Below are 124400 nucleotides of genomic sequence, written 5' to 3' on the forward strand. Positions count from 1 at the left end.
TATACTTGTAATTTGTAAACGTATAAAAACGATATGGACAATGTAAGACACTGAGAACATGTACTGTGCAGTATGGTCCTGAAACAGTCTTTAGGGCATCATGCACTACAAACAAAGGAGTATACATGAACTATTAAGAGAAATAAAGCTAAAATATTTTGAAAAACTTCTCTAGTATGGAAAATAAATATTTTGTTCTGATTTTGCTTCCTAGAGAGAATTTCTCTCTTTTGAGGTATTAAGGTACAAGTAATCCACAAGTAACAGGTTGTCAATGGGTTTAAAACATTAAGTAGCAACACCAAAATTAGCTTTGATTTATTATGTTATTTCACCAATGGAAACCTCACACTTTACAGTAGATATAATCTTAGGTGACACAAAAAGGATGATAATTCTACATATTCACAAACACTCATACACAATCCAGATGGTAATAAAGTAACATTAACATGAGAATCAACTAGATGTTTAGGACAGATGTTTGATCTAGGCCTAAAGTTGGAAAACCTTCCAGGACATTTATCATTATTTATTCGAGTGAAAGCATGATGTGGTAAAAGGCTGTCAACTAGAAATTAGACTTAATACCATAGGTATTATAAAAACATGTTTATGTGAATCATTCATAATGTCTCTTCTTAGAAAATGATATGCTGGAGCACATCCTCATATACTTAACAGAGAGCGGCACTTTCACTGTGCTGCTTTGTTTTGTTAACCACCATTCTAATGATGGCATTGCAAATAACAGCTGTGTAGGTTGTTGCAGTTATGATTAATTGCAGTGCATTATGCCAAGCATAGACTAACGTCATAAACCCAAGTCATGGAGAAGGATCACAGCAGCTTTATTAAAAAACAAATGTGCAGTACCAATGATAAAAATCAGCCATCCAGTTATCTGGCTTTCAACTACTTTCACGTTAAATTAAAACAGTTATCAGTGCCAGTGCTTTTTATGTAAAAAGCACTGTGTTTAAAAAGTATAAAGGCAATGTAATACTTACCAGCTGATTGTACATACATGTAAGATATCATCAGCATTTCTCAAAAAACTTTGTAACATGAGTGACTCATTACGGAGAATTACATTCAAAATATATGAATGCAAATTAACTTTTAAGAGAATGTCAGAGAATGTAAATTAGTTCCTTCCTTGAGGCAGCATTATTCTTGCAGCTGGTTGACTGCTAATTAAAATTAAAGTTATACTATCTTTTGATCGTATTGGATCAGGCATTCTTATTTTAGCAGTTTTCTGTGTTCATTGTGGGACAGTAGTGAGGCTGAACATTATCAGTAAGAGCTGTGTTATCTGTTCTCTGATTGGCACTAAAGTGCCACAACTTGCTTTCCAGATTGCAGAAACAAAAATGTCTTGGCTATGAACATTTTTAAGAAGAGTTATCACAGCGTGACAGCAGCAGATGGTCAGGTTGAATAACAATTGTCTTTTATGAATTGGAGGACACAGCATGGAAATTAAAAGTAAGATTATAGATGTTTTCCATGAATGAGAAGAGATGGATGATAATGTGGACAGAAAATGGGTTGGGGTAATTTAACTGTTGAAATATTACCAATTATATTTTTTTAAATATTACTTACCCTAACTGGAACAACTAAATACAGATTTTTGCACATTTCAAAAATGCTCAATATCATTACTTTTGGAGAGGAAGCATCCATTGCCCACTAAGACATTTTTCAATATGTTTTCAACCTTCTGTAACAGCTCACTGATATAGAAATACAGTAGCTTACTTACAGAAAATAGTAGTCAGTGCTTACCGCTTTTTGGTATATGGATATGCTATATTAAACTCATGGTATTCATACAGTATCAATTGTGTTGTTCCCTGTATAAGCAATTAACTAGAATAAGCACTTACAGGTTTACAAGTTGTCGAGTTTACATGATTCCTTTGAAAACAATCAGATTAATGTGATATGTTTGGATACCCTTGAGAGAGAAATACTGTAGTTCTCCTTTGGACAAGAAAGATATTAGATATTAAAAGATAAAGATATTGATAGGGAAGACCAACTAAGAATTACTGCAATAATAAACATAACTATCAAAGACAATCAAACACATAACCCTTTTTCATGTTTTATTTTCTTGTAGCATTATGTTTACTCATAGTTGTGCTGCTACAGTATGTACACTGTATAGCAATATGCTAATTGTTGTGTACAACAAACAAATTGAAGTGAAGATTCAAGAGTGATTACTCTGGCAGAAGAGTCTAGCCAGTACAGAACTACCATGGATGAATTGAGGGCTATACAGTATGACTGCACAATGTTAAAGTGATGATGATGCTTTATATTTATTATTAATACTGAATGACTATTTTCCTTCAGGAAATTCTTGATAATGTGACAAGTCTCCCAAAAGTCCCTCTTAATAAATATGACTCTTAATTAATATATTTTTTTCTGTGAGTCACTTCAACTGGATATGAAAATAGAAATACCAAGCCCGCAAACAAAAAACCCTATCCAAGTACAGTATATAGCACCTGTGACCTGAATTACATTTCTGCCTTAAGCTCCTCAAGACAAGAAATGAATTAGAGCTGCACAAATTTTCATTCATCTCACATCAATAGATGTATTTCATGTTACCAACATGGCATGCTTACAGATCTGAACTTTGAAAAGCCTCAAAAATAGAAAAGATAACTATCACAATATTGTTTATGTTTGTTAGTTCTTTTTTTACCAGTGTAATTGACTCTTGTTTTCTTGAGTGCTTCATAGAGGAAGCATTGTCACTGTATCTCCTTATTCTTTACTCTTTTTATTATTTAGTGTGCCACTACCTACAAAGGGACAGGTGGGTAATAAATATGAATATTTTTACAAGTACAAGATTTGAGATTACTCAGAATGTACTGTGTCATAAAAAATAGTTTTCCATATATTGTATGCTTTGTATCTGCCCGTAAAAACTCTTCAGTTAACCTCTTAGTATTAACGGACTATTCTGCTGAAAGCAGCTTTGAGTAATCACAGCATTGAAATATTATTTGCAACTTGATATGCACTTTGCCGTAATGTGGTAAATGCTTTTCTGATCAAAAAGAGTGTTATTAAACAATGCTATATAACAGGTAGTATAATTCATAATGTTTCAAAATTATAATAATGAAGTCCTTTGCATCATTATTTGTATAATTGACTGCATATGTTTGAAATTCATAGTAAATATCAATGTTTTAAAAAAAGTATACATATTTGGAAAATGGTGTTATAAGCTGTGACCACTAGCAGGTAGTCTTGTCTTCCAAAAACAGTCATACAGTTTCTTGACAATATTATAGAATAACTTATGCATATATACATTAAAGGAGGAAAGGACGTGGTTTTCATACCGCAGACGCTTGTAGGAGTGGCGTGAAATATGCTTCAAAAACATTTTAATTGAGCTTTTAGATATTGATCTCTTATCGTACAAGGTTAAACGATTTAAGCAATAAGGTATTGGAATCCTTGTTATTTCTCTTTGTATAGTCATAACATACATTTTCTGAGTATCTTTAGTCCAGCATTCTTATAAATGTGCTATGATGATTTGAAACAGTCAGTTTTTATTCTTTTAAATAATCAAAAACTAAAAAGGCAAGGTGAAGTACTGTAAATGTCTAAAATACCCAATATTAATGCGCTACTAATATTATGCAGAATAATAGTCATGCTGACAGTGCATCGTACAGTACGATGTTATCACCGATATGTGGGAATGACAGAGCCGATAGAAGCTTAATTTACAGCCACTAGGTGAAGCACCGTCTGTCTTTCAATGAGTATTTACTGTAGAATGACATAAAGCACGCGAATCTACTTAAGATTTCTGGCCGTTTGGGCTTTGCTGTCTCAGCAGTGAATAATGTCTAAACTGAATATTCAATATTAAACATTGGAGTGACGGTACAAAACCATTAAAACATAAGGCCGGGAGAGAACTCTCTGTGTTAAATAAAAACAGCAGAATGCTTTAGCTAACCTGATATCCAAGAAAGAAAGCGCATCTTTTTGCCGTTACAACAGTTAATGAGCTTTTTCGCGTGAAAATAGTCCGAGATTTTCAGAATCACTGCTCAAGGGCTAGATAAAATAGAATAAAATTATATTCAAAGGCTCTCTATTCCTATCAGAAAACTAAATTAATTGGTCATTAATGCTAAAAAAGGAGTTTGATCTGTAATTGTAGTAGTTCGTGGGAAATACTATTTTTCTTTTTTGCATACAGGACGACAGATGTATTGCTTGGTATGTGAGTATATGTTTTGTTAGTTAACCATAGAAAACATAAATGTGTATCCTGAACTTGCAGCGCTTTAAAAAACAGATTTTTAAATTAAATGTTGTCATTTCATTTCATTTTGTGTATTGAGCCACGGTATATACTTTATATTGTACTTTTCAATAAAAATAAACATAGTTGGGACAGTTAGTTTTGTAACAAAAACAAAACAACTTAAGAAGAATTGTATCTATTGCATATAGCATATTTAATAGATACAATTATAGCAAATATACAGTAGCACCGATACAAATATAGCACTTAGTAAAAAAACGGGAAATCAGGTCTTGTCATATTTGTATCAAATGAGTTATTCAAAATATTATCCAAAGTTGTAGTTTTCAAACAATTTAATGACATTTTAAGTCATACAAAAAAAAGGTTACAGTCGTTTTTAATTAAATTAATTGGAACAACTTTAATAATTACAGTAAACAAACATTTTAAGCATCTAAATATAGACTTACAATTATTAAGTTAATTCTATATCATAACTAATACTGGATATTAGTTTAAAGGAAACCATGTTTTGTTGACTAATTTAATCATTTAAAAATACAAGAGCTCCAGCAAATCACAATATTTATATTATCATTAACATTACCTCTGGAATCTGATAATAAAGTAGGAACGACCTGTATGTGTCTATCATTTAAAACATAAATCCTCCTGTTTTACTGCTAGAAAATATAAGCGAGTCTAGAAAGTCCCCTTTTAATTTGAGCCTCAGTGAAGAGATTTTAAGTGATTATTTAAGTAATTCTTATTTGATGTGTTATAGCAAGATGAGATAGCAGTATCTCAGATAAACTACAATTCTTTTTGCCTTAATAACACAGTTAAGCCACTAGGGATATTGATTTGCCTGCCACATTTCCTTTTTTCTGTGGTACCACTAGGAACCATACACCGTTTCCCAAACTTAAAATGAATGAGGAAAAAAAGGGAGTCTATATCCCCTCCTACTAATCTATGATGCAACGCTGTTCCAATGAAAACAGGTGGAATTCCCAGATACAACCAATCACTGTCTCTTCCCGAATTATCCAAGTAGGAGAGTGTGTATGTATCCCAGACATGGCGCTGCCGTGAACTGCGAATGCATAAGCTAGTTTGTTGATGTAATTTAACGCAGAAATCACGGTGTAAGGTCATTTTTCCCCATACTCCTTCTTCGACTTCCGCATTTTTGCTAGGTTATCTTTTTCTTACTGTAGGGAAAGGGAATATCGCTTATTGAAGCATATGAACTGTTACGTTGAACTGAGGAAGTGTGTCGACTTCAGTGTTTGCTATTGCTTCAAAGTTACATTAGCTACCTATTGGGTACTAGCAGCACAGTGACCTTTCGGACAAAAACGCACTGCAATGGACTGCTGGAGTTAGGAAGTTGAATCAGCTTAATCGCATCGGTTATCGTTCAGTCTCCCGTTTTGATTTCTGAATACTGATACACTCGTTAAGGTGATCATGCCGGGGAAAACCAAATACAATTTAGTTGATGATGGTCATGATTTGAGGATTCCACTGCACAACGAGGAAGCGTTCCAACATGGAATCAATTTCGAAGCGAAGGTAAGATATTTCGAATTCCTTTCACGAGTCCCAGTAGCAACTCAACCTGAGAGAATGTTAATGTTTATAAAAAACAGAGTCTTTGTTGTTTTTGTTGTAAAATTATTTGTCCTTTTTTTAGTTAGTTATTGATGTCTGATAAACTTTTCTCTTTAAGATTCACATCTTGACACCTTTAAACTCTTTATTTCACAATGCCTATTAACCCATACTATTTAAGTACTCCAAATGATGCAGCTATGCTGGATCTTTAATGCCTTTTTGCCCGCAAGCTTTACGGGTGTTTTATTAGGTTCTTTCCAACTGTTTTTCATTTTTAGTACATTGGTAGTCTGGATGTGTCAAGACCGAACAGCCGAGTAGAGATAGTGGCTGCAATGAGAAGAATTAGGGTAAGTTCTTGTTTATTAGTGTGTTCCTGTGATAGGTTCTCTGATGGACATTGACCTGAACGTTTAATAACGCACGATTCTTTCTGTATAACTATTCACCGTTTGATATACACAATCTTTTTTTTTCTTTCAATATTGCATCTATTTGCATAGTTATTCGTTGGGTTTCGTAAAGACGGATTGCTGACTATCCAAAAAGTAAAACGCTTGATATAGCTTCGTTTTCTCTTAGAAGAAAAGAAGGCAGGATCAGTTACTGGCCGAGTTACAAGCCGTAGAGCAAAGTGTAAGAAATGTTTACGCCGCTGATTACATTTCCAAGGCAAAGTCTGTTTTGATTCACAGGTAATAGTGAATGAAGAGTGGCGTTATTTTAGTTTATTTTTCAGTTAGGGCTTCTGTGGTCTTTAAACCAAATTTATACAAACTTAAAAGACACATTGTAGTCATTGAGAAAGCACATACCTACGCAGTGTAAGAACAGGTTCATGTCAAAGTAGACCCCCTTTCAGCAAACATCCCTGTCATAAATGAGCGGACTGGAGAAACGTATAGGCTATGTTGGATATTTTATGGAAATGATATCCAAGCTCACAATGCCCTGTAATACACAGACGTACAGTAACAATAGTATTGGCAAGTGCCCTAGCACAAGTTTACAATAGACCTATTATTTCGTCACCTAGAGCAGGAGGTACAAAATTTCAGTCCTGGAGGAGGTCTTAAATCCTCAAAGAATGGGGAAAAAGGCTTAAACAGGTCCTTTGAAGCCAACAATTAGATCATTTAGGTGATTAAGAGCTTGGTAGAAAAAAATGTGCAAACTCTGCTGTCCTCCAGGACTGGAGTTGTTTGACCCTGACTTATAGGATATGAATTAAGAAGCTGGAAGTGATACAACTGGGCTTTTGTAAACAAACAATTCAAGTTTAAAGGGTCAGTGTGGGGGTTTCTTGACTAGCAGTAATGCAATCCAGCTGTCGCACTTGGGTGGTGCCTGTTTACTTTTCTGTAAATTAGTTTTCTTTGTGTACCTTAAGTAGACATAAATACTGAAATAATTTGTATCTCTCTTTAATTAAACCCAGAACTCCGATGAAAGGGCGCCTTTCAGCACATTAGGTTCATCTGGTTCAATTCAGCTATAGTCCCATAGATAGTACTGGGAGCACCCATCCCCCGTATGAAATCCTATTGCATCCCATTGCCCTCATTGGCAGGTGCTCCAGGAGTTATGAGGTACTGTAGTACTGCTAACCACTACAGACCATACTACACTTAATGAATAATGGAAAAAAGAATAGAATGTTCTATAATATGTAAAGATACTGTATATCAGTTTTGTACTTGCTATCATCGGGGTATAATTTCTTAGAAAACTGATGACTACATATATAATATAAATGTACTAATAATCTCATTGCATGCTGTTTACAACAGCCATATTATTACATTATTAGAGGATTTGGTTGACTAACAAACATTTAATCTTACCGAGGTTACTGCTTTTTTGATAATGGTATATCTGATGGTAAATTATGGGGACAGCACCTGAAAATAACCATACTTTTTATAACTTTCATTTAACTGTATTTTTGTAGTTAAATACAAATTAAGTGGGTCATTGATAATTCTTTGAGTGATCATGCTGAGTGAAACTATCCAATGTGATTTTTTTATTTAGTAAAATGCTATCAATATTAAACATTTCTGTCAGTTACCTGTCATTTCTATCAGTAACCCAGAAACTGAATTCTTTGCACAGACCAGCAAGAAGCTTTTTTGCATATAACGGGATGGGAAGAGGAGCTGGTATATCGGCTTTATCACTGAGTTTGAGAGCCTGAATGTAGTGATTTCTTGCTGACGTGCTGCAGACATTCATCTCTGATGTTGAAAAGGAAGTAACAAGACGGACAGAAAGAAGTACTTTAAGGGCCAACTCTTTCATTTTTACAGTATCTCTCTAGAAGGTGGCTTTCATGAAATAGGTTTACTGAAGTTCACAATGTTTATGTTTTGGGGGTATGAGAGCAGAAATATTTCAAGTCATCCCCTGAATGTGGAGAAAACGGAGAAATTAGAAATTTGATCTTGGAGAGAAATGAAGGGGCTTCCTGTGGTATTTAACGTTCTAAATAAGAATTACCTGTGTGATGAGGTGTGGGGCTTTTTTAAGTCATCACAACTGATTGGCTGATTCCAAACGGCAAGTGAAAGCTGGTGGATGGTATGACAAGTAAAACGAAAAAGGGATGTGACATTTTTCTACTATAATGATATAGCCCCATTACCTTTGAAAATATTTTCAACGTATCTGAATATTTTTATTTTATTGCTTATTACCAGTCCATTTAAACAATTTCCTTTATATACTGAATAAAGAATAAGCATGAGGGAGTCCTATAAACCTGTCTTGCCTGTATGATTCCACCAGAGATAGCTACACTCTTTAAAGTGTGCAGCCACATTACTGTGTATTTGTTGTTCTGGATTTCAGCTCTTCTCTGTAAACTGCTAATTGGGCAGTTGTTAAAAGGGAATCTTTTATTAGTCTTATCTCTTGCTAAGCTAGGATGCTTCTAATTATATGAAGTGGTTTGACCACCAAATAAACTGTGGCTATTGTTCCATAAGGTTAATATGCTGTAGTAACCTTTGGCTGTTCCCTGAAGAGAGAAGAAACTGCAGTGATAAGACACATGTCATTGCCAACTGGCCTGCAAGTGCTTGTATTAAGGCCTGTAATGTGCCACATATTAACCGAAAGTGATGCGGTATTATACTCTATTGACATTCTATGGGGGAAAAAAAGCAGTTACATTGACTGCCTTGGCTATGTTAATAATAATAATAATAATTGCTTACACTTATATAGCGCTTTTCTGGACACTCCACTCAAAGCGCTTTACAGGTAATGGGGACTCCCCTCCACCACCACCAATGTGCAGCATCCACCTGGATGATGCGACGGCAGCCATAGTGCGCCAGAACGCTCACCACACATCAGATATCAGTGGGGAGGAGAGCAGAGTAATGTAGCCAATTCATAGAGTAATTTAACATGTTGACTGTTAAATTAGAAAAACCTTGAGGGCTCTATCTCGCAAGGTAGGGCCAGCAGCCATATCACTCTGCAACTCACAACTGGCAGCCCACTGAAGCTAAGCAGGTGTGAGCCCGGTCAGTACCTGGATGGGAGACCTCCTGGGAAAAACTAAGGTTGGCAACGGCACTGGGATTGTGGTATTGTATAATTTTTTTGGGACGTTCTATTCCTAAGTATTTATAGAGTTCAATACATACAGTATGCGTCTGCAAGTGCCATTAGGCCTTGTAATTTAAGTGAATGTGGGTTTTTTGAATTCATCTACAGTATTAGGTTGCTGCTGGAACAGGTGTTAGTGGGGCCAGCGGGGGGTGCTCACCCTGATGTCCATGTGGGTCCTAATGCCTCAGTATAGTGATGGGGACACTATACTGTAAACAGGCGCCGTCCTTCGGATGAGACTTAAAACCAAGGTCCTGACTCTCTGTGGTCATTAAAAATCCCAGGGCGCTTCTCGAAAAAAGAGTAGGGGTGTAACCCCAGCGTCCTGGCCAAATCTCCCATTGGCCCTTAACAATCATGGCTTCCTAATAATCCCCATCTACGAATTGGCTTCATTACTCTGCTCTCCTCCCCACTGATAGTAGCTGATGTGTGGTGAGCGTTCTGGCGCACTCTGGCTGCCGTCGCTTCATCCAGGTGGATGCTGCACATTGGTGGTGGTGGAGGAGAGTCCCCATTACCTGTAAAGTGCTTTGAGTGGAGTGTCCATAAAAAGCACTATATAAGTGTAAGCAATTATTATTAAATTATCTAGTCTGTAAAACGTTTTTGCTGAGTAGTTTATTTTTGAGACATTTGTGTTTGCCTATATTAACTCCTGACTTGACGATTCCATTTTGTCAATGAGTTGGGTTTTTTTTTTCTTTTGTCAAAGCTTTTTTTTCCCCCTGTTGCTCTGGATTGATAAAGCTGAAAATGGTATTAATGAAAAACAAAAAATCACTAAAAATGAAATTCTTCCCTTCTTCTGTTTCTACAATTGACAGAAAATGTGACAATATAAAGGTCTCTAGCCCCAGTGCTGGACAGTTAGTATCTTGCTGACTGCTTTACAATGGAGTTCTAATTCACCAAACTTGATGTCATTGCTATAATTCAGTTTAATTCAACTTTAAAGCATCAGCACCTTAGGAGCTGGGAGAAGTTGGTAAATTGGTTCGATTAAGATAATAAAGAACTGACTTGTTATGGGTGATGAATAGGAATGAAAATCCAGAGACACTGGGCCCCTGGAACCACTCTGGATTAGTCAAGATGAAAATGTTTACCTAATGAAATTTAATGAAGAAACCTATAAAACCTGAAGGGCAGGGACTCTGCTCATAAAGAGCTAAAGAAAACTCAAGAGATAAGCATATATTTTAGTTATTTTGACTGATCTGTTTTTATGACAAAGTGAAGCCAGTGATGAGGGGAAAAAGTACAATGAAAAAGTGTTCAGCAAGAAGTTTTAAGATTATACAGTAAATAGCCTGTTTCAGGCATAACCAGTACTGATTTATAATGTATTCTGTTGCAGGATTTTGACATATCTGGCTTAACACTTTGATGTAACTGTTTATTAAATCATATACAGTAATTAAGCTGATGGCATTAAAGATGGACATGAGTGAGCTAAAATGATCAATATGTGACTGCCCCAGGCCAGATCTCTTTCTGGCCAGTACACACTAAGTGCAGATTTTCCCATTAACCTTTAAAATGGAAGCATAAAAGCATCCTCCCTAGGTATAACAGCTGTTGGCATGGGAAAGGCACTGGTAATACTAGCATGGGAGTGATTGTTAAACATTCCCTATGGAAGAAAAACATGGTGTACTGAGTGTGTCCCAGGAGAATTTCCTACAATATGGCACTTTCTGCATATGTTTGTTACTCTGTATGATCATCTGTATTATGCGCTTATTTTATTCATCAATTCACCTAATTACATTAGCAATTAACATAATTACAGGTTTAGGCCAGGAAGCTAGACTGCAGTGCTTCCTTGGAATTAGTTTATTAAACAAATATCCTTGATTAAGATTTCCCTGATTTTTAGTTCTGAAATAGTTAATAAAAAAAACTGAGAGGTTTAAAACAATGTACAGTAGGAAGTGACTGTCAAAAACTACAGCTGTGAAAGCTTTTATCAGACTAATTGTTTGTAGTTGTACAAATAGTGACTGAATGTAATGGATTAGTACCAGTGGTGTTTATTTTGGTTAAATCCTTACAACTTTGGTTACTGACACTCGGGATAGATATTATAAAGTAAACATGGCTTCTGGATTGGCTAATTAATTATATAATTCTCCAAATTATGTAATCAATTCTCTTAGAGCACTCGCATAAAACCGTACCATCTCCATGTCGAGATTTAGGCCCCAGGTGCAGAATGTATTCTTAAATATGACTCAATAAGTTAATAATATCTATTTTCCCCTTTGAGTTCTGAGCCAGTTATTCCATTGAAAAACTGGCGTTCTTGTTCTTGTATTCATATGTGTGATGATTGCATTTGATTTATATTCCTCACATTGATCTGGCTTTTGTGTGTATAGGTAAGATGGAATGAAGTGGAAGTTTAGAAAAAAATACACTGTAATGGAAGATTCTCAAGCAATGTAAAAAATGTAATCACCTCCATGTGCTTTTTAACATTGTCATGTATTAAATTGCAGAATATTCATGTTATTAAAATGTTTTTATTTACATCATAATAACCCTTCTTACTTCTTAATTCCGCCCCCCGAAAGAGGTTACAGTTGCTTAGCAACTCACAGCTGTAATCTGTGGAAGCCTGCTTAGACAAGATTTCTGAAAGTCTTAATTACAGGTTTATATGAACACTGTCATTTTTTTTTACAGTTTACTATACATTTAATGAGATTTTCTATATTGTCCCTTAATGCAGGATAATAAGATGCCTAAAGTTTCTGAATTTGGAAAAACTGAAAAACAAAATGTCTGCTGCAGTGCATGATTTGTTTTGTGGGGAACACTTGGACAAGAAATAGTTTGCTAAAAAGACTAAATTGCAGCATTGGTGCCAGTTTGAGAAAAAGTATTTGTATAAAATGTGAATTACATGGTCCACAAAAACAACCATTTCAGCGGCAACCATCTGATAATGTTTCATATCCTATTAGCCTATGCATAAGCAAAACAGAATTTCCCTTTTTATGTGAAAATCAACAAAGGCCATAACTGTGCAACCGTGTAATAGCCTGTATAACTTTCAAGTCAAGCAGGAACCTCTTTAGGTATAGAACAATTTTGAATTGATTCTCGTTGCATTGCCTTCAGGTGTAACCATCTGATGTAGAACACACAAGCTCTTCTTGAGGCTTTGAATTTTGGAAATCGTAAACCCTGCTTGTTTTAAAAATAATTCATTTTTCCATTTCTGCCCTTTTAGGAAATGGAATGATTTACTTTGGTATAAAGTAAAATAGATGTTTGCTAAGCCTGCTGTGTCTGTCTTGTAAGACTAATGTTTGCTGTGCAATAGGCCTTATCAACCTAAAGAATAATTAAAAAAACTGAACATGGCTTTCTTGTCTAGCGCATTTTGCAGTTGTTGAAGCTCAGAGATAGCAGCTGAACGTCAGCCTCCACCATTACTGTTTGTTTTAGGATTTTGTATCTTTGTCATCCTTTTGTCTGGAATTAATACTCATACCTTCATTTAGTAGTGTTAAAAACATGATAAAGCTTGAATATTAGGGGGATATATGTAATTTATTTTATCTTCAGGCTTAATTAAAAGTAGCTTCTGTTTACCTGCCATGCAGTGATTGACATTAATGACTAATCCTCCAGACGCCTGTCAAATGAAGGTGAGCCTATGAATCATTAATGCTTTTCTTTTCAGACTTTCTTAACCTGATGATGCTATGAGTCAGAAGACCCTTTCATAGTTTGTCCAATCTTGTATCTTGCATATGTGCTCATGAAATGCTACCATAAACCTCTGATATTGAAATAGTCTGCAAGATTTTAAATCTTATGTGCCCTTGATTTTAATCACAAAAGTGCTTTATGCATTTGATATGTGATATCATGTGTACCGTAATTTTGATACTTGAAAGGTTAATGAATATTCTTAAAGACTCAGCTATCTATCTAGATGTTAGTTGGTTTACCAGTTTCACAGTATTGTAGATATTTGTTTTGTAAAGTTATCCTAGATGTGTGTTGATAAATGATAATAAAATGCTGTTCCATACTTTGTAAACTCTGGAGAGTTCATATACAGTAAATGTAGGTTTCTATCTAACAACCAATTCTTAATAAGAAAGATATAGTATAAATAAGTTTCCATTAATGGTATTTTTACTTTTAGATTTTCTTTTTAAGACCTATATAGATTATTTGTGTAAAATCCATAATTTACGGTGTTGCTAGTGTAACGAATATACCCCTGCATATAATAGCTGCCCAGGCTGGGGGAGTTCTCCTATAGCTCAGCTGGCAAGTTCCCTGTTTTATGATGCTGGAGACCCGGCTTTGCGCCCAGGCAGTGAGGGACGAACTGGCAGGGAAGGAGCACCAAGGGCGGAAACCCCAAGAACCATTACAATGGTGGCCCATACGGGGATGGCCCTGATTGGTGAATGAGGTGATTATGGTTTTGAGCACAGCTTGCTGTGTGATTAATTTCAGTTATCAAATTCAAATTGGTGCATTTGTTTAATGGTAGTGGAATTTGCAGTTTGACCTAAGCAACAGCAATATCTTGTTTAACATGCTGGGCAAAACCATTTATCTTTTAGTTCAATAAGTATAGCTCAGAAATTCAGTGAAATTGGATGCAAACACCCTAAGGATGTTGTTACTTTTACATTTGCCTTTTAGAAAAAGGTTATTAGATTGATTCATCTAGTTTAGTGCAACAGAAGAGCCAAATCATTTGGATTTTTTACAAACCTTTTTTGGAAGCCAGTCTTCTTACTAGTTCTAAATTTTGTTCCTGCAAGTAAACACTTCTGAATCTATGAAAGATTTTATGCTTTTCTTTAATGACCTCATTATGCAGTTAACTGACAACCTGTCCGTAAACTAACACATCCTTTCTTGGTCAGTATTTTGCCGTAATGACTAGGATCTCTAAATCAGTCTTTTTTTTTCCCGTCCTGTGAGGCACCCTTGCTAAACATTATTCAGTGTATGTCACGTTTTGCCTTTCATCACAGTGATCTGAAGAGCTGGTTAGCTCAGATCACAGTGGTTGATCGCATCACATCCTCTTTATGGAGGTATCTGTTTTGTAATGCTTATGTAGCAAAAAAGGTATTGTTATAATTCATTCTTGTTTTAGTCATGCATGCTGTAGCACGGAGGAATAAGTCATTGCTAGTCATTGATATTAAACAAGAACCGTTTAGAATTTGTAATATGTTAATCTAATGCATTTTATTACTGTTATCATTTAAATAATGGCCTAGCTGCAGCCAAGAAATGACTTATTAAGCTAAATGACGAATAATATGCATCCATTTTGAAATCCACCAATTTCAGAACAGACTATGAAAATGAATAATCTTTTTCATTTCTGGCTGCTTTTGCAAATCAATGTAGGCATTAACCTTTGTCATCATGTGCAGAATAACTGCTGTTTTCTACCCGCCATATTAAACATTTAAAAATAATGCATATAAGCAATCAGATCCTTTTTTAAAAAGTTTTGAGTAATACATTTTTTAACATTAGAGCAATCCATCATTAAAACTTATGATGTCAATAACCAGTTCTGAAATGTTTGTGTGTATACAGTACTTGAAAAACCATAAAAAAATATAAATACCAGTCCTCACCCCAAAATATAAAGTTTTAATTGCATGCAAAACGGAGGAGCGGATCAGCAAAAAGTCAGACTGGTTCCTTTTCCAACTTATATAGAGATGGGTAATAAACCTGAGCACTGATGTTGATCCCATTGACAAATTTCTCAACGAGATTCAGCCTGAAGTATGAGCAAATAAGTACAGGTTGTGCTGTAGGCATTTCACCATGGAAATATTCCGACATGATCTGCATGCAGAGCTAACGGGTAGTGTTTGTCGGCAAAGTTGGAATGTTAAATTCAATTCAATTGCACTCATTTGGCAGTCTAGATAAAGTATCTAAAAATCATTATGTAAATTGGAGGTTTTACATGTTACTGTGTACTTGTACATTCACTGTGGTTTGAAATTAATTCATAAATTCCGATTCTTTATAACCCTGAAGTGTGAAAACAGCGTTGAAGTTCCCCTTTAATATGAAGTAGGAAATAACTTTACAGAATAATTAATGAGGTCTCCTGCATTCTGGTTAAAGTTTCAGCTGAGATTTACAGTATAGTATGTACTGTACAGTACACTGCAGTGTTTGCTTAATTCCCATAGACTGGTTTTCATATGTATCTGAAAGAGATCTGCAGTGAGCATGAATAGTTTTAAGTGTCTTGATTGTAATCTTTAAGCTTAGGTTTTGAATCTATATGTGGCTCCATTTTTCTAAAAACCCATGTCAGCTGTGAGGCTTGTAATCGAAAGGGACAAACCTGGTGATGATATTTTTATGACTTAACCTCATGTCACATTTCCAGCTTGACTGGTACACGTGTGGTACAGTAGATAAACAGCACACCCAGTTCCTTCTATCAACCTGTTGTGCAATCACAAAGAGCTTTAGAAAATTCTTACAGTATGTGTAAGAAAGAAAGGTGGCTGCTGGATTTGTTCAGTATACCTGTCACTTTCCACAGGTCTCATTAACAGCCTATCAGTCACCTCAAGAAACTTGGCCTGAACAAAGCTGCTTGTTCTCCCTTTTTCATCATGTCTGTCAACAGCACTTTCTAAATGAACAGCTGATGTAATTGGTTAACAAAAACAAAATCCCTCTTCCAGTAATTTACTATGTCAGAAAGTCCTTGATTTAAAATGTAGGTTTTTAGTGGTAGACGGAGCTATTTTGTTTTTAATTCCCCTTAGTCCTAAGCAAAAATAATTGAAAACTGCATATTCTAGGTTTCTTACAATTACAGTAAATTCATGTAAAACTGATCCTTCTCTCATGCTACATTATCAGCTTGTATTGATTTGACGTGAAATCATCATGTCCATACTGTATACAGACATGCATGATAATGAAAGTCCCTGATGCAGAGCAATTCTTTCTCTGTGTGCAAGATGAGCCTCTCCATTATTGTTCCTCAGTGCACAAAAAGGTGAAATAGACCTTAGTGCCGGATGCTTTTATCAGGTTCTGTTTGGGGTCGTGACTATGTTGTAGAGTAAGGAAAAGATTCCCTCTTGAGACAGTGTTTGCACTCAAGCAAAACAGCTACCCAGGAACAACATATTGCATTTCCTAAACGCAAAAATAAGAATTGTAGTGCTGCTTTTTACAGACTGTATGTTCACAATACTTATCTTTAATGTAATTCTTCAACACATAACGCAAGTTAATATTATATTGAAACCTAACATAATGGATGACTTTTGTTTATTTGGTGACAGGCATTAATTAAATCATAATTCTGAGTTATAGATCCAGCACATAATCTTGGATCCTTTTTCTAAATGCTGTCTTTTTGCAGAGTGAAAATATCTTGGCTACTTCAGTAGACTTAAGTGTTGGAATGTTTTTTGAATATACTGCTCGGAAACTGATACAAATCAAAGCTGATATGAGTTAGTGGAGCATAAAACTGCAGCTATCGGGAATATAGAAGGGATATTTTCCCTTTATGTGGTTTAATACTAGTGCATTATATTGCATTACCCACTTCATAAACTAAGCTTATGATACACACAACAATAATAAAAATCCTTTTAGATTTTGTTACCAAGTTAGTTACAAAACCAGAGCCAGAATGAGAGTAAACTCCTAGTTTACAAATATATTTTTTTAATATAATGAATTCCCCAATTACGATAAGCATGGTGCCTATTTCTGGCCTCATCTTGGCAGTACACAAATGTTAATACATCAGTAAAATAACATTGCTTTAATAATAAAATCCAGTAAGCTTTCATCAAGGGTTATTTTTTCCTCTAATGTATATTTTATCTCCAAAATTTAAATACTTGGGAAGGAAGAAATTATGCTGTATAATAAGGACACAAATTACAAATGAGAGGAGTTAATTTGGCTAATCTAATCCAGCCGTTTCCTTCAAGAAGCCAGGGTTTGGCTTCAACACGGTTGGTTTCCATACTCCCACAACTCTTTGTGTATAGAATTATGTCCTTGGTTTTAAATTCACTTCCACATACTGTAGTTTAACTTCCAATTGGATACATGTTTCTGAAGTCCACCAGGCTGGCTGTGTGAAGCCTTTTTAGAACTTTGGAACCTGGATCATGTCCCGTCATAGACTTTTCGGTTCAAGACCCAATTTTTTTTTTAATATCCTGTCAGTGCAGAAAATTGTTTTTAACTTGGGTACATATCTGTTTGTTCTTTTCTGGCCTGTTTCTAGACCAGCAATATTTTTTTAAGGACATAAACACTAGATGGGCATAATAGCCTTTCATTTGTAACCTGTTTGATAGTAGGAGATTGATACAACTATCTCATCCAGCTATATCTTGAAAGAAACCAGAGTACAGGCTTCAACAGCATGGCTGAATAGTTTGATCCATATATATTTCCATAAGCCTTTGAGAAAAGAAATATGGAACAGGAGGTACTTTTAATGCAAGTAGTTCCCACTTTTTGTCTTCAGGTGCATTGATTGTTGGTAAGGCAGTGACAAAAACTGAATGGGACTTAATGGAATGGAAATTAACTCACCCCCACACGCACACCCATTATATTGGTCAATAATAATGATAATAATAAAAATTTCATCACTCAGGGGTTGGAGTTATATGCATGAATGTTTTGACAAAGGTAGAGTTGCATGAAGTGTCACAGTTGCAAAAATAAAGTTCATGAATGGAAAACAAAGCTTGTTTTTCTTGCAATTCTGATTGATCCTTTAATTGTGCAGAGGTGCGTTATTTGTGCAAGTTACATCTGTTACTTGGAGAATTACTTGCAGTATAAGCAAAACGTGTGTACAGTATTTGGAATTTAATTTAGTTTCCATTCTTAAAAATGATGGTGATAGAAATAAAAATGACAAATGTTGCAACAAAAGCAGTTTTCAGAAAAGCTCATTTGAAGCAATTAAGCCAGATGTTCTTTAAGTGGGGTCATATGATTGAAATTGAAGCTCACTTTTGTTGCTTATATACTGTAGGTGTCTTATCAAAGTAATGGTAACATTAACTGATTTTCTTTCCAAATGTCTATGTTCTTAGAAAATTTATTGTTCATAAGCTGTGATATTTACCAGTCATTTTTAAATGTTGGCACTGAGTCATGGCCTGTTAGTATGCTGTGCAGAGGCAACCGGTACATTGAGTTTTCCCTTTTGCTTCCTCATAACCTTGACATGTCTTTTTATTTGGCTATGGGCTGGGTAAGATTACCTTTTGCTTGTTCCCGGAGGAAGGCTAAAACAAGACATTAATGAAATCTGCTAGGAAACTGGGTACTGATAGGACACAATCATTACTGAGTTGCTTGGTTTTTCTGTCATGGCAGTTTGAAAGCTCCAGCAATCAGGAAGGCAGGCTGTTTAATTGACCTGACTGCCCTCAGTGAAGATTTGGCAGTAAGAAGGTTCAGTGCTTTTAATAATGTTGCAGTAATGAAAGCCTCAAAACTTCAAAGTTTTGTAATGAAACTTAACAGTAATAAAATGCTCTTGATCTTATATTCACAAAAGATGATATTGGTGAATATCTCATTTGAGAGAGAAGCTTTAAATTTGACCATTAAGCAGAGAAAATGGCATGTCTTCCCAGAAACAATTTATTTTGTTGCTGGACGATGAGGTGGGAAGCATCTGTTGAAAGCTACTGTATGTGTGCTCACACTCCTTGTATAAATTCATGCTTAATATTACCCTTATGTACTTTTTCAGCACTAAATAGATTTCATAAACATGGGATTTACACAACATTAACATCCTGTTTCTAAAAGGTTTCTTGGAGAGAATGTAAGCTCGTTTCAATGTAAATTGTTGGAATTGTTGTATTATAAGTACTGTAAACTGTTATGCCAGACAGTGGATCCTATCAGTTACAGCTCATTGGATTTGCATTTCTCATTTAATCTTTGAAACATTTTCAAGTGCAAAGAGTTTACTTGAAATGGTAAAAAAGAATGACAGGAGTCCCTGCATACTTTTTTTTTTTATCCAGACAAATAATTGTCTGGTACTGTCTGGGCAAGCAAATAACTGCAATTAGGCATCCGGACTGGCTATGTCGAAAAACCTGTCTTAAACACACACAAATAATTTTTATAATTATCGTTACATCTGATACATTATTCAAGATACATTTTTAAACTGAAAAAATTAAAGGACCGCGCAAAAAAAGAAAGGGTTGGGTTGCACTCTTTATGCACAGGGAAATTCACTGTTTATGCCTCTAATTAAATACTGAAATCTTTGTATAACCCCAGCAGCATTGGGGTTTCTCTTAAATTGGTATTCCACAAGGGAAGTTTAGAAATTTAAATAAAAAATCAAGATATTAACGATAGAGGGAATGGATACTCCTACGCATGCTGAAATATAATCTTAAACATCCTAACTGAGCCAGTGTAAGTAACATCCTGCTTCAAACATGGTGGTTTCTGTTGAGTGTTTATTTACAGTTTATTTGCCAACTTAAAGACATGCAAGCAGTTTGGTCAAATGATGCTATAGCATACAATGAAGTGATGTCTGCTTGACATAATTGTCAAAGATAATTTCAGAGCTGACCTAGATGTTTGTGAGTCTTGCAAGGAGCCACATTAGGGTGGTTGACTTAACAGGGGACTTGTATCATTCGGTGAGATCATAGTTGTGGCTTACAGGGTCAACAGATCATTTGGTCCTATCCTTTCTGTCCAGTAGGCTGTAAATACAAAAAGATCTGATTTTTTCCAGTCATTAATTGATCAGTCACTTCAGCTGTTAAAGCAAATCTTGATTTTTCTTTAGGTAAAATTATTCCATAATTCACACTGTAATTACTAATTTTATGGTTATACTACAGTAGTTTTTTTTTCAAGAAACTGTAATCCTCTCTTTGAAACATTCTGTGAACTGCTTGGCTGGTTTCATTGTAATCTGCTATTTTCACATGTGGTGTGGTACGATGTTTGCTTCTTAAACCAGTCAGCAAAAGACAAACACTGAGATGCCAATCAAGTGATTATGAAATGTATGCATTCTTTCCTTCTTTTGACTATAGACTATCTTCATACTGCTGGGAAACTTCAGAAAATACAGGATGTTCTAATAAAAACAATTGCAGCCATGAAGACCAAAAAGCTTTTGTTCTATCTTGGAGCAAGAAACAAAATGTATTTCTTTTGAAAAAACCCTATTTAAATACAAAGACTAATAAAAATTAGTCCTTTTGATGAATGCTATGAGATTTTATAGCTTAGTGGCCAGATATGTGGACACAGAATTCTGTCAATAGTGGTACACTGTTGTGGACTTTATCTTTAACCATGTAATGCGGCCTTAAACTTAACTTTTCCCAGATACACTGGGAGATAGTAATGTCTCAATAAATATTAATTGCATTTTAAAGATAAGTACGTCATTGTAACAAACACTGAAAATGAGGAAAGTAGTCGTTAATGAGGAAGTCAATAAGTTTGTGTTGTATTGTATGGGAAAGTTTGCATAGAATGTACAAGGCAATGCAGAAATACTTTTCTGTAACTTAAAATTTTCGGAAGGTATAGAATTTATGTATAAAGTTTTTGTTTTAGTAGGGAGTGCATTTACAGTTGCTCCAAGTACCCAATAGACAAAGTTTAAGAAAAGGTCAGGATGTTAGGCATGCACCTCTATGACATCTTAACTTATTTTTAATTTCAGTGATTAACTAACACAACCACAGTTTTCATTTCACTAAGACTTGAACAGGCAGAAAAATATACTATAAAAATCTAAACACCTGCTCTGACAATAAAAGCGCTTCAAAAGCCAGTCACCATGAGGCAGTTATGAAATCCATTAAAAATATTTCTAAATACTTGAAAAGTCATTTTAAATGTACAGCTTTTTAATTTACAGGAAATATGCTTTCAGACATTTCCAAGCTTGGCTTGCTAAGCATTGAAATCACTTTCGCTCTACTGTGGAATTTCCATAATTCATGTTAGACAATTTTGGTTTTCCTTTTTTAAAAATTTCTCTTTTTAATTAAAACTTGTAAGCATGTCTGTTTGTGGCCGCTCTTTTCGATTTAACATGAGCAACAGCAAAAATCTGTTTTTGAAGCAGAGTGCTGACGGGCAGATTCAGATTCCAACAAACCTTTTTCCTTGTTTTCAGTTTCATGCATATATATTATTTTTCCCTTACCTTTCATCCATAAGCAGAAGTCAGTTGTCCTTGTGTAAAATAAATGATGGCATAGGTGTAAATAAAAGTATGAAGAAGTAGTCCCGTTATTATTGTGGATGTTTGAAATTACTTACTATTAAGATTTTTCTAATCTTCATTCCTGAGTTCTGTTCTCAGTAGTCTCATCGTTCTAGGTAAATTAAGATTTAGACTGAGTGCATTAATGTTAATTTTCTACATGTATTCCCCTTCTGAAAAAATAATTACTGTAACTTTTATACATCAACTATTAAACCATTTAAGCTTGTGTGTGTATATATACTGTATATCATAGCATCATAGCTTCACTTAACAGTTGTGGGAATAGGTCCTTTACTAAATGTTTTTAATATAACAATTCTGAATTAACATCATAAACGTGCACAAGCCTTATGCTTGTTAATGTGTTAATGTTAATGTGCAATCTTGCCAAAAAGTTAAACAATAACATTCCTCTAAATGTAAGAATGTAGTGAAGGCATTTAACTCTTAAACTGTGGAAAAAAATAAGTATGCAAATCGGATATTTTGGGGGTCTAGGTTTTGATAAGAGCGTGAATTTCATGCACAAAGGGCTGGTGAAGGAAAGAGGGTAAGTGAGGAACAAATAGAAGAACAATTAAGTGTGTCTGGGGAATAAGGAGTTGACTGAAGGAGTTGAATTTCAGGCCAGTCTAAAAACTCAGTAGATAGTTAATTCTATTATTGTTTTTATGTGTATGCCATCCAAGAATTGACACTTTGTCTGAGAGCTGAAGTTAATACTCCATATTAACAGACTGATCTTCACTGAAATATTTTATTTCAATGACTTATTAAAAATCCCTGATTAAACTTGAGACTGTATCTCCAAGTATATGGCCAACGGAGCTACCATGTCCTAAATGTCATCATTAGATAAAAACAGCATGTGAAATATGCCGCTTTATGTGTAATTTGGGTTGAGATTCGAACAAGGATGTCATTTGGAGGGAACCAAAATACTCTCATTGTGCTCCCTAGGCATTTAAACTGCAGTCACTTTGTGAAAGTATTGTAAGTCGCTAAGTTGTCGCTAACCTTGGTTCTCACCACAGGCGAGAGCAAGAATTCCTGCGAACAGTGACATGAGTCGGCCCCTTTCTGCTCACTAGTCACTGTAATAACTAATGTAATGGGTTATACAAGCAAATAAGTACAGGTTGTGCCGCAGACATTTCACTGCAGAAATGTTTCAATGTAATCTGTATGCAGAGTTAAATAGTATTTGTCAGCAAAACTGTCTTGATGTCTATTGGATTAAAAAGATGTATTCACAAGCCCACTTGCTTACAGTGTAATATGGCTGCTTCACATCACCAGATGTTGCCTTATTCTGAATCGCAGAACATTACACTGTGTCTACCTGGAAATATCTTATTTTGTGAAGAAAATTGAAGGTTTTAGAGGTTACTGTGTACAGTACATTTAACTTTTATTGTGGTTTGAAATGCGCACATCAATGTAAAATTTTTCTTACCCCAAAATATAAAAAAATATAATGTTGCAGTTCACCATTAAGCCGCTACTGTACAACGTGCCCTGGTGGAGTCCTGCAAGCTGCCTCCCAACCCCACCCCATTACTGCAGTGCAAAGCCAGGGAAAGGGTTCACCACTTGCATTGTTTACTACCTCCATCCAAGTGTTTCCATCCTCTATCCAAACGATACCCCTCTTAGAACCTGACAGTATACGTCGGTATGAAATACGTTTCAGTGGTACTTAATATCAGTGCCTGTAATTTCTGAAGTGGATTAATTCTGAGAATGTAAAGACATTCCTTGTAAAACTAATATTGCTAACGTGTTATGACATATTTACCAGTAATGCATCCCTGTTGCCCACCATATGCAATGTCAACACTGAAAGGGACAAAAAAGGGATGTTTTCATCCACAATGGAAAATATGGTTTGTGAATCAGATGTTGAATGTGGTACTGCTTTTGATCAACAGGCATTTTACAGTATATATACTAGTTTCAGGAAACTGTCATTTAACTTCTTGGATAGTTATTTATGAACATTATTATTCACGATTTTGATCAGCACAGATGCAACTGCAAAGATTTTTTTTATGGGCATAAGCACTCATTTATATATAGTGATTTAATGTCTGTCTACAGAATCTTACCACATTTTACAATTTCAGTAAACTAGTACTTAAAATCTGTTTAATAATGTCAATAATTGATTAAATAAATTTGAAAACACTTTAGTTGTACCAATTAATGACCTTTTTTAAAGCGAACTGCTATGTGAATATTGATGTTCTGAAATTATATGAATGTTATAACTTTATGTACAAGCACTCTGAAACCATTTTAAGGGACTAGAAGGAAACAATTTCCTATGGTTATTTTACTGCTACATTTGTCATTTACAAAAAACATTTAACAATTCCATTCCTTTTGTTAATGTAAACATTTGTTATAGTGTATATGACAAATCCAGTAGTGTGTTGCATGTGTTGTGCAAGTGAGATGTAGGAAGACTTCATCTCTGAGATAGTGAAAAAAATTTGTGTGCTGTTTAGTACCTCTCTTTTTTTTAAGGCTTCTGCTCTTGATAGTTATATGATTGTTCAAGATGTTTGTATTTTTGACTTATGGCTGATGGAAAATGCACTAAATACTATGTGAATTATATTGCAGAATTTATGAAATTTCATTTTTGTCACTTTAAGCTGTCTGGTGTATTTTGTGTAGATTTGATCTCCAGTAACTGCTGAAGCATTCATTCTAAGGCTTTTGTAAAGTGTTAAACACTGAAATAAACCACTGTACTAGGATAAATTCTTCCACATGTTGGTAAATTAGATTTTTGTGTTTCTGTACTAAGACTTATTGCTCATTATGTGGTTTCAGATTGAATCAACGGTAACAGAATTGCGGATTATAAAACTGATTTAAGATCTTCAAGGTCATTAATGGATTTACAATTTGGCGAGTAGTTTAAATACAATGTGGTAGTCTAGACAGTTTTGTGAGCTGATTTGGACTACTATACTTAATTTTAAAAACCATCTGCTCCTTGATTGGATTTAAGACAATATTTGCAAAAGCCATTTATGTTTTATTTAAAAGGCTCCATTTTATGTTGAACACTTTTGTTTTGTCAATATTCATTTACAGTAACTTTTCAGCCTTAAATTTCTTAAACATATCATTGAGAATTTCCTCTTTGGGTGTTTTCTTTTTTAAAATAGTCTAATTTGCAAAATGTGTGTTACAGATGAATTAGGCCTCTCCAACATATTCTGAAATTTTAAAATGTACGATTGAATCAAGAGGTTACAACAGTGCAGTTAGCCTCATTTTCATTTCTATGCATTTTATTTCAAGTAAGGTTTGTTTTTTTTAGTGTACACAGTACCTTCAACAACTGTTAATGATCTGTTTGCAACCCTTTGTGGTGATTTGCTTTGTTGCACATAGGAAGAAAATCTCAAATTCAGGGGTTTGTGTTATCCAGAGCAGGCAAATGTGTCATGGCACAATCTAAATCAAATCATTACCATTTCAAAGGGGTTTGTGAACTTGGAATAATCAAAGGGACCTCTTTGTGAAACATTACTCAGAATGAAAATGCAAAACCTTACTCAAATGTTGAAATGGCCTACAATGGTCAGTTGTTTTTTTTTAAATTAAAAACATCTATTTTAATTCAGTAATATTACCTTATTATAAATGGGTTTTTTTTTGTTCTATAGAGCTTTTAATCTGATAATATTTTAGTGCATTTTATACTTTGGGCAAGACTCACTTCATCCACCTGGTAGTGAGGATGACGAGTGACGACCTCTGCTTAATGGTATCTTCAACTGATCCTCGGTCGCTATGCTGAGGTCTTCATTTGGAAATTTTAGTCCCATTACTGGTCAGGTACTGCCTTTCATATGTCAACTTCTTGAATTTAAGTCAGACTTATTTTATATACCATTAACAGTTGCAATTTTAAGATACCTTTTCTTGGAGTTTAAATATTTTGAGAAATAGATTTCTTACATGGTCGCATACACACGACGCATCCTTGCCTTTTAAAGCATTAGATAAGTACAAAATATAATTCTGGAAAATCTTGTCTTTTTTTTGGAACATGAATATGTTGTTCCTATGGTAATAGTGTTAAGGCAAGTTCTACAAAATTACACTGCTCAAACCTGTTTCACAGAACGCAGCTGTTGAAGCTTAACGTATACCCAAAGTGTTCTGTAGAGGAGACTGGGGAGAACGTGCTTTTGAAAGAAAATTCTATGCTTTTGCCCGTTCTACCAGTCTGTTTGCCAGGAAAAAAATTCTGAAGAATTAAAGTGGATTTTCCTCACTTAGTAGGCTGTCCCAGAGGCCACATTAAGCCTGCCGGAACCTTGCACGTACAGTACAAAGTCAAGTAGAATACGGAATAAGATGGACTTAAACTCTCTGAGCAGCAGCAGTGTAACTAATTTCCTCTCTGTAAAGAGCTGACTGAGGTTTCATATTTTTCTTTCATTAAGATGCATATTGAGGTACTAAAACGAAACTAAGAGATATAGGAAACATAAAATGCATATGGAATATTCCTCAATTCAGATTTAATCTGCTTTAATGATAAGCTTTTTTTTATTTTGAGATACAAACTGAAATCGGTCTGGTTAGGAAAACAGAGTAAGGTAGACTGCTGGTTGCTTGTGTATTTTTATTTAGATCTTTATAAGGCAACGATGTGTACTTTGTGAATTTCTCACTTCTATAATTGTACTTGTATTTTGGTGTTTGTTCAGAAAAATAATGGAGAGAGAAACTCTAGGTTCCTCTTAGACTTCTCTCCATGCAAATATGCTGTTATTGTGATTAATTCTACCATCCCTTGTGAGTCAGTTCTTTTCTTTTGAAGTTTGACAGGTCTGTCTCTGCCTCTGTCTGCCCTACATTAGGCACAGTTAGTTCATTCACTTTCAAAGCCATGTTCTTTGCTCATATGCTTGCTTGAAACTATCAAATTAAGTCCAAGTCCCTACTTTTGATTTATTTGTTCGTTTTTAGTTTACACTTTGATATGTGCGGCGATGTTGCAACAATCTGAGAAATTCACTGGACTTGAGTTTTATGTAAGTGAGGAAGTTGCAGATGCTATATATTATTCCATTAATATTAAATTTACTAGTAAATGATCTGTCAGGTGAAGTATAGGCTACATGATAACATTAAATTTTGAAATGGTAGTACCTTGAGTAAAAATACTGTATACCCAAAAGTTAGTTACATTTTAGAAGGAAGTAGGGGTTTTGCCTTCAGGATACTGTTAAGGTTACCTCCAAGATATAATCTTAAAGCATATTGTTTCTCTGGAAATGACGAGACATTTGGCAGAAGCAAGAATGCATTTCTTCCTCCGTTTTCAGCAGTCTTTCTGACTTTCTCACAGCTTGATTGATGCCAAATGAGATTGAAATGTGAGTAGTTCAATTTCTCCTCATTTATGTAGCTGTCTCTCTGAGTACTGTTTGCTTTCAGTCTCGTAGGAAATTGTTTGCTACCTGCATAGTCAAAGAATCATTGTATGATTTACTGTGCAATGATGAAAATGATCAATGTTCAGTTACTTGGCAGTGACTTTTAAATCTTAATTACAGTACCTGTAACCCTGTAAACCTGTAAAATTTTACCTTAAATTCTGAAATATGCAGGTACAACATCATTTAATAAATCAGTACAGAATTTTATAAGATTAAAAATCTTTTTAATGTGTGAATATCCTAGTAATACTTCCAAGTCTAGGGTCTCAACCTTTTGATCTTATTTTTTTCTGTGATCTAAACCCTTTACTAAATAGTCTGTTCTAATTTTTCAGCTTTACAAAACTGCTTTCCTAAGTTATTGATATCATATTTAGATAATCTGAAATCTACAGCATTTAATATATCAACATATTTTTGTGTTATTATGGAAATTATGTACAGTACCAAATTACTCATTTGAAACAAAAAACAGGAGACAACCTCCCAAGGATATGGTTTTAGAAAGTCTATTGTATTTTCCCTTACTTTGTCTGAAATCTGTTGGCCTTCAGTTTGCTATTTCTGTCTATGAACCTAGACTCCTATTTTCTATATTTGTTCAAGACTGTATCTGTAATAGGCTTCACAGCTTTAGATAAGCCAGTGTCCTTTGTTCAGTTGGGTTTTCTCAATAGTTCTTTGAAGCACTTATTTGATTTCATGAAGTGATTCTCAGTATGTGATAAGAAGGAGAAAGGAATCTCCATTCATATTTCTGTTAAAGAAAAGAATTAAGAATTAAATGTGTGCTAAAATACCAATTAACCACAATACAGTAGAATTTTACACATTGTATTATGGAATCAGCCTGTATTGTATTATGTAGCAGATACTTTTGAGTGACAATTTTTATTTGATGAAGGAAATGCCCCTGATTTGGGCACGGTAGGTTTTTTTAGCTATCATTCACAGCCAAGAAGATCCTGATTTCGCACTGTATGAGCTCCTGCACTTGTTTCTCGGAAAATCACTGGACAACTAATATAGCAATACAAAAAGGTTACTGAGACCTCTAGCTTAAAAAAAAGATTCATGGAGATGTCGGCCTACACCCCTTCTCCGTCTGCAAAAAATAATGTTAATCTTTCATTTTATTTTGTGTAGGCCTGCATGCTTCTGTAACTTCATTTCAGCAGTCATGTCCTTTAGAATAGTGTTATTTAACAGCCTTGTATCAGGTCAAGACATTTCACCTATAATTAGCTAGAATTTGGGCCATCCATCATTTTACTACATCCATAATGTGAATGATGAAGATGACGTGGGTGCAGAATCACAAGCCACCACTTCACTCGAATTAGTTTGTAAGCAGGACAGCTTCAGCTAATAACACACACCAGCTGTCAATAGATTAAGAGCCTGTTTCAATCTTTGTGCAGGATGAGCTAGAACTGTCATTGAAAGAGAGATAGATGTTTAGCTTGGGTTCTGTCAAACCAAAGATGATAGTAAGACCTAACATTAGCAAGTGCTAGTAGTTGCATTAATTGGATGCCTTTTATGTGGCTCAGTTTTCTTAACTGAAAACCATAGGCTTTTTAATTGATTCCTTAATTTTGCAGTGTTGCCATCATTGCATTGTTTCAACTATATGATATTAGCCTTAGTTTTTTAGGCGTCTTCGTTTGTTTGGTACGGAAAATGAGCAGTGCAGGCTTGGCTTTGGTTATTTATTTGAGGCAGCTCTCACAGTGAAAAAGGTATTTGCCTAATGCTTCCACGTTTTACTGGTTCATTCACCTTGCAGAGCCACCTTCAACCTCATGCACAAACCCGGCAGTGTGGATAGAAATGGTCTGTTAGATACATTTATCTACATCTCTTCTGTGTCTCTGTAGGAAAAGTATTGTTTGGTCTGACAGAATAGTTGTTGGGCTTTTTCTAACCAGCAGCTAGATCACCCTGCATCTTACACCTGGGAACCCACTGAAACTAAGTAGGTATGAGCCTGGCCAGTACCTGGATGGAAGACCTCCTGGAAAAGCTAAGGTTGTTGCTGGAGAAGGTGTTAGTGGGACCAGTACAGAGTGCTCACCCTACGGTCTGTGTGGGTCCTAATGCCCCAGTGTAGTCATGGGGAAATCATACTGTAAAAAAAAACTCTGGATGGGACATAAAACTGAGTTTCTGACTCTCCATGATCATTGAAAATCCTAAGGCGTTTCTTGAAAAGAGTAGGGGTGTTACCCCAGTGTAATAGCCAAATTTCCCCTGGTCTTTACCAGTCATGGCCTCCTGAAATCCTCGTCTTTGAATTGGCTCCATTACTCTGTTCTCTTCTCTACTTATAGCGGGTGTCCTGTGTGCACTTTGGCTGCCGTTGGATCATCCAAGTGGGTGCTCCACGTTGGTGATGGGGTAGTTTCCATTATCTGTAAAGCACTTAAGAGTATATGAAAAAAGCTATACAATTGTAGGAATTATTATTATTATTATTATTATTATTATTATTATTATTATTATTATTATTAATAGTACACTGGTACATATAAAAAGAAGGACCTAACTAGGTAAAATACATTTATCTTTATAAAAATTGATAGCTGACTACTGCCAGACTATGAATTGCCAAGTTCAACCCATTTGCTCACTGGCTTCATTAAAGTTCTTTGGAGATGTTTCAGTTCCTCCAGCTCTTTCTTGTTAGCAATTCACCTGCAATCCCCCAGAGATTAGCAAATAGGTCACACAAGCCTTGTATGCTCCTCATAAAAACAAGTTCTCATTCTCTCCGACTTCACATTGCTTTTGAAGGAAAATACGATCTGTAGAAATATGAGCCTAATAAAAACATTTGCAAACCAGAGAAAAAGAAAAACATGGAATTTTCAAGAAACCACACTTGTAAGGGTAAATCTTGTGTGAAGCAAAAATCCATATAAACTATACAAAACTAGAGTACAGAATGTATTGCTCTTCTGTGAGCAAAACATCCATAATTTATAAACCATGCCAGTTTTTAAGAGAAGTCATCTTAGTTTAGTCTTCTGAGCCACAAAAGTTGTTTTTTTTTTTTCTAGTACAAGACGTACCCCTACTACAGTGCATACACTGTCAATGAGGAAACGTATAACCTTTGGGATCATGAAAACAGGGCTAAAGTGATCCCAAAAATCCATAGGAAAACGTATTCCACATTCATCAAGTTTAGCTTGGTTAAGTTCTTGATTGTAGCCTACTGTATAATCATATTTAATTAGGGTAGGTGTATATAAATGTGCATAATAATGGGGAATCAAAATATTGAAAGCTATAATATAATTCAGCCTCAGCATATTAAGTAAAATTGTTGGGGAATCGCAAAAAGGATTTAGATATTTTTTCTTAGTCCATATATGGTTTTTTTTTTCTGTGGGTAAATGGTTCATATTCTGTGATTCCTTGAGTGTGGAATGGATTTTATGCCCAGTTTTTCCACTGGGAAAATAAGAACTAAACAATTTTTAAAAAGAGCAAAATAGTAACTGAGGAAGTCAGAGGTTTGATGGTCTACTAAATAAAAATGATCTGGTTTCAAACTGAAACAATGTGCAACTTAGATCTTGTGAAATAAATCCTATTAGATTCCTAAGAGTTTTCAGACAGCCCAAACTAAACTACATCACTGCCAAATCACTTTTCCATTTCTCTTAAATGTCACTATTTTCTTTATTCTAGTTCATGAACAGTTAACTTCACATAGATTGTTTGAAGTACAAAACTTTCTATTTTTAGGAATCTGAATAGCTTTCAATTTCTAAGGTAATGCCCCTTGCTAGCAAGTAACTATAATGCCTTGGTTGTAATAAAGAATTAAGTTACAATTAAGTTTCACAGGAAAAACCCTGCAAAATCTGAGAATCAAAATAGTGAAGACTTGGTAACAATACAAAAAAGGTTTCATTATAAACAAAAAATAATAGCCTGTTTTTGTATCTTTGTACCTGTACATCAACAGAATCAAATAAATAATTAAAACAACCATTGTCACTAAAATGTGGTGTAAGCTTTTTGTTAAAAACTTTGGGCAGAAAATAAAATGGAATTCAGATTAAGATCCTTTTTCTGAGCATCAAAAAAAAATGTAGAAACATAAACAACATAGAAAAACTGTTTTATAACCTTACGGATGTACTGTGTTAAAATATTTTATGACATCAGAACTTATGTAAATTCAGAAAACAAAGTACGAAATAAAACTAGATACAAACTGAATCTATATTCCAGACTAAACAGGTAGCTCCAGTTTCTAGGGTTTATAGCTGCTATACAATATTATATTTTGGTAAGGTCTACAGTTGTTTCATTTGGTGCATAATCTATTGAAGAAATGGAAAAGGTGTCTGTTTTGGAAAAAGATCTGTGATCTGCGACTTATTTTTTCCATTGTTGTTGATCAAAATAGAAGATATCCCTTTATTGACAATTGAGAGAACGTATTCTAAAATGACAATGAAAAAGGTTTTAGCTACTCAATAAAAATGTATTATGTAAATTAAAGCCCCAAAAGATTTTAAATTTCAGCAATATGACAATAGAAATATTGTTGGTTGCCATAGTAACATCTTATGATTCACTGTATGGTTGCAGCTGTAGCAAAACAAGAATATATTTAATTTAAAGGTTGTCTAAAAATTAGTTATGCATTCAAAGTTATGCAGTTCCGGGGTTAGCAGAGAAGACGAAAGACACAAAAACTAACTTCCTATGAAGTAAATATAATTTCTTGCCATAGGATTGAAGTGAATCAAATGGGAGGTGGAAAGATGTTATCGCATGACTTAGTACCATTATAAGTGGAGATCACTGTCTGATTTAATACATTTCATAAATGAAACTACTTAGCTTTGAGACCTATGCCAATTACATGGATTTTGTAAAATGCTGGAAAACTGTCTTGCTGCTTTTTTCAGGTTCATAGCCTCAGGAATTCATTGGGGATGGTACTGTACAGAATTTCGGAATTCCTTTCTTGGCTCTGGAGTTTCAAAGGTTAGGGTTGATGTGCTTATTATCTTGGAGAGACTAGAGGGGTGTAAATCTGGCCTGATGACAGACAGAATGAGTCCCAGCAGAGGACTGTGGTAATGAGAAAATTCTGGACCTTTGCAAGAGCTTGTATTAATGCTCAACACACAAAACAATGTTATTAGACATTTTATATTGTCTCTGAAATTTGTAATGGAGATTTTGTTTGTACTTCAGTTCAAGAACTGAATATTGTGATCTTACTATGCTTTAAATCATCATCATTTTATAAACTCTGCCAGAATGACATACATCAGATTCTTACAGTAAATTACATAAAGGGATGCTTTGATTAAGTTAATGGGACATGCAAAACAGAGTCCCTATTAATGATGTCTTCCTGTAAGTCAGGTTGAAAAAATGTTTGAAATTGATTATACAGTAGTTCTGTCCTGCAAAAAAAGATTAACCTTTCATATGCTCGTAGTTATTTGTAATACAAAATACCTTATTTTGTGATTGTTTAGAATTAATATTTGCCGAATAGAAAAACCTGTTCCTTATCTGTGTTCAGATCTCTCTGTATGTAGAGTCAAACTTAACTTGTTTTACTTTGAGTAAAGAGTACTTATTAGTTTGTCTGTTAAAAGAACCATATTGTGATAACTGTGCACCATTGAATGATATGTACTGGATAGTACTACACCTTACAGGCATGTTCCATGGTGCACAGTTTTGAGGGTCATTTACTGTATATCAGCTCCCAGTGTTGCAGTAGTGTGAGATAAGACCTCCAGCAGACTTGCAAGACCGTTATTTCAGTGCAATTGGATAAATCTTTAGACCCATGTTCCTTGGAGGAAATGTATTATGTGGTCTGAAATCATAGAAAATGATTACATAAAAATTGTTCACTAAGTTTTACAAATAAAAGTTGTAGATTCATCAAGTAACTTTGATTTCATGCATTTTCCAAAAGTGGTAGATTTAGTAGAGTTTTGTCATTCACAGAAGACTAGCTCAAGACCATTTTTTCCCCGAGACCAACCTTTCACCTAATGAGAGAGAGAGTAAATCTATTACTCATTAATTTGGAGAATTGTGTTGAACAGGTTCTGCATATCTTTTGTTACAAAGCTGAAGGCCTTTGGAGAGTTTATGTAAAAAAAAACAGGAAGTGGGATAAGTAGATAAGTAGGGCATTCATCCTCATGTTTCCGTATATCTGTGTTTCAAAAGTATTGTAGTCTCTACATACACTATATAGTTAGGTTTCATGGACTAAATATAGATGCTTTTAAAGGCAATTCATACCTTGAATGCAATGTGATTCATTGTGGTAGCTGAAATTATTGGCTATGAAGTAAGCATAAATTATTTTTAAAAGTATTTTTAGCCATGTATACAAACAGGAAATTCTCAAAGAACCCTTACTTGAGCTTTAAAAATTGCCATGCTTTGTTTTTCCATGAGTGGATGTGAAATTGGGAAACCTAGGGTAAGCAGAAAGTATTGGTTGTTATGGATTTGAGAGACTTGGGTTAGTTATAGTGGTTTGAAATATGCTGAACTGGCATGAAACAAGGCCAGTTCAACACTTGAAAGATCACTGCGTTCAGCATCACCCAAGCTATAGGAAGACCTGCGCAGTTTTCTAATTTCATCTTTCACTGGTTTGTTTCCTTTTGTTTCCGGTCAAAGCCTTCATCCACATTTTGTTCAATCTGAAGTTCAATATTATTTTTTTCATTTTTACGAATGTTTCATTTGGTATGACAGTTTTTGCTAATTTGATCATTGACAACATGGAGCTCGGTTTTCTACTGAACTACATTCATGTATGTGGGGGCTTCTCTAAATATTTTTGCTGTTTTTGACATGGTAAAGCATCAACTGCTAGATAATTATTATGAAACTGGTTTAGGGTTGCATGGTGGCGCAGTTTTTTATCTTGACAGCCTCACTATGGCCCCATGTTCAATTCCAGACCTGGGGTGCTATCTGTGTGGAGTTTTGTATGTTTTCCCTAGGTTTCCATAACATAGGTATCTTTCGGGGGGGCTCTGGTTTTCTCTCACAGTCCAAAGACATACTGGTAAGTTAATTGGCTTCTGGGAAAATTGGCCCTGGCGTGAGTGTCTTTGTTTATCTCTGACCTGCCCAAGGTGTAACCCGACTTGTAACCGTTGCTTGCCGGGCCGGTAGGCTCTGTCTCCCCCGTTAGAAGATGGATGGATAAAACTGGTTTACTGTATGTGCTGAAGTAGTTGGGAAAATTAATTTTATTCTGAGATGGAGGAGGTACAGCAGTTTAAAACTCAAGTCAGAAAAACGTCTAGACAATAAATTAGTTTCTACATTTTGCGTGCGAGATTGGCAAATCTTGTTAGCTTGGTTTAATAGCTGGATATATGAGGCACTTAAAGTAAAGAAGAAATCCTAGTAATTATACACTTCTAAGTGAGACATCCTCAGTTTCGACTGGAGACTAATTTCATCCATTAATGAAAAATATCAGATGACACGCAGAGGTGTTAAAACATGATCATTCTGTCAAACAAGTTGGATTTATTTCCTCTTTTCCCTACAGTTTTTTTAGGAAGTCTACCTTCTGCATATTGTTTGCTTTGGGCAGGTGTTTTGTTTCCGGTCATGTCCATTTCATCACAACACTTTTTGTGCGTATTTTTTTTAAAGAAGGTTCACATAGTCATGACATCAGATGTCTGCTATAGCCTGGCTCCCCTCACTCAGGACATACCCCCACACAGTCACTGGAACGTATCTTGGACCAAAATCCGTGAATGTACTTATTAAAGCAACTTCCAGAGACTCCCTTACAAAGAATTTGGACAGCGATTGTACTACAATCCCCAAGGCTATGAATTCTGATTTCATCCTTACCATGTTTAAGCCTCACAACAGGTAGCATCATTGTGTACTAAGCCCCAGTATATGTTTTTGTAGTACTATCTCTGGTTGCCGAATAAACTAAGTGTTTAAAAATGGTTATTTTTTTGCGAACCTCTCTTTGGCTATGGCACTGGGATTGTGGTATTGTAGAATTTTGTTTGTTTTTTGATACAGTATGTGTCTGCAAGTGCCATTAGGCCTTGTAATTTAAGTGAGCGTGGGTTTTTTTAATTCATCTACAGTATGAGGTTGCTGCTGGAAGAGGTGTTAGTGGGGCCACCAGGGGGTGCTCACCCTGCGGACCATGTGGGTCCTAATCCCCCAGTATAGTGATGGGGACACTATACTGTAAATAGGCGCCGTCCTTCAGATGAGACGTAAAACCGAGCTCTTGACTCTCTGTGGTCATTAAAAATCCCAGGGCTTTTCTCGGAAAGAGTAGGGGTGTAATCCCGGTAATCCCATTGGCCCAATCATGGCTTCCTAATAATCCCCATCTATGAATTGGCTTCATTACTTTGCTCTCCTCCCCACTGATAGTTGATGTGTGGTGAGCACACTGGCGGACTATGGCTGCCATTGCATCATCCAGGTGGATGCTGCACATTGGTGGTTGTGGAGGGGAGTCCCCATTACCTGTAAAGTGCTTTGAGTGGAGTGTCCAGAAAAGCGCTATATAAGTGTAAGCAATAATAGTATTAGAAAACTAGAAGTTGCGATTTTCAAGATTTAAAATTCAAAATTTGTTTACACTCTGGTCTATTTTCTTTTCCTTTGCTCTCATTTGGTGAAATATAAACCAAAGTCTTAACTTTGTTTTAGGAGTACAAATCACATTTTATAAGAGCATTATAAGTAGCTATTAAATTTTGTAATTGTCTACTTTGGTATTATAAAAGATGGATATGGGACTTCAGTGAATATCCATGTAAATAATTATTACTAGATTGTTGAGGTTGTATTACAGATTAAAAGGAGTAAATAAATCTGTACCCTTTATACTGATGTGTTGCCCACTAGTCTGTAACAGTACTTACATTAGGTTCCTTTTGAACTTTGTCAGTGTGAATTAATCTGGAAGAGAACAGGAAGGGAGCAGTGCTAAACGGCACAGGGCTTACTGCCAGCAACTTGAGTGGGGCTCTTAAGGGCGGAGGCATCAGTTTTTGTTGTTCCCTGCGATGACATAGTAGCCTACATTGTTCAGTTTCACGGGTCATCTATCATTACTGCTAAATGTAACAAGTGATGGTCACTTATGTTTGTATTTTACACCACTGCCTTAGAAATGTGTTTACCTAAGATGAATGGCATTCAGAAATACAATCTATGCAGCATCACTTTCCTTAACCATGTGAAGGCTATCTCTATAACAGCATATCTAATTTATTTTTCTAAACATTTTCTAAACATACTGTACATTTTTGTGATAAAATGTACTTTCCCAAATACTCCAGCAACAAAATACAAAAAGGTTTGCTAAACTTCAGTATAAGCCCTCTGAAAAAGAATTGTAATTCTGAAAATTGTATGGTGGACATACAGATGCAGCCATGTACAGGTACAGACACGTACCGGAGGTAATTGGCTACGGCATCGCGCATCCTGACGCAAGATGACGCGGGGTACCGCGGTACGTGATTGGTTGACCGACAGGGTCCGTTGGTCTGTCGTTGCATCCTGACGCAAGATGACGCGGGGTACCGCGGTACGTGATTGGTTGACCGACAGTGGTCCGTTGGTCTGTCGTAGAAAGACTTACAGTAAATGTCTTTACTGTGCCCGTTCTAGATATTGAATTTTACCACTGAAGGGAAATCTTAGTAGCTGAGCATAAAAAGAATAGGAGCATACTGTAACGCGTGTGAAGGCCATAAACGATATTAATTTTTTAACATAAACATACAGTATATAGCTGGTCTTGGTACTTTAAAGAAAAAATACACACCAGTATTCCATTTCTCCCTAAACATTTTAAGCATCGAAGTCTTTAACTAAAGAGATACCGGAGTCAACAAGCATACTTTTAGAATTTGATTAAAACGGAATATAATATGGAATCGCGTATCTAAAGAATTTAATTGTGCTTGCAGGATATAATAGGCTTTTTCTGATGAAAGGACCTAGTGCATGGGAGGGATTCTGTGTTTGAAATTGAACACATAAATATTAAGTAGTGCATTGTCATTTGCAGTCTGTTTTTTCTTTGCTTTTTGCCTTTTCAAGTGAAAACATTTCTTATACAATTTTTAAAAAAAAAAACCGTTTTCAAAAACGGCAAGTTATTTAAGTAAATGAAGGATATTTTGGGGACTGTCCTGAAGGTTTTTTTGATAGAAGGAGATGCTGGGTCATACTGACCTGAGTTGTGAGATATGGAGGCAACCTTGTTTAAAATGAATGCTTTGCTTACAGAATCATTTAAAAAAAATCTTATTACTTATAACCACTGAACTGAAAAGCCTCTTTCAATGCAACAGTTTATAAAGTGTATTTTCCTCAAATGAATTGCCTACCAGCTTAGAAGTATTTAGCTCAGTTGAGTGCTGTCATCCACAGCTAGTCTTCGGAGTAATCTGTAAATTTAATAGCCTGTCTTCAGGATGTTCTGAACATTCTGAACATTTCTGTTCATTTAGTTAAATGAACATAACCCTTATTTGGTAGTTATCTATGTGGAATCCTGATAAATGTTGTGTTATAAAACAGTTAGAATTTAAAACTAATTTATTGATGTTACATCAGTCATAAAGCATCACTTCGTATCGCATGCATCTGCTTATACTCGAGAAAAAACGCAAAATGTCAGGAACTGAAGGGATAATCCATGTCGTATTGCATTCCCTGTGGAGTTGCCTGAAAACTTACAGTACATTATACATTTCATTTAAGGTTGTTACAGGTTCAAATATTCATTCCAGATTAACAAACAGTGTGAAGCACTATATCGGACTCCATTTATAGTTTTCTGGCTTTTGTTTTTTAATGCAGTTATTATTAGGTTGTCTACATTATTGCAAAGACTTTGTACAGATGGTGTCAATGTCTGTCAATGTTCTGCTAATATTAAAATTGGCTGGCCTAGATACATTATCTGTCCTTAATTAGCAGTTGTAATGTTTCTTAAGAGCAAAAGGTTACAAATAAGAGGTCATGTCTGTCTAGTGCATTTGCTTGCAAATTGGTCATAGAATCATATTTCTTGGAATAAATCTGGGTGTTGACTTCAGTAGCATGGCTATATAGATTGCTACAGTATATACCCCCGCAATCCTTTTGTGTAAAATGTGCCTCTTTTTAAAAATAAGATTTTTTTTTGGCTTTTGCAAAATATGAACCAAAGGACACTTGATTCTGAAAAAGTCCATTCTGTTGTCTCAGGCTCATAGCCTTCTCTGTTCAAGATTAAAAAGATTCATTTTCTTTTAGCTGTACAGACTAGGACATTCCTTTGAGCCCAGGAATGTATCTAGTCACTCTTCTCTGGATTGATTCCAGAGCATCAATATCTTTTTTGTGAAGTGGTGACTGTTTCAAGATGTAAGACAGTTGTTCCCTTATTCTACTTATTTTGCCTGCCCATTATATCGCCATTGAGGTGTATCATTTTTCTGCAAGGAAAAGGAGGCTCAATATGGTTCAACATTCAGTCACCGATTGAAATTGACGTTGATAAACGACTTCAGGGAAAGAATTGAGGTGTTTTTCCATTGGCAATAGAATGCAAAGACCAAGAAAAAAACAGTTTAAAAGTTTAAGTAAACTGTTTAAGTACTTCAGAAGAAGGATAATTTTTAAGTTCTCTATTGAATATTCTGCAAAATTAATATTTAATATTGCTAAACATGTTTAAATCAGTTGTGAAGAACGTACCATGTGAATTTTTTTTATGACTTGATATTTTGATTCTTTAAACTTTTTACATTTTGTTTGCTCTGAAACTTTTCAACAAAAGACATTATTTCCAATAGTTATGATGACTTATCTTTTGTCTTCATTTAGGTGAAGCATCTCGTTTATCATAAGGCGTTCAGTATCTTTATTTTCTAAAGTTCAAGGAAAAATGCTTCCTAGAGTTTAGTGTTTCCTACATTATCTCATGAATAACCCTGTATTTTTAACAAATTCTTCACTGGTAGTAATGAGGTTGTATGCCACTCAGTTTGTGTTGCACACATTACTCATTTAAGAGTCTAATGACCTAACACTGAAACCTGAGCTATGGAATATTTAATGTCAAATTGTCCTACAGTACAATATATGTTTGTGACCATGTATTAACCTGCTTTTTCTGCCATCGTGAATTTGCCAAGCTTTTACTTTTATATCATGTTGGTGTGCATGATATAGTATTTCTTTTGCTATTCTGCTATCCAGTAGCAGTCTTTGATGTTACTAATCATTACTAAGCTTTCAAAAAGATGTAGCACAGCATATACACTAGATAGATGAGGCAAGAAAAAGTTAAATCATGAACTTCAGATATCTGCACTACCTTGTAAACTTTAACCAATGGTCCCCTACCCATTCTGAACAAAACTGAATGTATGACTGGTACAGTTTATGATTTTCCATATGGGGTGACAGCCAAGAAAGCTATGGTTTATGCCTTTCATATTGTTTATATACTTGAATAACCTTGGAAAAATTCCTCTGTGAAGCAGCTTTCTGAAGGCTTGGGCAATTTTCAGCAGACGCACGTAGTGTTTGACTTTAGATCTCTCCTGCTTTATGTCCAAGCATACATTACGTATGCAAATATCTTTCCCAGCAGTTGCACAAATGTTGTAAAGGACAAATGGCTTTACAATGGTGTTCTTATGGAGGCAGGAGGCACAGGCTGACAGTGGTGCATCAGACTACTGGTGAATAAAGATCTGAGACCTCCCTCTGAGAAATGTGGTAGAAGATTGCCGCTCAGACATCCTGTGTAATCAATGCACAGCTTAAAATTACGCAGGCTGCTTAAATTAATTTTGCTTGTGTACAATTTTCCTCTCTTTGAGACTCGGCAACAGGAGTACTGCTGTTTAAAGAGCATTTCTTGCACTGCCACATTCTTGGCATGACTCCAGAAATTACTTTAATAACCCACAGTGTGATTTAAATGGACCACACCGATTCTTCAGCTTTGGTTTGGCAGTTTACAGTACATGTGTGTATTTCTCCACCAAACTTTTCTGTTAAAAGTATTTTGACACTACACTCCAGTGGTGTTCAGGTTACAAAGTGTTTTTCCAATTGTTTTTGTTTTTTTTAATGTATTGATTATTCATGTGATGTATTTATTGATCCTGTAAAAAATCAGTATTAATGCTTAAGTCCTGTTCATAGTTATTACAAGACAAGGCAGTGCTTATGCATCATTACATAAGGAAATAAGACTAGGCTTGGAACAAAGGGTGAACAGAGGTTTTCTCTTTGGAAAGAAATTCCTCTTTTATTTTTGTTCTACAGTTTGTAAAAGGACTAGCCAATATATGTAGATATATACATTATGGGTTGACATGCCATTTAGCTTTGCAACCAAATAATTATACAGAAAGAAAAGCTAGAGAACAGGTAATATTAGGATTTCCTAGATAGTGTGAAAAAAGCAATTGAACAGACCAGTGGACCAGGGAAACAGCTCTGCAGAATATAGCACAACAGCCTATACTCATTCAACAAAGCAAGCATCTATCACAAATGTATTTTTATGTAAATTACTCAACCTCCTGCTTATTTATGTAACCACCCAAGACACAACTGTGCCTTCCCAAGTAGATTGCAACTGCAGTCAACCTGAATAAGAGATTTAAAATAAAAAAAAACATATTACAACTGTGTAGAGTTTTAAAACCCAATTTCATTAAATAAGAGGAGAATTGTTTAACAGAATCTACTTAAAACACTTCCATTAAACAGTACACTCTAAGAATGGAACTCAGTGCTTTACTCATATCTGTGCAGCAAAGAACATTGCTCACCATATCAGTGAGAAAATAATTTAAAGTAATATTAATGATCCAATCCTATACAAAATTTCTGGTGATAATCAGGAAAAGATGTATAAAGAAGTATGCTGAAGATATAATGAACTTCTGTAATGTGGGCTGCACTCATTTTGGCTGTGGTTTCTGGGCTCCAGACCCATTTGATGATAACCTATGGGTGAGCTCTGAGTAAAAGACCCTGAACATGATGTATGTGATATACAGCAAAGGAATGTTTCAACTGACAGAAGTGTCACTGAGGTGTGGTGCACAACTAAGCAAGATAAATGCAAGGGAACTCTGTGACTTCAAAGATGCATTTACAAATCTGGTCAACATCACTCTCTGAAAGAGTTGATACAAATCTGCAACTGCACAGAAATAACATTGATCATTTCTTTTAATGTCTGTTGTCTCTCACGTAAGAATACTTTAATGAATGACATTTTAAATGGTTCCCTTGCTGGAGGCTGTAGTTTTCAAACAGCATGGACAAGCAGGTTATGTAAAGAACAGCACATTTTGACTTCAAGTAAGATTGCGTATTTAAAATGTTTCTCAATCAACACATAACTGTTATCAAAAAGCCAATATCAAACTTTAAAATTATTGTCCTCTCAGTATTGGCACATGGTGTTTTGCAGAGCAAGCCTTTGCAACGACAATTTTCTATAAAGATTTTTCTTTTGTCACTTATCTGTAGCTCAGTTTGGCTCTTCCTAAAGAATTCTAAACTTACTATACATTATTTCTTGTCATACAGTGATGTTTTTGTGTACCTAGAGAAAATAATTAGTCTTACCTGCCAATAGTTCATATTAAAAGATTTATTATAAAAGTCATTCATGATAATTAGTATCTCGTTAGGCTTGCATTAAATATACTCCTGCAATTCCTTATGTCTTCAAATACATTAATCGCATCAATGTAATATAATTTATTCCATTGAGTATGAATGAATTCTCTCCCACTTGAATTTCAGAATTCTTGTTGGATTTAGTCATTTGTTCCAAAAAATAGTCTCGATTGTGCTTAATTCTGGAATATATGGAAAAGCCAAAGCTAGTGCTAATTTAGGCATCATCTTTTACATCTGATGCAACAACACGTTGAGATGGAAATTTAATGAACTACTCAGAGTACAATTTAAAAGCTGTGACATTAAGCATTTTTCTAAGAAAATAAATTGTATGACAAAAGACACAATGACAGTCCTGTGGTGAAGAAATAGAATCTTACAGCAGTGGAAGGTACTTTCATATTGATTTAGATAAGTGTTATTTTAAAGTTATTGGCTTAACAATACACACTGGAAAGTGGAAATTTAAAGTAAAAATATCATAAAAGCCTTTCATTTAAAAGTTGATTTTGATTAAACCTATGCAACTGCCTTTTTTTTTTAAACTGCAGGTTTCCAGTCTTGGTCCTAGAAAGCCTCCAAATGTAACTTTTATGTGCCACAAGCTGATCATAGTTGTTGTGATTTTACTTTTATGTTTTGCTTGTGTGTTTGGTACTTTTATGGGAGAAGCCGAAGATGAATTTACACAGTAGTGGACAATAAAGTATCTAGATTTTTTCTTTTGTTTGCCCTCTCATACTAGGCTCACTACTCATTTTTCAGCCAGCATTCCAAAACTGATGAAGCCACATAAAAAATGAAAAAAGGAGTGTACAGTTTACAGTGAGTAGTGAATTGCCTAGACCACAGCGGACTGAGAGGCTTGCATGGCAGGAGAGATTGTAATGCCCATATTCCTGTAACTGTTAGGTGTGCTTCGTTGCACTTCTGGTAGTTTGCATTCCAGTAGTCGCCATGCTTTTTTAACATGACCAATCTAGTATTAATAAGTGCCAGTAAAGGTCAAAGTAACGAGAGTTTCCCATGATCTGTAGGATGGGATCTCATACGATTGACCACAAATTTTTCATTATTTCACTGCGCTCCTGGAGATATAAATGTCAGCTTAAAACAACCAATTATTTTGGTTATACAGTCATTTCTTCATGTCCAGTGTTCCCCATTTTGTTTTTCTAATTCACATTCTTGCTACCTGCATATAATACTCTTGTCTGTTTTGGCATGTGTTTTGCCCAGTCTAATTTTTTTTTCCTTTAACAGTGTTTGCTAATCCACTTTCAGAGTCTATGCATTTTGACTATATTTACTCAGAATAGTTACATTCTATTTAGTTGAACTGTCTGCAAAATGCAAGAAATCTTCCTGACATTATCAGTTCTTCAGCACCCCAAAGGGACTACTGAAAAGAAATAAATGGAAATGATATTTTTATTATCCACAAAATTAGATATTGAAAAGGTTGTGTATTTTGTAACCAAGGCAAATCGGCAAAGAGGATGCTTGTCGCCCTACTGTGTTGCAGTTTGATTTATTGGTGGTGATTTAGATTAGTTTGTCTTCCGCTTCACATAAAAACCTTACCACTGTCCCTGAAATGTTTTATGTGTTTTTCTAATAGCTTGTGCTTATGAAAGAAAATGGATCACGTGATCATTCCTTTTTTGACTCCCCATAATGTTTCAACATCATAAAATGTAGGTACTCTTTAGTACTGTATAATGCAAATTATTGGAACCATTGAATGGTTTTGTATCTTTATAATTTATTTTGAAACCCCAACTTTTGCCGGACAAACCCCCAAAAATGACATTTAAGAACACTAGGAATTACTGATCTTGTGTGATGTTCCTTTAAGCCTCATTGCATTTTAGAGTACTTGCTGTTGTCCACATGACTGTTCTTGCATATTTTTATTGATGGTATTAGAAATTCAATATTTGCAATTACATTGTGGGTAGAAGCAATGATAACTGGTTGGAAATTGTCACTTACAGTTAGTAGCCAACTTAAGCTATATTCTGTAGCTGACATACAGGGCTGGAAAGACTAGCACAAAAAACAACCTAGGCATTTGTTAATTTTAACCTCATGAACTCCAGTCACAGAGATTTCTCTATTGATGTGTTTACAGAAGACCTTATTTTTTTGTTTTTGGTCACAACATGCTATAAACTTTAATTTCGGGTCACAGTCTTCTGATCTAAACATTAGTTTGCTTTTGATGGACCTTTCTTTTAAAATGCCAGTTAAATAATGTTCATTTAACTAAAGGGTGTTTAAAAAGGAATATGTCATAACATTTTAAAAAATCTACATTATTAGTTCCTTTAAATTTTAATTTAAAACCTGTTCTTCACCGTCAGCCTCATTGAAATTACATCTGCATGCTAATATCTCAGTTTAATCTGACAGTGAAATAAATACTTTGGACTCGGGTAAGACTTAAAAAATAGTCTTTTTTTATTATACAGTAGATGAAACTGTTGTATTATTAGCTTAAGAATGAGATTTTATAGGGTTGTCTATACTCTACTGCTTCTTGTAGAGTGATTTACTCTAAGACTGTCAAAAATAAAATCTTTTTAGTCTTAGCAGCACACTACATTTTTTGGCCCACATGAATACTTGTGGAAGGTATGTATAAGAACGTCGTCTGTGTTGCTATGGAAACACTTCAGGCTACAGAGTCTTCAGTAGCCATGGCCACAGACTAATGATACTGAATGATAATTTAGATCACAGAGTGCCCTTATCTGAAAAAAATCTTCCCCGATTACAAACACGGAAGAATAATGTTCCCGTTGTTTTTCCATGAATATACCTTAAGATAGGTTATTGGCTTCAATTTTGAGTATTATGTAACTGTTGCAACCAATCCTATTAATGTGATGTTCAGTATTTTACCAATACCTATCTGCATTCTTGGCTTGTGACACAGTGTTTTCTTTGTACGGGCAATTAAGTTGTCAAACACAATACTGCTATCATGTGAGATTTGAAACAAGATAGCAAGACAACCTTTACAAAATAAAGTCTGGTAATGTCCTATTTCAGCAATGCTACTGTACATTGTATGTTTTATCTCTGTGGAATAAAGTAATTTCATGAATGACGAGACCTGTCTGCTTATTTTATATCTTCCTGCATTCTTGATGTGAAGAATGTGTATGTGGAAACAGTCTGATTCTTTCTAAAATTCTTAACTGTGCTTGTTTTTCTTGTTTAAAGCTTGGAATATTTAATATCATAGTCCAATCTCAAAACAGTGATATTTTGTTTTTAGAGCTGTATGGGTGCCTATGATCAGCAATCATGGGTCATTTATTTTTTTTAAATGGCCCCTTTAATTACTTTTTGTTTCATGGTATGTCTGCTCCATGATTCACTATGATCTAAAAAGAGTGCCTTAGACTGCAAAGACAAAACTAGTCAGCAGTGCAAGTGAAAGATTTATAGACGTGTGACCTGGTCTTACATGAGAAGTTGTGCCATCTTGGGCACTAAATGATTGCCTGCCAGAAGGGAGTAAATTGAATCTGATTAATTTGAGGCAATACTGTCAGATGTTTGAAGCGAATCATGGCAAGGTCATAGAGCTGCAATGATAATGGCAGAGAAGCTGGAGCTTAACTAGATGAATGTAAACTGTCACCCTGCAGTCTCCTTTTATAAGCTGACCTACAGAAGCATTCAGATCTGGGTTTAACACAGTGTACAATATACTGAACAATGTTTGTCCACTTCTAATAATGATGCTTCTGAAAAAAATCAGCTACATTTTTATTAAAAGGGAGGAGAACTCTAATCTGGTGTGTACAGAAACAGTGCCTTTGCTTTGGCCTCACATATGAAGAAGGCCTCTTATTGAATAGTCTTGATTTGAATCATTACTTTCCCGCTGGAACAGGTTGGTAATGAACCTTTAATAGAACTGCTGGACATTAAATTATCTGAGTGCAGAATCTGTTAGATAACAGGCTGAAAGTTAGAAAGACTAATTTTCTCAAGGTGTGTGAGCAGGTGCTTTAATATTTTTCATTTCAGTTCAGTCGCTTGCACAATTTATTTTTTCTTGAGGCTGGTATATAGAACCTTTGTTGTATTTTGATGTATATTTTTGTCTACATAAACATTTGAACTAGTCATATGACTGAGACTTTATTAAAGGCTAGAAATGTGACTTTGTTTTAAGTAAGCAATGCTAAATACAGTCCAAATGAGAATGTGAATAAATTGCTGATATAATCTTTATTTGGCTGTTTACAAAACAAAAACACAAAATGAGAGCTTGACTTTAAAGGGCATAGAACATTTTCTCAGTGAAGCATTTTGGTGCTGTGCCCATCTAATAGAATCATGTCGTGTCATTCACCAAACCGCTTTACACCATACGGTGTCACAGGAAGCCAGAGCCTACCTGGCAAGCAACGAGCGCAAGGCAGGGTACACCCTGGATGGGGCGCCAGTCCATCGCAGTCTAATAGAATCATTATCTCTGGGGAGGAGCGGTGGCTCTGTGGCTAAGGATCTGCGCCTGTGACTGGAAGGTTGCCGGTTCAAATCCCGCGGCCGGCAGAGGAATCCTACTCCTTAACCCTAACTGCTCCAGGGGCGCCGTACAATGGCTGACCCTGCTCTCTGACCCCAAGCTTCTCTCCCTGTCTGTGTGTCTGTGTCTCCGTGGAGAAAAGCTGGGGTATGCGAAAAGACGAATTCCTAATGCAAGAAATTGTATAGGGCTAATAAATAAATATTATTAAAATATCACACTGTAGTGTAACGTGACATGATGGTATGGTGTTCAGAGATGCTAGCCTAGGGTTTAGGCTTCTATTGTGCACTGGGACACTTCTGTGTTAAATCGGCAGAAGTGATCGCCAGGGTTGGTATAGGTTTTCTTCACACTTTTTGTTTTTTCCCCACAGACAGACTATTGTAATAATTGGAATTTCCATGAGGAGCAAAATTTCCCTTCCTCCCTAATATTCCTGTCTGGATTAGCTCTTTTACAGAGCTTTTACAGTGCCACCCCTGCATATTTGGGGTAAAATTCAGGTGCCAATAATGATTTTACAGACTGTGTATTATAAGTCAATGACTCAGATACATTTGCAGGACCACACTTCTAGAAATGTTCTTATATGCTAAAGAGCAAGAAATTAAGACAAGCATCTTCATTACCACTAATAAAATTAGTGACGACGTGTTCTAGTGGCAAAAGAGATGTATTTGTTTCTATAGTTTAATTGGGCAATTAGTGTGTTATCAAGTAGAAAATTATTCGATCTAAGATTTCTACATCTGTAGTTAATTTTACAATTGTGCGGCTCATTTCGGATAAAAAAGTAATGGGCAAAAACATGGATTTTGTAAGATGCTTTAGCGGATGTAAAGGACAACAATACCTTTATAAAAAGAACTGTCAAATATTTTGCTGGCCATTGTTTGTAAGTTGATGCATATAATGATATTGAACCCTGTAGAGGTAGCTCGCTGACCCACAGGAAGATGACAAACACAGTTTGTTTTTACCATTGTCCATAGAAACCGGATTCTAAGTGGAAGGAAACCAGGAAAATGTATTCATTTTTCACTAAAGAACCACAGCTGTTTAAGGCTACACTTCCTTTACATAAGATAGTTTCTGTTCTTATTGGGATACGTTTAATATCTGAATCGTTTACTTTATTCCTCAAAACCCTGTAGCAATCTTTTAACTTTTGAAATGGGGTGGTTGAACGGTACCTATTGACTGTATGACTGAATTCAGAGAAATTAAAGCATGTCGGCTCTTTGCAGAAGAAAAGATTGAGATGGATTTTGCATGTTATCCCAGATATTTGTTGTTCATCTGGGTGCTCCGGTTTCTTTTCACCTTCCAGACATGCTGGCTGTGTTAATTGGTGTCTCTAAATGACTGTGTGTTTACCCTGTGTGAAACACTATGCCCTCTGTGAAACAGTATGCCAGGTTACGCTTTAGCTCACAGTAACCCAGAGGATGGAGTGGCTATGAATTTGCACGGATGGTACTGTACATATCATTTGCCTTGGCGAACCATGATATTTAGTAATGAAAGAACAAGTAAAGGTTTATTCTATGTTGAAAAGTGAAGTAAAACGCAGCGGCCTTCTTTGGGTGTGAGAAAAGAGGAAAGTCTGCAGCTAATAAAGTATGGGAGCAGCTTGGTTGCTTTATTAACTGATGACTTTTCTCTCTTGCTCATACCTGAAGAAGGCTCCTTTCAGCATGGAATAAACCTTTTTATTTGTTCCTTTACAGCCTATGCATGCTGACACAGCTACCTACTTGAACTTTTTAGTAATGAAAATGTCTTTTTGGAAAGAGATTTAAATACTCAGTATTGCATTGGAGTTCCTTATAAATTAAAAGAAATGCGTCCTGGGAGACAAAACTTTATGATGGATATTCAAGGTCTCATTGATCTTGCCACATTCTAGTTTTCATTAGGGGATCATTCTCGGAAAGAAGCTTCCACAGTGCCTTTTTTGTTCCACCGTACCTCACGCTGAAAATATTTTCATTTGCCTTCTGTTGTTTCTTGTTGTATTTGATTTTGTATTCTAATGGCAATGGTGACAGATGTCTGGATGCCATTAAATAAAAACTGATGTTCTGCAGCGATAAGCATTTCTGTCTCGGTATCACAATATTCTCATCTGTACATTCCTTTGTGCAGGAATGCATCCAGGATTCCAGCTTTTCCCTATAGACTACTCACGAGCTTCTTCCTTCAGTTCTAGGAATAATGAACATATACATTTTGCAGCACAGTTGAATGGAGGGGGAAAATTGTAAAAAACTTTGGACTTATTACTCAGCTCTACATGGTAATATGGATAGATGCAAAAAGCAGCATTTTAAATGAATAGGTTTGACAAAAGGTCCAAAGTGTCTATTCAAACTAGTACCCTTGCTGTGCAGAAAGTGCATGAGCAACACTAAAAATACACATAGTAAGTGCTATTGGTTCTCTTTTTTGATGCATTTTTAATGCTTGCCAGTATTTAATGTATATATTTTGTTCCCGTCTTGAGTGTAATGTGGCTTGTTGCATCAAAGTCACATACAATACAGTATTTTGGACCCTAATAAAGTTTATTTGGTAAGGCCTCAAGCTTTCCACCTTTACAGCCTTCTGTGCTTTGTCAGTGCGTCACTGGTTCCTGGTTTCCTGCTGTGATATAATAGACTGGAGCGGTGGTCAAGCAATTAGTGGCAAGAAAAAACAGGAACTCATTATCACTGACTGTGGGTGTGAAAAAAACAACAGTGGACAGTCATGTTGAGGTGGTGCATCTAAGTATGTTAAGTAAAGTTAAGAAATTAAAGTTTTTTTTGCATTTTTTTATGCTTTTCATTTCTTCTTGTTTATGCGAGAGTAATTATTTAGCACAAATTGTTAAATTGTCATATTTGTTTGATATTCCCATAATTGATCCAGGGCTGCTTTGTTAAGATGTAAATAGATGGGTTGTAAAAAATCTGTGAATCACTGCAAGTCTTAAATAGTTTATGAGGAAATACACAACTGTGTTATCTGAGACTGTGCTGTTTCACACACTGTCTCTCGTGGATTCTTGTTTACAAGAGCTAGGATTCTGCTGCCCAGCTGGGCACGGCTGGCAGTCATTTCACAGAAAAAGCTCTTAAGAAATACGCTTATCATGTCAGGCTTTGGGACTGGCCTGTTTAAGTCTCCAAGGCAGTCAAGCTTGCATTAAACAAGTTCCTGAATCATTTACCCAGGGAGATGTCTAGAGATTAAGGTTCTTTTTTGAAAAATGATAATCTGTGTAGACAAGATATAACCAAGACCATTTTTTAATTTCAAAAAAAGGCAATGAAGTCTGATATGCATGGCTGAAATTAATTTGGAAAGTGTCCAGTAAATTTGCAGAAGGACATGAATTTTCAGTAACATTTTGTAAAACTATATACATTTTAGATGTATTTTTATCTAAATCAGGTTTCACTGATTTGTGTTCAGAGCTTTTTTTTTTCGCAAATACACATACTGCACTCGACAAACTGTTGCATTTTCAGTGTGCATCAATGTTTTTATCAATGCGTTGCTTCTTGAGCCCAGGGCTGTGGGGCTAACTCTTTGATGTATTTCGAAATGGAAGAAAATTTCAGAACCCTCTACATTATCTACTCAGAGGGTGATTGGGTCTGTACATCAGTATTATCTGAATTAATGTTCTGTGTTAATGGTCCGGGAGGTCAGACTCACTACCCGCTTTTGAAAAGCTATCAATCTGACGGTGTCAAGTCTCATAATGAAAATATACCTTGATTCTTTTAACTATGATTTTTGTTCAATGTCTGTGTTCAAAATATTTGATTAAGTCCGTTAGACCTGCATGGCCTGGTTCCTTTGTACATCAGTATATGCACTTTTGTCCTTTTGTCCAAGTGATTCATTACTTAATAAGTGTTCTCACCAGCTTGGTTAATTAGCACTTATGCCTTTTTGTTCTGTGAAGGAAATTGTAATATGGTTGTTTTTGTGAGAGGATAATTAAAAATTTCAAGCGTGTTATTTTTCCAAACATAAAAATTAGCTTTTCAAAGAAATGTAAACTGACAAACTCTTTAGAAGTTCCAAACAGTTTTCTAGCATTTGCAACAAAGTGTTAAGTTTCCTTGTTGAGTCGACTTTTTCTTTCCTTGTTTTAGTATGAATTCAAAGTAAAGAACATTAAGAAGAAGAAAGTAAATATAATGGTGTCTGTGGATGGGGTCAAGGTTGTTCTGCGAAAAAAGAAAAAGGTGAGTCTCTTAATATTCTTTGTTACTTTTAGATAGTAAAAAATAATTAGTGTCTGTTAGGACTGGAAAGTAAAACTTTGCTGGCAAGTCAGGGCATTCAGTTTCCCTCTAATGCTCGATGTCTTCATGTTCTGCTTGCACACATTTGAAAACAATTTACTTGGAGGTATATTGTTTTGGAGAGACCTCACATATTCAAGATGTGACCTCTGCTCCCATTGTCTTCCTTTCAAATATCCGGTGAGGAAGATGTTAGAGCCTCTGGTTTGATTAAAGCTGACACATTTATCTCCAGCAATATTGTAACCAAACGGGAAGGGGAATATTGGAATTGGATGACTGTTCTTAGTTTATGTAGCTTAGAAGCAACCATCTGAAATTAAGGGATGTAAGAGTGAAAGTCAAAGTGCGACATGTTAAAGCTTAAAGTTTATTGTGATTGTTGTGGCTTAAGAAAACCGTAATCTGAAATACAATTAAGTGAAAATGAACTTTATGATTTTATTCCCTCCTGATGTCTAATAATAAGGTGCACATGAATATGAGGTGTTGCTTTTCTATAGACCAAGAATGTGTACCTGCATACAGAAGTATGTTGCCATTCCATGGCTATACAAACGGTTATCTCCTTGAACTTTAAGTTTTTAAGGACTGGACAGTTTCTTTCAACTTTAGATGCCATTTAGCAGTAATGTGTTTTGACATTTAATTTAACTCTTTTTGAAGAGGAAGACTAGTAATATCCCTGGATGAAGCCCAAGGACATAAGTTCTAATTAAGTGCCTCAGAAGTATTAAACAATTAAGATGTCACACATCAAGTATGGAAATCTCTATTTCATGTTAATGATAAGGCTAAAGGGGCAAAGTGTTGACCACTTTACCTTATTCGAATGAATTCCTGTCCTTGCTATATAGTTTTATATACTGTATAGTGCTATATAGCTATATGTCCTTGCTACAGTGCCTTGCGAAAGTATTCGGCCCCCTTGAACTTTTCAACCTTTTGCCACATTTCAGGCTTCAAACATAAAGATATAAATTTTTTATTTTATGTGAAGAATCACCAACAAGTGGGACACAATTGTGAAGTGGAACGAAATCTATTGGATTTTTGAAACTTTTTTAACTAATAAAAAAATGAAAAGTGGGGCGTGCAAAATTATTCGGCCCCCTTGCGTTAATACTTTTTGAGCCACCTTTTGCTGCGATTACAGCTGCAAGTCGCTTGGGGTATGTCTCTATCAGTTTTGCACATCGAGAGACTGAAATTCTTGCCCATTCTTCCTTGCAAAACAGCTCGAGCTCAGTGAGGTTGGATGGAGAGCGTTTGTGAACAGCAGTGTTCAGCTCTTTCCACAGATTCTCGATTGGATTCAGGTCTGGACTTTGACTTGGCCATTCAAACACCTGGATATGTTTATTTGTGAACCATTCCTTTGTAGATTTTGCTGTATGTTTGGGATCATTGTCTTGTTGGAAGATAAATCTCCGTCCCAGTTTCAGGTCTTTTGCAGACTCCAACAGGTTTTCATCCAGAATGGTCCTGTATTTGGCTGCATCCATCTTCCCCTCAATTTTAACCATCTTCCCTGTCCCTGCTGAAGAAAAGCAGGCCCAAACCATGATGCTGCCACCACCATGTTTGACAGTGGGGATGGTGTGTTGAGGGTGATGAGCTGTGTTGCTTTTACGCCAAACATATCGTTTTGCATTGTGGCCAAAAAGTTCGATTTTGGTTTCATCTGACCAGAGCACCTTCTTCCACATGTTTGGGGTGTCTCCCAGGTGGCTTGTGGCAAACTTTAGACGAGACTTTTTATGCATATCTTTGAGAAATGGCTTTCTTCTTGCCACTCTTCCATAAAGGCCAGATTTGTGCAGTGCAAGACTGATTGTTGTCCTATGGACAGACTCTCCCACCTCAGCTGTAGTTCTCTGCAGTTCATCCAGAGTGATCATGGGCCTCTTGGCTGCATCTCTGATCAGTCTTCTACTTGTCTGAGCTGAAAGTTTAGAGGGACGGCCAGGTCTTGGTAGATTTGCAGTGGTCTGATACTCCTTCCATTTCAAGATGATCGCTTGCACAGTGCTCCTTGGGATGTTTGAAGCTTGGGAAATCTTTTTGTATCCAAATCCGGCTTTAAACTTCTCCACAACAGTATTACGGACCTGCCTGGTGTGTTCCTTGGTCTTCATGATGCTCTCTGCGCTTTCAACAGAACCTTGAGACTATCACAGAGCAGGTGCATTTATACAGAGACTTGATTACACACAGGTGGATTCTATTTATCACCATCAGTCATTTAGGACAACATTGGATCATTCAGAGATCCTCGCTGAACTTCTGGAGTGAGTTTGCTGCACTGAAAGTAAAGGGGCCGAATATATTTGCACGCCCCACTTTTCATTTTTTTATTAGTTAAAAAAGTTTCAAAAATCCAATAGATTTCGTTCCACTTCACAATTGTGTCCCACTTGTTGGTGATTCTTCACATAAAATAAAAATTTTATATCTTTATGTTTGAAGCCTGAAATGTGGCAAAAGGTTGAAAAGTTCAAGGGGGCCGAATACTTTCGCAAGGCACTGTATATTCAGTTTTAGAAACTGTCTATTGGATCCTCCTTGCAGATTCATTAAGTAGTTCTCTTTTTTTTTTCTACTAAACCAATCTCTTTATTACATTGTGATCATTTCTACCTTTTAATAGAAGCTTTAATTTAAGTACAAAATTGAAATGTTATCAATAAATGTGTTGCATCAAAGCTTTAATTCACCCTTTGTCAGGAATACTTAGGACACAATACAGATCAACAAACCAATTCTATGGTCTTCATTTGCATAGAATTTAATATGAGTTGTGCTTAGCAGTCTTCAGCATTTTAGATAAGGCAACATTTCTCATGAGAAAGCTTTTTATTTGTGTGTGTCTGAAAATGTAGATGTTTTGTCTGCCATCTAATGCCATCTACTCATTTTCTGTTCAACTATGGATTGTGGGGGAAAACTCTTATCAGTATTTATAGAAGAGTTTGAATTTGCCTAGTCATAACTAGGCATACTACCCACCTGAAATATTTATAATATGTCAACCATGTCTATTTAACAATTATAGCATTTAAATGCATACAGTTAAACTTTCTATAATATTATTCAGATTGACATTTCAAATATGCCTGAATTCTTTGTTTTTTTTAGTGTGTTTAATTATATTCCTATCCAAATACATTCTTGTAATTGAATTCATTCTCGCACTCCCATTAAAGTAAACCTTCTTGACCAGATAAGGTCCGATGATGGAGTTCAGGTTAGGCAGGGAATCAATACCCCCTAAGACTTATAAACTGAGTAGATTGGGGGTAAAGCACAATTTCAGAGAAGGATGTCCTCTCAGACCTTATCTCACAGTATTGGGTTTATTTACCATGTTACTTGTAGATGTAGAAATGTTGTGTAAAGTTTCTAGTGGTACTGCTTAAAACAAGCTGACAATTGTATTGATTTTGTGAGCTGAACAGACTTGATGCCAGTGTTTGCAAAGCATTTATATTCCTCAATTTATTAATTGTATTAGTTTTCTAATCCTCAGTAATTTAAAATGATTTAATTATAGTAGTTATTTATAATACTTCCTTTAAAAAGGACTAAAACAGTCTTGAGAGCCTAAATTTCAGTAAACTCCAATTGTAGAAAATATAAGTGGTTTAGAGGAAACAAATATTTGAACAATTTCTTCACCACAAAAATGGAGTTAAGGTTTTTGTTTGGTGTTGTCCTTTTGGGTTATATTCACATTGGTCTAATCCTTGTAGCTTTCTATGTTTTCACAGAAAAAAGAATGGACATGGGATGAGAGTAAGATGATGGTGATGCAGGACCCTATTTACAGGTAAGGGCTGCAATCATGGTGACGGCATTTTGTTGACTTGGTTCAGTCAGTGTCACAGTTTTGTGAAGTAGTACTATCTTGTCAGTCCTTACTGAATATCAGAATTGATCAGTTTTTTGGGAATGATTAAATTGATTATTTTTCCCATTGATTCACATAAAACAGTTGCTGGGTTGCTTTTGAGTCTTCACAGAAACCATAGCAGATGCCGTGAGAATTTTCACTTGTAAGTTAATTTCGGCTAAGAGATTCCCCTGATAAATTAAACTTTACCCCAATGTGCTCAGAATACCCTTTAAAGTCTACTAATGTTTGATTTTCTAATGTTAATTTCCCTTTTATCTTTAAAAAGTAAAATATTTATAAATAGTTTATTTGCTTTGCAAATTAAAAAAAATCAAAAGTAGCATCTGCTAACTTCTACTTTTTGGGGGAAAAAAATAGGAAAAAATGAAAATTAATGGTACATTCTCCACATGTTACATTTGTCTTTTAAAATGCAGAGTAATTCCTCTAACTTCAATGATCAGTCCCATTGTGGGCTATTAATAATTAAAAACCAAAAAACCTTCCTTAATTTAGTTTGATTATTTTGTATTGTTGATATTAGATTATCTTTCTATTACAGTATAGAAAGCAAGAACTTTTTCACCATGTACTGTAAGTGATTCAGTGGACGATAAGCAATTTATTCACCATTGTATTATGCGATACATTAGCAAGGCATTTCAAAAGGTAGCATCACGTTCATCTTGTAGGCAAGTTTAGATTTCTGTGAAAGCCACTGAAAATATTTAGAAGGTAGGTGGACATTTTGTTTGTCCTATAGGGATATTTATGTCTCCATAAGTTAATGGAAGTGAAAGCTGAACTAATGAGATGCTATGGTAAGAATTCAAACCACAGGGTTTTAAAGTGATTGTATACACTCTTTGCTTAAGCTTTTCAGACTGGGACCCTTCCAATTGACTTCATTGCAAAAGTGCAATCAGCTCATGCTCTTTGATAAATAGCAGAGTCAATATAACAGTTCAGGTGTTGGTTGCACTAGATTACTGCCATGGAATGGCTTTTAAGGGACACAGTTTCAGCTTCACACTCTACAATAGATATACAGGAAAAAAAAAATGTAGGCAGGCTGTATTTGTATTTCTATAATTATCTTTTAACACCTTATTGAGAGATTTCAAATTTATATTTTCTGCAAAATGCTAAATATAAGCAATATAAGGAGAATTTGTGCAAATGGTATAATATTGCATTAAATGTTAAGAGTAAGAGTAGTATTCAGTGTAATGGAGGGTATGATGGTTCTACTTCATGCAGATGCAATTTTGCTTTGGTGCCATCTTTAATCACTTGTCAAAGCTTGAAATGAAGAAACAGCTAGGAAATCTGAATCCTTTTTCTTGGCAGCAAAATTGATTGCCAGATTAGCCCACTTAAACAGCAATCTGGAGAATTTTTATAAACAGGTGGACTTAAAAGATAAGACACAAATACCCAGTAAGTCAAAAAATGAATACAATAGGTAAAAAATCCAATACTTTCTGATACTGTTTTGATATATTGGGTTTACAAGAAATAAGAGTGAAGGACAAATGATCCACAACAGATATCAAAGTTTCTAGTAATGAAAAATAGTTTACTAAGAACTTTAAATTATTTTTTTTTCCACATACATTTGAAGACAACAAGTGTAAATCTATTATTGATGACCATTATTTTTGTTTATTTTTTGTGTGCCTTAAATCTGACAGAAAAGAGCTAATATAATTCTTGGCCACATCTACTGGACACCATCCAACAGGCAGACCCACATTGTCAAAAGTGCTTCGAAATCTTATTTTTCTTCAAGGCCTATGTACCTTTTAATTATCATGGAAGGATCCTCCTCTTAGGAAAATGTTTTTAAAAAATTACTTACTTAGATGTGGTTTTTGGGAGAAATAGACTGCAATAATTTCCTCTTAATGTTTTTGCAATCATTTTTACTGTGCTTTTAAGATTCATGTCTCATAACCTACAGAAATTATAGGTTTCTAGCAAAGTTTTTGACATAAAAAAACTAGCAGGGTAAATTCTTAAACTAAATTGAGAAGTATTTGTAGCTCAGAGAACTCATTTATAGATCTGAGTTGTGGCAGGCATTTTGACTAAAACACTTTTTAAATTTAAAATGTATCACAGAGGTAGCCCAGCCCTTTAGTATCTTTTTGTTTTGATTTGTTTGAAGATCATGATTTTGCTACAGATCTTAGTCATTGATAATTTGCTCCTTCTGTTGGGTATCTGGCCATATACTGTCATGACAGCCGTCCTACAGCATCCTTCGGGTAGCGGTTGCCCTGGGAAACAGTCGCATTCTCAGGAGAGCTCACAGTTTTCAAGGGTTTCCTGCTCTGACCGGATCCCCTTTTTGCGATCCATGTTAATTGGCAACTTCCTACTTATTCAGTTCCTGGTGTTCTATTTAAAGCTGAGGCACTGCTTTGAAGATCATTATTCATTTCATCCTGGGTTTTCCTCACTGTCTGTACTGCTTTCACTCTCTACATATCTCTGCTGAGCAAGACGCTCCACACTGCACAGAAGTTGCAGCCCCAAGTCTCCCCTGCAAACTGATTTGGTCCCCTTTTTCAAGAGGGCTCGCTATTCGGTTTCTCCCATACCCAAGGCTCCCTGTTTCCGACTTTTGGAGCAATTTCGGCTTCAAGCCAGCACTTCGCTTTGCTTGGCAGTTTTGCCTTTATGCCAGCCTTCGCTCTGCGCAGCAGTCTCAGCGGCCTCAGGCCTGCTCTCTATTCTGCACTTATTCTTTTCACTGGTCACTGTGTGAACACTCAAACTTGCCAAACTGCACCCCTGGCTCTCCTGAGGGCTGCCCTTCAATGCCCATTCAGTTCCCTTTTCAGGGCTCTCCCTATTCGTTTTTTTTCGATACACGAGACTCCCTTTTTCTGACTGACGACTGTGTTTAGCAGCCTCTTTTTGCCAGGGATGCAGTTAGCCAGCTTCTCCTGGGACCGATGTGCCTCTCCATTTCTTTTCCATTACTGACCGGTCTGGGCTGATTAAGCCCTGCTGGCCAGTAATCAATTATTTCATTACCACTTCCTTTTACTTTTCACTCTCGTCTCTTGTGCTTGAGTTCTGACAAATTACCATCCGCGCAGCTTTATTCAGCTACAACATTGCATATACACGCTGTACTAGATACATACAAGATCTTTTCTTTCAGTTAGTGAAGTACATGCTTTTAGAAAGTGAACAAGAGTGAATCCGAGTAAGCATGTAGGCAGGATGATTGTCATTTTGGGTTTGCACAGGGCTTAAGGTTTTAATGAAACTATTGTATGATTTGCAGTAAAATCATTTGATGGTTTTACCAAATAAAACATTTGGTTATTTCTTGGTAGAGAAATAATGAATAATTATAAAGAATTAAAATACAGTTTAAATAAAGTGTATAGTTTAGCTGTTACATTTATTTACAATAATTGAGAGGTTTCTTGACATGAATAACAATTGCACTTTACTTGTATTATAAAGCAATATGGTCAATAGTGCAACACAAAGGAACTTCATATGTTGTAGCTTCAAAGAGTTCTTTGGTCAAATCTGTTTAAAGGAACTCACTGTAAACTTGCAACATCAGCTGATCTACTGTATTTGGAACATGTAAATTCTGCCTGCTGGATATACTGTAGTAGGTAGGGGGTGAATTCTGAATAATACATTTCTTTACTTCTCACTCTTTAAAAGCTTTTCAGTTTTATTTGGGTAACAACCTGAAATACTTGAATCATAAGGTGTAATCAACCAAGTCCATATCCATATTAAGATTTCAAAGCATTATTGTGGCATGTTAATTAAACATGGGTGCTTGGCATACTATACAGAACTCCAGAATAGCACAGATTTCCAACTACATTAGCAATTTGGCAGACACAGCACCTAATTTTAATTTTTTTCATGGCAAATGCACCCATGCTTTTTACAGTATTCCTCGGATAAGGTTCAACTACTCTGCAAGTAGTCTGAATGCTAAATTTTGAGTCAAAATACAAATAACTGGCTTGGGTAGATGATTACTGCCAAAGCCCTGAGATCTAATGCTACCCTTTTTTTAAATGTGCATTTGTGAATTTGCCTCATGTTGTAATATAAAATAATTACCCTAATAACTACTTTGTATTTAGATGTGAAGTTATACAATTTTGCTGGAATTGTTCTTGTCATAGTTAAACTGAGATTTTGTAGTATAATTCTATAAATTGTAAATTGGGCAATTAACACTGTTGCTTTGCTAAATGTTTTGCTTCCTCAAAAACCTTTGCTGATGTGCCATAATAACAGGCAGAGCAGATTCCAGTGTTCTGTCCGTGAATGACAGTCTATTTAAGAATGTCTCAGTCACTTCTGCTTCACCTGATAGCTAAATTGAGACCACCTACGTAGTTTGTAACTCTATCACCTCTTGCTGCATGGTTTAATCTGTAAGTAAAAGTACTGAAAATATTTTGAGCTTTCAGAATCTCAGAAAATATCAGACTGATAAATTTGACTGTTGACTTCAATGGAATTTGAATTCTAAAACTCTAGCCCATTTATTTTTAACATAATGTACCAGCTTTTCTTCTATGGGGAAAAAAGGCAATATTCCATTTAACCTCATATGTAGCTGTATTTTTTGCCTTAAATTCGGTCGAAAATTTTTTATTAGAATCACATACATCTACCGCACTATTTATAAGCAATGAATGAGTTTATTAAAAAAATATTTTAAAATCTTTGAAAGTAGAAAGTTAATTGGGTATTTCTTTATGAAAAGTTCTGCGGGGCTTTTTTTTTCTTTAACTGAAGGATCAAATGTACAAGGAACCACTGTGGCTTCTGTTTGGTTATTTGACCTGGAGTTTTCTATTTGACTCACTAAGTGTCGTGAAGACAGTAGGAATTCCATAATGGGGAAGTGGTATCTTTGATCTGAGTGTAAATGGTCTAATTAAAAGGAGATTAATGAAACACGTCAGCTCGGATTAATTCCCCTTGCTCACTGCCAAAGCCCTGCTGTACATCTACGAAAAAAGAACATTTAGAAAGAATCCGACTCCGTCTGTGACCTTCTCATTTGAAATAGTAGTTACTGTGTTAATGTTTTCCTCTGTATGTGGGTGTCGTGTTCCTGCTGTAGCAGTGATCTCAGAATGTTCACACCCTGATAATGGCAATGTGTTGGTAAATATGTATTTTTAAAGATAAGGCCCATGAGAAGCCTAAACAAAACAGATGACTGGTTCCATTGAAACATTAAATATTATGAAATTTAGAGTGTCATCGTGTTATTTGTTTGATTTAAACAGATAAAAGAAATATTGTTCAGAAAGCACAAGTTTTAGGAATAGTGATTTTTCTTAAATCGCAGTTTTGTTAATCATCATTTTACTTTTGGCAGCAGGTGTGGGAATTGAAAGACAGGCATGTAAGGCACTGCAAAATGTTTGTAATGTTGTTGAACTTTGTGGGGTGAGTGGTTCTATTTTATCAAATTCAGAATTTTAGTTTTTAAAATTTCAGCAGTTTGTAGAATTTTAAAAATCTAAAAAGAGGAAGGATGTTCTTTCAGCAGTGCTTTAATGATGCATTTTATATATTGATTTTACTGCTTGTAAAACAATTCCAAGCTAGGGCAAAGTTGTAAAAATAATTAAATCAGTTTTAAGTTAATTTGTGATTGTATTATTTTTATTGACAGACTAGCCTTATTCTTGACACATTTTCACAAATGTCTAGAAAGTTACATTGCAAGTGATTAAAGCAATCAGTATGTATTTATCACCAAAAAAGTAAATTACACAAATGTCATGAATTTTGGAAATAATTGGATTTGATCTGCTGCATGAGCAGTTCCATTTTTTCATCATGAGCTAGTGATTTCTGAGAGTAGCAAATGGTGTTCTAAGTAAAGCACTGCTCTCGAGAGTCATTTATTTTTTTCAGTATAATAAAGGGATTTTACTGTAGCACAACAGTCGGTAAAATGAGTTTTTCCACCAAAGTGAAAGATTTTCATGGTGTGTTGAGGGATTTTGCCACATTTCAATAGCAAAAGATCACTTTATACCACGATTGACTTTTCCAGTTTATGGTAGGAATTCATACCAGTAATAACATGAAAGAAGCCCTTGGAATTAAAGGTACAGAACACTACTGTGCAAAATGTTCACATCTTTTGTATATCTTTTCACTTTTTTTTCCTTCCATATTCAGAAACACAATTCTATGTGTTTTGACAAAGCTGTTTTAACAGCTCAAAAAGCAACATTTTAGCTTTATGTAGTTGTAGTGACAAATACAAGATCTTAATGAGCAATTCCAGACAGCCCTGGCTAATAACACAATCTCAAATTTCAGATTTGATTAATAGCTGTGATGGATTAGCTGCTACAATGCTTCATGCTGGCTGCTTATTTAACTTTATCAGGTATTTGATGATTCCGATCAATATGAATTAAAGATGGATAAGTGACATAGTTGGGTTCTTCTTATCCAAACCAGAGTATAAAGTACTAGTGGTAGCTTTGAGAATACTGATGCTCATAATATGCATGTAATCTGAGATACAATATATATCTAAAAATTTCACACAGCAGTACAGTATATGTCTGGTGAAATATATCTCCACATATGTAGGCCATTTTTAATTATTGCTTTACAAAATGAAACATTTGAGAAAACTAAATCAATCCCAGTAAAGCTATTGAATAATAATGTGCTATGACTACTTCATATACTATTGATTTTTTTTACACCCTGATTTGTCTGTAAGGAAATTGCTGAAATGTAAATCACTAACACTGAATCTCCTATCTCCTGGCCAAGCATGCAAAACAGTTACACTTGTTTCTATGATGCATAGTTAAAACAATCTGAATGACCTTGGTGAGTTTTTAACAACAATGATTACATTTAGCTATTTCAGTCAAAACAATAGTTCAGCTGCCATAGAAATTGAATCTTTAGTTGCATTATATAGATGTGTGCACATGGGACATTCCTTGTTGCTTCTAGGGTTCCCATCTGAAGATTTAGATATGAAAACTTGAGAGATTTATTCAGTAAATTGCTAATTTTCTTGGGAAGGTGGAGATGTAATCATACATGAAATACATCTTGCATTGGAGTGATTGTAAGCATCGAGAATATTTAGAATGTCAGTACTATGAAAGCTTCCAAATCTTCTGACTGCCCCTCCAAGGGGATATAACTGTAAATGTGGATTATTCAAATTAAATGTTTAGCCTTATTTCAGAAGAAAGAGCAGATCTCCATCTTCAGCTACACAAAAAGCAAAATCTTGTGGTGGGTTTTTGCCAGGGTTTTGGAATTGAATTGGTCATTCTGTGTCAATCTGTAGTTTAGCATGTCCTATCCTAGAAATTGGCCTCGTGGGCTGTACAGTGGCCCTGCTATAGGTAATTTATGAGTCTGGGATTTTCTGCAAACCTAGGGAAGGATTCTCCCATGGAAGCCCGTGAAAAGTTAATTGGTGACTGTGAGCATGAAACAGCCATTTATGAACAACAATGGTGATTGCACTCTAAACACTGGTCATAATTCCCCAATACGTTTGAATCACGCAGAACCACCTCCTGGTAAAGTCTGTCTAAATTGATAAGTGGTAGCTGAGTGGAAAGTTATAATATCTTCAAAGAGAGTATAGCTTGCAGCTACAAAATATCCTGTCTTCAAGACAAATGGATGATGTTCAAGGAGGTTATTGTTATAAACAAACATACATCAGTTTCAGAAGTATCTGAAGTCATACGTGATCTGTATAAGCAAAGTAAACACAGTGTGTTCAAACACGCATATTGTTTTTAAATATTGCAATTCAGCATGCTCCTTACACAGTGATTGTCACTTAATGTTTGGCATCAGCCTATTTACTGTCCTTTTCCCCAACCTGAAGCTATCCCACTTAAAAATATTGCAAAATGGAGTGAATTTGTTAAACTACTTTTGGTAGGCCACCATATCCTTCTTTCTTTGAGTGGTAGCATTTCCCTTTAAATCACAGAAAAAAAAAGTTAATAAGGACACATTTCATGTTATAGGTCCAAATATTTTTCCAGGTGATTTATCAGCAGTCACGTTCACAACTGACCCCAATTCCCAAAACTCCAAGTATAAAACATCTTGACTGATAAGAAGCTGGCTTTTGAGATAAGAGAGACAATTAAAGGATAAAATAGTCTTTCGTTAGATCTCTGTCAGTGTGCAGACTTGGGGGAATGAGGTCACAGCTAATTGTCACTCCTCTGCTTCCATTTCAGCAGCTTCGAAGTCAAATTTTCTTCCCCTTTTCCATCCTTCACATTTCCAACAGACGTGTACTGTAATTAAAAGGTTATCAGAAATGGTCTCAATATGGTTTCATAGCTAAAATTAAATATTGCAGCTTCAGGTGTCATAGGGAGATATAATGGATACTGTATTGTGAAAAAGAGCCAAAGCGTTCTTGGAAGAACAGTACATCCGCAGTGATGTTGCTCAGCTTATGAAGAACCCAAACATGTCTGCAAAATTATTTTGTAAATATATTTTTTTCACTCTGGAAATTTAAGAATTTGGGGTATCTTTAATTTGCAGGCGTAAAGGTCTTTTTGCCTCTACCACGCCTACTAACACTCTTAAGATAAAAGATTTTCCTTTCTCGAGAAAAACCTTATTGTTTCTTATCAAGTTCAACATCTAAGATGAGAAAGCTGGAGCATTATGGAACATGTCTGGAACATTGTGCCCTGCCATGTTTCTGAAATGGATTCCTGGGATCCTTCGAGAAGTGGCTGAATAAGCCGTCATTAATCAAACTAACATGATGGGTCACGTTCATGTTCAATATTCCTATGGATAGTAATCAACTTTCACGTTTATACTGTAGTAGCCCTTGAAATAATTTCTTCTTGCATCAACCACAAATGTTCCATTCCTATTTACAAACGTGGTGTTTTTAAGCATAAAATGGACAAAGGTGATATTTTTTGGTCCAGTTGGTATTTTTTACAAGCACTGTATTTTACAGTGATATAGCTGCTTATTTCATTGTCTCATAAGAAAGCTATGTTACAGTGCATAGGTTTCTTATGAGACAATAAAATAAGCAGCTATAACATGAATTTAAAACCATCCCTTCTGTCTTTTTAAACTCAATTTGAAAGAGCAATGGAATAATTTAAAGTTCTGTAATGCTGCTAAGCGGATGTTTTCTGCACTGTGTACCTCTGTATTTAAGAACCTTGTAATCCCTGCTTTATGCTGTCGGAAATCTTTAAAATCCTCTTTCATCACAGACCTATAATTGTAATTGCACTTCTTTTCATTCCTACAGACCCACCAATGAATTATGATTTTTAGTTTTTAAATGCTAGTACATTTTCCAGAGTTTTGTGATCTGCGTAAATGTCATTGCATACATTTTAGAATTTCTCAAAGGGTAACAGTTACTTTTGCATTCATTAATTGCTGTATGTAAATCACTATTAATACTAGTTGAAATGAAGTCAATACTTCATAAATATTTTAGAAAGGTAGAAGTAGGATATGAGCTACTGTCTTAAAAATGCTGCATTGGGTAAAAGCTAGAAAATCCTGTGCAAAAGCTGAGTAAATGTGTTCCTTAAACTTGGTAGTGAATTAGTATGTTGGTTTAATCAGAATCCAACAGATTATAAATCCAATTCTAATTCTTTTCATCCCACTGTACAGGTTTTAGTTATGTCAGTCATTAGACATCTTTAGTATCTTTAAAAAAACAGAAATGTTCAGATCTACTAAAGATAGATACTAGTGTAAAGAAAAGTTAACTTTTTAAATTAGGAATTATATAGCCCTAGAAGACAACTTGAACTGCCTTCAACTTGAACTGCCCATAGACGGCATAAAGTATCCCTTTGACAACAGATGTACTGATGCTAGCCCTGAAAGAAGGAGGAGCCTATGTGAACAAGGACTGAGAGAAAGTATTAACAATGCAGAAAGGATTATGGCACTTGTGCACTCTGACAAGGCTGGTGAAAATGCTTATCGCCTTTGAACTTGGACAAACACAGCATTGATGTATACTTGTCACTTGTCAGCAGGCAGGACAGATTTGTTATGTCAACGGTGAACACTGACAAAACAGCAGTTTTACTGGTGGGCAGCAAATGTCAGCTGGAAAAGCTGGAGAGCTTCACAGTAATCAAGGATGGCTTCTCCATTCACTCATCAGCCGTAATCAGGATTTTGAGAGTCAAACTTGATCCCTCATGTCTTTACAGCACCTACATGAATCACCTACAGAAATTGCCTAATGTGGCAGCATTTCTATGTCCAATCCTGAGTGCCTGATTCTTGCATTTATCACATCAAGGCTTGATTTTTTTAAACTCTTTCTGTGGGCTCCCTAACACTCTCATTTATAAATTGCAATATATCCAAAACTCTGCAGTTTGACTTCTAACGAACACCAGACCTTAGCAGCATATCACTCCTACACCTAAGAATCTGCATTGGATGCCTATGAAATCACTTATTCAGTACACTATCTTATTACTGACCTTTAAGGCTTTAAGTAATCTGGCTCCATCATACATCTCTGAACTCCTCCATGTTTACACTCCCTCCCGAAGGCTACATTCAGCTGAGGCTTGTACTTTTCTCCCTGTAACTAAGACTAAATCTCGGACTTTTGGAAACCATGTCTTTTCTGTTGCTACTGCATTGTTATGGAATGCCCTTCCTCTGACTCTGAGACAAATTCTTTGGTTCTTTTCAAATCTCAATTTTCTAGGGCCTGTGTCTGAGTGCCCTGCATTTTATCCTGTATGTTCTTGTTTGTTTTTTTTCTTGTACATTTTCTTTTCATTTTATTACCATGTACACTGTCCTTGGGTTTGTAAAGGTGCTTTATAAATAAAAGTTATTATTATTATTTTGGTAATTTATCTCATAAACACTGAAACATCCTTTACGTGCAGTGGAAAGTGGGTTAACACGCACTAGTTTTTATAGATAATTGAGTAAGGCTACAGAACTAAGTGTCTTTGTATAGTACTTTTTTTAGTGATTTGTGTGCTCAGGCATACAGTACAGTACCACACTTCTTTCCAGTTTAATAACATTCTTGGCAACATCTTTGGCATTAATTTTGGTTTAAGACTCCAAATTTGTGCAGGGGCAGCTTGCTTTGTCTTCACATATTAAATACCAATTCTAAATTTAATTGTAAGCCTAGACATTATGGCGAGCTAATTCGTATGACTCATCTTGTAGAATGGCAGATGAAAACTATTATAATGAAGATGTTCTTAGTAAAAATATATACAATGGGAAGAAATTTCCATTCTTCCCCTAACATTTCTTTCTGTGTAGTGTATAACCATTTTGAAAAAAGCTGTTTTAGGACTTAATAAAATCCATCTATTCATTGTCTAACCACTTTATCCAATTCAGGGTTTGCGGGAGAGCTGGAGCCTATCCCAGCAAGCAACACAACAGGCACAAGGCAGGATGCAGCCTGGATGGGATGCCACTTAAAAAAATTATACATAACATTTTTGGACTTTTAATTGACATGTAGCGGCTCAAATACATTGCCTCTTTTTGAAAAACATCCAACCCTGCTAGCCAGTTGGTCCTGTATAGTATTTTAATGATATTTATTTTACCAGAGGATGACATAAATCTCCCTTTCATTTCCCAGGAGTGATAATAGTTTGCTCATCCTAGATTTATGCTTTTTTAAATTAAGGATGACCTTTGCTATCCTATTCTGACTTACCCTGTATAGACTCAAAAACCCTACGAGACAAACCTGACTGCAAGAAAACAAAGAATGAACATCAATATTTTACCAGTGTCAGTGAGTGCATGCTGTGCTATAGACCATTATCTACAAAATACTTTCTGCTTCAAATCTCTACAATACATTTGAAGTATTTTTCAAATTACAATAAACAGCTGTCTGAAAGAAACCAAATTCTAGACAGCGTGGTGTTTTCATTTAAATTGAGATCTTGAGATGCACTGTACTTACATTAAATGTGTGGGTTTTCTTAGCACTTGGTACAATTATTTTAAGACACAGAATGAATAATCAGAGAAGTCATCTTGTAGATAGACCTTCACGAGTATATATTTTTGCACTGTGAAAATGCTTGTTTCAGGTTACTGTTTTTTTTACCTTGGCACAGTGAAGAATCTTAAACAGTTTCTAAGTAATATATTATTACTAAAACATTTCTAAATGCCTTTTCTGTTTTTATTGCCTTTTTCTTCATTTTTTTAATTGTATGAATTCACTTTGGTACGTTTGTGTGTAGGAGAATAAACGCATTGGAAATGATATGTCATCTTTAGTAGCATGTCTGCACTGACAAACTGCTGACTCAATACTCTGGGCATCTACACTAAAGGAAGCAGTGAATTATCAAATGTAATTTTGTTGAAAGTATGTCTAATATAATGTCTAGCTGAAATAATGGACTTGGGTTGTGTGTGAAAGTCTGCAAACTGTAAACCAGCCCTGACCCTTGATTCATTTACTGTAGGTTAGGTTTTTGTGTCTGAATGTTCCAGTATAAATACTTATGTCTCAGTAGCACCACTACTCATTGCATCTTCTTTACTTGAATGGAATTTGCTTCTCAGGTTCCAGTGTGTCAGATAAATTTACTCTCTTTTGGTTATACTGATTCTTCTGTTTGGCAGCAAAATCTGATTAAATAGACATTTGTTTTAATACCAAACAGTCTGCTTTCCCATTCTTTACCATTACAGTGTTGTGAATGTTTTCTCCTCTTATTTTGAAGGAGCTGATTTTGAAGTTTTGTTACTTGGTAATGTTATTTTTTAAATTCTTCAGTTCACTGGGCATGTTCATACTCTCGGCTTGTAGAAACTGAAGTAATAAAGAGCCCTGCTTTTTTTTTTTCCAATCTCATCTTCGGAAAGTCACGTAAACTTCGAGACAGTGAGGGCTGATCCAGGGAGAGCCAGAAGCTTCAGCCCCTGCCCCTGGAATGTTTTTATGTGAACAACATTTCATTTCTAACTTTCTTTAGTGAAATATAGATTAGCTCAGCAGAACTAGTAAGTGAATGAAACCTTATCTGATCAAGTGTTGTTTAAAGAAAATGGGTGCTTTTGCAATTTCACAGGACAGATGACTTTTTCTGATGTCAAAACTTGCTCTTCACCTTTGTGGGAGCTTTCCTACAAAACTTTACTGCATTGGCTTTCTCAAGTTAATTCCCAAAACATAGAAGCTAAATTATTTTGTTCAGCACAATACTGTTAGAATACAATTTAATACCCTACAATTAGCCTTAGTTCTCACCCTGTTGTTAGCTGCTAGCTCTTAGTTTTAATTGTAACATTTATGCTAGCTTTAACTCTCACACTAGCCCTAGGGAGAAAGACTGCAACAAAGGTTGCCTCTCCACATTGTTTTCTAGTTAAGGTTTATGATATCAATTAACGTACTCGGTTTTTAATTTTCAGGATATTCTATGTGTCTCATGATTCCCAGGACCTAAAAATCTTCAGCTACATTGCACGAGATGGTCAAAGTAACGTGTTCCGCTGCAATGTTTTCAAGTCTAAGAAAAAGGTAAGGTAAAATATTTTTCAAAAGGCTGTTTTTCAATGCAGTGTAAACAAATCAGTTTTTTTGTTCTTTTTGGATATCCTGCTTGAAACGGAAATTTGCCCTCTTGTGGTTATTCTTGCATAGTTGAAACAATGTCATGATCTCTTCCATAAGCCTCTTTTTTTCCCATGTGCCACATGCTGCTTGGTTGGTTTTCTGATCTTCTGCCAGAGGCTTTTTTCTAAGATCGTCTTTGGACTGTAGTGCCAAGCTGCAGCACAAACTTAGAAATTCTGGTTTTCTCAGGGCTTTGTTGTCCCTGAGAGCACTGGACAGGTCCTAGCACTTCTGGACAGAGATTCATTCATGTACATTCCAGAAAATGTAATTGTTTAGTATATGTAGGTTGCCAGCTTCTCCCTTTTCTTTCTAAATTTTAAATACATAAAGGTTTTGTATTTTTAGAATATAAGATGATAATGTCTGTGTTCTTAAACAACAGATCTGTTATAAAACTTCTATCAGGAAATGACTAAGTTGAGAGGGGTGACCAATCTGTGATTAATTCAGGCCCTGACTCTGGTATCTAGGAGACTTCAATCATGCTGTTATTTCCTGTTGCAGAAACTGATAGATGTCATGTCACTAACTTAATATTTACTTTACCATAGTATCAGTTAATCTGTTCATAGCTTTTGCAGACAAAGTATTAAGCACCTTTTCTCTCATAGTTTATTGCCAAACATAGAAAAGTTGGAATCAGCAGATAGAAGCAGGTAAATTTATGACATTGCAAAAGGTCCCCCTTACTGCTTATTTCCAGGAAAGGTAACACGTAAATAATGAGCATGAGCCTACAGGACTCCTTTACATCTTCCCTGAGAGACTTCTACCACACAAAATGGGTTGTGGGAATAAAATTAATTGTGGCGTCTTTAGCAGGGCATGTTACCATCACCTCAGAGAATTAATTAGAATGTTAATACTATTGTGGGACCTAGTCCTGTCAATTTCCTGATTTCCGAGTCTACATGTTACTTGGATATCATTAGCAATTTAAGGAAGAAAAAGAAGGAATGTGAAGGTTACTTGCTGCCACATTTGCAGCGTTAATAGTGGTTGAAGTGTAACTGGCAACAGCTGAAAGAAGTGTCATTAGAATTCTATCACCAAGATAGAGTCCAATGAAAATTAGTGGACAGTGAGGGCTGTTCATTATTCATCTACATTAGTCTGGAGAGATATATTAAGAATAAAGAAAAACAGATTAAAGAAAATTACTTCATAATTTAAGCCTCTTTATTAGTCTCATAATTTCTGAAGGAAATGTCTAGTCTGTGAGCAATCATGATGTTTCTTTTATTGCCTGTTCTGATGATTTGTGGTGTAGTTGTGAAGCATCTAACTTATGTGCTTGACTGGTGGAATTTATGGTATTTTCGATTAAACCTGACTATAGTATTTTTAAGTGTATACTGAGAAGCATTAAAATGCAACATAAGTCTGTCTCAGTGTATATATATATGTACACTTTCTCTATGTATACTTCACACACCTATTTAGTTGATACATAGTATGTGGAGAAAGTAGTTACAGAAGCATAGCTACCTGGACAAGAAATTGAAAAAGAAGCAGCTCACAAGCACCCTTAGAGAGAACCCCACTGAGTTTTTTTTAATGCATTTGAAGTTGCTCTAGTTGAATGCAGTCTACAAAGAGTTTATATTCATGAGGAATTGTTCATTTGTGGCAAGTATGTTCCCGAATTTAATGAGTAAATAATTAAACCAGATGCAAATGAGAGGGAACAGGTGTTTTGGCTCTATATTCTATTACAGCAAACTGGTAATATTCTCACTCAAAGCCTGAGAAAACAAATAGGTACGCAGTACTATTCTAAAACTGGGACTGCTACAGTTAAAATGCTAATATGTGGAGCTGGACCATTTAATAGGTTTACTAAATACAGTACAACAGAATATATGCTGAGAGGCCTTAAAAATGCAAAAAATACTATGCACTCAAATACGTATTTTTTGCATTTTTAATTCCTCTCAGTATATGACCCACAGGTAAATATAATTGCACAGTATAGCATTGACATTTAATTCTGCTGTTTTTCCCTTCAGTAGACACGAGAGATTTCTGTTATTCATATTGATTGTGACACATCAAATATATTACCAGAACAAGGCAATCGAGATGGAAATAGCATTACAACCCATAGGAGTAAATTGCTCTTTGGATTTTCATAGCCTCTACTGGTTCATTTAACAAAGGCACATAAGTAATCATTGAAGTTCAGCATTTCGATACCATTCAGAGTAATTAGAAAATTCTGGGCCTAGTTTTCTTCTACTCTACTGTATATAACAGCTCATGGATACTTTACATTCTTTAGATTTACCTTTGATGTATTTAGCAATTGTTTTAAAATTTAGTATTAAAATCCTGTACTGTCTCAGTGTACTATATTCTGTTCAATAAGAGTATTCTTGATATTCTGGTACATAAGCAAATTATAATTTTAAATAGTTAATATTTAGATTTCTTACCTTTTATAGCTCAAGATAAACTATACAAACTCATGAAATTTGATATAGCATGATGTTTAAAATTTGTTTTTTATTTTTAGTTCTTTGTAATGATACAGTGAATAACGATATAATAATTATAATTAATAATTGCTTACACTTATATAGCGCTTTTCTGGACACTCCACTCAAAGCACTTTACAGGTAATGGGGACTCCCCTCCACCACCACCAATGTGCAGCATCCACCTGCATATAAGAACAGTGGGATATGTCTCTAAGACGTTTTGAATGGTTTATTTGGTAATTGACATCTTATAAAGACAAATTTATCATGAGGCGGCAGTTATTTTAGTGTTCTTTAGTCCTGTGCTGTATCCCCTTGGGTGTTCATAAGCTTTTGACTTTGCTGTGGAGAGATAGGAAGTCAAGAAGGAAGTATTCTCTGAAGATAATTGAGCTTCAAATTGATTAGCAGCTGAAGTTGTCCTTTAGTGTTAATTAATTGATTCATCTTGTGACATTTAGTCATGAGATAGATGTATTCTTCTGTAATAATTCAGGCAGTTTTTCCTTTCCATAATAGTATGTGCTGAGGGCCGTGTCATGAAAATTCAAAGTAAAACCCCTTTATGAAAATGATGATGGAGAATAAGGTGAAGATAAGGTCTGCTGGATCATTTTAATCTTAAGTAAAATACCAATAGAGAAGGCTCCATCAGTTGTCAAGTGGGATACCCTGGGTCCTGTACTTTTTTGTAAATTAAATTTGTTGAGGTCTGATATCCAAGTTAAAAGTTTACCATAACCAGAAAACAAATTTGCATTCCGTTGATGTGCTTAACCATATGGTGTGATAGAAAGCCCAGTGCTGTCTTAGGAAAAACTAAAACCATCTGCAAGGGATCTTAATTTTTTTCAATGTCAAATTGTATACCTGTCTTCTGACAAAAAAAAAGATTTACTCAAAATGACTCAGACATTTGTATGACTAAGTATCACCTACTGTACATGAGGATTGAAGCTATTGATGATAGGCTCTTCTTTTTTCCATAGAGTCAAGCCATGAGAATTGTAAGAACAGTTGGCCAGGCCTTTGAGGTCTGTCACAAACTCAGTCTGCAGCACACCCAGCAGAATGCAGATGGCCAGGAGGATGGAGACAGTGAAAAGAACAGTGACGAATCGGATGTGCCAGGTACAGACTGACTAAATGATATATTCAGGTGAAAGAGTATGACCCAGAACTTAATTACTGTCTTAGAAATCTGTATTCTTGAAATGTACATCGTTTCTTACATGAGCCATTGAAACATTAAAACAAAAAACCAGTCCAGGTAACCAGTACATTTTGTTCTTTTAAAATTAAACTGTTTTCCTTCACTTTCTGTCATATTTAATATATCCAGCTCCTAAAACAAAAGTAAACTTCCCAAGTAAAGGTTTCATATGTAGCCTCTGTATTTACTTTAGACACCCTGTGTTTAAGCAGACAGGGGAGTGGGCGGGGTTAGCATTTACAATGCAATGCTGTCATTGGGATTTCTTTGGTGAAGGTTTGAGATTATCATTATCTCAGTTAAGACATTTAAAGCAATTGTAAACTAGGCTAGTATTCTATGTCTTCCTTCTAAATGTAGTTTACAGTAAACACCCACTCATATATTGTGACAGAGTAACATGTAAGGAGAAATCTAAAATGCCTATTCCCAAGCATATGCAAAGAATTGTACAATTTTTGAAAATAAGATTGTTCCTCTGTTTATAGTACACCTTGCTTCTGTTTAAAGTACTTGTACCTTTTCCTCAAAATAAAGTTGATATTGTAGGTCTAAATCAGCCTATGTTATGCTCTTATCAAAGGTTCTTATATCTTATACATTGTTTCAAAGGATATCAAAGGATACATTGCTTCTTTTTCTTAATAGGTCAGTTCATAAATTGTTGGTTTTTTTGTAGAGTGTTTGAATTAAGTACATATTTCTTTTAGCACGGCAGTTGACTGGTGCAGAGAAAACTGTGGCAGAGGAGACAGATATTGACGCAGAGGAAGTTCCCTTACCCGATAGCACAATTGATGAGTTTAACCGTGGGGTCACAGACCTGGATGAAGTCAAGAAGGAGCAAGATGTGGGAAAGGAGAAGAAGGTACCTTCTTTTTGGTGGAAATACATGATGAAAATGATCAAAATCATATAGGGGCAGTTGGTCATCAAGTAAAGGAATTAAATTAGCCATTTTCATAACTGGATGTTTCATAGCTTTGTTGGACACAGGATAAACAAAAAAGTACTATCATGTGGAGTGTAAAGGGGTGTGGGTGTGTTGTGTCAGATGATGCTTCAAGAACACTGAGCAAGACCACTGACCTTTAAGAACTAAACTAGCAAGATGTGCAAATGTTCTTGTCTGAACTTTCAGTTAAATTGGTGTATGCACCCATCATAAAACTGATAACCTGCTGATTCTCTCAACTGTAGCCTGATAGGAATTGTTGGTAGATGTGTTCTTATATCAATCTTTTGCTCATCATTCATGCATAGAAATTAGTCATCATTTGTACGTGTCATTCAACAAGCTATACATCAGGAATAGACCCCATTTCCTCCCATAAATCTGAGAATCATAAAAAGTAGAATATGCTCTGTTGAATTCAGAGGTGATTAATGTTATATTGCTGCTAATATAGGGCAACTGAGAAATTTGAAACAATGAAAGCAGGAACTCTTGGAACAAAAATGGCCAACTGCCAAGGGACTTTTTTTTTATCAATTCCAGATGTAGATGAAAGGCAACCTATGCTTTTGGCATTCTATATAATATAAATAATCCAAACAAACATAGGGATCTAACCAAAATAGGTTCGAAACTTATTCCTGCCTGCCACAAAGAAAATAATTTGTTTGCCTGGTATTCCACATTTTTTTTAAAAGACCGTGTAGATAGTGACGTGTGTTAGAATGCATAGATGGCCAATATGATGGATGCAGCAATTTTCAAGTGGATTTCCCCTAATGGCTTGTGCATAATTTCATCATATTTCTGTGATAGTACTAATTACTTTTTGCAGATGTGTTCTTTTGCTTTTATTTCCCCAAATACATGAGCCCTCAGTAAACAATAAAACGACATGCAGGTGTATGGGGAAGGTGTGGAGAGAGTTGGCTTCTGTTGCAGATTTGTTTTCAGTCGAGGAAAATCCTTGATGGAGTTCCAAAGGCAAAGAGTGCGATTCAAATAAGAATCGGCATGCAGTGATTAAATTGTTTTCTTCCTAAGGGGAATCAGCTTTGTAAAAGATCCAGTAAAGTAGTTCTTCATATAAAAATTATTTCTCATCTGCAAGTTTCCTTTCCTGATGGTACCATGTTTTGCTAGCTAGTTCTAAGAGCATCAGTCAGATCAACAGATAATCATTAATTTACATCTAAGGTTACAAATATCCGGTCTTATCTTCATACATTTGCCTCGGTAATAATTAGTTGTTTAACCTTTCCTTAGCACAAGAAGTCTAAACTATACTTTTGTAAGTGCTTGCCAAGCTAATGTGTTGAGACTCAAGATCATGCCAATGAGATTACAAGGATAACAGAATCTTTTGGTTTTGGTGGGTAGCTGCGTCAGCACGCGTAGGCTGCAAAGGAATAAGTAATAGATTTATTCCATGCTGAAAAGAGAAGAAAGAAAACACAGCGTTTCGGCTGTGGAGCCTTCTTCAGGTGTGAGGAAGACTGGGCAGTAAGCAAAGGTAACGTAGCAGGAGAACAAAAGCTGGGAGAGAGGAGGAGCGGGAGCAGGGGATAGGCAGAGTGGCCAATCAGGTAGTGTGAAGTCAGGATAGGTGAAGAGAGGTGTTAAATGAAACCTTCAATGAAATGAGAGAATTTAGAAGGCAATTAGTCTGTCATTGAGATAAGGGGGAAGGTGTGATCCTAGCTGTAGGATAATTTTAATTTCTGTAGTCTTTCTGATGTGGGAGTTAGGAAAACCATTTTGGAGAACACAGATGGAGTGATTAGTGTGATCATGGCCATCAGAAGTGAATTGAGCAACAATAAGCTTGGAGAAATCTTTAATCTTCACAGCCTTAACATGTTCTCTGAAGTGGTCTCCGAGTCTCCTTCCTGTTTCTCCAATGTAGATGTCTGGGCATTTACTGCAAGAGATACAGTAAATAAGGTTACTGGAGGTACAAGATGTCATCTGAGTGATCTGGAATTGTCCTGAGGGGCCTTGAATGAGTGTGGTGTTGGATGTATACTTGCAGGTGATACAGTGAGCTCTGTTGCAAGGGAAAGTGCCTGGTGTGAATGGTTGCTGAGGGTGGTCAAGGGAGCTGTGAATAAGAAGGTTAAGCAGATTAAGTGGCCGGCAATATGAGATGATGGGGCCGTCTTTTGGTTTCTCCTTGAATATATTTGGTTTGTCCTTGAATCTAACTATGCATATTGCAATAGAGGAAGATCTGAAGTGGTTGTAAAAACAAACATCAAAGAAAGAGGTGGTGGCCCTAGGATTTTATCAGCAGCAATATTTAAAAGATCCTTTTTAATAAAGAGAGCTGGTAATTTGAAATGCCAGCTTCAGGAACAACCTGACACTTGACCTTGGGAAGACTAACAAATTCTCTATGATCTCACCGGAGATTACCTTAGGGTAATAGATTACCTCTTTGGCTAACTTGTGGCATTCTGGGACTTGATAGAGTATATCATTGTCCACATGTCATAATGTATCTTCTCCTCTTGCCTTTGGATAAACTTCCTGATTTATCTTTTAGAGCTGCAGAACTAATGAGGTGGATTGTAGGTAAGTCTTTTTTGATTGCAGGAAATGGAATTTGCAAATGCAAGGTAATGGTTAAAGTTGGAATTGAACACAGTATTGTTTGATAAAACTAGCACCTTGCCCACCTTTGGTGAGTTTTGAGTTTTTTGGTAAGAAAATGTAAGTGTGAACATTATTTAATTACTATTTTTTCAGTGTTTTCCTTAAATAAGCCATACTATGATATTATAATGTTTCATAACAATAATATATTTGCTTCAAGTATAGGATGTGAACCACTTTATCTACCACTAAAGTGTAGATAAAGCAGTACTGACCTGGGTGTCATTAATTGAGGGAGACCAGATAGTGAAAAACCAAAGTGGAGTTTAAAAGGGGAAGCAGAGGTAAAACTCCTAATCTTACAAACAGTGCAGTGTCACAGTGAATCTCTAATGACCATGTGTGACAAAATGACCTCTTGTTTATTGCTGGTTTTGTGTTCTTAGTAGTTAGGACCTCAGTTTAATGTTGCATCAGAAAGGCAGTGCCTGTATTGATACTGTGACATTTTGTATAAAATGTAAATCCAGAGAAAAGTGTCTACTGGTCTACCAACATAGCTTACACTTGGTTTTTTAATAGAGGTCTCCCATTCCCAGTATTGACCAAACCCAACCTTGCTAAATGCTGAGATGTGATGAGATGTGGCTGTAGGAAATAATGCAGCTGTCATTTTACAGGGAGTGAGGCGGTGTCTTATAAAATAAATTTAAATCAGCTTTAAAACCTTTAAAACAAAATTTATAGGCTATGAATCAATAGACCTTTGGTAGCCATTTTTGGTTCCTTCAGCAATGTACAGTATGTAGTCACTTCATTGCAGTGTGCCAAAGGCAAAAGCAACACACTTTATTATAAGAAAATATCATGCAATTATGCACACTTCAGTACGCCAGTTGTTGTAAATGCAAAGCTATATTTTCTCTTAAGGGAGGTAAGAAAACTAATGTCCATTCTGATATTAGATAACTTTTTTTTCTCAGTTGTCTGCTGCCTCCAGTGGCTTACAATTAATCTAATGAAATATAATTTGACAGTTTGGGGTTGGTGGTCAATAAAGCCATGTTCTTTTAATGTATTCTGTAGCATAGGAATGATTTTCCACATGATTTAAGATTCAGCAATGTTATTACATGAGTAAAGGGAAACAAAATCCTCTCATTATACAAACTAAACTGTTCTTTAACAAAACGCCAGATAAATTCCTGTTTTCCCCCAGATGATTTATCTCTAACAAAAGGTAGTTTACAGCCCTTTCCAGTTTATTTTCCTCCAACAGACTTGTTTTCTTTTAAGCACACAGATGTTTTGTGGTGAACAGCACACAGTCTCACAACTCAGAGCTTTGTCTGACACACCCTTTTATTCCCAGAGACTATGGGAATAAGCTGTGACTATCAAGGCCAATGGTTCTTAGCCCTTGTCCAAAAGAATCAGTGTCACTGTTCCCCCCCAGAGTCACATTATTAATTGCAGGTAAATTGACTGGTAAATTAGATGAGTTTTAATTTTGTTTCAACTCAATATCCATCAATATCCAGTTTCAGAACAACTTTATTCAGGCATTATCAGAAATGTAACCAATTAGACTTAAGCAAAAATGTTAAAAAATGAGTGTGCGCGTATCAGTTCATCATGAAATAATCGCCATGAAGTATCGCCGATACTATTAAATCAGGTCTCTTTTGATTTAATAGTAACAGAACTCAATGGGTAACCAAGTCTGTATGATAAATGTAGATTAATAGATTGTGAAAGAAAAGTGCCTGACACAATACTATATAACTGGTTTCATCTAGGAATTTAATTTAATGGAACCAACGTAGGACTGCTTCAAAAATTTTTAAAGTCTAAAAATACTAGCAGTATGAGCACAAATACAAGCTTATGTATAATTAGAACAGTGCTGCACATCCTTGTTTATCAATACATTCTTTGCTTTATGCCACAATGTGATTTGCTTTCAAAATGAACCAATGCTCCCATAGTTGTTTAAACCTTTATATTTTCAGTAAATCTGTATACTGTTTTTACTGGACAATGTTTTTATTTTCCCAGAAACTTCTGAATGTTACTGAGACCTAATTTAAACAGACAAATGTAAAATAACAATTTGTTTGTGTATGTTGATCTATAGTTGTATAAAAGCTTTGGAAAACTGTACTTGTGTAATGTGCTCTCCAGCAGAAGAAAACATTTTTTCAAGTGTTACACCTTAGTCAGCTACAAGCAATTTTATTTGCATTTCAAATGAGAAAACCTAGATTCAATACCAGATGTGCTCACTACTTGCAGTCATCACTACATTGCAACAGTGCTGGAATGATGTAATTAGTTTTACACTGGGGACTGGCATTCCATACTCGGGTGAGCTCCCACTCAGAACTCTGTTGGGGTGTCTGCCAGGCACACAAGTCTGATGATGGATAATGTCTCAGAGATGCTCAAATCAATTTAAGTTGTGATTGATATAATACAAACACCCTAGACCATTGAACCTGATGTGATGCTTAGGCCATTGAAGTCAAACTTGGATGTGTCAGGGAGCAAAACATGATTATTGCAAACATCATTGAACATGGATTCCTCTTTCATATAATAGCCTCAGCACAGTTCTGGCATTAATCTGGCAAAGTCCAGTGAGTGTTTCTGCAGTTCGTTGAACCCTTGTGAAGTGATTGGAATGATGCCTTGTTCTAAATAAGCAGTCCTGGGCAGGTATCATAACCGTCAACTGGTGCCACCACCTGAGATTATAAAGATTCAATATGTGTAGATTGACAAATCTTGAAACGTTAAATTTAGGATCCTGTTTCAAGGCATCTCAGAATTTAAGTTTTGTGCAGTTATAACATCTGCGTCATTGCAGTGACATAGGTAAGCCAAGAGTAAGATCTAATTAGACTTCAGACTGAAGCAATAGACATTATCAAATCACCGTTGTTACAAATCCAATTTTGACTTACAGTTTATGGTGTAGCTAAACACGTTGCAAGCTTTTCAATACTTAATGAGAGCTCTATTCCAATTGAACGTTCACCGAAAAGTTGTCCATAGAGATTATGTAAACACTGCTGTACAAAATATCAGACAATTGCATTGTACTATTGAGATTCATAAACTGAAACTACTCAATCCAAATAGTTTCATGAAAAACATTTTCATATTACAAAAATTGAATTATTTCAGTTGAGTGCTGTGGATCATTATCTTGCAATATGATTAAGTTTGAACTTTCATCACTGGGGACAGCAGGCTGGATCACGATTTGGTTGTACCATCTCAATTATATTAGCAAATTTCCAGAACTGCATGGAGATGTATATAACTTGAATTGAACTTTGTCCAAGCTTAACTGTTGCTTATAACCAAGGTTTTGTTGTGTCTTAGCCATTTTGTCTTGTTCACATTTCTTAATGGAGCTTTACTTGCTGCAACTCCTCCGTTAATTCCTGTTTTCAAAAGGAACCTTTTTACTGTTGATGGATGACGCCTGAGTCTTCTGCTAGTTCTGTTATAATTCAAAACTTCTCTTCTTTCTATTCCTTAAGAATATTATCTTCAAGTATTGCTCATTCTTGTTCAAACCTTTTGATCTTCCATTATTGGCACATGATTATGCTTTGGACATTATCCCTTGAAAACTAAGTACATCAAGTGATTTAGTTCATTTATTTTTTCTTCTTTTCACCAAGACATTTTTATAGCATCTTCTATTAACATTTTAGCTCATTTGATTTACGCTAATAATTAATCCTTATAGATCTGTAACTTGCATCTCTAGTCATGCTACTTTGTGTAGAGACAATTGATTTTGTGGACAAACTCCTGATGAGTCAGTTATGTGACTCAGTATACATCATATTGTGTATTGCATATATTCATCGGTACACATATATACTGTATATATACTTCAGTTAGGATGACCCCAAGTGCAGTGGATTCAGTCACTTTTTATTTTAAAATTCAGTTTCAAATTTGTCTTAAAATATACACATTGTTATGCCTGTTATTGTTATGGGAAAATTTTTTTGTAAGGAATTTGCATGACCTTATCTTCCATAAGTCGTGGAAAGAACTATAAAAGTACATTTTATTTTTAAAACAGAACATAACCGTTACAAATGAGAGTTAATTATTGCAACTATTTGTTGTTCCAGACTTCTGTCTGAAAGAAATGTCTCCTGTTCTTCGTATTACCCTTAATTTCAACTTGAATTCCACAGTGTTCCTCAGTCATTTTCTGTGGATTTTAAAGGAGTCCCTTAAGTTGGTCAATGATTTTCAGGATTTTGATTTTGACACCAAGTCTGTTCACTATCCCAGAGTTTACAGTACCATGAAAAAGTATTTGTCACCTGCCTGATTTTCTGTATATTTGCACTTTTTTTAAAAAGGGAATTTGGTCAAATCTTTTTGTGTGCTGTAGCAGAATACAGAGGATAGTCTTGACACTAAAGTTTTCATTTCTTTGGTGTGCAAGGTAATCAAACATGCACTCTTTGGGTGTGAAGACGTTAACCCCCCCTAATGAACTCAACCCAATTAAAGGGATAAATAGGATAAGCTGTTTTTATACTATGGTATCAGTCTTGAAAGAGTTATGAAGGCATTTCTCTGGCTCTGGGTCTCCACAAAGCCACAGCCATATTGTCCAAATGGAGAAAGATTATGACAGTAGTGAATCTTCCCAGGAGTGGCTGTCCTGCACAAATCTCTAAGAGCAAGGTGTAACATTGTCCAGAAAGTCACAAAGAACCCTAGAACAACATTTAGGGATTTGTAGGCCTCTCTCGCCTCGGCTAAGATCACTGTTCATTACTCCACCATCAAAAAGACAGTGGTCAAAATGCGATCCAGGGCAGACTAGCAAGGTGGAAAGCACTGCACACTGAGAAGAACATTAGTGCTCACCTCATGTTAGCCAAAATGCACCTGGATGATCCTCAACAATGTTGAATGGGCAGATGAGACAACTTTTGTGTAACTTTTTGGCCAACATGGGCCCCGTTATATCTAGTGAAAACCAAACATTTCATACCAGCAGTAAAGCATGGTGGTGGCAGTGTTATGGTTTGGGAATTTTTTGCTGCATCAGGAGGACCTTGACCACTTGCTATCATTGAAATAACCAGGAATTCTGCTCTGTATCATCAAATAAAATTAATATCAAATTATACAGGAGAATGTCAGGCCATCTATTTGTGAAGCTGAAGTGCAGCTGGGTCATGCAGCAAGACAAAGATCCAAAACACACAAGCAAGTCTACTTCAGAATGATCAAAGAACAAGTGGAATGGCCAAGTCAAAATCCAGACCTAAACCCCAGATGTTGTTGCATAACCTGCAACAAGCTTTTCATGCTCGAAAACCCACAAATGTTGCTGAGTTTAAGCAGTATCAAGTTGCTGTGTTATTTGTTCACTTAGGGTCCCTTTTATCTAATATTAGGTTTTGTTGAAGATCTGATAACATTCACTGTGAAAACTATGCAACATTGCAGAAAATCAGACAGGGGGCAAATACTTTTCATGGCACTGTTTGTCAGGGGTCCCCAGCTCTGCTCCTGGTGACCCACAGTCTAGTAGTTCTTGATTCCTGCAGAGCTCTTTTACATAATTTAATGTTTTCTTAATCTACGGAACAATGAGACATTTAATTCCTGAACACACTGGAGTTCAGTTTATAACTAGTATGTTTCTTGATTAATCTAAGATCTCCTGTGTTTAAATAGAAAAAATGTTCCAATCAAGCAGTTTTTTGTGAATGATTCCAGCTGAACTTTTTATTTAATGTAAAGTAGCAGGTGTGTTTGTCAGATGGACCAGAATTGGGAATTTTTGGTCTAGATTATTGCAGATTAGCAAGAGCAGTGGCCTCACTCCTGTATTAACTCTCCTTTATAGGACCCTTTACTTTCTGTAGAATTTAACTTAGTTCTGTGTGCTTTTATTACTATATTAGATGGGTGAATGTTTTGTTGAATCACAGTTTCTCTAAGGAGGTCAGTGCTACCTGAAGTGTAGCGCACAACTCCTGCTGATCAGTTTAATTAAAAATGCATACTTAGAAGTGTGTAAATTATTAAAACTAAACTGAAATCTCATGTTTTTGTTTCTTAACTTTCTTACTGGAATGTAACTTTCTTTAGATGTTTTATACTTAAGGAACTTAATGATTTCCATACAAAAGTTAAAGCACACTAATATAAGAACTATTTTTCTGTCCTCTTTTTTTAACCTAAAAATGACTTAATAATCTTCTGCAAAGCATAAAAGCTAGCTTTATATTAATGCACTTTGCATCTGTATTCAAATATGCTTTCATGTTTGCCTTTCAATGCTGTTCAGACTATGTAACTTTAGAGATGTTCAGAAACCTTTTTGCACAACTTTGCTTTGTTGCCTTATTTGATCTAAAGGTGCCTGTTCAGCTAGTACTCTGGAGAACAGAAGTTAAATACAAAAACATAAATTCAGGCTTTTCCAGGCATAATGTAATCTGAGGGTTTTGCTATTCTTGTTTAGCTCAATTATTAACCAGGTGAACAGCTTTCAAGAAACCCATTTTATTTTTTTTCTCTACAGAAAACTGTGAAAGTTTTTTTTTAAAAAAAAGACCAGTTACAAATGTGGCCAATTGGCCCATTTAACACATTAACACACAGTAGTCAATAGTAGCCAATCAGCCATTTCTTGAAAGAAATCAGATTCTACAGTGTGACTGTACAGCTTGTTTTGTGCTCCCACAAACCTTTTACATAGTGAAATGTGTTTTTAGTTAACTGGACTTTTGCACGGTTTTTGCTTGTGTTACCATGTTGATTCTTAAGGAATCCATTGGGTTGACTTTGTCAATGGCTTTGAGGATTCTGAGTAATTGAATTAGGTTCCTTTTGAAGTTTTCCACGCTCAAGACTAAGAGGTTTTTTTTCTAAACAGTGTAGAAAATGTCTTTAACCTAAAAATGATGATATTAAATAATCTGGTTACTCTTCTCTGGACTGATTCCAGAGCAGTGGTATCTTTTTGTAAAGTGATGATCAGCCCTTTGAATTTAGTTAATTGTGAAGAAAAGTAAAAATTACTTCCATTTTCAAGCTTACAAATTACAGTCTTTTCTACAAATGTTAATCTTCGCATTTTAAATACCCTCAAAATAAGGCACTTGTGATAACCTTGGCAGTTAGCTTTAACTCTTTTAAAACCCAAATTACATCAAACCTGTCATGTCAAGTGATTTTTTTAGAAATGCTTTGTTGGCAACTTTCTGAAAAAGTAATGAAAAGAATATATTAGCTTCAGAATTCAACCATAGTTTAGAAAATCCACTTAAATACAGTGAGATGCATGTGTCTTGCTTCATTACAAAAACATTGCTTTTAAATTATATCATTATAATATTTGTTTTCTTAAACATTTATGAAATTGAGATGTATACAGTACGAAAATGTAGTTTTGGGTGAATTTAAATCCCATGCAAAAGTGTCAGTGACCGAAACGTGACAAAATGAATCATTTTTAAATGAATTGTAAAGACTTTTAATAGAAGTGCTTTACTGTATATCTGTTAGCACTGTTTTTTTCCTCTTTCAGATAGTAACCTCATGTTTTTTAAAAGGAACTCAGTTTGTGCTGTTTCAACGGGTTATCAAGAATGCCACTTTTCCAGCATGGTTTCTAGCTTCTGCACTCCTCCAAAATATCTCTGTAATGTGTCTTCTGTATTAGAGCTTTAATTGTTTGCCTAACGTATGCTGCCAGTAAGACACAAATTTAGGCCTCTGTGGTATGACTGTTCTGTCCAATTCTGTATTTTAATGCCACAGAGTTTTTATTTAGTATTTTCTTTCATGCCACATGTGTGGCAGCCATGGAACCAGCAAAATGCTGCCCGTAGTTAAAAGGGCAAATCCGGGCTAATTCCCATGTTGATGCTCTTTGATGCCTTTGGATACTCCAACGCATGTGAGACCAAGCAGAGAGATACCATATGATGTCTTGCACTTTCAGATGAATAATCCCCCCCTTTGGGTGTTTTAGAAGATGAGTAAGAGACTTTTTTTCTATAGAGGCAGGCTTAATGCTTTTGCTCAGCAATCTTTTTTTTTAAGAGGCAGTTAGCAGCCAACCCTGCAGCTGCAGCATTGGAAATGTTCTTGCTTTAGGCGAATGCCACTGACATATACTAATCATTTTAATATGGAGGCTTCTCAGCAGTGGAAATGTAAAATGATTATGAGGCTTTTTTTACACCTTGGAAACTGCTTGTGTTCCCAGACCTGGCTGCCTAGGAACATCGAACTAGACAGACACGTTAAATTAACTAAAACAACATTAAAACGATCCTGCATCAGTTAAGATGACAGCATGACCAATGTGTTCCAAACCCCTCCAGAATCTTATTTATTGTAGAAACAATTGAACTGAAACAACACAGACTTCAGGAAAAAACAAAACCGCTTCTGAATTGCCTCATAATTTGGGACTCTACTTTTCCTACCCACACTAGGTCATCAACTGCTTGGCAAAACACAGCCTCTTACCCAACCTGCTCCTGTTCAAGGTTTGTTTTTAACTCCAAACTCAGTGGGCTTAATACTGCTGCCAATGTATTTATAATATAGTCAAGTAATGTCCCTGCATACACCACTCCCCATTTGACTCCCCAATCTCCATTTTGTTCTCTTGTCAATATGCATTCCATACCACAAAACTACAACTAAGTAAAATTTGTTTAGCCAATTCCAGGTCTTGGGTATAAAGATAGACTGTATGTTGGATAGACTTGAAATTTCCCAGGTTTCATCACACTAAATTTTCCCTTAATGCTTGCACCTCACATGATGCGGTGATACTTATCATGGATTTAAAAAAAAAGTCATCAGCTTTGTAAAACTCCACATAGATCTAACTGACAGAACCCAAACGTTGAGGGAAACATTTTAGTTTTCCCTTAGTTTTCTCACAGTTCAAGTGGACTGTCAAAGAAGATTTGCCTGGGAAATACAATGTTTGAAATCTGTTGTGTTTAACCAATTTTAACCAAACCAATTTGTTTTATTTTGCTTTGGTTTCTTCTTTTAGAAATTGCTTCATTTGCCCATTTTAATTCAGCTAAATCATGCTATGGATTTGGGGCCTTTAGTCTTTCTAATTTTGTGTTGAGTGTGGGCTGAACCTGGCAACAGACATGCCAAGGCGAGTGTTCTCACCCAATAATGACGGTATTAAAAGAAAGAGTGACCTAGGATTAGTTTTTTTTTTCATCTGGGACTATAACTGTTTGGATATCTTAGCAGATACCCTGGACAATTTAAATGCTGCCAAGAAAGTTAAAGTACTGAAGAAGTAAACAAGTCTAGATTCTCTAAGAATAATGTCGGCTGTTTGATTCTGGCCAAAATTGCATTTTTAAGTCAAAGAAGAAAACTCTTTCCATAGAGATACATCTAGTGTTTTTAAAAATTAATATGCAGTTGTTTGGGTTGACTGAATAGTGCAACTTACTCTGATTTTCAGGTTTTTAACAGTTTTCAGCACGTCAAGGTTCCAATGAGAAAAATCAACATATCTGGGGATAAATGAAATCTTTTTAGTGTTAATGTCTATCAGGGCTTTGTAGTATTATATTTTTTTTCCCAAAACTAATGGTATTGCTACAGAAAAATCATCAAAGCATTTTTAGGAGGGGGGGTCTCTTCTTTTCATTTATTTCTGCTAGCAAACAGCATTTGAACAAAAGTATATTCTCATTTTTATATTTGTGTTCTCCATCATAAATGTTAGTCCAGTTCACAGAGAAGTCTGTATTGCCAACTCCTAATTCTCTATGAAGCCCCTTTGTCACATCTTATTACAATGAGACTAAATTTAGGAAATGTTAAAAACCTCATGATTAATTGCACTGTATTTGTATTTTGTACAGAATTGTTCACTCTAATAATTGTGTACTCTGGCATCTTTCTGTATTAATATAGGATCCTGTTAGGTCTATTTCTGGCAAAGTTTCAAAAGGCAAAACTTTACAGTCTATAGCATATTTAGTAGTCACAAATAGTGGCACCGTGCTCTTCTAGATAAAGTAATGTCATAGTGATAATCCAGTTCTTCAGTCTAATACAGTTGAGTGACAAAACCATTTGGCTAACATGTTCAGATCCATTATTTTCTTTGCCTAAAGAAACACCAACGGTACATTTAATTTATAAAGTGTTTAATCTCTTCTGGACTGATGAAAGGTATTATTCAGGGAGAGGACTGAATAATACAGTAGGAGGAAATCCTATGTGTTCATTAGGTCTGTGTATTCATGCAAGGTGAAAGGTGGCAATTAAATAAGTAAATTTTTCTCATTTCTATTCATTAGACATATGTCTTGTTATAAACCTATCGGTTTTCAGAGACTTATGCTTCAGTGTTTTGACAAACATTCATCTCCTACATCAGGTGTCACTCTAATGTAAACGCAAATACATTTCATTTTTTGTTTCTTCAGCAATATTTCAAGTGTGTTTACTTAACGATATACCAAATAACAGGGAAAGTAAGTTATGTAGCTCTAATGATAATGTGCGTTTAAAAAAAGCAAACGACCAAACTGTGGTTCTCTTTTGCATAAAATGCATTTCCTTGTAAATTTGTCTACTTGTGTGGGATTCTGGAACTCTTCCAGTGAGAACAAAACAGTTATGAAATTCAGTGCAAATTTAATGTAATTAATACCAATTTAGACCTGCCTTGATCATTGCTGACAGGTGAATTTATGTCCATCTCTGGCACCTTTACACTCCAGAGTAGAATTGAGATTAATATTTGATATGTAGTTTTTAAGGTACTGATAATATAACTGTGATGTTAATCCGTTTGGGGCCGTTGGGATATTTGATGATAGGACTAGCCAGTTGAATTCAATTTCTTCTGAGGTTAGCTTTGATAACTCATGAACATTCACTCTCTGAATGTCTAATACCATCTGCTGTAAGTCTTGGTGATAAAAAGAGACATTGATGCACTATACTTGTGAAGTATAAAGTCTGATTGTTCATCTTAACCTGCTTTTTTCAAATAGTTCCTTTTCTAAATTCCTTTTTTTTATTTGTTCAGCATGACCGTATCCAATGTACAGTACCTATAATGACAGACACGTTGGCCTTAAAACGTTTAGTGCTTTACTAAGATGTTTCTTTCTCCAGAATAACTGCACTTGTACTTGATCAATTGTACATTCTGTACTGTCATATGCTCAGTTGAAAAGAGATACTGGAAAGGTGCATCCCTTGTGAGTAATTGAGCAGAAATGCTGAAAGAGAAACAAAGTGTATATCAACAAGAGGTGGAATTCTTGTGTAGTGCAGCAGAATTCTTAATGCTCTTTGTGGCTACTGAGAAGCATAGGGGATGAAGACTAAACAGCCTGTCACACCTTGTGATATTATACCTCATTAACCCATAGCTGCAACTGACAGCCTCATCCATCAACAAATTATTATTTTTTGCATAGAAACATTAAGATACCATTCTTTTCAGCTTTGAAAATTATTGCCACAGGACTGTTGCTGCTTCAATTATTGGTTGAGGAAACAGCAGAACAATCTGTTAGCTTGAATGCTCAGCTATGATTTTATATCTGATACTATGCGAGACATTTTGTTTGCATCTAATTAGTATGATAAATCATAAATGCTATTTTATTCTATTTAAAACATGTTTTGTTTGGTGAACCAATTTATTAATTTTAATTAAGAAAGATAAAAGGTTTCAAAACCTTTATTTGGTCTCCTTGTTTGGTTTAGACACCTCAGGGACAGGGAATGTTCTTTTCTCGAGCCTGACTGGATAATTGCTATTGTCAAACTTGCTATGAAAACGTTATCCATCATGAGTGATCACCCTGCTCAACTAACTTGCATTCTATACTTCATCAATGCTGCTTTTTGAGGAAAAACAAGCTACTTGTTTGGGGAAAGAAGCAGGAGTCAAGTAACTTGTTTCATTCTTCACAAATTAATCAGGGGCTTAAACTAAATAAATTAGGGAAGCTGGTAACAGGAGCTCTAACCTTGGGTTGCTATTCTGTTGTGCTGGTCACCAGTCACCATGTGATCTTCAGTTCTCGCGTTTTGTGATGAGAAAAAGCCAATTGTATTTTCACACTGTGAAGGTTGACTACAGTGAGACAGCAGTTTTAGCTAAAGTCTAAATGCATATCTGCTTAACTTAATCATGCAACTGCTTACCAACAGTTCAAGCCTAAAAGGTAATAGTTTGAGCTTTTTTACTTTATGGCGTTATTCAGTTATCTAATTTTCCCCTTTTCAACACACATGACTCTCACTATAAAAGTTGAGACTTTAAGATATCTATTCTGCAGGGGAATTTACTTTTTCTCCTCTTTATAAATTTCTGCTGTTCACAGGTGAACTTTATTGAGTTTTGAACTGCACAGTCCATCTTCTTTCAAAGCATGGCAAAAAAGCAATCTGCCTTTTATATACTTTACTAAATCACAGAACACATGATCAGCTAGGGAAATAATTTCTGTTATCGCTCCTACCATTTATGGTGCATCAAAGCAGCCAATATCTTTTTTTTTTATCCAATCTTATCAGTCACACAGCTTTTTAAAAAAAAATCTGTAGTGGTTGAAAATTTAGACCTTTACCTGTAAGCTCTGGGTTTGAAACCCTTGGGCTGTCATATCCTTGGGTACTGTCCCCTGGCACAACTGCTCAATTCACTCCTAACTTTAAAAAGGTAACAGCAATACAAGGGATATCTCATGGATGAACGATCCTGGGGTCCCATTATCTACCAGTTTAACTAGGATAAACACAGACCTGCTAATACCCTAATTACTAAGCAAAGTAAAAATCTTAAAATATTTCAAGTTTGTTTTCAGGTTTACTGCACTTGCATTATTTAGTTTTAGTATTATTGAAATGGCGTTGCAATGCTGACATTTTTAAGATTAGCACACAATTCAGAATTACTGTAGTACTATATTACAACACTACCTCAGTAAACATTGTAGTGTCAGATGTTCTCTTCGTACCATTGCTCAGGATAGTTAAGCCAAGTTTGGAAGTTATCCTTACTTGCTGTATGTCCACTGAAGCATAGATACTTAGCAGCCTGAAAGGAGGTTTTGAACAGGTGGCAGTTACATGGTAATGTTTTGTATTGTGCCCAAGTAAACATCTGCTATTCATTAAACCTCCAAGCAGAAGAGTATTGGAAGGCAGGATTTAACCCAGTTACATTTGATTTTCTAAATTGAAGCAACAAGAAATAGTATCAAAGAGATTATTAAACCAAAGTGTAGCAGTGGAAGTCTGTCTCTCTCAGTATCGTCTATTGCATTACAAAACAGTTTAAAGTAGATCTGGCGGAATATGAGCTCATATTCATGGTTTGTGTTGATACAGTTTTCTTTGAAAAGTCTGTAGTTTGTGTTAAAGGATGGTGTTTTGCACTGATTGTCAGGGCTCTTAAAATGATTACTTTTTTTGTTTGGAACCCTGAAGCTGTTTTTGAATTCATAGCAGAACTTTGCTAATGGAAAATGATTGGAGCTGACATAAAATTAATATATTACAGTGCCTTGAAAAAGTGTTCAGCCCCCAACACATTTTTCACATTTTGGTGCTGCAAATTCTGAATTTGAAATAAATTAAAATAGGATTTTTTGGCACAGATCCACAAAGTATTGAGTACCATGTCAAAACAAAATAAATGTCCCAAAACCTTTCTACAATTTACAAAAATAAAAAACAAATGATTAAATTTAAAAAGTATTCATACCCCTTGTAAATGCAAGCTCAAATTTGCACAGGAGCAATACATTACCTCATAAGGTTCACAATACTGCTTTCTCTGTGAGGTGCTTCAGCATGGTAGAGACCTTCCAAAAAATTGACTCAAAATGAAGATGAAAGAACATTCCAAACAACTCGGCAATATGATTATAGAGAGGCACAAATCTGGAGAAGGGTACAAGACCACTGCCAACGTATTGACAATCCCTCGGTCCATCATAAAGAAGTTGAGAAATTATGAAACTACAGCCACACTGCCAAGATCAGGCCACCCTACTACATTTAGTTGCCAGTAAAGAAGTGAACTTATTAGAGAAGCAACAGCGAGGCCAACTGTAACATCGTATGGGCTACGGAAGTTGTGATGCAAGATGATGTGCATGGGTCAACAATCTCCAAGGCATTACACATAAGGGCCTTTATGCAAGGGTTGCAAGGAAGAAGCCCGTAGCTTGAGCAATTTTGTCAGAAGGAATGTGCTAATATTGCTTTGTTTCAGCCTGCAAAGTTATTACATATCCAAAAAGACTGCTTGCTGTAATGCCTGCCAGGGGTATTTGACCAAAATAATTATGGCAACTAAATATATGATGATAGTTTTTTTATTTTTAATTAATTTCTTTTACTATTATCTTTCTTTTTTGGGGGGGACTCTGTGACGATTAATGAGGGACTCACAAATAATTCCCATTCTAAAAAAATGAAATTCCCAGCTGTGAGATTGAGTGTGAAAAGGGGGGATGGGGCTGAATACTTTTTCAAGGCACTGTATGTCTGTTTATATTTACAGAAGAGATCCAAACCTAGTCCATTTTTTTCCATGGTTAAACTTATAGTGCATGTAACATTATACTGTGCAACTTACAATGACCACCTCTAGGAATAAATGTCAATATAATGTTTTTTTGTGTTCTCGTGGACCTAAATTTAAAAAAGATATTGCAAAAATAACTAGGGTACTGTTAAATGTATTTATTGTTTGTAAACTTATTAAAACTAAATTGTTTAATCTGTTATCGTTTCACCATACACACAAAATGTATTTTAGAGGCATATGTTTTTCTTTGGAAATGAGCTGTAGTTACCTGAACAGTAAACAGAATTGAGAAATGTACAAAAAGAGACCATTAGAACTATTAACTGTGTCTCCGTTTGTAACCCACATTCTGGCTACTAACAGCCACCATTACACTTAAAGGTAAGCTACTTCACATCACGCTTAACCTCTAATAAACAGTGTTGCCGTTATGAAATTGTATGCTTTGTTCAATATCTTTACCTGCACAAAATGTATTAGCAGTTCAATACTTGGCTCTCTGTATTACCATATTTTCATCTCAGACAAGGGTAATAAATAACCTACAGCACAGAAGAATATTAACAATTTGTCTCTGCCATGCAATCCATTGTATTTGATCACCTATGAATTTTTATTTTTAGTCTTGACTCTGAACTTCTGTGTTCTCCAAAGAAGCAAAGGCAATCAAAGGGAATGACCAGAGCAGTTTTATGTCTGTGTTGATGAGTGCTGACCTTTAGATGCCAATACTACCTTCTATTTTCAGCACTTATGTTGTGCTCATTCCAGTGACCATTCTAGGTGAAACAAATTAAACTGAATTTGAGTCCTTTTTGCTCCACATGGCATTAAGCTCTCCAAAATACTCCTCCATCTAGTTATACAATGTAATCTGACCATACGTACTGACAAAAGTGAGATTTGTGAAAAACCTGTACTACATACATTAAACATTTTTTTTATGTGATGTACAGTGATGTCTTGCTCTCTAAAAAAAAAAAAGCTTCACAGGTTTTATTTTCCACATTAATTCTCTAATGATCAAAAGTTATTGCTTTTACCCTGGACTTGTTTTAATAAAACTACAATAGCTTTTGTTTTAAATAAGATGAATACGAGTTTATATTACATAAGAGTAAAAAGGTGGCATTTATAGGACTTTATTAAAGGAACGGGGTTGTTTTCATTGCTGTGTTAATATTGAAATATCCTAAAATATCCTAATGCTTTCTGCTTTGTTTACTGTGTGGTGTAGTGTGAACAGTATAGTTTATATTTACTAGAAGACACTTTGTAGACATAATTGTAGAGTTAAATGTTTCTAGCTTGTCATGCTTATTCTTCCTTTGTTATATGACGTGACTATTACCGTTACTGCTGTTGTGGAGCTACTGTGAGCTTTTTCAGTATCGATTAACATAGTTCTATTTTTCCATAAAGATCTTCCTAATCATAATATCTAATTTCTTCCAGGTCTCAGAAGACAGCATTCTGTTGGCTACACCCAAAATGCTGCTGCCATCATCTAGCCAAGTGCCAGTAGGAACTCCCTTATCTGTGCATCACCAAATTCAGCTCTTACAGCAACAGCTGCAGCAACAGCAGCAGCAAACTCAAGTAGCTGTTGCACAGGTAAGAAAATAAAGCCAGTTTCATCTTATTTCATGGAAATAATCTACATCCTTGGTTCTCAAACTGTGGTATGTGGAACACCCCCAGGTGGTACGCCAGATGACCCTGGAAATTTGTTGTGCGCACTGAAAAATTGGGACAGGTTTTTATATTTTCTATTTTAATAAAATTAGTTAGTGTCAAATATTCAGCTGAATATTTGATAGTACTTCTAGGTTATTTTGAGAAAAATACACTGAGCGTCTCCGTGTTTTGCTCACATGCTCATGAAATAAAAACTTATTTTAACTGCTAAGATGGATTCCTGACTGTCTTTTAAGGGGAAACATGGAAAAATGCCAGCTTGTGGATTGCTAAAGCAGGTAAGCTCCACACTATTGGTGGAGAACTTTGTTTACCGTTGGCACAAGAGCTGACACGTACTGTACTGTATGATGTGTGGAGAAAAAGCTGCTAAACCGCTTGACCTGCTGCCCCTTTCAAATGACACAGTAGAATTATTGATATGGCAGATAATGTCAAACGTCACATTATCTGACAGAGCACGTCAAGATGAGCTTTTCACTGCAATTCGACGAGTCTGTAGATGTCGTTGATTTGGCCAGTTTGCTCCTTTACGTTAGATATGAGTTTGAGAGCATGTTCCATGAGAACTTCTGTTCTGTAAGCCGCTACCAACAAGAACTATAGGAGAGCACATATTTCAGCTTCTGAATTAATTTATCGAAGAGAATGGCATCGACTGGGAAAAAATGCGTCGGAGTTTGTACAGATGGTGCTAGAGTAATGATAAGCCGACAGTGGTGTAGCTGCACTAATTAGAGAGGTTGCTTCAGATATGAAGTGGACGCACTGCAGCATCCACCGCGAGGCCTTGCAGTCAAGAAAATGCCTGAGGATTTCAAATCTGTTAGACTCTGCTCTGTAAGTTGTGATTTGTTTCAAGGCTTGACCAGTGAATTCACATCTGCTTTACTCGACTAAACAGGCTCACCCCTCTCACTGAAGTGGTAAATGCTCAGTGCTATTTTTATTATACGTGTATGTGAGTGTGTGCGCGCACATGCTCATGTTGGTCAATGAGATTTTCTGATTTTCTGTGGTTCCTAAGAGAAGATGAATTGTAGGTGGTACTACTTTGGTTCGACTTTGGTTTGATCAGGGGTGGTACTTGGTCCAAAAAGTTTAAGAACCACTGATCTACATCATTGTAAAGATGTGTTGTTAAAGTTACCACATTATGATTGCCAGTCCTATGGGCGCATATACTGTATTAGATGCGTTCACAAATTCAGAAATGTTTTAGGATACCATGTGTGCAGGGTTTAATTTGCCAATCAATGGCAAATAATTTTTTGTATTTTTAGTATATCTTTTTATGCAAGGTGTATTTGTTTTCTCCCTAGCTGAATGTTCTGGAATGAGTTATTGGTTCAAAAACCTCTAATATTTACATGAAGGCAGTAGAACATTGGTGTTTCAACTTCTTGTAGTTCAAACTGGGACTACAGTCAAGTAGATTCCTTTATTCTTCATGTACACTTTTAATTGTGTGCATACAGTAGGCCATAATAGATAATGTAGATAAAAAATATAACATTGTGCTATCGTTCTCTAGTTTTGAAAATTAATAACCACATTAGAAGACCACAGTTAAAACTATCCCTGTTCCATTGTTTCATTTACCAGTTAACGTTTGAATATAACATAAAGAATTCCTTGGAAATGTTAAATGTGACTCTGCAAATGAGTTGTTGTTGTTAAGCAGTATGTCATTCTAAAGAACTCTTGCTGGATGAGTTCAGTCTATAAGTCTTGTCAGATTATATCCTCCTTTTTTATTTTCTTTAAATAAACTTTGTCAAACAGAAGTAAGAATTGCACAGCCAGAGTTTGCTATGTTACAAAATTACCACTTGGTAGGAACAGCAGCTGGAGTTTCTTGATTCACAGTGGCATCATAGCATTGAGAGCCTCCAGTCTTGTATATCATCCTCATTTCCTGCTGCTTCGCATCAAAGCAATTGCTGCTGGTCTTGTTGGCTTATTAGGAGGCAGCCCAGGAGTCCAGAACTTTGTTTCATGTAGTGAGGCCACTGCTATGAAATTGCTATGATGTGTCAAGATGTATTTGCAGTTACGTCTTTTGATATAGTTAATTTGAGGCTGATGACTAAATCAATGTGTCCCTGGTTTCTTCAGGTGTCTTTGTTAACCAGCCTTCAGTGTGTGGTGCAGTAAGATAATTAAGCTGATATATGATTCCTAATAGTGGGAGAGTTCTGATTACATACAGAACAGTATTTAAAGTGGCAAGTATGTAGTTTGTCAGCAAGTTTGTAGTTTTCAGAAATTGTGGCTCTGAAATTAATGCATGAGCAGTGTAGACATACTATTGTACAGTATATTCTGCAGAATGAGCAGCAATTAATTTAGACTTGTTATATTTAAGTGTTTGGTATTTTAAGTTTTTTTTTGTTGGTAACCTACACATTTTCATTATTCCCTTTTAAAAAATATAGCATAATAACATAAAGATGTCTCAACTCCTTATTTTTTAATCCTATGATGTGTTGATGAGCACATTGGGATGCTCGATTAATAAACATTACTGAATATTTGTTTGGTGTTTCTTTTGTGACTATACTAGCTAGTGTCTTTCAATCTACCAGGTGTTTTCGAGATGAAGAAAAAAACTAAATTTGATTGTGAATAAAATAAGAAATTGTCTTGTTCCTTTTCTGAGCAGCTCTTACTGCTCACGTTCTTCCATTTGTCAGTTTTGGAGAGACAGTCACCTGTTCCATTGGGGACCCTTGCTGTGAGGTTAATTAGGGACATTTGATTGATTTCAAGCTCTGCTTAGTCCTGTTAGCAGCTGTAGCAAACAGTTGGGCTCACAGAATGAACCAAACATTGGTTTGTTATGCTTTAGTCAGGGGATACAGAGGACATTCACAGGCAGGTGTATGTTGGGTTGGGATCAAAAGCAGTGTCTTGTCAGATTTATCATTCTTGCCTGATTAACAGCCTTCTGAGAATGTCACACCACTTTCATTTTTTACACCCTCCACTGCAAGAAATGCTGTTCTTTGCCTAAGTTTTTTTCTCCCAAATTACTCTGTCATTTTGTAAAATATTTTGCAAAAGGGGGTTGATATATTTAATGCAGAAAATTAATACTGTAATGGAGTTTTATTGTTCACCCTAACCCAATGGTAAATATTTGTTAGATAAGTTTAGTGTAATATATGTGCTGCCCCACAATAATTGAGTACACTTCTAATGTAGTAGAAAGAACTCAGGACATGGTATGTTCCTGAGGAACATAAAATAGTAGAGACCAGGCCTTTACTCCAGTATGCTGTGCTAAGGGAACTGAAGCTTAATGTAAATGGTTTTACAGGTGGCAGGATTGAAGGAGTATCTCAGTGTAGGTAACACTGGAAAGTTAAAATTAAACTCCATGGACATTTGAGGACACAGTGGAATTGATCATGTTACATTTTGCAGCATTCACTGCTGGTGGTTGAACAGCCTGTTATAAGATGTGTTTTCTTTCTTTTTTGGTGGGACACCATGTTAGTTTTTAGTGACATACTGTAAAAGGCTACAGTGACTTGTAGTCAAACTGGCCAACTTTACTTCTTATGATGATCCTTTTTATTTCACTCTTTGGCACTTTACCACAGCTTTTTTGGAAAAATAATTTCAACTACTCAGAACCTCTACCTGACCACATAAATGTGGGCTTTTCTACCAAAAGTCATATTTGTTCATATTTGTCCCTCACCCTGTCTACATAAGAATGGGTTTCTTGGAGGGAAAATATACATTAAGTGCTATCAAGTGGAGTCAAGCTTGGAGTCAAGATGACCCAGGCTTTTTTTATATTCCTTGGAGTACATTTTTAAACAGCTGTTTTTTTTATTTAAACTGATCATTTCACAGTGTTTGATTTATTTATTTATTTATCCATTCAGGTTTAAAACTGCTGTGATGTTTTTGTATGGTCAATTCCTAGAGGGGAATAACTTTGCCTGCCTTGTTGGGCCTGTAATTAAATTTATTCAGGGTACATGATCTAGTGATATCTGAGGACATTTTTAAAAAGATGGTTCCTTTTTTAAAGTACAATTATGCTTTTAAATAAATAACCCCCAACGATTTTTATTCTTACCATACCAATGGGTAGATCCATTCTGCTTATAGTTCAGTGATTTTCTTTTGTGAAATCTGATTAAATTCATGACTATTTCTGTCCATGAATATTAAAAATATGACCGCAGAAGACTTAAAATGTAGAGCTCTTAAAATGCAACTTTTTATCTTCACCTGGCTAAAAAGTGTAAGATGCCTATTTAACATTAAGGGATAATAAGGCTTCTTGATTGTATTAATTCCCCCTGAGTAAATAATACTAACTAGTGTAAATAACTGATGGTTTCAATTGCCGTTTTATTTTAAGGAATCGCATGAAAGAGGTCTGCTGTATTAAATTTCAGAAATACTGCATTGCTATGAATCACACATTGCATATGTGTCTAAATTTCCATGCTTTACTGAGTGGGAGTCCAATTTGGGTACATGCCAAAATATTTTGAAAGACTTTGCCTTTACAACTCTATCATTTTTGATCCAGTAAATGGATAAATCCAAAAAATAAAATAATTAAACAAGAAGTAAATAAATGTGACCATTAACATCCAATTTGCAGTTTTGCAATGTGAATACCCTGTAAGAATTGTATATCGTGTTCATTTTTTTCCACTCTCTCATTATACAAATTTGGTACAGTACTGCAGGTTATGATGGTCAGTCTGCACATGAAAGGAATAAAATTGATGTAATATGAATGAAAATATATATACAAGATCAAATACTAAAAATACATTTCTTTCAAACTGTTTTTTTTAAGTCTTTCCTTTTTTAGATCTTTTCAGAAACAGCCTTGCAAACATTAAAGAGTGCTTAGAAAAATGCACATCCCCTCTTGATTACATTCAGTGGTGGCCTGACATTACAGCTTTGTCAGACAACAGAGATGGAGATGCTGTAGGGGAAACAGATGTGAGTGGTTATCAGTAGCATATCACAGGATGTTGTGCGGCCTTATAATTACCTGGGGTATCAGCAACTGACTGCTCTGAACACCTCAAACATTGAAAAGACCATTTTCCCAACATTTCATTAGAGTTTTGCAATTTATATGCATGTCACACACATAGAAGCAGATGTAACTAGGCCTATATACCAATGTAACGCCACTTAAAAAATGTTGCAAATTATCTGCTTACAATGTCAAGTCATCTTTTTATCTCCTTGAATTTACTGAATGCATTACTCGTTGCCAGATGTTAATCACCCTAATTCATCTTTGTTATACGGCTTTATTCTTAATAATGCCTATCCAAATTCCAGTTTAGAAATGTTTGTCAACATTCCCTTGGCTCTAATGTGATGTAAACCAGCATTAGAGAAAAATGTCTCAGTCGATCATAAATTTAGACAGATGCGAAAATTATAGCCTTTGATTGGTGAGAAAAATAATGTTTTGTAATTTTTTTCCTATACTGTCTCTTCATATTAGTTTGTGAAGTATACTGTTTTGGAAGCATTTATGCAAACATCATGCAAATCAAGAATGTATTCTGCCAGGAAATGTAGAAGCTGGTATGCACCAGCTTCTCCTCAATAAAATGTCATACAGAGGTGTTTTCAGTCCTGAACACATTCTCCCAAGTTCTTTGGGTGCCCACTAACATCCAGAGATCATCGTCCTGCTCCTGTTGAAGCTCATAGTGATGATCTGACAATGAGGCAGCTGTTAAAATAGGTTGGTCAAGCACTTGAGTTCAGGCTGATTTGCATTTGATTTGCACATGTAAGAAGACCAGGAATCTACAGAAACAACACCTGCTCAATCCACCAGAGAATGTGTCAAGCCCATACTGCTCTTACCTGTCACTTTTCATGTTCAAGTCATACTTGGCTGTGTCATTAGGCCAATGACACTAATGAATGATGGGAGCCTGAAAACTGGGGCTAACTCCTTTGGTAAAATATTTTCCTTTTGTTGTAGATCCTTGTTATCTTAAATGTGCTGCTAAACTCTAAGTGATAAAGACAACTTATTGAAATACCAGTTGTGATGTTGTGGTAATAAAGTTGAAAGTGAAGATCAATGAGAACAGATTTACAGTGCAAAAGGGTAATTAGAGGTCGTTTGCACTAAACAAAATTGTATTATTTGAATAAATCAATCCCTGTACTCTCTGGAGAGTTTTATAATTGTAGGCATTATTGGAAGATTCAGTAACCCAGGAGTCCATTTCCTAAGGTCAAGGCCTCTTGTCAAGAAGTATTTCCTTTGACCTTTTCAGCTGTAAATGGAGTTAAATGTTCTTACTGTGTTTAAAGATAGCTTAGATGTAATGATTTTGTTTTACACTTGTAACTCTGTCTTCAGTGAATATTATTTGATAGTATTTTCGTAATTTAACTGGGTGGGTCAAGAGACAGGATTTTAATGCTCTATCAGCCATTCCAGAATTAAATACTAATATAAAGCACATCACACTGACTCATTGACTAATATGTCTGAGTGGACAGCTCATTTTTCATCACTCTTCACCTATGTGGAGTGGGCAATGGAGTACTATATTCATTTAACCGCATTACATAGGCTCTTGTCAGAGTGGATTGCTAATTTCATAGCAATGTGTGCCTGCATAGAATGAAAAATAGTACTATAGGGTAATATGTTTTCTTGTTAATGATTCTGTTCTATATGCCTGGAAATAGTTTGTGCCACTCTGAAGAAATGTTCATATTATACTCAATTCCCATCGCATTCTGTGAAATTAAACTATCTCGGAAAGAGGGACAGCTGAAAAAAGTGTGGTTCCATGTCTGACTGGCAATTTTAAAAAGCCACAGAAAATGACTTGGATACTGAAAGAATGAAATTGCTGCAGGTTATGTCTCTATTTAAAACTTAAAATCTGTTGAAAGGCACAGAATTAAGCCAGGCTGTATTCACCTGGTATGGTCACAATCTCTCTTGGCATTTTTATTGAAGTCGTTGAGGGCTATGATTCAAGAGCATTTTTATATATAAATTGATAATGGGTCTGTCAATTTAGACTTAATGGAAATCATTTTTTTTAATTTATTGGGAAGAAGCCATTGTACAGCATTAAATTTTAAATGAGCCTTAGCTTAATATTGCTGCAATCTGATGGAGCTAAAAAAAAAAAGATGGCACCAAATTTTACTTTTTTTGACAGTCCCCTCCAAGAGCATTAAAGGTATTAGGTTTTGCCAGTGGAGTCTAACATGTCGCATAATGTCAACTAGCTTCTTTCTGTTCACCCTGGGACACCATAGTGAACTCTACTGGGATATTAAGGGTTTCATATTGATGCTGCCAACTGAAGCAATATATTGCATGTTTACGCAGGTTCACCTGTTGAAAGACCAGCTGTCAGCGGAGGCCACAGCTCGAATTGAAGCCCAGGCCCGAGTCCATCAGCTCCTGTTGCAGAACAAGGACATGCTACAACACATCTCATTGCTGGTCAAGCAAATCCAGGAACTGGAGCTCAAACTCTCTGGACACGGCTCAAGTCTGTTGATCTTATTTGCATTTCCTGTTTTATTATTATTTTTTGATTTCATGTGTGATGCCTGTTTCCTGCCTATAATATCTTAACTGTGGGAAGCCATCAGGTTTTGAAAATGAACCAGCACTTTCTAGTGACCCAATTTTGAAATTATTGACTGCAATAAATTGAATGTCATCTTTATACGCATTGACTCTGCTACCATTTCCTGAGAAGTGCATCCAATGATGCTTAAAGCATTGGCATTCATAAATCAGGCCCTGTAAAATCCATAGGTGTTAGCACAAGCTGACAGATTTGAATTTCAGTTTGAAACCTCAAGATCAAGAATAGTCAGTGAACAGTGAAACTTTGATAGTATTTTTGTATTTAACTGGGTGGTCTAAGAATAATTGTATAACACAGCAACTACTAGGAAAACCTTAAACATCTACTGCTGATGACATATGCATCACATCTTAGGGTAATGTTGACCAGGGCACTAGTGTAAATTATTATGAAAATATATAACATATAAAATATATCTCTTATGCAATCTGAGCTATGAAAAACATGTAGTCTGCTGCTGAGTTTTGTTTCCCTGGGCAATAAGTAGGGCCCTACCAAATTCACTGATATTTTTTGGGTATTCAAAATAGCTGAAGTTCATGATGTTTGACATTTCTATCTTAAATCTCAGTGTTGTAACAAACATATTTAATAAGAGCTAGAGTTAAAGTATTTAAAGCTCCAGTTAGCAACTGCAGTTATTTCTATAATTAACATGTAGCAGTATTCTTAAATATTGATTAGCAGATCATAGAGTTTTGCCACTCGGCAGAAAGCAAGTACAGAACATCCTCTAACAGTGTCTTTAGTTATTCTGTCTCTGTGGTGAACATGTAACAGACATGAATGCGTTGGATTTCTGATCTTTTTAATTTACCGATTTCACAGTGGAGATGAAATGTCATGTTCCATGTAACGCTGCTCACAGACAAGAGTATGGCGGGGCCTTATCAATGAGCTACAGTGAACCTAAAGAGCTGCAGGGCGAGACACCACCTAATGTAACAATCTGGGAATTGTGCAGCTTAATATCCACCATAGTGCATAATGATCTGCCTCTTAAGAGAATTCATAGTTGAGCGAGTAATACTACAGACTGTGAAGAGCCTATTTAATGTCGTCAGTTCTATGTTCTTGCTATGCAATCAAAGCATACCATATAGCTATCAAATTCATCTCCCCCTTTTGATATAGAGGTAATATAAGCCCTTTAATTCCCCTTTGAACTCGGAGGTGCTCATTTGGCTGATGATTCCATCTGAAGTGACGTCAGGGTTACAATTACCATTTGTTAGTACCCGTTTATACAACTGGATTGCCTGGATGATGGAGAGGTACTTGTGTCCTAAAAGATATAGCAGCTGTGTCCTTTAGTGGGATTGAAACCTACAGTCCTCCAGTCAGAAGTCCAGAGTGTTACCCACTGATTCAAACTGCTCTCTCACCCAGTAGAGCCCAGAAATGAAGAATGGTATTTTTAATAGCCCTTTCTTGAGGCTTAAAGTAACATATCATCGTATTCTTGATACTTTTATCACCATTTTCGTTAATTATGAAAACATTAACATATAATGCTTAAAAGCCAGGCCTGATGTCCTTTACACAAAGGACAAGATAAAGACATTTCAAATCTGTAAACACTATATTGGAGCACAGTATTTTTCCTTTTCCTGTTTGTGGAAATTTGTATCCCAAATGCAGCAGCCATGGTGACCATGATCTTTTGGCTGTTTTCAATAATGGGATTAAGAAAAGCATTTCCTTGCGGCAGGAACTATAGTTTGTAACATAGGAAACAGGAGCATCAGAACTACAAGTTACATTTTATGTACTTTTTACTAAAAAGTAGATGTTGTGGCAGTGTGACTGGTTTCTATTTCAAGAAGTGTTCAATTTCACAATGGTATTGTTTCAAGTTGTGAACCACTTAAACCATTCCAACAACACCACAACACCAATTGCAAAAATAGAAGTATATCTTGTTCATGTCATCTAGACATTGAAAACATTGGAAGAATTGTGTGGAGACCAATAATATAGCAATCTGGAAATGTAAATATTGCTGTGTGAACCAATGTATATCATGGCAGGGATAGATTGAAGCTGTGTTTGACACAGTATATAGTACATGTCGGTGACAATTGATGTATTTCAAATGAAAGACTAGCTACAAAAGAACAATGCAGTTTATTAAAACTTTGACATTTTTGTTTTAGAGTGAAAATATTAGGCAGGTTGATCTAATTCACTTGTGATTTTGTTTTTGTTTTTTCATTTTATTGGTTGTAAATGTACATTGTGCTGTAATGACAAATGAACTGAATCCTTTCCAGGCATATACATTTTGATAATTAAAATAACAGTACATTGTTTTTTTTTATGATGTTAATATAACCAGTGCATAGTCTGAATTCCAGTTGTTATGTAAAATAGCTTTTTTTTCCCAGGGCAATTTATTCTTGAATGTACAGTAAGAGGGCCTCTTTGTCTCTGTCTGGGTTTCCCTCAACAGTGGGCTCTCAGGACAGCTTGCTGGAGATCACATTCCGAGCAAACGTGCCGCCAGTGCTGTGTGATCCAACCACACCAAAGCCAGAGGATGTGACCCTGCCGCAGCTCAGTGATGGGACCCAGCTCTCCCTGCCCTTGGGCAGCCCCCTAGGTAGGGAAAATTGCCTGGTAAAACTTGAGTGTTTCCGCTTTCTCCCTGGACCACCACAGGAAGAACAGGACAAGTCGCAGCAACCTCCAGTGCCAGTCCAGGACAAATTCTTGGGTAGTCTAGAGCTTCTCAAGTTCCGGGAATCTGGGATTGCCTCTGAATATGAGTCTAATACAGATGAGAGTGATGACCGGGACAGCTGGGGTCAAGAAGATAGTTCACTTCGGCTTTACAATGTATTGAACAAGCAGGGACCACCAGACAGCCTGGATGACGAGATTGCGGTCTGAATCTAGGGTGTTCTTTTTCTTCAGCTTTCGCAGTAGTCTAGTTTGCCAATCGGATCACTTGTGTAAAATAATGAAATTGCACCCCACAAACCGCCTGCACTTTGCTGTTCTTTCTGCCTCTGTCTGTATATTCTCAGCATTTATTTAATAGATTATTTAGAGAATCTGTTTTTTTTATTAGGTGGAGGATGATCTCCTGTCACTCACTTCAGCGTAGTTAGAAGAGACACATCAGAAACCTAGAGTAGGAAATTGCAAGAATAACTAAGAACGGGTCATGCTCCAGCAGCTGCTTTTTACAGATTGCTGTAAAATGAGAGAAAACAGAAATGTTTGCTTCCTGTTATGCCATATCCTTTTGAAGGTGGTTTTCTATTTTTTAAGGATAAAGGTTCTTTTTTAAAACAGAGGTCATCCTACATGCATCAACCACTGCAACCAATTCTTAAATCTATAGGCAGCATTACACAAACTATGCTGAAAGATCTGTTCTCACATTCTTAAAGCATTTATTGCATTCTGTTACTTTTGTCTTAAACACATTAATACTTTATTATGTACATTTGTAGCATGCCAGACAACAAAAATATCAAATAAGCTACATTTGCAAGAATTTTCTAGTTCATAAGCAGTTATTTGACTATTTCTGTATTTTCTGTATTTCTATATTTTTCACTGTCGCTCCTGCTTACTTGTGCATGGTAATGATGTTGCACATCTCATTTCCTAGCTAATGGAGATATTGCACACCATGTAACTAGATCTATATAAAAAGTATATTTTGTACGTCATTTGTTCATTTGACCAAAAATGATTTGGTCTTAGACTTCAGCTCTACTGAAATGTCCTTAATATCAGCAGAAGACTTTTCTTAAAGTAGTTATATCTTTAATATTATTTTGAACATGTTCTGGTAATGTGGAAGATCTGGCCAGGGAAGGACCCTTTAAAGTTTACGGTAAGGCTAAATACCTAAATCTTTAATTTCCTTACAGGTTAAGGAAAAATTAGCCATTACATTTGGCTACAGAATGATATGTTCTGTGTAATACAGATATTGATATCTCTTAAGGGTATCCAATTTCAGGAGATACTAAGGCTACGAAGTCCAAAGAACATATTATTATATTAATAAGTTAAATAATTTAATGTAAGTTAAAACCACTTATCAATACCCCTGGTACTGCACTGTGTTTATTTCAAAGAGAAGTACAATGAATTACATGATTATATGGCCACCTTTAATTAATTAATGCTTATTGTAATCAATTTCACTTGATGCCATATCATTTGTACTTTTTCTTTTCCAATAAATTAAATTTATTGAGGTTTCCGAAGCGAGATGATAATTTTTGACATTTTGAAAACAAGTAAGCAAGATTAAGTGGTTGCATTGATAAAGTGGTTGTATTATTCGGTTTCAGTTTTTAAGGTACAAAAATACTACCAAGGACTGCATTATTTGAAATACTGTGAAAAACGTTTGAGTGCGGATCTGAAGCAAGGTCACATGTTAGTATTTGAGGTCAAAGTCTATATGTGCTGAGCTACCAGTGCTTTGTCTTAAACGGCAGTGAGAAAGACCTAACAAGACATTGTTATAAAGTTTTTTTTAGTATGATTTTTAGTATCTTACTGATGTTTGTAGATGTAAATTGCACAAAATATCACTGCTAAATCAATTGTTTGGAAATGCTTCTGCTTCTACTCCTAACTAACATTACCAGCAATTCTCCATGTTGCCTCGCTGTAATCACAGCCTTTAGACAACCCGTAAAAATGTGTTTTCAATGCAAGCTGATGACAGTTCTGTACTCTGTATGTTTGACAAGCTTTTTACTTGTTCGCAGCTCCCACAAGGAGCCTTCATTTGGAGTCAGTTAACTTTGAGTTGGAAATGGTTCTTTATTAATGCTTGTTTCTTATGAAAAACACTCTAATCTTGTATTCATAATGATCTCAATTCAATGACAAAAATGTGCTTTGAGATGTCTATAAGTATTACATTTAGAAACTAATGTAGGGGTGGTGTGGTGGATTTATGTGAAGCCTCAATTAAAAAAGACATAAACTGAGGAAGCCAAGCCCTTTGTTTTGCACCTAGAGTATTTATTTGGTATCTAGGTAACCTTGCCCACCTCATCCCACCTGCCCTCATGGGATGCCATAGGCACACATTGCAGAATGGACACATGTTCAAAAAGAAAGAGGAGCCTGGTAGGTAATATTGCAATTTCTGGAACCTTGTCCTGTAAGGAAAACAGACCTCATTTTTATTTAAACCATCTTCCGAAATGTTCATCTCTTTATAACTCCAGTGTGAAAAAGAGAGAGGCACATTACAGAGGTGTGGTGTTGACATAGCTTTCTGTCTCACAACTCTTGGAGGTCCTGGGTTTGTGTCTAGACTGGGCTGCCTTGTGGAGTTTGTACTTTTATGTTCTTGCCATGTTTACCTGAGTATTCAGTGCTCTAGTTTCCTACAACCTCCCAAAGCAATGAAGGCTTTGTTAACTGGGGTTTCTAAATTATATTTATACTGTATATCTGTGTGCGCATGCCTTGAATTGGTCCTGCCCAGAATATAGTCCTAATTTGTGCCCTGTGTTGCTACAGTTATAGGAGGACTAAGTTAAATTATTTAAATGGAAGACTGCCATAAACAGACAAATAATAAAACAAAAGACTTCTACCGTATATAGATCAAATGCACTTAAAGTCATGTACTGTATATACAATAACGACACCAAGGATGTGTCTCTAAAGAAATAAGGATGTTAAATGCATTTGCAGCTACTTACCATAAATGTGAGTTCTTCAGGTAAAACATTTACCAGTTAAGTATTTTGTGTTCAGTACATAATTTCCATGAATAGAACGACATGTTCTGAAAATGTTTTAATACTACTACTACTACTACTACTACTACTACTTTAAAACTACAATCAACTGGAATATTGTGTTAAGCAAATCACTGTGGTCTTTGTTGTCTTAATAACATGGATGTAGTAGCCCCCCAATACTTACACAAGGCTTTGTAAGCACATGTTAGTATATTCCTTGTGTCTTTGTGCTACTTATTTAAAATACATGTGTTTGGGTAATGTTTTTAAAGTAGCTGTTCTTCATTAAGTGTCTTTTTGTTGTATATGTCCCTGTCTGTTCTTAAAATGCCTCTAGTCAGAAAACATCACAGCCTTCACGAAGTGGAAAAAAAAGTTAAATCCCATATTCCCAGGTTGAGCTGTTTCCTTTGAGGTATACTATGACAGCATACAAAATATTTACTGAATTTTATGTAGAAGTATTAAATACATATTTCTGATTAAGGAAACCATTGAGAGCGACAGGGAAATGAAATCTGAGAGGCTGCTTTTTATTTCAGAAGTCCAATAAAGATTAAACACCTTTTGTTCTCCTTGTTCACAACAGTAAGTGACATTTTACCAAGACTAATGCTAATGTCATGCAAATTACATTCTTAACTGTGATAGAGGTAAGGATTATGTAATTAGATGGGCATTTATTAAAGGTATTGGTTATTATTCTTATTATGCTGGATATACTGTATCATACTGTATCTTCTAGTAGCTCAAAATCTGCATCTAAAAAGGATGGCTGTAGTCTTTCTTCATGTAGTAAAAGTTCTGGATATACTTTTAATGCATTAACTCCAGCCAGAACAGACCCTATTCCTGCGTTATTTCTGTTTTATGATGTGGATAATCCACTGTGACTTTTTAGATGAAGTCTCAAGATGTTAACAAAAAAACTTTGACACAAGTGAGCAACGTATCATTGCAACAAGACTTTCAAACCGTTGTCATAGTTTCAGGCATTTTGTTCAATCATAATTGAAATCTTTAAAAAAATACAAGTCCCAATATTGCACAGCTTCCAGTGTTTCAAGATAAGAATAAAGCTGCTCTGATAAGAGTTTGTGTAGGCCCACCCCATGTTCGGAGATCAGCTCTTGAAAATAAATACACTGCAACAAAAAAAAGGGGCTTTGGGGAATTTATCTATTTTGAAAGTAATTTATTTTCTTTGTAAAATCTCATAATCTTTAGGTTTTTGACTTGATTTTTCACTATTCTTCTTATCTTATCATTGTGCACAATAACAATTAGCCAGTGTCTTAAGGCACCTAAAATCATTTTAAGGACTATTAAAAATGTCCTAGTAAAAACAGAATTCACAAAATCATCAGTTTACATGTCTTCTTATTGACTTGAGAGTTAGGGAGGTGTTTTGGTAAAGGTATTCATAAACAATATCTATTGTGATCCAAAAATACGTTAATCATGCTATTGATTTTTTTTTCTGATTCTTATACAGGAGATAAGCTTTGTAATAAGATACACATTATATTTTTTTTTATTCATCTGCCTTTGTCATTGTTTTTCCTTTTATCAAATGTTTTAGATCACCTTATGATTTAACACAGATCCTTCCAGCCCCAGTGAACAATGAATGCACCTCAGATAATAAGCAAAATAACTGGCTGTTCAAGACGTTATGCTGACTAAGGGAAATATGAATATATCTTGAATGTCAGGAATACGTGGTTAATTCATCTGCACTCAAAATGAACTCAATGGAGCACTTTACATTTTTGCCACACTTACATTATTCTCCTTCTGTATTTTATGTATTATGATCTGCAATGAGGTTGGGATGGATAATACATAGTTTCAATCCATTTTAAGAAGATTATATTCACTGGAATGGAAATAATCTGTACCTGCTTAGTCAAGAAAGGGCAACAATCGTCGTAAGGCCTGTAGTGAATTGTTGGATGAAATATTGATTGGATTGCATTAGTAGTGAGAAGTTATAGAAGCAGAATGATCCCACCTGCATCAGTCAATTTTGTGATATATTTGTTGCCCATAACTCTGTTGCCTAAAAAGGCTTGTACATATGCTACATGTAAGGTTAAGGAAACAGTTCTGAAGACTGCCATACATCTGTATGAAAATAGTATAGTATGAATTAGTCCCCATGGCTTTAGAAAAGGTGGAGCCTACTTGTTACAGTTCTTCAATCAAGCTACAGTATTAATAGATTCACAGAAGGCAGAGTTTGTTTAATTTTATTTTCAGAAGGCTTTTGGTATTTCTCGCAAAAGATTCATTCTTAAACTGCTCTTGGTATACACTCAAGATAATGGATATACTGCATTTGGTTTGGTTGGTTTGAGAACTAGTTGATACAATAGAGAACATGGTACAGATTGGGGTGACAATAGTGAAATAAGGATCTGTATTAGGAGTATTGCTCTTCCTAGTTTATATCTGAATAACTAAACCTAAATCATTGACATAGTTGGTGACCTAGTCCTTTGGGTGTTCAACATATTTTGTCCAAATTTCCACCTTGGACCTTTGTCTCACAGTCCCAGTTATTTAAAACTGTCCCAAAGAAGTGCTTAATTAAAGGTATAAGGATAATACTAATAACAATCTTATTACAGCCATTGATTTACCCAAAGCCATTTTATTTTAATTCTATTGTTTGGTAAAATTGGCTGTAAAGCTAAGAATTGAGTAATGATTTGCAATAACGGTAAAACTTGTCTTTTTTTGTTAATGGTTCTGCCCAAATGAAAGATTTAAAAAATTTATTGTGAGGCATTAAAAATGTAACAGAAGTACAGGATAAAAAGTTTTAAATCCTTTTAATATACTTTTATACATGCTAAAACTCTGGTCGAAATCGGTATTGTTTCACTGATGCAAGGGAAACATGCAAAATTAAACATGCAATATGAACAAAGGCTACATTACTGGTGTTACTGTCATTTTTGCAAAAAAAACTTTTGATTTTCTTCTCCCCTACCAAAAATACTGTAAAAAGGTGTTTTTCCCCCCAACAACTAATTCCATCTTAAATCTTAATTATTTTCCATTCTTGGAACTCCAGTGTTCAGAAACCAATACCTTCCTCATGGAATTCTATTGACTAAGAAGGCAGACTCTTAGTATGTTTAATTGGCTGTTGGTGGTGACCCCAACAGACCAAGTCATTAAACATTTATTCAGACTGTCTCCCTTTATATTTAATTCATGTTTAACCTTGCACCTCATTTAATGAATCGGGATAGTAGGACTTTCATTGAACTTTATACATAATTAAAGACTGTGAGGGCTATCACAGTTTCTCCAACAGTGTGCTACAGACTTATGTTTATGACATATCCTTAATGCCTTTTTATATTTTTTTAAAAAATAATAGAATAAGCACACATAAAAGTTATTCTGTAGAACTCAAAGCTGAACAGGTTTTGTATTCACTTCAAGTGGGCTCACCCAACTTGAAAGCAAAACAGGGCTGGTGTGTTTTGAAGTTGTAATATGGTTTGCAATAGACATCATATTTGAATATCCATATCCCTTGTAGTAGCTCATCAAACAGATGTCTGTTTCTGGCACTTTACAATGAAAAGAAGATTTTCTCTTTTAACATGTGCTTGTTCTACTTGTGCTATCACAGAATTAGAAGAATGGTGGTTTCTGTCTGGCTGGATCTGAGAATCAACAGGAGCAATAGTACGAAAGCAAACCTTTCTATCTTTAGCTCATTTAGGAGATGATTGAAACAAACTGTGCTTTAAGTTATAGCTACTATATCCGGATATTGGATGTTTCTTTTTGCTAAAAATGTGAAGCCGGGTTTTTAAAAGACATTAAATAATGAGTTTAAATTCCTGGTTTTATAATTAATGCCAAAAAGGTGCACTGGACCATGGATAATGTTTGAATAGAAATTTTGCAAGATTTCCGATTAACAAGGCTCCTGCTGTTCAAAGATAAATTGCTGTGTCTTGAGTTAACATTTATGTAGCATTTACTTTGAAGACTTTATCATCTTGCTGATATATTCTTTTTAATTTCTCAACTGACATTTCTTAAAAAGAGTGCAGAAAGGAAGCTTTTGTCAGTCATATTGTGAGATTTCTCTGTCTAAAACACTTATGGGAGCGTAAGTGCACTTACTCTGTACCTTGTCACTAACCTTGCTTTTGCTGAATAAATCTTTTCTTGTTCTACTTTTTCCCCCCGTCATTTTCTTTTTTACTTTTAGTACCCCTAGACTGGAATAACAAGTTTGAATTTGGTTTCTGTTTTGGGTCTGTTAATAATTGCAAATAGAAGGTATACAACTCTGTAAAAAAAAAAGGGGGGGGGGGGGGCATTCTGTTTTGTGTCCACAGTAAACTGGCTACGAGTGCAAGCATCCAGAAAGAGAGCCATTTTTGTTCTTAATGTGTCCTAATGAATAAAATTGGTCTGTGTTTTGATGACTACCGGAAACTGACAGTTCATAGCATGTGATCATTTATACAATACTTTCTATAGGTCATTATGTATTGCCATGGTTTCTGTCTTTGTCAGTAGTGGTGCTCTGTACAGTGTTTCCTCTTGTTGCGGAAGGATCTTTCTTCTTTTAGTTGGAAATGAATGGTAACGAACTGACAAGCACTTACCAAGGTATCTGGGATGATGCGGTTTTGTCTGCATTGCCTAAATGGGCCTCTGTTTCCAGAGATATTATAAAAGCTTACTCACAGGATCTAAAGTTAATTTTGCCCACAAGTTGTACAAAGCGCTCTAAAGCTTAACAAGATGAGTCATTTATCGAACACCAAAATTTGACATCTAGAGTTTGGTTTGTAGATTTCAATAGACAAGTATTTTAACATTTTGTTGTAATTCAGCCCTTAATTTTGTCCACCCACAGTTACCCCATTGATCAACAGATATTTTGCTGTATCACTGTGTCGATAAAATAATTTCAAGGTAAATCATAAATATGATTTTTGAATGGCTATCCGTACTCCTGCTATGGTCACTTTTTTTATTTAAAAAAAAGCTCTTTTTATGATACCACTGGCATAATAATTCCTACAAATGTACTACTGTACTTCAGAGATCGGAATTTGAAGGGGGCTATAGACAGGTTAAAAACAGAATGAAGTTTTAATGACTTTGAAAATGACTTAATGAAATTGTTCTTACTAAAACAATAATGTGTCTTTCGTTATTTGTATACCTTGAAAATGAGGATTCTGTGCTGGAAGATATTTTTGTATGTGTTATGTGCTTTCCAATTGGAAGGCCAAGGATTTGGTTTCAAACTACATAGTTCAAACAAATCTAAGTTTTTTTTTTTATTGAGGGCACTAAATGTCTGTTCCTGCAACTGATTAAAAATATTCACAGAATACCATGTGCTCTGATTTTTCCTGTATAGAGGGTGTAGGTTGATATAGGAACTTGTAATACTGAATGGTAAACTGTGATTGTGACTAGCATTGCAGCTTTGATATAAGCAATAGCACTGCTTTACTCCTTGAATAGACTTATTTAGTTAATACCTTTGGCATATATAAAAGGGCTGTATTAAAGAAAAAAAATCTATCTGGTTTATCAACTTTTTTGCTTAAGGTAAGGTTATAATCAAGCAATGAAACAGTCCTAATCAATAAATGTACAGTTTAGAAATTGTCAGTCCCTATTACTCTCAGTTCCTGACTTTAGCTGTCAAAAAATTAAAATAATAATAATAATAATAATAATAATAATAAATAAATAAATAATAAATAATAAAATAAATAAAAATTAATTATTTGAAACCAAGAGATTATGAGCTTAGGTGCTTATTACATCACTTAAGTCATCTCCAGGTTTTAAATTTAAATGCTAATCATTGACACTGTGTACAATATGGAATTAAATATTTGCTTTAGCTAGCACAGTATTATATCTGAATATAATACTTTAAATTTGTACATTAATGTAGATGCTGTCATTTTCAAGTTCTTCATATTTACACAATTAGGAATTTTTACATATCTTGTTTCCGTAAAATGTCTTGACAATATAATGAAAATGTTTCTCTGGCTTAATCTCTTTTTGATGAAACCATGAAACAGTCCTCCTTATTAGCCAGTAATGTGCTTTTTTGAAGTGACAGTCTGTCACTTCTTACTCCTTTGGTTTTCATTTTAATTAGGTATTGAACTGACATTCAAGTGTCTATGTCTGGTTTAATATTTGTATGAATAATTTTCATCACAAAAGGAAAGCAAGACTAAAAAATTAGATATCCCAATGGATGTTAACTTTCTTTTTAAAATCCTGAATTCTTAAAAAGTACTAATTCTGGGTCTTCGGCTGATCTGTAAAATCAGAGCAACACCTACACTGTAATAAGTTTAACGAAAGCAGAGGCATCACTTCTGTTTTATGTTCAGAGAATGATTCCATAATGGTTTTAACTAAGAAATTAGAATTGAAATGTGTAAACGTGCACGCTCCAAAGTAAATGGAGGTTTGTTGAAAAGTAAAAGTAGGAAAACAAGAAGAAAATATGACCCACACATCAGAAGAGAGAACCAGAGCTAAATTATTTGTTCTACTTTTTACTTTTCAGTGTGGAATTAAGTTCTACTATATGTTTTAAATCAGTTGTATAATAAAGAAGTAGTTATGACTTTAAAGATTTTCACAATATCTCTTTTCAAAAAATGTTTTGCTTTTGTTTTATACAAATGCTTCCCGAGTAACAATTGTCTACATGAGGTAAGAATTCTTTAATGATACAGCACCTCAGATTTTTTTTGGCAAGATTCAGTTTTACATTGTCTAGAATGCCTGTGTACTGTTATGGTCGTTGCATGGTGATTTATTATTTTAGTTACTGTCTCACCAATATGTAATCTGTGTTAAGTGCTGCCTATCTGTTATGTCTGTGTATTTTGGTTAAATGTTTGGTTTCTTTATGTTTAAATTGATCAAGTTGTTACTTGAGTCTACCTGTGACATTAAACAACAAAGCTCATTTTACAAAGTGTAAAACACTCTTTTCTTGTTATTGGAAAACAAGATGTTAATGTTTTTTATGGTTGTGATGACAACACACAACCACATCATTACACCTTAACCATTTTCTTTCCATCCATCTTCTAAATACTCTTTAGCTAGAACTGCCTGGGTTCAGATTTTACTTGTTTTCTTTTGTTAGTGATGTAACTGCAGATAAGCCTCAAATGTTTGATTGCTGTTTTTTGTGCTTTGCAGTTGACCAAAGCATGTTTGAGAATTCCAATGCTGCTCACACACCAAAGCTTCAGAATGCCAAGTTTGCCTCGACCGTGAATAAACGCTCTGTAGCCAGTTCCTCCAGTCCAGCCACTCCTGCGGAAGTCTTTGGCAGTGGCCCAAAGACTGGCAGCAGTCAGCATTTAAAAAACGCCTTTAATCTGGGGAAAGCCATGGGAGCAAAGGTCAATGACCTCCTGCGCAGAAAAGACCAAACCAGCCTGGGAGACATTGGAGTGACTGAGGTGAATAAGAATGTGGGCGCTGTCTTGTCCTCCACTGAGAGCAGTGTTCAAGGGATTTCGGGAAACAGGTAAAGTGAAGCTTCCTGTTATTGTAATAATATCTGTCTAAGCAGCACATGGTCCTTCAGGGTCCACTTTTACAGTAGTGACTAATCAAACTTTCACCCTGTAGTTACATTCGAAGTACAGTATTTAGACTTAACAGAGGGAATAGATTTCACATCTGTTGTATGGCTGTATTTTACATTAATTAAAATTAAAAATCCCGTCTATAAACCCATAACACACACATTAAACTAATTTATTATTGATTCATTAAATTATTGCTATGTAAGAGCTAACAGGACCTGTCAACACAGCCTCTTTTTTTTCCCAACATAATGTCCTTGACATATACATTTTAATGGGTTGTTAATGACTTTGCAACTTTACAACCCCTTAGGCAGGCATTGACATAAAGGTAATAACAGGATGAACATTATCTTGAATCCTTGAAACAAGTCACTGTTTTGATAGGCACAGGAAGCTTGATAGATTTAAGAACACATTCACCAGCATTGACTTTTAAAGATAAAGAAAGTTGTCCCTACATTTGTAGTGCAGTTCTGCTCACTTAATCATAATGCTTGCCAGGGCTTTTACTACTGCCTCAAAGAGGACTGAAGAATCTGAGTATTTCCTTATATTTAATTTTGTCACCAGTACTTACTGTACATATCTTAATTTTAATGGTACTTTATTAAAGGGTATTGGAGGGGGTGAATACTGTAGGTTAATGTTTGGATTACAATTATTTTAATCCTTGCATAAGTCTGCAATTCCAAACTTTCTAACCGGTTTTAAACAGCGTAATTGGATTCAGGTCCTCTTCTTGTTTTCTAGTTTTGATATCATAGCAGCTAATATTTCTCAAAGAAAAAATAATTCTTAAAATGTTTTTAAAAGAGCTATATAACCATTAGCGTGTTTTCTGCTATACAGGTTTCGCCACATTGCAATAATTTGAATTTGGTTGAAAGAAGTATTTTATTATTGGCTCATAAATAAAATTGGATGTTAAGTAGTTTGCCTCTCCAAAGAGTAATGAGAATCAAGTATAGCATATTGAAGGAGAATGTACTATTATTCCAGGTGCTGAGATTACCGTGCTTCCTGTTATTGCTAAAAATCTATATATTGTTAACCTTTAATTCTTTAAAGAAAATAATTGTATTTTAAATTGGAGAAAAAATTTAAAATTAACAAACAGCTTTCAAACTACTTACTGTATGATAACTAAAGTACAATTCTGGCATAGCTCAGATAAATTGTTACCTATTTTGATTAGGTTTTTGTAAATATAAATCCAAATGAGTAGCATTATTCTTATGTTAAATAAGAACATCACTTCTGATTTCTTTAGTTTGTTTTAATTGTATGTTTAAAATTCATATATCTATTTTAAGTGTTTTTTTTTTTATTTTACCTGATATTACTGAGCAGGTTTTCCCATGTTTGATATACATACATTTCTGTGTTTTTTTCAGTCGCACCTCAATTGACTGGATCCCTAGACTGGACCCACCACCTGCAACAGGTAAGAAACGCATGCCCCGGGCACTGAAGACAACTCAAGATATGATGATCTCCTCTGATCCAGTAGTGACAACTGCCGAGGTTTCTGAGACCTCTTACACGTCCTCGCCTGATAAAACCCCACTTATCAAGAAAGAAAAGTCCTTTGAAAAGTTGGAAGAGGAGGAGCTGGGGGGTGAAACTGGTTTGCCCATCTCATGTGGTCCAGAAAGCAAGGAAGGTGAAAATTCCAAGGAGGGCGTGCAAGGTACTAGCTCTGGATTGGGTGAGGAGAACCAAGAAGATGCACCTCATCTCCTCTCAGTACCTGACCTCATCCACAAAGATGAGATTCCCCAAGGCAGGAAGCAAAAGCCAGGTGGGCCTGAAAGCGGAATGGTTTCCATTCCCTGTCTAGGGAAAACAGGTCAGCCGATCAGCATCAGCGAAGATGGACTCCTGGAGAATGGATCTGTAGATGCAGGCATGTCCAGACAGAGGCCATCCTGTGTTGATGATGAGCATCATCCAGACCTGCTGTCATTTGAGTAACACTCTGATTTAGTACAATATTGTAATGTAGACTGTGGTTTTTGAAGGATCAGTTGATATCGTGTCTTTGTGAGTCTGCCACATCCTTGGCAGGATACATAAATCCTACTGATATTTTCTTTCACAACTTATAGGTATAATCACTAATTCTTTGTTTTAATAACATTTTACTGAGATTACGTAAAAATCGTCAGAAACAGTGCAAAAGTTTATAGAAGGGGGAAAGACCAAAGTCTATTTTTATTAACAGATTTAAATGGCTTACTACTTACTTCAGACACATTTGTAATGTAATCACCATTTTATGCATCCTGTTTTTGAAACCACTGGTGCTGGATGATATTTAATGATTTTTATTCTTTTAAAAAAGATCACGTTTTTTAGATATCATTAACAATATATTGAATAATTGCCAGGATATTTCAACTGAAGTGCATGGTGTGGAGTGAGTAGAATAAAACACTGTGGTATAATTGAACATTTGTTATACAGAAGGTAGGTTCTAAATCCTGGCAAACTGGCAAAAAATATCAACCAAAGAAAAAATCTCTAAATGCTGTTTTGTAATAAAATAACAGACACAGACTGTAAATCAGTCAGAGCTATTCTTTATTCATTTATTTTTTATTGATCTTTCTCAGAGTTTACATGGAAAACTGTTCTTAATCCCTGTTGTGTAAGGAAAGGTCTTTTTAAATTGCTATTAATGCAAGTGAATGGATTGAGAACATAAGAAAAGCATTCTACCACACCACTGCTACTGTAAACTTGTATGATAAGACTTTTAAATTAAGAGTATCAGAATTGTTAGAATAAGTGCTTTGTTTAGCCCAGGAAAGTGCTACAATGTTAGGTTGCTGCTTTTTGTTTTCATACAAAATATACAAGCCATCACTTATTTATTGCTGTATGAGAGAGAAAAAAAGTTTTTACAAGATATAAGTAAAAAAAATATACCCTACTTAATCATTTCTCTAGCTGTGGTAGAATGATTGGCTGTAAACTCCAATGTTCTTAGATCCATCAATATTTAAGAAAAGGGTTTGGAGCTTTTTCATAAAAAATAACAGATGACTGACAGTTTTACTACTGGAATAATGGGGTATTTTATGAGCAACTGTATAAACAAATACTGTATTTTCAGCCACCAGAAATGAGTGAGAGAGGAACTAATAGACTTCCCTTTCTTTTTATGTTCCTCATTTTTTCTGGACATTAGAGCACAAAAGATTAAACAGTGAATGAAAAAATATCCCATAAAAATAATGAAGAATGGGTTCTTTCATCTAGTTTAGTAGCATGAATGTCATCAGTGCTCAATCACAATTCTGCACAGAATCCATTTTGGGAATGTTAAGAATGAAGTTATACAATTGCAGGTTCTATCTAGATACAATTCTATCTAGATTATTTTTGTCAGTGGCTACCATTTCCAGTGTTGAGTTGTGAGACTTTCCATGGCTGTTTCAGTGTGAATTTGTGTAAATCTTTTCCATGGACTTCGAAGATTATTTGGGGATTTTTTTTTTTACCTAATCTGGGAAAAAGACAGCTGTAAGAGAATTTAAGACACTTTAACACTTTTGGTCTGATTACTATACATGATCAGGCTTATAGCACATACATTAAGTCACAACTTGTCATCTTAAAGACATGAAGGGCTTCACAGGAGTAAAACAGTTACTCAGGAAAAAAAAGTGATTTCATACAATTATATCTGAAATGTAAGCATAACCCTAAAGTAGTATTGCATTATGATATGTGAAGAATCCACAAAGGTTTATTTGATGATTTTATAGATGTCAGAAACACTGTTTTGTGTATTTTAATATTAAATTGTTTTGTATTTTTACCGTTAGGTTGGAAAAAGTTCCCATCACACTAAACCACTAAAATTGATTTTTATTAACTTTGGCATTGACATTTTTCAGAGTGCAGTTGAGGATATTAGGTTTTAGAAGTGTTAGGTAGAAAAATCTCATTGTAAAAAAAAAAACAAATTGCAAGTTTGTAAACAAAGTTCAAAATGGCTACTGAAAATGCCAGTGCTTAAGAGGATTGTTCCTTATGTAAGAAGAGTGATTCACAAGATTGTTTTTATCTTTAGAATTATAATATCGCAGTATAAAAAACAGAACAGAAGTATTGGATTGTTTGAATTCTGAATTCGCAACAAAATGAAGGACATTTAAAAGGAATTGAGAGAGCGCTACCACAGGCTTTTGAGTTATAAAGCACTGACGAATGTTTCATTTCATACAATACACTATTCATGCTGCTATGGACAAAATGCTTTTGCAGGTAGGACTCACCTAACATAATTGAGTCATTGTACAATTACAGTACATTAGTCGGAATAATTATTTGGATTTAATAAATATATTAACTTAGTTTTATTTAATAGCTGCTGTTAATAAAAACATTACTCATAATGGGATTTTGTCTACTTAGTAACTTTTGATAACACAATGTTGATGTTAAAGATAATCTGCAACTGTGTATTAAAAAATAATTCAAAGCTACAATGTACAAAATATTTCTGGCAACATGTCAGAAGCAGGTACATTAAAAGTAACTGAATTAAGGTGAAAGGTTGAAAGTAGCATTAAGATTTAAAAATAAATATGAACATTTCCTAAGACATTAAAATAGATAACTTTATTAATATAAGGGTAATATTAAAAATATGATGATGGCAAGAAACCTTTTGCAGTTCTTGATGTAAAAATAGTTTAAAAAATTAAGATATAGATATGTTTTTAGAACATCTCATTAATATTGAGTTATGATTTGGTTTACTGGCTGATTTCCTTTCAGTTTTAAGACTTTTCTCATTTTCTGTTTTCCCGTGAAAACTATGGTAGTCAATATTACACAGATCTTTTTCAGCTTAACATTCCTTTAGTTTGCAATGATTTTTAGTTGCTTAAAAAACTAAGAGAACCTCATAAATCCTATTTTATGCATATTGATCTCTTTTTCTAATTGTTTTGTATTGCACAGGCTTGCCTGTAATTCTTTCCACAGTTGTTTTGTAATCCTACTGTATGCTGTTTGCAAGCAGCATGATAAAAAATGCTAGCTTTTTCAAGAGCTGACCTGTCAATACTTTTTAACTCATTGAGCCTGTTAAAACTGGTAGTGCTTCATGATATTCTGTATAAAGAGCTTACAGAATTCCATTTCATTGACATACTGTACTCATTTTTTAATAACTGTTTGAGAGACACAGTACAGTGGGAATGTAAAAGGAAGCAAATTAGTCTTTCAAGCAGAATAAGGCTCTAATTTCCAAGGGGACTGTTGTTTCTCAGGTTAGTAAGTAGCATTACTTAAATTTCATGTCTCTTGAAAATATTGCGCAAGTTCAATGGTTGTAAAAACTAAAAGTATCAATAGTGAGGATAGTAATTGACCTTCTGCATCAGAAGCTGTTCTGTTTTTCTGAATGAGAATTCAGGTATGACTTTTTCAAATGATGCCGAGAGATACATAATATCCACATATGGGACTTATGAAGGGATATTCTGCTTGACTTCAGTAATAAATCTGATGTTCTCTTTAAAACATTGTGCTCTTACATTCCATTTGTAAAACCGAAATACTTTTCTGTAAGGTTACTGACATTTCTATTTGTAAACAAGATAAAATTATTAATATGTAAATCAGATTGATTTATTTATTTGCATTAGCTTTCTGTAGATCTAGCTTGTAAACAAGAATCCATTTATCACTGGAGATCATGTATGATTCATGGCCTTGTTAATATTTTACATTTTTTCTGTAAAAAAATCTGGAACCCATAAATAATGAAAATGATATAAACTTTTTTGTGTGTTGTATTGTTTGCTTTATAAGACGTTGATGAAATTTTAAGTGTAAAATAACTGTTTCATATTCATTTTTATTGCTGGTTTGATTCATGGGGATGTTAATAGCTGGGGAAGAAAGTTATGCCTCACTATTAATATGCTTATTCTCTCCAGTCCTACCTTGTTAGAAACAGACTGCACACAGAAAGTACCCATTTAATGCCTACCCATCACACTAGTGGGGTAGTATGAACATCATTCCAAGGTTAAAATTAAAATGAAACAAAACCTAAAAACTGCTGCTGCCTGATAGAGAATGATATTTTTTTCCACCAGCTGGTTACCCTTTTATTTTTTCACCTGTGCTGCAAATGTAGTCATTCAAGATGTGGTTACATCCAAAGAGGTTATTAATGGTTATTTGTACAGTACATTTACTTTACAATTTACTTAAACTTTTTGTCTTCGTTGACTGATTCTGTTACTGTCTGATAATACGTACAATTTATATAATTATATGCATATGTGGAAATTATTTTATAGTTCTATTCATAGACAAGCTATGGCTAAATTTTAAATGTTTGTGGTGTTAAGTCTCATTAACCAAAAGCAATATGTGGTATATATGCAGTAATGTGTGGAAAATATATCTATATTAAAACACCTAAGGGAATTATGTACAAGAAAAGGTATAGTAGCAGAGATCAAGTTAAATCAAAGCTACTTGGTAAAAATGTGTTATTCAGAGAACTCTAGCAATTTAAACTTTTGATGCGTCAAAGATTAATCTAGAAATGAATAAAGGAATTTGGCATTATAATGTGTAACCACATGTAATGGATTTCTATATAAAGCATTAAAAAGAAAACCTAATTCTAAATTAATGAGCTTTTTAAATGATTCTATTTGTATGAAAGCTACAATTTTAAAAAGTTTTAAAGATATGAAGCTAAGTAATAAAACTCACACTCAAAGTCAGCTATTCATGCTATTTTCATTGATAAATTATTAATTATATAAAAAATTAAGCTTCATGGGATATAACTGAAGCATTGCATGTTTGTCAAATAGACTGACCAAAGGACAAATATTTCTATCTGACCATCCACCTGTCCAACTGGACCCTTTTCTCCAAGAAAAACAAATTATTGTCTCCAAGAGATAGTAAGTTGTATTTCATATGATATGATTTGTATTTCATATCAAATGATTTTGTAATGATGAAGATTTGTTTCCAGTTTCAAGACATAATAAATTGCTAACAGTTCATATTCACAATTTCGTTATGATGACTGGCAGTCTGAGCTGAGGTCTCTTCCAGGGAAAGACCAGTTTGAGGTGCTCTCAGTTTTGTGTAGTGTTTTGTTTTTTCTGGAACTCCCACTAGAATAAACCACTTTCTGATAGATGGGTAAACTACGATGGCATGGAATAAGTTGTAAACTCAAGAATTGTTACTAAGATAAAGAGGCTATGGCAAAATCATGTTCTTTTTCCCTTTAATGAGGTAGCCTTGCCTGATGGCAGCCAGGACTGTCTCCAGGTACATCTATATGCTGCTCGGCTCTCAGGTAGTCGCAGGGTTCATTAATAATTCACAGCCTCATTTTGGACTGGGTGGTAATTGTGTCTCTAAGTGCAGTGTGCCATGCAGCATGTTTAGTATTCAGGGACAAATGCACAATGTTTTCTATCAATCTGCCTTCAGCTTTGTCTGTGGACTGTGTGATTTTGCAAGAGTATCATCTTTGATCTGGAAATTCTACACACCAAAGTCTGGTTAGAAATAAAATGGAGAAGCCAAAGTCCCCCTGTGGCCAGAAGAATTGATGTATTTGACTGTTATCATGTATGTGCCAATAAGATGCAGATTTCTTATGACTATTTAGAATTGACAATTTCCCTTCAATTTGAAATACTCAAATCAGATGTTATTGAGCCTTACCCCCACACTGAGTTAAGGGACTTGCAGACACTAACAAGCCTTCCAAGACATGCTGTCAGGGCAATTAGTTTTTCTGCACTGAGACTGTGAAATGGAACCAGCATAAGCTAAGTGTTAACTAGAGACCACTCCCAATTAAATTATCCTCTCATGCAGTGCTAGCATCACCATAGTGACAGGGCCTAAGGATGCCCTGATTGTCTCAATTGCAGTTTTGTACCCAGGGATCCATGGCTGCAACAGGCAAATAGCACAGCCTGGATTAGGGTACTGTATGCTGTAAAAACTATCTGCATTCCCCAGCAGTCACTGAGAAGCAGAAAGCCTTTTCAGGGGAATCTCAAGAATTTACTTAAACTAGAAGTCCAGACCCCATAACAGAGTCGGCTACTTTTGAGCTTTAAAATGTCTTCTTATCATGCATTAGAACTACGTTTCTTTTAATTTCTCATGCACTCCAAAAATTTAAAGGAAAGAAATCATAAGTAATTAATTATGACTCAATGAAGTGTCACCTTTCAGCAATCGTCCTGAGTGCCTGATGCATGCTTAACAAAGCTTTTCTCCCTAAAATGTACTACATTTTGGCAGCACAGCAGATGGGCCTTCCAAGTCTGCTTTTAGCCATTTCTTTATTGCATGAAAAAGTAGCACACATAAAGAATGGTTGCAAATACAGCTGTAAAACATTTTTTCTCCTTAAGCTATATCTTGTTGAAATACTTCAAGATCCAAAATAAAACCGGGCAAAGATCAGAATGTTGCACTGCCTTATACTTATACTAATAACAATGTTTTGTTTTATACCTTGGAGGCATTTCATTACCATTCATTTGAGGCACATATAAGAGCTTTGTATAAAAATAAGTTATGTTATTAAGATTCATTCTTTTTTCCAAAAATAGCAATTAATTAATAATTATCATCCTCCAGACATTATGCCATGTAATATCTGCTTCTTTCATTGCAAGACAGGAGTTCTGCAAGGTAGTCATCAGTACCTCGGATTTTAATGAGGTGCAGCCAAGTACTGATGAGCACTTTGTTTATGAAGTAGTACAGTATTATGTCCTTAAGAGGCCTACCCTGAAATCATCTCTGACGGCAGCCGACAATCACTGCCTAAAGCCACCCATAACTCACACACTTTGAGTGGGGGTAGAACTCAGTGCTGATGTCACTGTCAGACACCATTCCCCATAGTCCTAGCTCGAGAGGTATCTGACTCACTATGGTACATGCTTAAGCCCTTCAGGTGTAGGAGAAGTTCACAGATGGAGCACCAAGGAGAAAAAGAGAAAATTACTTTCACAGGCTGTCACAGTGGGCCTAGCTGGAACCACACTGTGGGAGGGGAGTACAGTTCTCAGAGGTTAACCCAGAAGTCCTTCATTGTAGAACTCGGACTGAAGTAGTGAAGCTCATACTACTGAAGCACATTATGAAGAGGTAAGTCCAAATATTATAAGATGGTGAACAAACCATAATTTATTCACTTTTTAATTACATGTTTTTCACTTTTGGAGGCATCATGATACGCACTATAAGCTTAAGACCATCAAACAGTCATAATTTCTAGAGCTTTGAGCATAATAAAACTTAACAATTGGGTTTCTTTAATGGCACAATGACTGATTTCTGAAAAATCTGTAAGCAAAGTGGGGGAAAAAATGCTGGGTCACTAGGAATAAAATTCCTTTATATAACCACTCTGTCACAACAGCACAGTTGTTAGAGGAAAATCATGTCCTTCAATTTCTTTTAATATCCCCGTGCATTCAGGAGCTGTATTGATAACCAGCAGAGTCATTGTGAAAGCCTATATTCTATTCATACCTCATAGATATCTGGCTATGTGCACACCATAAAAAACAAGTTCATAATCCCTAGACAATACTGCTATTATTGACTATCCTGAAAGTTGTGACCTTTAGAAACTGGTATTCTAAGTTCAGCCATTCAATATTACTCAGGCTGTGCAAAGCTGAAACAACCAAAGAACAGAAGAATGTTACAAGTTCAGGAAGAGAGGGTATCTTCTGTATCGGCACAACAACTCTAGTGTTCATTGCAGGAAAACGGAAAGAAGGATGGAATACCTCATTTTCCATTACAGATCTTCAGTATCTTTGTTCATAATCATGGGCTAACATTAGCTAAGAAACTTCTTCAGAAAATACAGAGGGAAAAAGACTCTCATAAAAACTTTGCAAGAGCAGTCTGCTAATGTTTTGGGCAGTCAGCTCCTGAATAAATAATCATAATATAATTAGAATAATGTAATATAATTAGAATTGAAAAACAGAGTTTTGTTATAATGGCCTGGAGATTTTAAAACCTCCAGACATTTTTTTAATTGTAAGTAAAAGCAGTTTAAACTGCTGATTTTGGTGGCATTTCCCTAAGTATTTAGGACAGCTCATCTTTCTCCTTTTATTATTCATTTCGTGTTAATCTAAGAAAACATTCAGAATTCAGAACTGTGGTATGGAGGACTGTAATCAGTTTAACTTAACATAGTTTAAACTTAAGCTTAATAAATGGCTGGATATTTTTTTTGTGTGTGTTAACATGAAAGACCACTAAAACGTTACTAAGTTCTAAGATTACCTGAAAACAGGACATACTTCATTATTTGAAGAGTTGTGAAGCTCTACAAAAGAATGCCCAGACAAATTTGTGAAGTAATGACTGGACAAGATTTTGTGATCCTTCATCTACTTAGAGAGGGTCCGGTTAGTCTCCTATATTTTGTATTACAAAAACTGAAGACAAATATAAGCATACTTCATTATAAGATTACATTACAATGTACTGATATCTAATGCATTTGTTTTAAAATACAAGGTTTTCAAAACTACCTCAAGTTGAATGGTCTATGTCCAACAACAACTATTGAATGTAATTTGGCTGAAAAACAAAACTAGCTCAATGATGCTCTGAGGAGAGAGCTAATGTTTTTAACATTGAGTAGAAATGCTAAAGGAGCATGCTGCCTTCTAGTGGTTTTGTAATATCATAGCGACATAATTTCTATGATTGGGATTAAACAAATTTTCACCTACTGTTCCTGCTTTTATTTTTAAAAAAGACAAACCATGAAGTTAGAAGTAAGATTCAGAATGAAACCAAGAGGAAAATCTAATTAAATCTCATATACTTCATATTTTGTTTATTATTTGAATTGTGCTATTTTTGTAGCTATGAATTTGTACTGTACATATGTAGTTCTGAACTCGTTACAACTTGTACTACTCGTATTGTTTTTGTCAAGTAGTAACTTTTGATAATTAAATCATTTGAGCTAGTTGGATTACATTTTACTTAATTCCTAAAACTGTACATTACACATGTCATTCTAAGAAAAGAAACATGGCAGAAGATGCAAAGATTTTATTACTTTCATCACTCTCTAAACTGTGAAACTTTTGCCCTTTTTAAGACGCCCTTAGTTTGTATGAATGCTTATTGTATAGTATCAGAGTGAATAAAAGATTCACTCTAAGATTATGTAAGGTGACCAGAATACCACACAATAGTGTTAAAATATAAAGTACA

At 35.3% G+C, this 124400-nt stretch overlaps 1 protein-coding gene across 3 annotated transcripts; it reads left to right on the forward strand.

The window, feature by feature from the left end:
• Positions 1–5357: 5357 nt before the first annotated feature.
• On the forward strand, positions 5358–118910 carry nos1apa (nitric oxide synthase 1 (neuronal) adaptor protein a). 3 transcript variants are annotated; one of them, XM_088598490.1, is made up of 12 exons: positions 5358–5890; positions 6211–6282; positions 50777–50869; positions 54682–54758; positions 68307–68415; positions 71984–72125; positions 72918–73075; positions 91845–92003; positions 99466–99631; positions 102189–102338; positions 112714–113047; positions 114506–118910. In XM_088598490.1, the coding sequence occupies exons 1-12, from the start codon at positions 5786–5788 to the stop codon at positions 115083–115085; spliced, it is 2145 nt and encodes a 714-aa protein (XP_088454616.1). In that variant the 5' UTR covers positions 5358–5785; the 3' UTR covers positions 115086–118910. The 3 variants fall into 3 exon arrangements, with proteins under 3 accessions (XP_088454616.1, XP_088454617.1, XP_088454618.1); XM_088598491.1 differs by having other exon boundaries at positions 54700–54758; XM_088598492.1 differs by lacking the exons at positions 112714–113047; positions 114506–118910 and having other exon boundaries at positions 54700–54758; positions 102189–104712.
• The last annotated feature ends 5490 nt before the right edge of the window (positions 118911–124400 follow it).

Source organism: Lepisosteus platostomus, chromosome 11 (assembly GCF_059453375.1).
Source record: "Lepisosteus platostomus isolate fLepPlt1 chromosome 11, fLepPlt1.hap1, whole genome shotgun sequence".
Lineage (NCBI taxonomy): Eukaryota > Metazoa > Chordata > Actinopteri > Semionotiformes > Lepisosteidae > Lepisosteus > Lepisosteus platostomus.

Coding starts and splice junctions, on each gene's coding strand:
- nos1apa (XM_088598490.1), top strand. CDS start 5,786: ATGCCGGGGAAAACCAAATACAATTTAGTTGATGATGGTCATGATTTG. Junction 6,283..50,776: donor CTGCAATGAGAAGAATTAGG/GTAAGTTCTTGT, acceptor TCCTTGTTTTAG/TATGAATTCAAAGTAAAGAA. Junction 50,870..54,681: donor TTCTGCGAAAAAAGAAAAAG/GTGAGTCTCTTA, acceptor TAATCCTTGTAG/CTTTCTATGTTTTCACAGAA.